This window comes from Triturus cristatus, chromosome 1_2, assembly GCF_964204655.1.
Source record: "Triturus cristatus chromosome 1_2, aTriCri1.1, whole genome shotgun sequence".
NCBI lineage: Eukaryota > Metazoa > Chordata > Amphibia > Caudata > Salamandridae > Triturus > Triturus cristatus.
This window is the reverse complement of record NC_140580.1, coordinates 1151095883-1151240061: the sequence shown is the minus strand read 5'-3', so window position 1 is coordinate 1151240061 and position 144179 is coordinate 1151095883. Positions and strand designations below refer to the sequence as shown.

Below are 144179 nucleotides of genomic sequence, written 5' to 3'. Positions count from 1 at the left end.
CTCATCAGCTTGGTATAGCTTGGTTTTAGTGACACAGTGAGCATAGGACCCACGTCTGGGCATAAACATGCACTTGGGGCGGTACATGAAACACATAAAAGATTATGGACATGTTTCACGGGCATGGCAGGGCCCACTCATCCGGTCGCTTCTTCTGTGAAGGTTTCAGAGAGATCCAAGGAGAGACTAGACAGATCTGAGGGGATTTTCTACCTTCTTCCATTCAAGAAACAAATTTCACAGAGGATGCACTGGCAGAGGAGCAGCAGAGTTCCTGAGCAAAGGGTAGGCTATTTCTTCTGACAAACAGTGCACGTTTTATAGATAGAGTTTTGTGGATGCCCGAGACAGCGGCTAAGACCTCATGCACTTACTTTCTTTGAAGCAATCTCTGGTATAATAGATCAGGAGATCCACGCGTTACAGTGCAAAGAGGCAATAGGAAGAGCCTTTTTCCATCCAAGAGGATTTTTTTAAAGCAATATCTTTGTAGTAAAAAAAGTAAAGCAAAGGTGATTGTCTGGTAATAAATCTCAGACAGCTCAATGGTTGGCTGATTTGCAGGCACTTCAAGATGGGAGGCATCCATCTTCTGAGGGAACAGATCTGCCAAGGGGATTGGATGATCGGATTGGACTTGAAAGATGCTTGCCTCACGATCCCAATTTTTATGCCACATTGACAGTTTCTACAGTATCTCTGGGGAGACCAAGTATGGGAGTTCAAGGTTCTCCCCTTTGGGCTCTTCTCCACTGCATGTTAAAACGACTGAAACCAGCAGTCGCTTGGTGAAGTACATGAAGATGCAGAATGATAGTATACCTGTTCTGGATGACATGATTTTCATGCCACAAGATAGGAATACTCTTCTGTAACAAGAACAGTTGGTCATGTTGCTTCTGGAGGATCTAGGGTTTATAATCAACCAGAACAAGTCAGATTTTATACCAAAACAGTGAATGGAGTTTCTTGGTTTTACAATTGACTCTCAGAGAACAATCCTTGAATTGCCTCTTGGCAAAGTCAGCATTATCAAAAAGGAATTGAGGAAATTGATGACATCAAATCAAATCTCCCTATAAATTCTGGCAAACGTAGTTGGCCTACTACTGTCATCTATCTATGCATATGATTTTTCCTGGGCAATTACTTTACCGGTCTCTGGAGCGACTGGAGATCAGGCACCTGTAGAAGGAAAAATCGTATACGGAAGAAGCGATGCTGAGAGACAAGGCCAGAACAGAGATGACCTGGTGGTTTAATCACATATAAGCATGGAATGGCTAAGCAATCTTCTGCTTAGCTCCAGAGGTGATCAAAGAATTGGATCCCAGTCAATGCACAGGAGCCTCACCGCACAGAGCGTCACCTGCCCAGGAGCCTCATCTGCACTGGAGCCTTACCTGCACAGGAGCCTCACCTGCACAGGAGCGTTACCTGCACAGGAGTGTCACCTGCACAGAGCCTCAAATGCACAGGTGCGTCACCTGCACAGGAGCCTCACCTGCACAGGAGCGTTACCTGCACAGGAGTATCACCTGCACAGAGCCTCACATGCACAGGTGCATCACCTGCACAGGAGCCTCATCTGCACAGGAGCCTCACATGCACAGGAGCCTCACCTGCACAGAAGCTCACCTGCACAGGAGCGTTACCTGCACAGGAGTGTCACCTGCACAGAGCCTCACATGCACAGGTGCGTCACCTGCACAGGAGCCTCACCTGCACAGGAGCGTCCTGCCCTACCGCCTGCAACACTCCCACTGCGAGCTGCCACTGTATTTGGGTGAATGGATGGGGTGAGGATTTAAACATCCCATCCATCATCCAAATATCACTACACTCCAACTTGACAAGGTTATGGGGTGTGCTAATGATTAGCATTCTTTTTTGAGGGTTTTGGTTGTCATGTAAAATAAATGGTTCATTAGTAACTGTTATAGAAAGTTCAGCAGGAATGTTAATGTCAGAAAAGGTTTGGGATGTTACTCTTTGTGAGTCACTTGCCTGTTTTTACGCTTTATAATTCTGAAATTGTTGTGTATTGTGGGCATACTACTAGCAACATGAGACGGAATGTGTTGGGATACCTCCATCAAAACTGCGCCACAGGGTTCTTTGGAGGTGGATGCAATAGCTTTTATTTCATTTATATTTTCTCGTACTTTAATCTCCATTGCAGAGGCAGAGTGGTTATGCTCTGTGGTTCTTAAAACAGAGGGGCTAATTCCGCCATCGTTGCGTGCCGGGACCACCCGCCGGTAAGGCGGCGGTCCCGCTGGGTGAATTAGGATGTGCCCACCACTATGGCGGACGCATCCAGGGCCCTGATCATTGCGAACGGTGCTGCTGGCTGCAGCACCATTCGCTATGCCAAAAAGCCACGTAGTTCATTTCCATGCACAACATGGCAGGCACCATGTGGTGCCTGGCACCTTGTGCATGGAAATGTAGGGGGGTACCATGGGTACCCCCAGTGCACATACACCCTCCCTCCACACAGTCCCCAGAACACAGCCGGCCCAGCGGTGGCGTTCCTCCGCCATCGTAATGTGCCCCAGAGTCACCAAGAGTAACTGCTCTGCCTGTGCAATGGGATGAGTAGTATTTCACACACCTACAATGACACCTTGGCTCAGTTAGTCTCTCATTACAATAAACATACCCACTATGCTTTAGGAGACGGTTCCCTCGGCTGGAGGAGATGTATTTTGCCTCTTGATTTGAAGACATTATGGGGTCGATTCCGATCCTGGATTTTTTTTCCCGTACGACTCGTATCCGTATTTTTTTACGTACGAATCGTACAAGTCCCGTACAAACGGTGAAGTACGATTCGTACGTGAAAAATACATACGAATCGCCTCGGGAAAAGTCTACGAGACGTCCCCGGACAGTTTTACATACAAATCGTAAAACTCAAGTCCGAGCGCGCAAGTACGATCCGTACCGCGCGTCCGAAAACACAAGCGCATGGAAAAGGCTCCGTACGGAGCGAACTTTGTACGAGCCCTACCCCGAGTACACTTGTGCCCGGGGTACGAGTCGTACGGCCCCCCCAGCCTCCCACCCCTCATGCGTACGTCCGCACCGTACCCCCCACCCCCTATGTACGGACCGTACCTCCCACCCCTCCATATGTACGGACCGTACCCCCCACCACCCGCATATGTATGCAACGTACCCCAGGCGTACCCCAATCCTCACGTATGTACGGACCGTACATACGCGAGGATTGGGGTACGCCTGGGGTACGGTGCGTACATACACGGGTGGGGGTACGGTGCGTACATACGCGGGTGGGGGTACGCCTGGGGTACGGTCCATACATACGGGGGGTACGGTCCGTACATACGGGGGGTGGGGGGTACGGTCCGTACATATGCAAGGTTGGGGTACGCACCATACATGATGACACGTACGATGTGGGTGATGGCGTGTACGTCGCGTAGCGGGCCCCCTTTTCCTCGTGCATCGCGGCGTACTTAGCTTTTCCGGCACTTTTTGGCTCCCGTAAAAATATAGCCGTATGGAGTGCTGTGGGTACGAATCGTACTTGCTGGTCTGTAAAACGCTGCCTGACTCCGTGCGGACGTCACGTACGCGCTGTCCAGGATCGGAATTGTATTTCTGTAAGAATCGTACTTGCTGGTTTGTACGGTGGAATTCCCGGGTACGAGCCTTATGGAGAAAACGCTCAGTACGACCATTTGTACCCGGGTTTTACAGGATAGGAATCGGCACCTATATGTTATGGATTGAAAGAGAAAAAAAAGGCTAATATATTTTTAAGTGATGCTGATTTCCTGTTTGAAACAAAAAAGTTTGTGAACATTTTATGAATATTTTTATGATGTTTTAATTTAATGCACTATGAAGTTTTAATCCATTGTTTACCCTTGCTGCTTATGAATATCATAGTTTATAAAATCAAAATTATTTACCTAGGTGAGAAAAATGGTTAAGTTGTTATATAGATTATTTAGTGTTATATCTTACATTTTTTGTTGCTGTTTTTTGATGGTTTTGGTGTATTCGATGTTTTGAGGTGGTATTTTTTTGTAGTGTTGGTGATTTTCACAAGTGTGACTTTTTCTTCTTAGTTGGGTCTGGAATAGAAAAAAATTAATTAGTCTTTTTTTGTGTTTCTGATATTTGGAATTTACCTGCAATAGAATAGATCAGTTATTTGTAATGTTTGAACAGTTGAAAGTTTGGTTTGTTTTTCAATGGATAGCTTGCTTCGATTTTACTTTTTAATCGTGAGGATTTTTATACTTTATTTATATGAACCTTTGGTTATTTCTTTACCTTGTAAATTTCGTTTTTGTTGTGCATAGATGTCTGTTTTGGAAAGGTTCTGTTTGAAGGAAATTGTACACATTTGTTTTTCAGCTATTTAAACTTTATTTACAAAAATATTAACTTAAAAAAATTTGCCTCTGTAAGACGAGGTTCCATCTGGTTTGATTTCTGAAATCCAAAATGTTTTGTTTGATGAAAAATCTGGAAAGAAAAGTTGTTAAAAAATGTTTTAAAAATGAAAGAGATTTTAATTCCTATTTTGCATAGTACATTCAACTTTGCATTACATTGTTTGTGTTTTAATATTTAGAAAAATTTGATTTTTATTTAACTTGATTTATTTCTTATTTTTACTTTATTTGATTGTCTTTTGAATATGGGCTGTGTTCTTTTGAAATTGTGTTTGAAGATGATTTTATCATAAAAATGTTTAATAATATTCGATTATTGTTTTATAGCTGAAACCCCATCCATCACTTTCCCTGAGGCAAGCATAGGTTGGAGTAGGAATAGTAATTTTGCCCCCATCACCATCCATCACTTTCCCTGAGGCTAGCACCTGTCAGAGTAGGAATAGTAATTTTGCACCCACCACCATCCAGCACTTTCCCTGAGGCTAGCACCTATCAGAGTAGCAATAGTAATTTTGCACCCACCACCATCCAGCATTTTCCCTGAGGCTAGCACCTGTCAGAGTAGGAATAGTAATTTTGTCCCCACCGCCATCCAGCACTTTCCCTGAGGCTAGCACCTGTCAGAGTAGGAATAGTAATTTTGCACCCACCGCCATCCAGCTCTTTCCCTGAGGCTGGCACCTGTCAGAGTAGGAATAGTAATTTTGCCCCCACCGCCATCCAGCACTTTCCCTGAGGCAAGCACCTATCGGAGTAGCAATAGTAATTTTGCACCCACCACCATCCAGCACTTTCCCTGAGGCTAGCACCTGTCAGAGTAGGAATAGTAATTTTGCCCCCACCGCCATCCAGCACTTTCCCTGAGGCTGGCACCTGTCAGAGTAGGAATAGTAATTTTGCACCCACCACCATCCAGCACTTTCCCTGAGGCTAGCACCTATCAGAGTAGCAATAGTAATTTTGCACCCACCGCCATCCAGCACTTTCCCTGAGGCGAGCACCTATCGGAGTAGCAATAGTAATTTTGTCCCCACCGCCATCCAGCACTTTCCCTGAGGCTAGCACCTATCAGAGTAGCAATAGTAATTTTGCACCCACCACCATCCAGCACTTTCCCTGAGGCTAGCACCTATCAGAGTAGCAATAGTAATTTTGTCCCCACCGCCATCCAGCACTTTCCCTGAGGCTGGCACCTGTCAGAGTAGGAATAGTAATTTTGTCCCCACCGCCATCCAGCACTTTCCCTGAGGCTAGCACCTGTCAGAGTAGGAATAGTAATTTTGCCCCCACCGCCATCCAGCACTTTCCCTGAGGCAAGCACCTATCGGAGTAGCAATAGTAATTTTGCACCCACCACCATCCAGCACTTTCCCTGAGGCTGGCACCTGTCAGAGTAGGAATAGTAATTTTGCACCCACCACCATCCAGCATTTTCCCTGAGGCTAGCACCTGTCAGAGTAGGAATAGTAATTTTGCACCCACCACCATCCAGCACTTTCCCTGAGGTAAGCACAGGTCGGAGTTGGAATAGTATTTATACCCCCACAACTATCCAACACTTTTCCTGAGGCTAGTACCTATCGGAGTAGCAATAGTAATTTTGCACCCACCACCATCCAGCACTTTCGTTGAGGTAAGCACAGGTCGGAGTTGGAATAGTATTTATACCCCCACCACTATCCAACACTTTTCCTGAGGCAAGTACATGTCGGAGTAGGAGTAGTGTCTTTACTTTCACCGCTATCATGCATTTCCCCTGAGACATGCACAGGTTGGAGTAGGAATAGTGTCTTTACTTTCACCGCTATCATGCATTTCCCCTGAGACATGCACAGGTTGGAGTAGGAATAGTGTCTTTACTTTCACCACTATCATGCATTTCCCCTGAGACATGCACAGGTTGGAGTAGGAGTAGTGTCTTTACTTTCACCGCTATCATGCATTTCCCCTGAGACATGCACAGGTCGGAGTAGGAACAGTGTCTTTACTTTCACCGCTATCATGCATTTCCCCTGAGACATGCACAGGTCGGAGTAGGAATAGTGTCTTTACTTTCACCGCTATCATGCATTTCCCCTGAGACATGCACAGGTTGGAGTAGGAATAGTGTCTTTACTTTCACCGCTATCATGCATTTCCCCTGAGACATGCACAGGTTGGAGTAGGAATAGTGTCTTTACTTTCACCGCTATCATGCATTTCCCCTGAGACATGCACAGGTCGGAGTAGGAATAGTGTCTTTACTTTCACCGCTATCATGCATTTCCCCTGAGACATGCACAGGTTGGAGTAGGAATAGTGTCTTTACTTTCACCGCTATCATGCATTTCCCCTGAGACATGCACAGGTCGGAGTAGGAATAGTGTCTTTACTTTCACCGCTATCATGCATTTCCCCTGAGACATGCACAGGTTGGAGTAGGAGTAGTGTCTTTACTTTCACCGCTATCATGCATTTCCCCTGAGACATGCACAGGTCGGAGTAGGAATAGTGTCTTTACTTTCACCGCTATCATGCATTTCCCCTGAGACATGCACAGGTCGGAGTAGGAATAGTGTCTTTACTTTCACCGCTATCATGCATTTCCCCTGAGACATGCACAGGTCGGAGTAGGAATAGTGTCTTTACTTTCACCGCTATCATGCATTTCCCCTGAGACATGCACAGGTTGGAGTAGGAATAGTGTCTTTACTTTCACCACTATCATGCATTTCCCCTGAGACATGCACAGGTTGGAGTAGGAGTAGTGTCTTTACTTTCACCACTATCATGCATTTCCCCTGAGACATGCACAGGTCGGAGTAGGAATAGTGTCTTTACTTTCACCGCTATCATGCATTTCCCCTGAGACATGCACAGGTTGGAGTAGGAATAGTGTCTTTACTTTCACCACTACCATGCATTTCCCCTGAGACATGCACAGGTCGGAGTAGGAATAGTGTCTTTACTTTCACCGCTATCATGCATTTCCCCTGAGACATGCACAGGTCGGAGTAGGAATAGTGTCTTTACTTTCACCGCTATCATGCATTTCCCCTGAGACATGCACAGGTCGGAGTAGGAATAGTGTCTTTACTTTCACCGCTATCATGCATTTCCCCTGAGACATGCACAGGTCGGAGTAGGAGTAGTGTCTTTACTTTCACCGCTATCATGCATTTCCCCTGAGACATGCACAGGTCGGAGTAGGAATAGTGTCTTTACTTTCACCGCTATCATGCATTTCCCCTGAGACATGCACAGGTCGGAGTAGGAGTAGTGTCTTTACTTTCACCGCTATCATGCATTTCCCCTGAGACATGCACAGGTCGGAGTAGGAGTAGTGTCTTTACTTTCACCGCTATCATGCATTTCCCCTGAGACATGCACAGGTTGGAGTAGGAGTAGTGTCTTTACTTTCACCGCTATCATGCATTTCCCCTGAGACATGCACAGGTTGGAGTAGGAATAGTGCTTTTACACACACCTGCTTTATGCACTTTTTCTAAGTGAAACGCTCTTTGTAGTTGGAATAGTTAAATTGTCCCCACCTGTTTTTTACTATTTTTTTTTTACGTAAACATCGTTTGTAGTTGAATTATTAATTTTAAAAAACACAAACATGACGGTTTTTCTTTGTTGTTGACACAGTTTGGAGCAGAAATTTTTTAATTTGTACACTTTCTGTAAATTGGAAATTTTTACTGTTAAAATCTGTTCTTTTTAAACAAAAACGTTTCTTTTACTTACAGAGTTTTTGGATTTATTGGCTGTGTCGTTATTTGTGTAAATATCATGCCAGTTTTAAATTCTGAAAATGCTGTAAAATATTTAAAAATTAAATGTTATTTGTTTAAAGTCTATGGGGCTGATTATGATGTCCGCCCACCAAAGTAGCGGTGATTGGGACCGGCCACCAGACATGCCGCGGTCCCAATAATGCAATTAGGATGCGCCCGCCATATTGGCGGGCGCATCCTGGGCCTTTAACCTTGCGGGCGTTGCTGCAGCACCTGTCCGCTATGTTAAAGGTGCTTGCACCGCATTTCCCTGCACCACGTGGCAGGCACCATGCAGTGCCTGCCACTTGGTGCATGGAAATGCAGGGTTTACCATGGGTACCCCCCCAGGGCAGCGAACCCCCCACACAAGGGGGGCCTGCAATGGGCCCCCAAACCCAATCCCCGCCATGGAAAGGCCTCTACACAAACACATCCAAATATGGCGGACGGTGCCACCATATTAGTGGCCCTTTTCCGTCCGCCAGGCAATCGGTGCAGTTGCCACTGGCGGAAAAGCGGCGGACATACTTTGTGTCTACCGCGATACCCACCGCCATACTAATTTGGCGGTGGGTAAATCTCTATGTGAAGGCAGAAGGACCAACACCGCCGGCCCGGCAGTGGCGGTCCTTCTGCCATCATAATGAGACCCTATGTTTTAGTTTTGTATTTATAATTTATTTTTTATGGGTACACACTTACATGAAACTGTAGATGTCACTGTTTGAGTTCGAAAACTGCTTGGCTGGCAAAACGCATGTGGTCTCTGTGGAAGTCAGTTTACCACTGTTTTCAAAATGGTGGTCGGCTGATTTTATACATTTTTTTTATGGTGAACAAAAATGTATTTGAAAATGTTTTTTGAGTATATTTTTTGTGTGTTTTAAATGCTGACAAAATATGTAATTATTTGTATTCTTTTAAATTTGTTTGTTATATCTTTTTTTGATGTATTGTCCGCCATTTTGGTGAACTGCGGGTTAAGGTGCATTCATAGGAAGTGTTGAAGAACTTTCGTTTTGCGCTGTGTAAAATGGTGGCTTATTGTTATGTTTTTGTTTATTGGCATTTGATTTAATATCATATAATAATATATTTTTTATGGGTAGTTGTTTTTTCATATAAAATTTAGTACATGGACTTTTTTTATTTATGTACTCTTTAAAAAAAACGGGATATATATTTTTTAAGATGTGTATTTTTTAATATTGTTTGTTTATTAATGTTATTTTGTTCAAAAAAGTCATATTATACATGCATTCTATTTTTTTTTAATATTGAAAATAAGAAATTATGGATTTATAGGGTGAAAATTATGATTTGTTTGTGAATTTTTAGACGTGTATTTATTTTATTATTCGGGTATTTAATTTTAATACTCAGGTATTAATTTAAAATTGCCATCTATTAAAACACTTCCCCCCCAAAACCTCTATTTCCTTTGCATCCCGTCCCAAAGGTAAGTTATACATTAAAAAAAAAATATTTATTATATAAAAATGTACACGAGTAATAATTTTAACATCAAGTAATAATTTTAATAATACACTACCTCACCCAAAACCCCTATTTTCCCTGCTTCCCGTCCCAGGGGTTAATTATACTTAAAAAAAATGCATAGTAATGGTATGCGTAGTACTAGTATGCATTGTAAATGTTTGCGTTGTAATGGTAGTTTTAGAGCATTTTAATTAATTTCCGTTGTAATGGTATGCGATGTAAAATCATGCGATGGAATGGTAGCTGCGTTGTAAAGTCTGTGTTGTAAAAGCATGCGTTGTAATGGTTTGCGTTGTAACATCATACCTTCATCGGGCGTAGCCCAGGAACATCATTATTCATCTAGATTGGTAAGTATGGTGGCCCTTAACCCTGGCCTCTTGCAGGATTCTGCCTCTCTTGTGATAATTCAAAATCTTAGCATGGGTCGCAAGAGATGGGCACTGGGGGTAGTCTCTGGGTGAGATCTATCGACTTGTTCAACTATGAAGTGTTATGACAAAGGGCCAGGTTCAATCCAGGATATGAGCCATTATTCTAGGAAGTCCTCCAAACAGATCTTTGCGCCCTCCCTCAGGGAATCCAATAAAGTGGAGGTTGCTGATGTGGCTTCTATTTTAAGTGTCCTCCACCCCACCATTGAGGGACATGGATGCCATGGTTAGGCGTGTCACCACTGTTTTGAGCTCACAGACAGCATCCTCCAGTTCCGAAATGCGCCCCTCTGACTCGGAACCCCTTGCGGTGGTATTGCGTAGATATGGGAGTAAGAGGGCCACATTCACCCGGACCTCTGTTATCCTAGATTCGAGGACTGTGTGTCAGTTCTGGATCGCCTGTAGGATGACCGCAGTATCTCTCCTACCATGCATCTGGCAGAACAGGCCTCAACTCTACTTGAATTTTTGTGTCCGCCTGCAGGGGCGATACATTTCCCAATTTTGGATTGGCTCGCTATCACCGGGGGCTCCATCATAGACATACTTAAGGCGGCCTACCTCTAAATCGGGTGGGCGTATCTTGATTTTCACACAGAGGTTACTCCATCACTACTTTCTTTGCCAAAGTGTAATTCAGAAGAAAGAACACTGAGGCTCCACCTGGGGAGGTGGAATTGAAGATCAGGTCATTTTGTCGATTTCTACACATATATCCCTTAACCCTCTCATTTCTTTTTCTGACAATGAATACCTTCTTCTGAAGGGAGTAACTGCCTCGCGCTCTGGTAGCATGACAATGTCAAATTCTCTATGTGGTCTCAAGGTAAAAACTGTAGATTTGAAAAAGACACCAGAGTATTCTTGGTAATGTGCAGTGATTAACATCAAATTGTTTATGGTAGATAAAAAAGAAGGCTCTTCAGCATTAGTATCTGCAGGGGCTAATAGTCTCATGAGCAAAACAATGTTTGTGGCAAAACAGGGATGATAAACAGTAGGGGTGGCCCAAGTTATATATGAACTGCACCTGAGAAGCCAGGGCAACCTGAGGATCTCTGCACCAGTGGGAGGCACTAGGGTTGAAGGAGAGCGATTCCTCTGCAGCACCAAAGAAGACTAGAATAGGTGAATCTTCTGCTTTACAAGACCAGAAGCTGGAGGAGTTCCATCCATGGTTCGAAGATGTCCTGGTACTTCCTGTAGGTCTTATAGGCACGCGGTATTATGGCTGTACATGACAAATGCTCCACGGTCAAGTTGAGGCAGAACATGGCTCTCTATCCTGTCTTTGACTTGAAGAAATAATGGTTTCCCTGGTGCTACCTCAGTCTTACTTAAGGAAAAACCACACTAAGGGAGAGCCTAAGTACCTGTCCTTCCCTCCCTTAAACAAGACAATGGTGTGTTATGCTTCCTGAGATCTTGTGGGGACAAACAGAACATTCACGAATAACGTAGACACCATCACCACAACAGAGGCCCAACCCAGCTTCCTTCTTTGTTCTGTCTCAGCCTCTGATAATCAGTGCTTAATTTGTAATAAATATATATTATAATAGAGCTTGCACCGTCCGTTGCCCCTGGCAGCACTGCCAATGACAGCACCAACTCTTAAAAGTGTGGCCATTAATACTATTACAGGCCCCGAAAGCTAATAGAACGGCTTCGGAGGCAAATACTAATAATTGGAAATTGAAAAGGAAATAATGAACAGAAGTTGTTGTGCTCGTACCTAAATTGGCAGACACCACTACCATGTGGCAGACAGTCATAAGCCCCGGTGCTGACAATTAAGGGGTCTATTAGGATGGCGGGCGGAAAATCTCCCCGACCGCCATGGTAGCGGGTAAAGACCGCCCGCAAGGACCGCGGCATTACCTAAATCCACGGCGGTCGGATTCTGGAGATTAACATTGCGGCGGTTGCTGCTGCCAGCAGCACCGCTGTGGTGTGAAAAGGAGCACGTCGTGCGTGTCACTGCACTGCGTGGCAGGCACTGCACAGTGCCTGCCACCTGGTACAGGGACATGTAGGGGAGTACCATGGGTACCCCCCAGTGCACCCACACACCCCCCCCCCAACACATTGGGGGCCCGCAATGGGCCCCCAGAGACATTCTCTGCATGCCTTTTCATGGCGGTTCCACCGCCGCGGAAAGGCTGGCTATTGCCGGCATCATAACCATGCCGGCGGAGCCTGGCCCTGCACCGGCATCATTGTGTCGGTCCAGATCCGCCCGCTAGGCATGCGTGCAGACTGGTACCGGCGGAAAAGTGGCGGGTGGAGATTCTCACCACCGCGGTCGTCACTGCCATGCTAATGGGACCAGCGGTTTTCAGGGTTGCAATCGCGGGCGGATGTCTGCTGCCGGTCCAACGGTTGCCACCGCCGGCCCGGTGGCGGCCATCTGCCCGCTATCCTAACAGACCCCTAAGTGCCGGTGCTGAGCACCGGAAAGCACCAGCACAAATTAAGCACTGCTGATAATGAATCTTTATCTATTTCGGTTTGCATTAGTTCTTCTTTACTGCAGGTTCCTTATCCCAAAGAAGATTTGGCTCGCATGCAGAGGGTCTAGATGTAGATATCGTGACTAGGACATGACTCCTGTGACTCCAGCACTCCTGTAACCGATGTTCGATAAGTAATACAACCTCAGCCAGGGCTGAAATAGAAGTAGGACAAGAGAAACACGTTAGTGTATCCTTTATTTTTCTTTCAATCCTCATCGGGTAAAGGTCTTTTACGTTCTCTCCGCACAAGTGATCTCAGCTGCAAATTTACATCAGAGCTGCTTTGTTGACACTGCAGTTTGTTATTTGAGTTTCTACCTCACACCATTCTGTGTTGTTTGAATTTGCAGTAGACTTGTTTTATAGTGTTTTAGCACAGATATTAGCTCCGCCTTTTAGGTTAGGATAGGATTGGGGCTTTTAAGTTAAACTGGTAAATCAGAGGACATTTATAACAGGGAAAGGAGATGAGCTCATGAGGCCTTTGAAAAATAAATGGTTAGCATTGTATTTCAATGTTTCCAGCATTACTACTTTTCCTTATAGGAATCTATAAGCAGGGCCCAGCACATTACCTTTAGCCTTCTTTGGCTTCAGGTGTTTGGGCTTTAGGGTAGGTTGCGGAGGCGTTCCCATCAATTTCCCATTTTGGAAGGGTAGACGTTTGCAGTGACTATCAATTGGGTTAGGAATGTTGGTCTGTTCTGTGGGGAGACTGTGTTCTAGGGTTCTTTGGATTTTGGGGTTCCTAGGGAGGTTCAGTGTGGTAGGTGATTGCTACTGACAAGAGGGCGGGACCTGCGATGCCCGAAAGCTTGAGTTTATTGAATAAAACCCAAAAAGAAGCTGGAGGCGTTTGTGTCACGATGCAACTCAACCCTATCTCGGTCAGCCACCTCACTCGAGTCATGTTGGATTACAGATGAGCGCTTAAGGCACCGCATCTGGGCAGCGAGAGCACAGGTCGTTTGTGCCTGTCCACACCGTGACTGCCACCAGCACCAGCCATGCTGCAAACGCAACCCTACCCAGTAAGAACCAGGGCATTTAACAAAATCAGGGAAATGACTTTAGGTCCTGAGGAGACCCCGCATTGCATAGGGGGTCGAAACGTCGCCGACTTGTGACAAAACGAACCAATTATCTGACCCCACTGATTGGTGAAAGGGCTCGTACACAAAAGATAATGATCCTATGTTGGTCGTGTTCGTGATATTTGGAAACCATCTCTTTGTTGCTCATTCTGTACATACGTCTGTATTGTTCTCTTTGTTGCTCCAGTACCGTTCACATGGGACACGCGGCACCGTTTATACATATGAGTCATGTGTGTCATACAAGTGTCGGATCATTTTTGTATCCTACAACAGTTTTACCATGCCATTGTGCCTGCCTGATACATTCGTCATACATGTTGAAGCGCTGTTTCTCTGATATTGTTTTACTCCCCAAGCGTCACTTTCAGCCGCTCACAACTGGTGAGCTCTCTGCCCTGGTCTACTCTCATGAAACCCTGCTTTCTCTTGGCAGAGGCATCATGCTTTGTGCTACCGACACTGCTACTAGGGAACCAGGGTCTCACCGCCCTTATCTGCGGTCCATTTGGTGCTTTCATGACTGCCTGCTTTATTCCTTTTCCTCCCCTAGCAAAGAGCTTCCTGATGTGATCATGAAGCAATTTAAATGACATTCTTCTAGTACACAACAAACACATTTGGACTCTGCTCTAACAAATGCGCATTTTTTGTTTGAATATTCAACTGAAGTTCACAACCTTTTACCAAATCTTCAACTCGACATCTGACTTATAGGGAAGGTGGAGGCCTAACAATGATCTTTCGGTGTTACTTAGAATGATGCCCTCTTTCAATGTATTTATCTCCTCGTGAAGAGGTCTCAGGTTTTGATGTTGTTGTCTGCCATTCTGTATCCATCACTCGACATCCTTTGCTATAGGCCTCCCCACATACATCATAGTTTTAGCAGTCTATATCAGGATTTGATATCTCATTTATTGTTGAGTCACTCATTGTAGGAAGCTGGCTCTGTATATACTATACCAAAGTGAGGTATTGTGTGCAGAGTCCAGTGGAAGCCCAAAGGTAGGCAGAGGTTAAAGTTAGATAGAACCTTACTCTCTAATAGTGGTAGCTTGGTCGAGCAGTAAGGCAGTATCAGAGGACAGTGCTAAGCATTTGTTGTACACACTCAGTCAGCAAATGAATTCACACACTCAAAGGCTGAACTACAGACCAATTGTTTTTGTATAAAAATATTCTTTTAGTTATTTTATTTTCTAGAACCAAGCAATCCTGGCACAGGTAAGTGATAAATACTTTACAGTAGTAATGCAGCTTGTAAACAGTTTGAATTGCAATTGTATATGTACTTTGATTCGATTACAGTAGAGCTACCAGTAATGCAATGCTTTTGATATACAGTACAATTACTTTGTATTGGCTTTTTAGTGGAATGTCAAGTAGATTACTTTACAGATTACTTTTCTTACACAGTGCAGTATACCTGGACACAGCACTGTGGCATTTGCTGTAAACAGGTAAGTAAACGCGTTTTTGTTATTTAGTTACAGTTTTAAAGGGTTTCTTAGATTTTCCAACTTTACACTTGGAAACTATTCACAGAAAAACAGTCAATGTTATCCTACGGAGGAAAATAGGGTTATCGGTTCAAAGGTATGTATTCAGTTGTGGGAGATGGTATTCTGGGGGTAGACTCAGGGGTCCCCCAGGGTCAAGGATGCACTCTTGTTACACCCTCAGCTGCACTAGGGCGGTCGGGTGCAGAGTGCTGAGGCCCAATGTTATCCAATGGGGGAAAGGGGGCCTCCGGTTGGTGGCTGCTGACGATCAGGCCACTGGGTTGTGGGAGCAAAGCTCCTGGACTTAACCTTAGGGCAAATGGGGGTTCACGCCAACACAGAAGGTGCACCCTCAACGGCACTGGGGCGATCAGATGCAGAGTGATGTTTTGGCGTCGGGCGTCATAGCTTTCAATGGGGAGTCTCTGATTTGTAAACACACTGCAGGCTTGGGGACAAAGGTCTTCTGGGTGCGACCACCACTTGGAGAGGTAAGTTGGGATGCTGGGGGTTGGTTAGGCACCGTCGGTTGGGCCACCCAAGGCCGTGGGGCATCGGGTGCAGGGGTGCCTTTTAGGGTCAGATCTTCTTTCCAGCTCCTGGTCGTGGTTGGGCGGACCTTCCGGTTTGAGGCTGCAGACGTAGGCTGCAGGCAGGTCAGGGGCCACTGGATCTTGGGTCAGGATTGCCAGGGAGACCTCCTCATGGTGTTGGGCCACTCAAACTTGAGCCTTGGGCGTCGGGTGCAGACTCGCTGACTTTGCCAGACCTAGATTCTGTTGGTGAACAAATCTAGTGTTCACGGGAGACAGAGTCTTTTCTTTTGAAGGCAAGGCAGGTCCTCGGGGTTCTTGAGGCTGCTGGCTGCTGGACACACCGGAGTTTTGCTTCTGCTGGTTTGAGGTGGGGACAGGCCGGTAGGGCTGGGGCCAAGTCAATGGGAGTCTTCCTCGTCTTAGCTTCGGCACAGCTGTTTGGTCCTTTTTCTTCTTCTGGTTTCTTGTCTGAGGAAGCAAGGTTTGTTGTGTCCCCTAAATACTAGATTTAGGGGCGTTACAGGTAAGTAAAGGTTGGGATCAATGTGTCACTTCCTTGGGGTGGGTACACACCCTATTATGCCACCCTCCAGTGGGAGGGGGGCATAAGACTCACCCTGGTTGGCTGGGTCCTCCCATCTGCAAGATGGTGGGGACTGAGAGTTGTGCTTTACCACGCCTACCCCATCTAAGGGGTGGGGTTTGCGAGGTTCTCCAACCCAAAGTGGGGGTCAGAACTAGTGGGGACCAGTTGCTGAAAGCAGCAAATGGTCTGAAGAGGCGCACAAAGGCGGCATGCCTTTGAAGCTTCTCCTTCGTGAACCCTGCCCATCCTGGGGGAGGAGGCTTAGTACCTCGTCCCAGGATGTGCATCACCACTGGTATAGGGCACCCAGCTAGAGGGGTGGCTTATGTATGCCAGGGCAGTGTGTGTTGTGGGTATGGCACACACAGGGATGTGTGCCACGTCGACTCTCTGCTTTGTTCTGCACCAAGACACTCAGCCTGCAAAGGCAGTGTGTGTGTGTCAGGGTACAGGACCTCTAAGGGTGGCACAATAAGGGCTGCAGCCCTTAGAAGCCTTCTCTGGTCACAGTGCTCCGGGTACCTGGGGTACCATTTACCAGGAGCTGACCTGTGGCGAGAGATGCCAATTGGGTTTGGGTTTCAATGCTGTTTTAGGGATAGAACATAGGCCTGGGTACACTCAGTCAAAGCACATCAGCAGTTCAGCAAAAAGTGGGGGCAACCATGCAGAAAGAGGGCACTTTCTCACACTCATACTTTCTGGCTCTTGGAGAATGTATCTAACACAAAAAGAGGGTTCTGGGAGGTTTAAAGACCGGCAAGGGTTGAGTCCCCAGTCAACAGGTCTACCACAATCAAGAAACTCTTGGGTCTGTGAAAATAACTGTTACAAATCCTTGTCCACCTAGAATTCTAAGACTGGGCACATCTCATGTGGGTGGCACACTTCAGGCCATCAACAACAAACCCCCAGCCACTTCTGTGCTTCCTCAAGATTGGAAGAAGGCTTCACTGTTGCCAATACTAAAGGAACCTTCTATGGCCCAATCGTTTGGAGCAATTTCCACCTAATTTTACTGTTATCTTCCCCTGTAAACATTCTAGAAATAGCGGTGAACAAAACAAACCTCATTTTGTTTTGGTATCTAATTCCATCTTGAATGCTGCCTTGTCTGATTTCAGGCCTCCTCATAGCACTGAGACTACACTGGTCTAGGTACTTAATGACTTGCAGCTGCTGGCAAATCAGGCCAATTTTTCTGCTCTGGTTTCAGTAGATGTATCTTACGCTTTAGAGACAGTGGGCCTTGCTATTTGGCAGCTAGGACTGTGTTGAAGCAATATACAGAAATAAAGAAGACAAAGAAGAAGAATTGTGTCCACACTTTATTGCGAACTGTATCTAACTACTGTGGAATATGCTCGGGATATATTTCCTTTTTTGTGTATAATGGTGTAGACTTTGTCTGCATTGCTGGTAATTGGTGGATGGCCATTACCTTTATCCTTGGAGCAACCAGATATATTGAACTCACTATTTCATAACTCTGCGCAATTGATACCCAACCATCCTTTCTCCTTTATATGGCCGAGCTCTTTGTTTTTACCATATTTTAGAAGTTGGCATTAACAATACTGCTTTTGTCTGGTTAAGTCCCACACGTCTAACCGCTCTCAAGCTGTTCATCTCTCTCCTTATAAATCGGATTTCCCAGCAATTCATCTTTTTGTTCCTTAGGTTTCCTTCCTTGACTGCCCATTATAATCGATATGTTCACACTCTCACTAAAACGAGCCGTTTGACTGGTCTCAGATTGATGATCTATGCTGACGACACAAATTCTTGTATCTTTTTATAAACAGGTGCAGAATGACAGCACTCTCTTCAGTGGTTGCATGCTATCTGTGTTTGACTGGATGAGATGGAACTGTTTGAAAATGATCACTGACATCACCAAGATTGTCATCTTCTCAGGGTAGAATAGGTCCCAACGCCTCCCAGCCAGTCTTTGGCCTGCCAGGTTGGCTACACTCCCAAGCCTGCTTTGGAAGGCCGAACATCTGGGAGCTTTCTTCAATCGTTACCTTTTCTGGATTCACAGATTAATAAGTTCTCTTCTTCCTGCTTCTTGCACAAGATTCTTCCTTTTTACCACCAGAGTCTAGGCATCAATCTTAAGTCCCCGAGATTACTGCAATGTGTTACTTCTTTGTTCACACCTTTATTTACCCTCAAGACTTCAACATATTCAGAACATTGCTGCATGGTTGGCAGTCGATGACCGCCTGATGCTGCTGCATCGGGCTGTTTAGAAATGCTACACTGGTTGCCCATCTCCAAGAGGATGGATGCCTTTTTGGCCATGTGCAGTTTATTTCAAGCTTATCACTCCCTGGGCCCCATCTGTAGAAGACACAAATGTACTCATTCTTCTCCTCCTCAGCAGCTGAGATCCAACTGTGCAGGTGTGTTTGGCTGAGTGCATGAGCTTTTTCAGTTTATAACAACTCTAAGACCTTCTAATGAGTTAGAGACAGTCTGGAAACTCCTGGAGACTCTGCTCTCTGGAAGCCAGGAGCCACCTCGCCTCATTTCCTCTCTGCGCTCATCCGCTGCGTTCATCGTCTGGAAACATTATACGCATCAGTGGGATCCTTTAATCAATATCACATAGAGCTCATTCAGCCGGGTACCCTCTGTCTGGTCTCTCAAACATCTGGTTGAGGGCAGTTAAGGATGCTGGAACATCATCAAGATGATGATCAAGGGATAAAGGGCTACAAGAAGTTGAGTTCCAGACCAAGATGGCCCTGGAATGACAGCGAATTATAAGCCCCACCATTGAGCGGAGTGAGGACTGGTGAGAGGAACGGAAGCCAAAATGCATCAACATTTCAGGCCCTCCTTTCACTTCGTTGGATTTCCAGTGAAATGCAGGAGAATGGGAATGACTACAGAAAGCGCTTTCGCGGCGAGGGTCTGCCGATGCGCCGCAGTCTTCAGGCTGCGATTCTTGTAGCTCTTGAACCTGTTGCTGGAGCTCTGAAGTCTTCTGATGAAGCGTGCTTGTCCAGTCCTTGGAAAGATCATAGTTTTTCTAAGTTCAAGGAAACATTAATGTCACAATCTGTCACTATCTGGACGCGACGTGTTTGTTTTCTTTCCCCTTCTAGCTCGCCAGGGACAGGGGTGACTCTTTCCTGTACCCTCTGTGTGATTATCCTCACAGAGTGCCAGGCGCGTTCGAGTAAGGTCACTGGTTGGAGGAAAAAGACTAAGAAAAATCCTCCAAGGCAAGAACAATGATCTTGAACATCATAATATAAGAGGCCTGGCCTCCAACCATACAGGGGAGGCAAGGAACAGCACCCAAGAAGGAGATGCATGCAACACCAAGCATTGGCAACAGAAAGTAGTAAAAAAGAAGGTTATTTACAAACCCCTTGCGTCACCAGTGGGTCACTTTTAATATGGGAAAATGTACCAGCGGCGCAAGGGGCTCGTAAAAAGCCCCAGGATCTTTAAGTGACAAGTTATGACACAAAGAATGGCAGGGCCAAGCTCCTTTTCTAGAGGAGAAACAGGAAGTATGGGTTACAAGAACCAGAAGTGACACAAGAATGTGGCAGCCATGATGGATTGGCTATTTGGAATGGGATCATAAAATCAACCACTTCCTGTCACATGACTAGGAACTTCGGAGACAACATGGAGGCAAGAGACCTAACAACGCAAATCCAAACCGAAAGTTAGAAAGTGCAAAACGATATACGTGTATCAGAACAGAACAAACTGCGCTGCTCTGAGGGCAACATGTGCAGCGCCAAGAAATAGAAGTGCTGTGTCCTAATAGCCAGGCATGAGTTGCTGCATTGCACTCCCCTTCCACCTGGTAACAAACGATGGAGCTCGCCTCTGAACCACCTCAGTGTTGCAGGTGGAGAGAGCACTCAGTCGGCCTGTATCATTGGACACATGGTGCTTGAAAGACCCTGCCTCAGAAAACAGGATGAATCTCTTCTCTCCTCTTTCTGTAGCGCCCACAGGGATTATCCATGACAAGCAAAGGGGAGGACAGTCGAATGAGGTTTGGGACAAACAGAAGGCGGCCAGGGGTGAGCAGTGCTGAATAATGGGACCTGGGAGTGACAGAAGAGGGCTTGGAGAACGGTGTGGAAGTTGAATTATTGGGGCTGGGGCAACCAAAGGTGTTTAAAGTGCAGTGGTACGGGCCAGTGTTTCTTAACCTGTGGATGGGGGACCTCTCGGGTCCGTGAAGCCTTCTCATGGGGTCGGCGACTGTATAGAAAAATAATATAACATTAACAGATTATTAAAGTGTATTCAAATGAAGAAGCAGAATGTAATATTGATTTTTTTTTACGTTCTATAAAGATGAAGGAATTTGAAATTGGAAGCAAAATATTAAGTTTGTATCCTCAGATTCATTCATTGGAGCAGTGCACGTTGATGGAGCGGGGGTTACCAGCTCGGGTTACACACACACATACATAATACTCACATGGGCCCAAAACATTCACACGGATAAGCTAGTAAACCCCGGCGTCCTCAATTTTCAGTTTACCTGTAATTTGACTTTCACCTTTACCAAGTCTTACCAATTTGATCTCCTTAAGAATTTCTTTACTCGATGAATCAGGTTGCTGAGATAGTTTAAGGTAGAAATTGACATTTGACTTAAGCTTGAAATAACCGCAAACTCAAAAAGTTTAAAGTCTTTTTCTAAATCAATAATTTTGTGAGTCAGAATCAAATACAGTTTGAACACCTTCTCCCAAGAGGCATGATAACAGTCAAATATAGCAAAGTCATAATAATGATCAATAAAGACGGTACCTGCAAGAGGGAGAGAGAGAGAGAGCAGGTACAAAGACAGGTTTCACAGAATTATATTTACCTAAGGTGATAGATGAACCCAACTCCTAGAAGATAGGCCAGATAGAATCTCCCAGGACAGGATGTAGACAGAGGATCGGGCAGATTCAGATCTGGGAAGGTGACCTTTTCTAAAGTACAACGCCAGCGCCGCACCCCTCTCTGACACTACTCTCCTCAAATGTCCCTCTTCCGAAGTCCCCTTCAAGATGTTTAGATTATCGATCAGTATCTCATTTTCTCGAGCAGAGTTTCTGGCAGCAAAAGGGTCTGAGACAGCGTCTGTAGCAGCATGCGTGTTGGGTCAGTGACGAGTCGGAATGACGGATCTGACAAGTCTGACAAAAATCTCTAGCTAACTTACCTCAATTATTCTATTCCGTATTCATGTACCACCCACAAAAGTTTCAATATTCGTGTTTCCCCCTATTCTGATTGGTCAGGGAGAGGAGGTGAGTTTATCACACCATATTACAAGTAATAATTTCTGTTTGGGCCATTGCTCTATGTTTCCGCTCCTTAGTTTACTTTCCCAAAGCTTTATTCCCACCCGTATTTCATATTATGATCAATACAAGTTATACATTTTATTCAAAATTGTTGCTTGTCTGGGTCAATAGTTTTCTTTCCCAGGCGTCTTCGTCCAATGTGGCTTTGGCTGTAATTCAAGTGTACTATCATAGTTTCCGGCAAGTTTCTATGCGCATGCACGCAGATCAGGTTGGGTAAAGATTTCAGTCACCCTCCGAGGCCCAAATATGAACTAATAATAAAGTCATAAAAAGACACGTTAGAATGCGACACTAAATGATTTCACTGTATACCACTTATCTCTACTCTATCCCCATTTACTTATTTTAATCTTTTCGCATTAGTACTTAGTAGAACTAATAGGTTTAGTTTAAGCGATAGCATGTGCATTATCATGTGAGTTTCAAGCAGCCATTTTTAAAGCTATTGCGCAGCTGCACATTTTTCCCACCAAGCGAAAGAAGACGTCATACTACGTAGATGCAGTAGACGCATGCGCAGAGACTTTCCCGCGTTTTTGGCGGCCATTTTTAGACACTCGGGTTACTGGTTAGTAATACACTTAGGCAAGCATCCCCTGGATACAATATAATGAATGTAATGCAATATTAGTATTTACAAGACTTGTTGGTTACGTTGTTACATGTTATTTGAGAGGATTGCATACAAGCAAGTTTCTTAAATACGAAACCTTGCTCCATCAACGTGCATCAAACAGAATATAACATGGACGATGAGTGGCCTCAGTTGGATTTAGAAGAGCTCTAACCTTCCCATTAAGATTTAGGCTTTTATATTAGTTTGTGAATTGAATTACATATTTCATCATTTGTGCATTTTGTTTGAAGAATGTTTTATTCAGTATTTTTTGTGTATATTTTTTGTGGCTCAGATCATCGAAATAACTTAGCCCTGCAAGCAGCTGAAGGCTGGTGCAATTAAGCATTGGCGAGCCGAAGACAAAGGCTGCGTAGACTTCATTCTGCCTCAGGCCACTTTAATCCGCTACTGGACACACCATTTCCCTTCATCTCGCTCTTGCAGGTTCCCGCTTTCCCCTTTGTGTCAGTTTTTACATCTTTCTCTTCCTCCGTCTTTCCACTTTGTGGATTTTCCCTCTCTTGCTCTCGGAAAATGTCTGATGTGTAAAAATAAGTGCTGGTCCCCAAAAATAAGTTCAGGTGGCCCCCACTGGCAACTACTGGCTCAAAGAAAGCACTGAGGTTAACAGATGGGTTTGGGGTCAAAAGAAAAGATCCGGCATACTGCTGTTGAGACAGAGGTTTGGGTGGCAGTGAGTGGGGTCAAGAATGAGAGGGCAAAGGGAAATAGTAATGAGCTCAGGGTTAGAACTGAGGGGGGATAACATGGTGTCTGTATAACTGGGTGGGAGAGTCACAATCAGAGGCTGTGATGGAAGAGGGCATGCTGAAGTAAAAGTGAGATGCATACGAGCAGTGGGCCGGTTGTACCGGGTTATTGGGTCTCTAAGAGAACTCTACGAGTAAGGGGCTATGTGAGCAGGGCATGGGGTTGAGAAGAAACTGTAAGACTAACCTGCCTGGACACAATGAAGTGTATGGAGGCTCCAGCCTGCCCAGAGGTGACTCAATGAAGTGTATGAAGGCTCCAGCATTCCCAGAGGGGACTCAATGAAGTGTATGGAGGCTCCAGCCTGCCTGGAGAGGTGACTCAATGGAGTGTATGGAGGCTCCAGCCTGACCAGAGCTGACCCAGTGAAGTGCATGGAGGCTCCAGCCTTCCTGGAGAAGTGACTCAATGAAGTGTATGAAGGCTTCAGCATTCCCAGAGGTGACTCAATGAAGTGTATGAAGGCTTCAGCATTCCCAGAGGTGACTCAATTAAGTGTATGGAGGCTCCAGCCTTGCCAGAGGTGACTCAATGAAGTGTATGAAGGCTCCAGCCTTCTTAGAGGGGTGACCTAATGAAATGTATGGAGGCTCCAGCCTTCCCAGAGGTGACTCAATAAAGTGCATGGAGGCTCCAGCATTCCCACGGGTGACTCAATGAAGTGTAGGGAGTCTCCAGCCTTCCCAGAGGTGACTCATTGAAGCACATGGAGGCTCCAGCCTTCCCAGAGGTGACTCAATGAAGTACATGGAGGCTCCAGCCTGCCCAGAGGTGACTCAATGGAGTATATGGAGGCTCCAGCCTGCCCAGGGGGACCCAATGAAGTGCATGGAGGTTCCAGCCTTCCTGGAGAAGTGACTCAATGAAGTGTATGAAGGCTTCAGCATTCCCAGAGGTGACTCTATTAAGTGTATGGAGGCTCCAGCCTTGCCAGAGGTGACTCAATGAAGTGTATGAAGGCTCCAGCCTTCTTAGAGAGGTGACCTAATGAAATGTATGGAGGCTCCAGCCTGCCCAGAGGTGACTCAATGGAGTGTATGGAGGCTCCAGCTTGACCAGAGGTGACCCAGTGAAGTGCATGGAGGCTCCAGCCTTCCTGGAGAAGTGACTCAATTAAGTGTATGAAGGCTTCAGCATTCCCACAGGTGACTCAATGAAGTGTAGAGAGTCTCCAGCCTTCCCAGAGGTGACTCATTGAAGCACATGGAGGCTCCAGCCTTCCCAGAGGTGACTCAATGAAGTGCATGGAGGCTCGAGCCTGCCCAGAGGTGACTCAATGAAGTGTATGGAGGCTCCAGCCTGCCCAGAGGTAGCCCAGTGAGGTGCATGGAGGCTCCAGCCTTCCTGGTGAGGTGACTTGATGAAGTGCATGCAGGCTCCAGCATTCCCAGAGGAAACTCAATTAAGTGTATGGAGGCTCCAGCCTTCCTGGAGAGGTGACCCAGTGAAGTGCATGGAGGTTCCAGCCTGCCTAGAGGTGACTCAATAAAGTGTATGGAGGCTCCAGCCTGCTAAGAGGAACCTAATAAAGTGCATAGAGGCTCCAGCCTGCCCAGAGGTGACTCAATAAAGTGTATGGAGGCTCCAGCCTGCCCAGAGGTAGCCCAGTGAGGTGAATGGAGGCTCCAGCCTTCCTGGAGAGGTGACTTAATGAAGTGTATGGAGGCCCCAGCCGGCTAAGAGGGACCTAATAAAGTGCATGGAGGCTCCAGCCTTCCTGGAGATGTGACCAAGTGAAGTGCATGGAGGCTCCAGCCTTCCCAGAGGTGACTCAATAAAGTGCATGAAGGCTCCAGCATTCCCACAGGTGACTCAATGAAGTGTAGGGAGTCTCCAGCCTTCCCAGAGGTGACTCATTGAAGCACATGGAGGCTCCAGCCTTCCCAGAGGTGACTCAATGAAGTGCATGGAGGCTCCAGCCTGCCCAGAGGTGACTCAATGAAGTGTATGGAGGCTCCAGCCTGCCCAGAGGTAGCCCAGTGAGGTGCATGGAGGCTCCAGCCTTCCTGGAGAGGTGACTTGATGAAGTGCATGCAGGCTCCAGCATTCCCAGAGGAAACTCAATTAAGTGTATGGAGGCTCCAGCCTTCCTGAAGAGGTGACCCAGTGAAGTGCATGGAGGTTCCAGCCTGCCTAGAGGTGACTCAATAAAGTGTATGGAGGCTCCAGCCTGCCAAGAGGAACCTAATAAAGTGCATGGAGGCTCCAGCCTGCCCAGAGGTGACTCAATAAAGTGTATGGAGGCTCCAGCCTGCCCAGAGGTAGCCCAGTGAGGTGAATGGAGGTTCCAGCCTTCCTGGAGAGGTGACTTAATGAAGTGTATGGAGGCCCCAGCCTGCCAAGAGGGACCTAATAAAGTGCATGGAGGCTCCAGCCTTCCTGGAGATGTGACCCAGTGAAGTGCATGGAGGCTCCAGCCTTCCCAGAGGAGACTCAATAAAGTGTATGGAGGCTCCAGTCTTCCCAGATGTGACTCAATGAAGTGTATGGAGGCTCCAGCCTGCCAAGAGGGACCCAATGAAGTGCATGGAGGCTCCAGCCATCCTGGAGAGGTGACCCAGTGAAGTACAAGGAGGCTCAGCCTGCCCAAAGGTGACTCAATTAAGTGTATGGAGGCTCCAGCCTGCACAGAGGTAACCCAATGAAAAGTGTATGGAGGCTCCAGCCTTCCTTGAGAGGTGACCCAATGAAGTGTAAAGAGTCTCCAACCTGCCCAGAGGTGACCCAATGAAGTGTATGGAGCCTCCAACCTGCCCAGAGGTGACCCAATGAAGTGTATGGAGGCTCCAGCCATCCTGGAGAGGTGCCTCAATAAAGTATATGGAGGCTCCAGCCTGCCCAGAGGTGACTCAATGAAGTGTATGAAGGCTCCAGCATTCCCAGAGGTGACCCAATGAAGTGTATGGAGGCTCCAGCCTTCGGGAAGAGGTGACCTAGTGAAGTGCAAGGAGGCTCCAGCCTGCCAAGGGGTGACCCCATTGAAGTGTATGAGGCTCCGGCCTTCCTGGAGAGGTGACCCAATGAAGTGCATGGAGGCTCCAGCCTGCCCAGAGGTGACTCAATGAAGTGTATGGAGGCTCCAGCCTGCCCAGAGGTAGCCCAGTGAGGTGCATGGAGGCTCCGGCCTTCCTGGAGAGGTGACCCAATGAAGTGCATGGAGGCTCCAGCATTCCCAGAGGAAACTCAATGAAGTGTATGGAGGCTCCAGCCTTCGAAGAGGTGACCCAGTGAAGTGCATGGAGGCTCCAGCCTGCCCAGAGGTGACTCAATAAAGTGTATGGAGGCTCCAGTCTTACGAGACGTGACTCAATGAAGTGTATGGAGGCTCCAGCCTGCCAAGAGGGACCCAATGAAGTGCATGGAGGCTCCAGCCATCATGGAGAGGTGACCCAGTGAAGTACAAGGAGGCTCAGCCTGCCCAAAGGTGACTCAATTAAGAGTATGGAGGCTCCAGCCTGCACAGAGGTAACCCAATGAAGTGTATGGAGGCTCCAGCCTTCCTTGAGAGGTGACCCAATTAAGTGTATGGAGGCTCCAGCCTTCCTGGAGAGGTGCCTCAATAAAGTATATTAAGGCTCCAGCCTGCCCAGAGGTGACTCAATGAAGTGTATGAAGGCTCCAGCATTCCTAGAGGTGACCCAATGAAGTGTATGGAGGCTCCAGTCTTCGGGAAGAGGTGACCTAGTGAAGTGCAAGGAGGCTCTAGTCTGCCAAGGGATGACCCCATTGAAGTGTATGAGGCTCCGGCCTCCCTTGAGAGGTGACCCAATTAAGTGTAAAGAGGCTCCAGCCTGCACAGAGGTAACCCAATGAAGTGTATGGAGGCTCCAGCCTTCCTTGAGAGGTGACCCAATTAAGTGTAAAGAGGCTCCAACCTGCCCAGTGGTGACCCAATGATGTGTATGGAGGCTCCAGCCTTCCTGGAGAGGTGCCTCAATAAAGTATATGGAGGCTCCAGCCTGCCCAGAGGTGACTCAATGAAGTGTATGAAGGCTCCAGCATTCCCAGAGGTGACCCAATGAAGTGTATGGAGGCTCCAGTCTTCGGGAAGAGGTGACCTAGTGAAGTGCAAGGAGGCTCCAGTCTGCCAAGGGGTGACCCCATTGAAGTGTATGAGGCTCCGGCCTTCCTCGAGAGGTGACCCAATGAAGTGCATGGAGGCTCCAGCCTGCCCAGAGGTGACTCAATGAAGTGTATGGAGGCTCCAGCCTGCCCAGAGGTAGCCCAGTGAGGTGCATGGAGGTTCCAGCCTTCCTGGAGAGGTGACTTAATAAAGTGTATGCAGGCTCCAGCATTCCCAGAGGAAACTCAATGAAGTGTATGGAGGCTCCAGCCTTCCTGAAGAGGTAACCCAGTGAAGTGCATGGAGGCTCCAGCCTGCCCAGAGGTGACTCAATAAAGTGTATGGAGGCTCCAGCCTGCCAAGAGGGACCTAATAAAGTGCATGGAGGCTCCAGCCTTCCTGGAGAGGTGACCCAATGAAGTGTATGGAGGCTCCAGCCTTCCTGAAGAGGTGACCCAGTGAAGTGCATGGAGGCTCCAGCCTGCCCAGGGGTGACCTCAGTGAAGTGCATTGAGGCTCCAGCCTGCCCAGGGGTGACCGCATTGAAGTGTATGGAGCCTCCAGCCTTCCTGAAGATGTGACCCAGTGAAGTGCATGGAGGCTCCAGCCTTCCTGGAGAAGTGACTCAATGAAGTGTATGAAGGCTTCAGCAATCCCAGAGGTGACTCAATGACGTGTATGAAGGCTTCAGCATTCCCAGAGGTGACGCAATTAAGTGTATGGAGGCTCCAGCCTTGCCAGAGGTGACTCAATGAAGTGTATGAAGGCTCCAGCCTTCTTAGAGAGGTGACCTAATGAAATGTATGGAGGCTCCAGCCTTCCCAGAGGTGACTCAATGAAGTGCATGGAGGCTCCAGCATTCCCACAGGTGACTCAATGAAGTGTAGGGAGGCTCCAGCCTTCCCAGAGGTGACTCAATGAAGCACATGGAGGCTCCAGCCTTCCCAGAGGTGACTCAATGAAGCACATGGAGGCTCCAGCCTTCCCAGAGGTGACTTAATGAAGTGTATGGAGGCTCCAGACTACCCAGAGGTAGCCTAGTGAGGTGCATGGAGGCTCCAGCCTTCCTGGAGAGGTGACTTAATGAAGTGTATGCAGGCTCCGGCATTCCCAGAGGTGACTCAATGAATTGTATGGTGGCTCCAGCCTTCCTGAAGAGGTGACCCAGTGAAGTGCATGGAGGCTCCAGCCTTCCCAGAGGTGACTCAATGAAGTGCATGGAGGCTCCAGCATTCCCACAGGTGACTCAATGAAGTGTAGGGAGGCTCCAGCCTTCCCAGAGGTGACTCAATGAAGCACATGGAGGCTCCAGCCTTCCCAGAGGTGACTCAATGAAGCACATGGAGGCTCCAGCCTTCCCAGAGGTGACTTAATGAAGTGTATGGAGGCTCCAGACTACCCAGAGGTAGCTTAGTGAGGTGCATGGAGGCTCCAGCCTTCCTGGAGAGGTGACTTAATGAAGTGTATGCAGGCTCCGGCATTCCCAGAGGTGACTCAATGAATTGTATGGTGGCTCCAGCCTTCCTGAAGAGGTGACCCAGTGAAGTGCATGGAGGCTCCAGCCTGCCCAGAGGGGACTCAATAAAGTGTATGGAGGCTCCAGCCTGCCCAGAGGTACTCCAGTGAGGTGCATGGAGGCTCCAGCCTTCCTGGAGAGGTGACTTAATGAAGTGTATGGAGGCTCCAGACTGCCCAGAGGGACCTACTAAAGTGCATGGAGGCTCCAGCCTTCCCAGGGGAGACTCAATAAAGTGTATGGAGGCTCCAGTCTTCCCAGATGTGACTCAATGAAGTGTATGGAGGCTCCAGCCTGCCAAGAGGGGCCCAATGAAGTGCATGGAGGCTCCAGCCATCCTGGAGAGGTGACCCAGTGAAGTACATGGAGGCTTAGTCTGCCCAAAGGTGACTCAATTAAGTGTATGGAGGCTCCAGCCTGCACAGAGGTAACCCAATGAAGTGTATGGAGGCTCCAGCCTTCCTTGAGAGGTGACCCAATGAAGTGTAAAGAGGCTCCAACCTGCCCAGAGGTGACCCAATGAAGTGCATGGAGCCTCCAGCCTGCCCAGAGGTGACCCAATGAAGTGTATGGAGGCTCCAGCCTTCCTGGAGAGGTGTCTCAATGAAGTGTATGCAGACTCCAGCCTGCCCAGAGGTGGCTCAATGAAGTGTATGAAGGCTCCAGCATTCCCAGGGGTGACCCAATGAAGTGTATGGATTCTCCAGCCTTCCTGAAGAGGTGACCTAGTGAAGTGCAGGGGGCTCCAGCCTGCCCAGGGGTGACCCCATTGAAGTGTATGAGGCTCCAGACTTCCTGGAGAGGTGACCCAATGAAGTGTATGGAGGCTCCAGCCTTCCTGAAGAGGTGACCCAGTGAAGTGCATGGAGGCTCCAGCCTGCCCAGGGGTGACCCCATTGAAGTGTATTGAGGCTCCAGCTTACCCAGGGGGGACCCCATTGGATAGTATGCAGGCTCCAGCCTGCCCAGAGGTGACCCAGTGATGTATATGGAGGCTCCAGCCTTCCCGGAGAGGTGACTTAATGAAGTGTATGGAGGCTCCGGCCTTCCTGGCGAGGTGATCCAATGAAGTGTATGGAGGCTCCAGCCTTCCCAGAGGTGACCCAATGAAGTGTATGGAGGCTCCAGCCTTCCTGGCGAGGGGATCCAATGAAGTGTATGGAGGCTCCAGCCTGCCAATGGGGAGCCAATGAAGTGTATGGAGGCTCCAGCCTTCCCAGAGGTGACCCAATGAAGTGTATGGAGGCTCCAACCTTCCCGGAGAGGTGACTTAATGAAGTGTATGGAGGCTCCGGCCTTCCTGGCGAGGTGATCCAATGAAGTGTATGGAGGCTCCAGCCTTCCCAGAGGTGACCCAATGAAGTGTATGGAGGCTCCAGCCTTCCTGGCGAGGTGATCCAATGAAGTGTATGGAGGCTCCAGCCTTCCCAGAGGTGACCCAATGAAGTGTATGGAGGCTCCAGCCTTCCTGGCGAGGGGATCCAATGAAGTGTATGAGGCTCCAGCCTGCCAAGGGGGACCCAATGAAGTGCATGGAGGCTCCAGCCTTCCTGGAGAGGTGACCCAAAGAAGTGCATGGAGGCTCCAGCCTTCCCAGAGGTGACCCAATGAAGTGTATGAAGGCTTCAGCATTCCCAGAGGTGACTCAATGAAGTGTATGGAGGCTCCAGCCTTCCCAGAGGTGACCTAATAAAGTGCATGGAGGCTCCAGCCTTCCTGGAGAGGTGACCCAATGAAGTGTATGGAGGCTCCAGCCTTCCTGAAGAGGTGACCCAGTGAAGTGCATGGAGGCTCCAGCCTGCCCAGGGGTGACCCCAGTGAAGTGCATTGAGGCTCCAGCCTGCCCAGGGGTGACCGCATTGAAGTGTATGGAGCCTCCAGCCTTCCTGAAGATGTGACCCAGTGAAGTGCATGGAGGCTCCAGCCTTCCTGGAGAAGTGACTCAATGAAGTGTATGAAGGCTTCAGCAATCCCAGAGGTGACCCAATGAAGTGTATGAAGGCTTTAGCATTCCCAGAGGTGACTCAATGAAGTGTATGGAGGCTCCAGCCTTCCCAGAGGTGACCCAATGAAGTGTATGGAGGCTCCAGCCTGCCAAGGGAGACCCAATGAAGTGCATGAAGGCTCCAGCCTTCCTGGCGAGGGGATCCAATGAAGTGTATGGAGGCTCCAGCCTTCCCAGAGGTGACCCAATGAAGTGTATGGAGGCTCCAGCCTTCCCAGAGGTGACCCAATGAAGTGTATGGAGGCTCCAGCCTGCCAAGGGAGACCCAATGAAGTGCATGGAGGCTCCAGCCTTCCTGGCGAGGGGATCCAATGAAGTGTATGGAGGCTCCAACCTGCCCATAGAGATTGCCCCTTTTACATGCTGGGCGAGGGGGTGCAGCTTGCCTGGGGAGGTGACCCCACAGAAGTGTATTGGAGTATGCAGCCTACCCAGATAGGTGGTCCCATTGAAGTGACAATGGACAAACCTCCAGTAAGTTGAACTGACCTCCTTAGAAAAAAATGGTGAGAGGCGAGCAGGAGATGTCCTGCTGAGGGTCACACTGTGCACAGGAGGGTGCGAAAGAGCTGCTGCACTTCACTGGGGAAAGCATAAACCGCCCAGATTGCCTTCCATTGACCTTCTGTTTTCTATTACATAAACTGTCGACAGTCACCTGCGCACTCTGAATGTCACTGGTTTCAAAGCTGGGAGGGTTGATTCGGTCTTTCATCCTCCTGAGGTAAACAATGCGTGAGTACAGTGGTATAACACGCATTATCATAGCTTGTGCTCTCAATTACCACATTCTCACCCATTTAGATAATTTGTCCTCAGACTATTTTTTTACAGATTTTTTTCTTGTTAAATACATCTGAAAATTGCAGACGTGGTAATTACCGCAACCTCGTAATCTCGATTTGAACAGTAAATTATTTGTGCCTGAATTTATACATACATTATGGAATTGAGCTGTTTGACCTTCCAATGGCGAGAGCAAAATCTAGTTGTATATGTAGACTTGGGAGAATTGAAATGTTATGACCGAGCGCCCTCTAGTGCGATAGAAGTAAATAGCAACTGTGTGTCTCCAACAGTGCCAGGGCGTCTGTGCCACGTTTCTTTCTCTCCTTACAAAGCACAAGTGATAAGCTATTGTGGGGCCGCTTTCGTCAGCTCTCTCCGCCTTTCCACCATTGCACGGAGAGTTCCCCAGTGACTGCTCTGTCCCCTGGTGTCAAACCTGTCTGTGCCTTGATGCAGCCCCTTGGGCTCCAGTTTTACCCGTACGTCACGGCTATTGTGCCACCGCAGCATCAGGTCAGCGGAGGAGCCAGCCTTGCCAGTGCCTGCCTCTTGATAACACAGGGATATTCGAAGTGGGCGGTCAAGGTGCCTGCAATTATTGCCATCACACCCTGTATATTTCCTAAGCCTCAACAGGAAACTGCAGCCTTTTTAAAGAAAAGAACAACTGACAGGTGCGCCCCACCCCTCCTACAGAGTTATACTCAAGTGGATGAGGGGGGTTTGAAGATAGAAACATCTGTCTGAGAATCTCTCATCTGCAGCTGAAAATGTAGAACCCCCAATACCCTGGAATGAGTTCCCATATATCTTTTCACATTCACCATCAGAGTGCTGTGACCGCGCCTTTGGATGCCAACCAAACTCCATAACATATTCCGAGCACATGTGTTCCCTCACACCAAGCTGGGGCGCTATTCATACAGAGCACAGCTAGAGCACACAACCTGTCCACCACGCCCCCCTCACCACTCTTACAACAGTGGTTATGAAGTTTACAAAGATGTGCATGTATGCCGTTTCGGCACTTGGACCATTCTCGCAGGCTTTCTTCAGGACCAAACATACATTATAATTCCATCACATTTGTAATTCATTCCACATCATTACCTGGGCATTATTTCGTTTGTCTATGGCCAAGTCTGCCTTATTTGGGGGTCTTATGTCAAATCTGCCATCTGACAGCTGGATTGTGCTGCTAGTGAATTAGGCGGTTCACTGTCAAAACATCGAAACCTCAAATATCGTGGGACAAAAATATTGTGTCAAAAATATCAAGCCCAAAAATATCATTATCCTATACCTATAATGTAAATATCAAACATGTTAAAAAAAAATACTGTTATTCACTAATATCGAACACATAAATATCGTTTTTTTAATATAAACATAGTAAAACATAGTATACATTAAATATGTTAACAGTAAACAGTAATATAATGTAAATTAGATATATTTAAATGACTTAAAGGTATTTATAAGTTTTTATACTTTTTTTTGATTATCAAGTTTATTGATTTTAAAACAAACCACAAATTCACATTGGCAGCTAAATCAGGCACAATGTCTGGATAATATACAATCGTAGGGGAGATGACAGAGACTTGGAAATCATTCTTTAGGGGAACCTCCTGCATGAGGCTATCACTAATCTTAAGAAACACGCACACCCTTTAGGACAATAGGTTGAACCATTTACCCCAAATCCTTTCAAAGAGTTCGGGGCAACCCTGGGCTTCAAAGAGGGGTTCCTCTTGAGTTCTGCACCAGTCTACCCCCGTCTCCACTTCCTTTTAATAGGAAACTTCGCCTGAGACCAGAGAGCCACTATATCCCGCTTCGCCACCCCACCGCTGTTCCAAGGAAGCGCTTATCGACCCGAGAGCCATCCAGGCCGTCAAACACACCTAGAAGCAAGCGTATTGGGTCATGGGGAACCGTCCACCCCAGGGTCTGTGTGAGTTCCAGTTCCACTCCCGCCAAGAATGGTGCAGGGACAGGGCATTGCCAAATCATATGGTAGAAGTCCGCAGGGGCGTGATTACATCGTGTGCAGGTCGGGGAGGGCTGCAGACGGGTGCTGTATAGATGCGTGGGGGTGAGGTATGCCGTGTGTATGTAGGTAGTAGAGTTGGACTAGATGCAACTTGGAGGAGGTCATCAAGGTCTTGGGGGCCATGAGAGCATCCCTCCAGTCCGCATCTTCTAGGGGGCCCACCCAAGCCTCCCAGCGGGCATGCAACTAATCTAGGGTTGTGTGGTCATTGTTCACGAGAGAGCGGTAAATTCGTGACTCCCCCCCTCTTTCCAGGTTCCCCATCATCACTTGTGCATCGAGGGGACTGAATTCAGGAAGGGAGGTGGGAGACGGAATGTGCACCCTTAGGGCATGCCTAAGCTGTAAATATTTATAAAATTGGGAGGAATGGAGGGAGTAGCGCTGTTGTAAGTCCGCAAAGGTTCTGATGTGGTCCCCAACCCAAACGTCCCCCAGAAGCGAGATCCCAATGTGGTCCCACCGACGAAAGTCCCTGAGAGACGAGGCCTCTCGCAGCCAAGTACTACAGCACAGGGGCATCTGTCTGGTAAGTTTCCCATCCCATTTTGTGTGGCGCAGAGCTGTGCGCCAAGCCAAGAGGACCAACCTAGTGATGACGGGGAGGACCTGCGGTATGGGGGCCCCATATAAGTAGGCCTGGAGCAGCAGAAAATCCATCGATCTGACTTCCACTTGGTATGCCAGGTCGGACCAGCCACCCGCGAACCAGTCTCGTGGCCAGATAGTAAAGGTGGAGATTGTTCACACCCATGCCCCGGTCATAAGGAGGTATGCGTCAGTGTGCCAGGGACATTTGTGGTCTCCCTCCCCCCCATAAAAACCGGATAAGGATACCGTCAATCTCACAGAACCAGTTCCCCGTGAGGAGAAGGGTAATATTTTTTTGTAGAATATATAAAACACGGGGGAGGACCATCATTTTAAAAAGGGCACTTCTGCCAAGGGGGTTAAGAGGAAGGGATTGCCATCTCCTGAGGTCCACCTTGACCCTGGTAACCAGGGGCGTAATATTCAGGGCCCATTCGAGTTCTGGAAGTAGGGCGACCCAAACCCCCAGGTATTTGAAAGACTGCCTGCGCAGGGGAATGGTCATTTGCCAATCGAAGCAGGCATGGGACGGGTGGAGGGGAACCAGAGTGGACTTCGCCGGATTGAGCCGAAGGCCCGAGACCCGTTCAAAGGTGGAGAGGGCGTCCAAGCACCGTGGGCCAGAGTTCTCGGGGTCCGCCAGGAAGAGGAGGACATGGTCGGCATTGAGGGCGACCTTGTTGACGTGAAAGGGGTCCCAATCCCAACCTCAGATGCAGGGATCTTGATGTATGAGAGAGGCCAGGGGCTCCATCGCTAACGCAAATAAGAGCGGCGAGAGCGGACAGCTTTGGCGAGTGCCCCTCTGAATGGGGAATGTCTCTGAAAGCACACCATGAATGAGTACTCTCACTTTAGGACTGGAGTATAAAACCCGGACGAGTCGCCGAAATGGAAGGCCGAATCCCAACACCTCTAGCACGTCCCCCAGATAGCTCCAGTCAACCGTGTCAAATGCTTTTTCAAAATCAATAAAAAGCAGGGCCAAATATGGAGTGAGAAGATGGCGGTGTGCAAGGGCGAGATGGAGGCGACTTATGCAGTGCCGGGTACCCCGGGCAGGCATGAAACCACATTGGTCCAGGTGGACCAAGTCATGCAAGTGGGGGCGGAGACGTTGAGCCAATGCAGTGGCAAAGATTTTCACCTCGGTGTTAATGAGGGAAATGGGGCGGTAGTCCGCACAGGCAAGGGAGGGCGGCTGTGTCTTTGGGAGGACCACAATAGTGGCCACATCCGCCTCTGGGGGAAAGGACCCCGTGTCCACCACATGCTGAAACAATTCCACTAAATGTGGGACCAACATGTCGCGGTAGGTCGCGTAGTATTCTAGCGGATAGCCATCAGGCCCTGTCATCTTACCGGAGTGCAGGAGTGAAATGGCCCCATGTATCTCCTCCGGAGTGAAGGGGAGATCCAGATTCTCCGAGACCATCTGGGGAAGGCGGGGCAGTTGGGTCCTTGCCTCTGACAATAATGCAGCTAGGGAGGCTTCGGGGGGTCGGGCCATGTAAAGAGTAGTGCAGTAGCCCGCAAAGGCTTGGGTGATAGCCCGAGAGGTGGAGTGGTGAGCACTGGCCGCATCACGGACCTCGGGAATGATGCGGTTGGCTTTGGTGTAGGAAACTAGGTTGTGGAATAATTTGCCATTTTTATCACTGCAGCCATATACGCGCGCCACTGAGGAGCGCCAGAGAGATAAGTTTTTATACTTATTAAAAAACCTCATATATATATACATGTATATGTTTATTTAAACATATATAATTTAAAATTATTATTACAAGAATAATTATTATTTATGTTACAATTTACAACTTTTTTGTAAACAAATTTACTTGCAGAAGAGGTTCGCTTTCTATACTCCGGTGAGACAGCTGCGTTCCTCCTCCCAACTTTTGGCGTAGACCCCTCGGTTTAATCGCCAGAGGCTTGGCGGGAGTTCTTTTGCCCGGATAGCTGCGCTGGCATGGAATGCATTGCCATTGGCCTTACAGGGCAATAAAGATACTATGATCTTTAAGAAAAAGTTGAAAACCTTTCTTTTCTAGCTCTGTCCTCTGACTCTGATCCTGACCCTTTCAGGCTCGTGCCAGGACACTCCATGGAGTATCTGCGCGCGGTATAAGGTTATATAACATAACATAACATAAACTTTAAAAAAATAACAAATACATACATAAATTACAAACTGTAAGAAATAAACTGGAAAACAAAAACAACCCAATTTATTTACACATAAAAAGTAAACAAAGTAGAAAATTGCATTTTACTAAAAATATATTATATATTACAAACATTAATAAATAAAAACAATAAAATCCTAAATACACAGAAACATCAAAATAATATAAATCTAAACAATATAAACAAAGCTATAAAATTGTAGGAATAATACCTATATTATTCCCACTCCAAACACTGCAACAGTAGGAAAATCATTGGACTCAGGAGGGGTAAAATTTCCAATTCCACTCCAGTCAATGCAACAGTAAGGAAAGTGCTGGATTGTGGAGGGGTAAAATGTACTATTATCACTCCAGTCAGTGCAACAGTAGCAAAAGTGTTGGACTGTGAAGGGGGAACATTTACTATTCCCACTCCAGTCAGTGCAACAGTAGGGTAAGTGTTGGATTGCGGAGGGGTAAAATTTACTATTCCCACTCGAGTCAGTGCAACAGTTGGGAAAGTTTTGGATTGCGGAAAGGTAAAATTTACTATTCCCAAACCAGTCAGTGCAACAGTAGGGAAAGTGCTTGATCGTAGAGGGGTATAATTTACTATTCTCACTCCAGTCTGTGCAACAATAGGTAAAGCGTTGGACTCAGAAGGGGTACACATTACTGTTTCCACTCCAGTTGCTGTAACAGTAGGGAAAGTTTTGGGTTGCGGAGGTGCAAAATTTACTATTCCCACTCCAGTCGGTGCAATAGTAGGGAAAGTGTTGGATTGCACAAGGGTAACATTTACTATTCAGCCTCCAGTCTTACAACAGTAGGGAAAGTGTTCAAATCAGGAGGGGTAATATTTACTATTCCTACTCCAGTCGGTGCAACAGTAGGGGAAGTGTTGGATTGCAGAAGGGTAAAGTTTACTATTCCCACTCCAGTCTGTGCAACAGTCGAGAGAGTGTTGGACTAAGGAGGGGTAAAATATACCATTCCCACTACAGTCGGTGCAATAGTAGGGAAAGTGTTGGATTGCACAAGGGTAACATTTACTATTCACACTCCAGTCTTACACAAGTAGGGAAAGTGTTCAAATCAGGAGGGGTAATATTTACTATTCCCACTCCAGTCGGTGCAACAGTCGGGAGAGTGTTGGACTCAGGAGGGGTAACACTTACTATAACCACTCCAATTTGTCAACTCAGGAGGGGTAACATATACTATTCACACTCCAGTCTTACACAAGTAGGGAAAATGTTCAAATCAGGAGGGGTAATATTTACTATTCCCACTCCAGTCGGTGCAACAGTAGAGAAAGCGTTGGATAGCCGAGAGGTAAAATTTACTATTCCCACTCCAGTCCGTGCAACAGTAGAGAGAGAGTAGTTCACTTTGACTCTATAACCACTCCAATTTGTCAACTCAGGAGGGGTAAAATGTACTATTCCCACTCCTGTCTCTGCAACAGTAGGGAAAGTGTTGGATTGCACAAGGGTAACATTTACTATTCACACTCCAGTCTTACACAAGTAGGGAAAGTGTTCAAATCAGGAGGGGTAATATTTTCTATTCCCACTCCAGTCGGTGCAATAGTAGAGAGAGAGTAGTTCACTTCGACTCTATAACCACTCCAATTTGTCAACTCAGGAGGGGTAAAATTTACTATTCCCACTCCTGTCTCTGCAACAGTAGGGAAAGTGTTGGATTGCACAAGGGTAACATTTACTATTCACACTCCAGTCTTACACAAGTAGGGAAAGTGTTCAAATCAGGAAGGGTAATATTTACTATTCCCACTCCAGTCGGTGCAACAGTCGGGAGAGTGTTGGACTCAGGAGGGGTAACATTTACTATAACCACTCCAATTTGTCAACTCAGGAGGGGTGACATTTACTATTCACACTCCAGTCTTACACAAGTAGGGAAAGTGTTCAAATCAGGAGGGGTAATATTTACTATTCCCACTCCAGTCAGTGCAACAGTAGAGAGAGAGTAGTTCACTTCGACTCTATAACCACTCCAATTTGTCAAGTAAGGAGGGGTAAAATTTACTATTCCCACTCCTGTCTCTGCAACAGTAGGGAAAGTGTTGGATTGCAGAGGGGTAACATTTACTATTCCCACACCAGTCTGTGCAACAGTAGAGAAAGCGTTGGATAGCGGAGGGGTAACATTTACTATTCCCACTCCAGTCTGTGCAACAGTAGAGAGAGCGTAGTTCACTTCGAACATAAAACATTTTAGCAACACCAATAAATAACAACAAATATAAATATTTAAATCTATAATATATAATTTTGCTTTAAAGGAAAATCAGTACATATTTATAACAATGTTTAATACACTTTTTAAAATAAAACTAATAATAATATAATTAAAATACCACACTATATTTTCACAATTATAACAACCAACAAATATAATGTTATTTACAATTAAAAAGCATAACACAATGAACACATAACACAATAAATAACACATGTTGGTAACAATAAATAACTATTTTTACATTTATTTTTACTTAAATAACTTCCTACCATATACCTCTACAAAGTAAACCACACACACCTAAATATATATATTAAAATTATAATTATTGCAAATTTGACACAGTTAATTATCAATGAAACTATCACTAGCAATTAACTAATAATACAACATTATATTTAATTTACTTCCCACCTTGTATGCCTACAAACCCAACCAACAGGCAGACAAGGGTGGGGCCATAGTAATCCAGTCCACTGTGGACTACGATAAAGAATGCAAGCGTCAGCTCTCCAATGAGAGGTACTACACCCCTATCACAGCTGACCCTACCCCAAGCCTTACTACTACCATCGCCACATTGATACATGAGGCTGAGTCCAACTGTTGGATAACTCATAAAGAAGCTGACTTTCTGATTACCAAGGAACCGAGGGTACCATATTTCTACACCCTGCCTAAGATACACAAAGGGATTACCCCGGTTCCTGATCGCCTTATTGTTTCTGGAATTGGCTCTATTCTAGAGCCTCTTTCAAAAGTTTTGCGATCCTTTTTTGCAACCCCTGGTACGAGACATACCTTCCTTTGTAAAGGACACAACTGATGTCCTTAAGATTATTGACAACATCACTGACACGGGGTATATAGACTTCCTTGTCACGCCCGACGTGGAGGCCCTTTACACCAATATTCCCCAGAGAGCCACCCTGGCAGTCATAGAGACTGCTCTTCAGGCACTAGACTGCTCTTCTCCTACACCTGTCACATTCATAGTTGATTGTGCTACCCTGGCTTTGACTGAAAATTTCTTTGAATTTAATCAACAACTCTATCACCAAAGCCAGGGTGCTTCTATGGGGAGCACCTTCACTCCAAGTGTAGCGTGCCGCTATATGGCAGCTTTTGAGAAGGATGTGATTCATAGCACCACCAATCCTTATCTTAACAACCTCAAGCTATGGAAACGTTTTATTGATGATATCCTGATTTTCTGGCAAGGGACGCGCACCACCTGTGAAAAATTCATTAGATGGATAAATGAGCAGAAGGAATACCTCAGGTTTTCACACAGCATATCAGAACACACCATTCCATTTCTAGATTTGAATATCACATTATTTGAGGGTACTTTAAGTACAACCCTGTACAAAAAGCCCACCAATCGCAATAGCCTTCTGCTATATAATAGCCACCACCCCAAAGCATTAAGGGACAACTTACCCTTTGGTCAATTTTTGCGCATCAGGCGTAATTGTACGACGGTGTATGACTATAGAACGGAGGCTAACGTTCTAGCATCAAATCTGAAGGCCAGGGGGTATCCTGAGAAAGAAGTCCAAGACTCCATGAAGAGAGCAAGAAATAACCCACGAGAGACACTACTTGAGACACAAACTAAACCAACCTCTGATATGCTTACCTGCCTCACATCCTTTACACCTGACTCTGCTAAAATCAAGAAAATCATTCTGAGACATTGCAGCATTTTAGACACCGGTAACTTACACATATCAAAACCCAGGTTAGCATATAAAAGAACACAAAACCTGAAGGATGTTCTGGTTCACACAAGACCAAGAAAAAGCACAGCCACCACACAACAAACTTTGTGGGGTCTCCCCTTGGTCACTGGACATTATGGTGCCGATTACGATCCGGTAAAAACCGGGTACGAACCGTCGGTCGGAGCGTTTTTCCCGTCCGACTCGTACCCGGTCGTAAAACTTTACAAACATGGAATTACGATTCGCACGGAAACACCATTTCCGTACGAATCGTAAAAAACACCGACCGACGAAAATATACATACGAATGTGATCCGGGAATGCTGCGACGTGACGTCGGTACGCTTTCAGGCAGCGTTTCACGACCCAGGAATTACGATTCGAACCGACAGCCGTCCGGACGGCAATATTTTCACGGCACCCAAAAAGTGCCGGAAAAGCGAAGTACGAAGCGAATCGACCAGAGTAGGTGGCCCGGTACGCACCGTACCCCCCCCAGCCCCCGTACGTACGCGCCAACCCCCCCCCAGCCCCCGTACGTATGTGCCGACCCCCCCCCCCCAGCCCCCGTACGTACGCGCCGAACCCCCCTGTATGTACACCCGTGTACGTGTCGAACCCCCCCGTGTACGTTCGAGTCGAACCCCCACCCGTGTATCTACGCGCTGGGGGTACGCACCGTACATACACGGGTGGGGGTACGACTCGAACGTACACGGGGGGTTCGACTCGAACGTACACGGGGTGTTCGACTCGAACGTACACGGGGGGGTACGCACCGTACATACACGGGTGGGGGTACGACTCGAACGTACACGGGGGGGTTCGACTCGAACGTACACGGGGGGGTTCGACTCGAACGTACACGGGGGGGTACGCACCGTACATACACGGGTGGGGGTACGACTCGAACGTACACGGGGGGGGTTCGACTCGAACGTACACGGGGGAGTTCGACTCGAACGTACACGGGGGGGTTTGACACGTACACGGGTGTACATGCAGGGGGGTACGGCGCGTACGTACGGGGGCTGGGGGGGTCGGCGCGTACGTACGGGGGCTGGGGGGGGTCGGCGCGTACGTACGGGGGCTGGGGGGGGTCGGCGCGTACGTACGGGGGCTGGGGGGGGGGTCGGCGCGTACGTACGGGGGCTGGGGGGGGTCGGCGCGTATGCGGGCACGTCTCCATGGTTGCTATGGGAGTTCGGTGCGGACGGTGTTTTTTCCATCCGGTTGTAACCTCGGACGCACGGGATGGATCGTGATTCCTCGGTCGGACTTCACCTTTCACATTTGTACGGTAAATCGTACGAGGACGTGTCGGACACATTTTCCGACCCGAGGACGTGTGGGGAATGATTCCCAATGCGGTTCGTATGGACTTTTTACCATGCGAATCGTGATTGCCAGTTCGTACGGCACTTGTACGATTCGTACGGTAAAAAGACCGGATACGAGTCGCACGGGGAAATTTTTTACCGGATCGTAATCGGCACCTATGCCTGTGGATCATGTGTGGTCTGTCCTCTGACCACCACTTCCAGGGACATAACTTTCCAGACCAATTTCAAATGGGTGTTGACCAAGCACACGAACTGCAACACTAAACAATGCATCTACATGATCACCTGCCCTTGCGGCTTACAGTATGTAGGGATGATCATGCGCACTGTTAAGACCAGGATAACTGAACACAGGAGTATTATACGTTGTCAGAAGGTTACCACCAAACTCTATACACACTTCAGAGAGACACAACACTCCGCGGATTCTCTGCGTTGGGTAGTACTGGAGGCCCATCCACACATCTCTAAAAACGCACTGTTCAGGCTTGAGCAGAGATGGGTTCTTTGACTGTCCACACATGTGACAGGTCTTAACGATGACATTCCGTAGGGTGCACTCACATAATGTATCTACCAATCATTGTCCAAGCGAAATACTATAGCTTGATAGCGACCTCACATTATGGCGGGTTCGCAACTTCTTCTGTATTCGTGTGTTTTCTTCTAAACCTGTAATGATACCCCAGAGATACCTTGGTCCATACCCCCTTCTTTTGGGATCTTCTAGACCATCATGAATGCCCCCCCCAGTTAGCGCCCCCCCCTTTTTTACCTACATTTGTACCTACTTTGCCTCTTCAGTGGTGCCCTTCTAATCATTAGGTAACCAATAATTGGTTTTTATTTAGGTTCATAGCATCTTTACTTTTGATGACCATCGCATATTAGGTGTAGAATTACTCCACCGCGATCTTATATTGTATACATAATGAGGGTTGGTAATTGACTAACCTTGACATACACCTCGCGTTGATAGTGCTTTAACCCCACGCGCTTCTCGCTTTGCCTTGTCCTTACAACCTTGTATGTCATCTATTGTTGTACCTTACGTGGCGTATAACCTTTTTAAGCTACTTCGCCTGGGCTCTGTTTTACATTTGACACACTCGCCATAACGACGCTATACCAGTGACGTTGTAATAACCCCTTGTTATGGGTTTTCGGCGCTTCGCCTCCAATGCAAGATGGCCGCCACTTTTACCTGCCACCCGCGCCATCCTTGCAATTCACCTTTCAACACGTAGACCGTCACATGACCGCCCTTACGTCATGTCCTTGTTGTGCTTTTAAACACCGGCTGCCGGTAACCAGTTACCATCCCGGTTCCGGCGGCAGGGTAGGTCAGCGACCTTAAGCGTTCATCTACGCTGGTGAGTACCTCTGATTTTCTCGCACATGAGACGCGGTCTTTTTTGGCTTCCTTTTCGGGGTGAGTGTTTTATGTTTAAGATCGACCTGACTCCCTGGTTCGAGCCGGCCCGACCTGGTGCTACATTCTGTGATCGCTCATGGGACCCTGAGCGGCTGGCTTTGTGTTTGGCACAGCGGTGGCTTTTGGGTATTTTACCGATACCTCCGCTGCGCCCTGCTACTGGCCGTCCCCATCTGGACTTTGGGTGGTCGTGGCTGCACAATGAGCCCCAGTTGGTCAGGCCACCATGTCTGTGACCTTTCTTCGATGCTCCCTAGATTGGTCCATTGGCTGCTACGAGTCCCACTATACCAGGGGTCTCCAACCGGTCGATCGCGAGCTACCGGTAGCTCGCCAAGGCCCAGTGAGTAGCTCGCCCGGTAGTATCGCAATTTAATAGCCCATTAACATCGTTGAGAGCATTTCGGCCTTTTTTTTATGTTGACCTCCCTCACCCAAACCAGCTGCTCAGATTAGCCCGAGTTTAGCTGTGGAGGGGTGGGCGGGCGAAGGAGGATGACGTTGTTCCTCCAGAAGTCTCAGAGCCACCTGCCTTTCACATCCTGGCACCGCGCTTTTCATCCTGCGCGTGGAGTGCCGGTGCAGAGCAGCAGGCATGGCAGAGCGGAGCGGAGCGGCCGTTGCTGGCAAACGTGCAGATGGTGCAAGCAATAATAAACTGCCACCGAGACCCGTACCACCTGCCTTGTTCAGCATGCCACCAGTTTGACCGGAGCAGCAGGTAAGCTAAAGAACCCTATACAGGCCTCATAAGCTCCACACCCGTAGCGAGCCCCTGTCAGGTCACATGAAACCATTAACAAAAGAGAAACGGAGTTAAACGCTGCAGACTCTATTTATGTGACGATTGCTCTCCTGTTTAAACTAACTTGATATTTGCACACTGCAAGGAAACAGAAAGTGATTTATTTTTCCGCTTGAAGGAATAGTTTTAAGAACTGAAAAATGTTAAATGTAAACAATTAAAATGGTACACATGCAATTCTTCATTTGCAGAGAAACACTTCAATTGCATAAAATAAGCAGTGTATGTGCTCACATTCCGAGGTTTAGCTGAAACGTTATAAAACAGTTTCATATGAGTGCAACTTTCAAAGGCTCGCTGAAATAAAACATTAGGCATGCTTGCTACCATGTTTGTGTTCAGTCTTATGCCAGATCATTTTTACGGTGAGGCAATGCTTGTTAGAATATCAAAAATTGGGACGTTGAGGGAAGTTCTGATGCCAGGGGTGGTTACACTTCACATCCATTATGTGAAAAGTGTGTGTATTGTCAGGGGTGTCACGCTGCATATCCATTATGTACCAAGTGTCTGTGCTGTCAGGGGGTGTAAAATGCTCATCATATACATTACCTCTGCCTTACTGGAAGGTCGGAGGCCCCAAGGCACACTCTGCCCCACTGTTATCTTACAACTCAACAACATTACACAGGAGATAGCAGTCAAGGTGGGTTACACATGGTGGCAGTTTGTCCGGCCAAGTTCATAAAAACAAGCCCATTCTCTGCGGCTAAGGCAGACGGACAACAAGAACATAAAATTACGTTTTAAAGAGGGATTTTTTTTTTTTTAAATAGCAACGCTTCGAATCACAAATAATGTAATTTAAGTAATAGACTAAAGAAGGCTGGAAAAGCAAGGTGTAAATGTGTCTTCATGAAAATATATGTCCATCTTCCATTTCCAGAAATGCCACCAGACACGTCACATGCGACTCTTATCCAATCTTGGCTTTCTGCCCAACAGCACGTTGCATTCTGGGCCTTGTGTATGTGCTTTTAGAATTGGAAGTTTGAGCTCTAAATGTCAGCATGCAAGATTTGATCTAAAAGCCAGGACTGTGTGAACGTGTTACAACCGATATCAGGTCACTTGGCTAGCCATGATATTATTGTAGTAATGTTAGTAGAAATATTACCTTCCTGCCCTCAACAACACACAAACGACAACAATCTGTGGTTGTGCAGTCAACTGTAGTTCAAACACTAGTGTAGCCCTTACAGATGTGCGTAGGGGGAGGTCTCTTAGAAAAATGCGCAAGCTGCTTGGCCTTAAGTAGCTCACGATGATTGTCACTGATTAGAAGTAGCCCTCACTACAGAAAAGGTTGGAGACCCCTGCACTATACCATAGCTCTCTTTCTATAAATACTTCCCACAAACTTTTTTACCATTCTACACCCGCCGGCAACTGTTGCAAGCCTGCCTTGCTATTAGTTTTGGTGAGTTCTTCCTCTTTTCTTCAATACCTTGCTTTGTCCAAACCGCCATTTTTTTATATCGCTAGTAGATAACTTTATTATCAATACACTCACTGATATTCAGGAGGATATTATGTTTTTACCTCGGCTTTATTTCATAGTTTTCATAGTTACATCTGTCTCTTGGGCACATTTTCTTTAAAATATATTTTAATGAAGATAAGATCTGTTCCAAGTGTGAGTGCACCTACACGTATTTCTTATTTTTACTTCCCATTTCTCGTTTCAGGTTACCTAACCAAGCCTGTGTGGTATGTAGAATTCTCACATATCCACCTAGTGTAGATAGTTTCATCACTGATCCTGAGGAAGTGCCCTGACCGCTATGGCTACTATGGCACGAAACATGTAGATCCCTTTGAGAGTAGGGTATACACAACTAGATTCATCATTTCTAGCTTCAGTACCCACCTCAACCACTTTTATTTTAATTAGGCTGTTTACCACCATAATAAAGTACATTTTTGGACTAACTGACCTATTTTATATTCACTTCACCTACACTCACATCTACACACGCTAGGACCCTTACCCCCACTGCACCCATCAGCAGGAAGAAAGGATCGCCGCTAAAGAGCCCCAATTTTGGGTGCCCGTCAGGTATTGCAGCGCCGACCTGACGAGGGGCAGGCTCAACTGATGAAGCATGACACCTAGCTTGCTGGGTGTGTGAGAGCCCTAGTTCCGACAAGGGAAATTCCCCTTTGCCCCTTTTCCCTCCCCCACCCCCCCGCAGCACAACCAGTGGGGTTCACTTGGAACCCTATACACTTGACAGCAATCTTTCTTATCTTCTTTAGAGGAACTCTGTACCTTTTCTTGTGTACAAACCCAACAACACACACCTAATATAGATTTTAAAAAAATCTTAATTACATAATTTCCATAATTAATTATCATTTAAACAAATAATAGCAATTAATTAATATTACATTAGTTATATTCAATTAACTTCCCACCCTTTACCCCTACAAACACAACAATCTGGACCTCATATAATTTGAAACCTTTCTTAATTATACAACTTACATAATCATCAATTAAATAATTATTAATAATTATCATTAATGATTAATTTTTATGACTAATTTCCTTCATACCCTTCACCCCAACGAAAAACCACAACATACACCAAACACATTAATAACACATTTAATTAATTACACAATTTACATAATTAATTATCAATTGAATAATTAATGATAATTAAAAATTAATTATTACACAATTATAAATAAATTACTTATCACACTATACCCCTACAAGCCCCACAACCCGCACCTAAAACTTGACATAATTAGAAAACTTAATTACACAATTAACATAATTAAATATCAATTAAATGAATAATATAATGAATAATGAATTATAAGTTATAATTAATTTACTTCCCACCCTGTACCCCTATAAACCCCACAACCTGCTAAGGCACTAAAATAAAAATATACTATTAAATTAAGTTTCAAAACAACGAAAAATGTACAAACTATATTAAAACACTTTCAATTTATGACATACAATTAAAATATATATAACAAAATACATAAAAACAATTAAAAAATGGTGTTATTAACAATTATATTTTTGTAAATGATATTAACAACATAGATATTTTTAACATTGATATTAACAACATAGATATTTTTAACATCAATATTACTTACCTTAAAATCGATATTCTTATCAAAGATATTTTTGCACACAATATTTGTGTATCATGATGTTTCCAACCTGATTTTTCAGCTCCTCGAGTTTTGTTTTTCGAAATATTTTCTAAATAACAAATTAGGCACCACTTTTTATCTGGTACTGTCTACGGGGGAAACAATGAATCTTCACAAAATCAGAATCTTTTCTCCAACCATGCTTGTTTCATTCCCACGTATTCAAATATCTCACTGCGGATAAAAAACTTGATTTCAAATATCCATTATTTTCATGTTGACAGGTCTTCATAACTTCAGTGCAGAGTGAATCAAACGGTCGTCAGTGTCACCCATCATAGGTTTCCGGTAACCCACCACCCCTAGCTGGACTGCTGTGGACCTTTCACCAAGACTCCAGAAAGCTGAAAGGCTTAGAGAATCTTCCCAGAGTGCTGCACTGCAAGACGTCTTACAAGCAAATGTGGAACCAATAATTGCCAAACTGAGGCCCCTGTGTTTTCACATCTAAGCAAAAGACAAAATCAATACACCGCATAGAACAAAAACGTCAATATGTAGAGGGCCAGGTACATCATAGTATTGCGTTGCCCTTGCGATGCACATGGTGCCACAAGGGTAATGCAATACTAAAGTTACATTTGCCAAGCAATGCAAGGTGGGTGGACCTTTTTGGCTAGCTCTCTGACATTGCTGATTTTCAGTCACCAGAATGTCACCCTCAGATGAGAACCCTACTGCTATTCCTGCAACCCCGCCACCTCAGCCACCCAAGGAGACCTTGGTGTGGACATTTTTGGGGAAAAAAGTATCTGGGAAATATGTGATTTGTAAAATATACAAAATAAAATTCTTTAGGGGCATCGGGAACAAGCAATACAGCATGAGTACCCGGGACGTGGCGAAATTTGAGGCCTATGCACCCTTAATGCCTTGCTCGAGCTGAGTTTGCCCGTGCTACCGAGCTTCATGACTCATTAGGGGCATCCACATCTTTTTAACCTGGTGACACTGTGCCTGCCCAAGTACTCACCGCTCAAGCAGAACAACTCTGCTTAGCTGAACAATGTCCTTTTTTGCTGCTTAGGCAAGCAGTTATTAACTTGGGCAAGTGTTCACATGAACTCATTTGCAGTTACTAATATATATTTTCACAAAAGGAAGAATTTTTGTGTTGAATAAATCAAAACATGGATTAAAATACAGAGCACGTGTGTCCAAAATTAGATACACATTGGTAAGGAGTAGCCAAAATCAGTTATTTTCTGCCAACTTGATTCTGCCAAATCAAGTATTTATTTTGTCATAATACAAAGTTTATTTACATATATATTTAATACTTCTCATTACGGCACTTCCAAAAGGTGATACTAATTAAGAATAAAAAAAAGAGAGTGGTCAAAGAAAACCCCAGTGAAAAAAACCATAACCTAGCCATATGTGTCAATAAGAATTAAAAGCACATGGTTATTGTTATTTAAAGAAGGATGTCCAATCACTCAGTTATTAATGAGAGGAAGATAGACCAGAAGGTTCTGGAGCTTCATTCTAACGACACTCCTTTTGTTGTAGTCGACAACGTTTTGACCCTACTTGTGATTTGGGCGTCTCATCAGGACAGGAGTTGTCTGGGGACTAAGGAATGATGTTTCTTTGTTTGTTTCATGTGTGTTTTCATTTATATAGCGCTAATCACCAAAGGTCTCTGTGCTCTTTCTAGTCTGCTAGGATCAGATATATAATTTCTGGTGTGGGAGTCTGTGTATAGGATCTTTCTCCCAGAACTTATATCTTTTCTTAAAGGTACCGATGTACCCAACAGTTGATTTTCATTAATGACGGATGCCTTGTGGTCTATCTCATCAATGAGCAGAAAATAATCTGTTGTTCTACTTCCGACCCGTTTGGTCAAATAGTGTAGTCCACTTCAAATGAGTATAAAGCCCCTCAGTAGTTACAAGCTATTCATGGGCATATAATCCGACTGAGTTCGCTCCCAGTAAGTTAAATATTTAGGTGCCGATTCCGATCCGTTAAAAATATTCCCCGTACGAATCGTATCCGGATTTTTTTACGTACGAATCGTACAAGTCCCGTACAAACTGGCAAGTATGATTCGTATGTAAAAAGATCCATACGAATCGCAGTGGGAAAATTCCCCGACACGTCCTCGGGCCGGAAAAAGTGTCCGACACGTCCCCGGACAGTTTTACGTACGAGTTGGGAAACTGAAGTCCGAGCGCACAAGTACGATCCGTCCCGTCCGTCCGAATGCACAACCGTATGGAAAAAACACCATACGATGCGAACTCCCATAGCAACCATGGAGACGTCCAAACATGTGCCCGCATACGCGCCGTACCCCCAGCCCACCCCCCGTAGGTACAAGCCGTACCCCCAGCCCACCCCCATAGGTACGCGCCGTAACCCCAGCCCACCCCCCGTAGGTACGCGCCGTACATGGGGGGGGTGGGCTGGGGGTACGCTCCGGGTGTACGGGGGGGCTGGGGGTACGGTGCAGACATGTAGGGATGGGGGTATGGTGCGTACCGGGCTCCCTTTTCATCGTGCATCACGGCGTACTTAGCTTTTCCGGCACTTTTTGGGTCCCGTACAAATTTTGCCGTGCGAAGTGCTGTGGGTACGAATCGTACTTGCTGATCCGTAAAACGCTGCCTGACTCCGTTCGAATGTCGCGTACGCGGTGTCCCGGATCCCATTAGTATGTATTTTTTTGCCGGTCGGTGTTTTTTACGATTCGTACAGAAATGGTGTTTCCGTACGAATCGTACTTGCATGTTTGTAAGGTATTTTTCCCGGATACGAGTCGGACGGAGAAAACGCTCCGTCCGACGATTCGTACCCGGTTTTTCCAGGATCGGAATCGGCCCCTTAATGCCCAACAGTATCGTCCGTTCCTGGAGCGAGTGCACTCCTGCGTGTACTAGTTCCTTAATCACCTCGTCGAGCGTACCCGGAAGGTACCCGGACTGGGACCTAACTCTGTCGGATTATATGCCCATGAATAGGTTGTAACTACTGAGGGACTTTATACTCATTTTAAGTGGACTACACTATTTGACCAGCCGGGTCGGAAGTAGAACCGGCAAAGAGGAGGAGGATATCAAGAGATTAACAAACCATACGGCCCTGAAGAAGTCGCGGGGTATTCCCCTATAGACGAAACACATGTTGGTTGGGCGAAAAGAATTAAAGACAAAGATCTGAAGAAATAACGCACTTTTTTTTTTTTTTTGTATAAACCTTTGTAATTTCTCTGTTACAATTGATGCATGTGTACGCCAAGGACTGCTGTAAGCTCTGCTAACTATAACTTGTGAATTTATGTGTTTTTTTCGTTCAAACGTTCAATCAATTAGGATTTTTATAGCAGGGCTGCTTCGCCCATGAGGGTCTAGAGGTGCTGGTAATGTTGTCACTGACATATTCACCTAACTATAATGTTGCTTTAACCTTTGTTTTTTTCGTTGAAAAAAGAGGGAGAGAGAGAGAGAATGTTTAGCTAAGTATATAGACACTGATAATGGGTTCTCGGAGTACAAAGATAGTACAGAGAACACTGATGAGTGAGCATGCATGTATACCTCAGGGCTTTGATGAATTAAAAGGGTTGATATACTAAGTTGCTCTGTGTACAAAGGTGGGATATACAGAGCTTTTTGCAGGGCTCTCATGAGGGTATAGAAACTTTGTAGGGATCTAATGGGTAATGCATGCTAGGTATGCATTGTGCTAAAGCTGGGTATACAGGGTTCTGGTGGGTATGAAAGTAGGGGATTCATGGTTTTGATGGGCTACAAAACCTGGGCACATCAGGTAATTATGGATAAGGAGACATGGTAAACAAGGTTCCCTGAGGTTAACAGCCTCAGGTCACTGAGGACCGATGGGTATGAAAGTAAGCTATACAGACCTCTGGTGGATATGCAATAGTATACAGGACATTGACAGGTATGCAAATGGTAAACAGGGCTCTGATGATTATGAATGCAGGGTATATAGGGTTGTAGTGTATATGAAGGCAGGGTACACAGGACTCTGATGAGTATGAAGGCAGGATATGCAAGGCTTTGTTGGGTATGATGGCAGGGTACACATGGGTTGACGGGTATGAAGTCAGGGAATACAGGGCTCTAATGGGTAAGAAAGCACAATATCAATCAATCAATCAAGCAATCAATCATGGGGTCTTGAGGTCCTTCCTGAATGTGTGCAGGGTCAGGGAGCGTCTGATATTCACAGGGAGTTCATTCCAGGTCTTGGCCGTGATGTAGGAGAAAGCTCTCCCACCGGTTCTGTTTCCGCGGATGCGGGGGATGTCTGCAAGGGCGAGGTCGGCAGAGCGGAGGTTCCTCTTGGGTATGTGGAAGTATACTCTCTTGTTGAGGTATTTGGGTCTGATGTTGTTGAGGGATTTGTAGGCATGGGTGAGGAGTTTGAAAGTGACCCTCTTCTCAACGGGGAGCCAGTGGAGGCCCGTAGGTGTTGGGTCATGTGTTTGTTGCGTGGTGTCCCGAGGATGAGTCTGGCTGCGGCGTTCTGGATGGTTTGGAGTTTGTGTAGAAGAGTTTTGTTGATTCCGGCGTAGAGGGTGTTGCCGTAGTCCAGTCTGATGGTTATGAGTGCGTGGGTGACAGTCCTTCTGCAGTCGGGGGGATCCATTTGAAGGTCTTACTGAGGATGCGAAGGCAGTTGAAACTAGTGGAGGCGACGGCGTTAATCTGGCGGTTCATGGAGAGGGAGGAGTTGAGGATGATGCCGAGGTTCCGCACGGGGTCAGTAGGAGTGGGTGGGCTCCTGAGGGCAGAGGGCCACCAGGTGTTGTCTCAGGCGGAGGTGCAAGGTCCGAGGATGAGGACCTCGTCGTCTCTGAATTGAGCTTCAGACAGATGTCCTTCATCCAGGCTGCCACGCTCTTCATTCCTTCCTGGAAGCAGAGCCTGGTGTCTTCGGGATTCTTCGTGAGCAAGAGGATGAGCTGGGTGTCATCTGCATAGGATACGATGCTGAGCCCATGCTGTCTGACAATGGCGGTGAGGGGGGCCATGTTGATGTTGAAGAGCGTGGGGCTGATTGATGATCCCTGAGGTACTCTGCAGTTGATTTCCGTGGGTTTGGAGAGGAAGGGAGGGAGCCAAATCCTCTGGATTCTGCCAGAGAGGAAGGATTGGATCCAGTCGAGGGCAGCTCCTTGTATCCCCACTTCGTGAAGGTTGGCTGCGAGTTTGCGATGTGAAACGGTGTAAAAGGCTGCGGAGAGGTCTCGGAGGATGAGGGCCGCAGTGTGTCCCTGGTCGAGTAGCATGCGGATGTTGTCAGTGGCGGCTGGGAGGGCGGTCTCAGTGCTGTGGTTGCTGCGGAATCCATACTGGGAGGCGTCTAGGATGGAGTTCTCTCCGATGAAGGCAGTCAACTGGGCGTTTTCTGAGTCTCTCGGTGACTTTGGCCACAAAGGGGAGGAGAGAGATGGGCCGGTAGTTCTTCAGGTCTGTTGGGTCAGCCTTTGATTTCTTGAGGAGGGGTTTCACCTCCGCCTGTTTCCAGTCGTCTGGGCAGAAGCCGGATCTGAGGGAGGCGTTGATGGTCCGTCCTAGTTCAGGTGCGATGGCAGCGGCGGCCTTGTGGAATATGTGCAGTTGGCAGGGGTCCGTTGGTGCTCCTGAGTGAGTTTTCTTCATGGTCGCGGTGATGAATTCGACGGTGGCGGGATCCCAGGAAGTGATGGTCGGCTTATTGGCGGTGGTGGGTAGGGGGGTGGTGTCTGGCGCCGGTTCGCTGAAGTTGTCGTAGAGGACCTTGATCTTCAGATGGAAGTAGAAGATGAGCTTGTCGCAGAGTTCCTGGGAAGGTGTGACGTCCATGGCCTCGTAGGTGGGTCTTGCGAACTGCTGGAGTACGTTGAACAGTTCCTTGGTATTGGTCGTATTGGTCTGGACTTTGTCTCTTATGAAGGTCCGTTTGGTGTCCCTTATGCGCTAGTGGTATTCCTTCAGGGCGCTCTTGTGGTTGTTCCGTGCTTCCGTGGTTTTCTCATTTCGCCAGGTTTTCTCTAGGCGTCTGCATGAGCGTCTGGCTTCTTGAAGTTCTGTGGTGAACCAGACGGCCTTCGGAGGGCGCTGTTTGGTGGGGAGGCAGAGGGGTGCGAGCTTGTTGGCGCAGCAGGAGACCCAGCGGTGAAATTCCCTGGCAATTGAGTTGGTGTCAGTTGTGTCGTTGGGGGGGGTTTTGACGGAGGGTGGTGTTGAGGTGTTCCTCCGTGACCTTGCTCCAGTTCCGTCGTGGGGGGCGCGGGTGGGCTTGGGTGCGGTGTGTCACGGCTCAGAACTCCTCAGGATCCGGACGATGATATAGGGGTCCACCTCCCGACCACCCCGGACTCCAACCAAAGGTTTACAGAGCCCAGAGGGGATCAGGCGAGGGAAGGATAGGGGAAGGGGTCAGCAGGGATTTAGGCTCTGAAATGACAAAACACCATATTCTATCATTAGTACAGTCTACACTCATTTGGTCTCGCTAAGTATTTAAGCTAGAAACAAGCTAGCAGTATACGCTACACCCATGCAGTCTCACTACAGCACTATGAAACGTGTACGCAGGACACTCTACACTCATGCGTTCCCGCTATAGCACTAGGAAACGTGTAAGCAGTACACTCTACACTCAGGCGTTCTCACTAAAGCACTGTAGGCAAAAACGTGTTGATAGTAAACTCTACACTCATTCGGTCTCACTACATCACTTAGGAAACGTGTGCTCTGTACATCCTACTCTCCCTCTGACAGGGGATAGGCGCTCTTTCAGCGCAGGAAGTCTCGAGTATTACGGCTCCTCCGAGCCGGTACTACTAATCAGGAAGCGTAATCACCGCCACCGATAATCGGCTGGCGAGTTTACGAGGAAGTCAAATAGCGCTTTCACCGCGCTGAATGCTGGTCTGACCGCTTGCTCCTCCGAGCCGGTCAATACTCTATAGCGAGTCCTGAAACGGGGACGCGCTCTTATAGCGCGGGATTAATCCGGCTTGTCCAAGCCGATGTGTCCAGAAAACAGGGACAAATGCGGAAAGTCAGGGTCCACCCCTTGTACACCGCAGCGTGCTCAGCCGAACACCGCCACGTCTCACCTGCCTCCTCGGCGTACGCTGTAGTTCCCCAGCCGCTCCCCGCCTGGTCGCCAAGCTCCGAGGGACGGGGGCGCGGAATCCTCTGGAAATATCTCCTTCGGTGCTTTTGGAATCCTTAAGCTCGCCGGTACGCCAACTCCGATCGACGAACGGTTTCCTCTGAATCAAAATAACGCACGTCTTCTGACGTGCGTGACGTCCTTATAAGGACGCCCATTTCCTGGGTACAGGGTTGCTGGGATTTGTAGTTTTAGATGCTAGGTAGGCGCCTCAGGGCCCGTTTCCTCACAGTAGGTCCCCTCCCCAAGCGCCTCCTAGAGCCTGGTTTCCCCGGATGGTTCTCATAGAATCTCCTCACAGCCGCCGGGGCGTGCACCACCTCGGAGGGCTCCCACGAATCCTCCTCTGCCGAGTAACCCTTCCAGGAAACCAAGAACCACAACTTGCCCCGTCTATAGCGGGCGTCGCGGATGCTTCGCACCCGGTATTCCAATCCCCCATCCACCCATATTGGAGGGGGGGTCTCCTCGACGCAGTCCTCGCCGGTTTCAATAAACTGCAATGAAAAACGGGGTAAATCCGCAAGGAACCCGGCAGTTTGAGTTTGTAAGCCACCGGATTGATCCTTTTCACTACAGGGTACGGGCCAATGAATCTCGGATGGAAAACACTACGGAGCTTAAATCTGATGTACCGCGTAGACAGCCAAAAGCGATCGCCCACCTCGTACGTGGGACCCGAACTCCGTTTCCGATCCTCCCACATCTTGTACCTCCGTTTCGCCGCCTGCAAAGCCCCCTGTACGTTCTTATGTAGGCTATGCAGTTCCCCAAGCCTGGCCTGGACTGCGGGTTGATTCCCCAAGTCCTCAGGCATAGAGACCGGTAAGGTCCTTGCTTCATATCCATAATTGGCTTTAAAGGGAGACACCTTAATCGAGCTATGCCAAGCCCCATTGTATGCCAGTTCGGCCATCCACAGCATCGCTACCCAGGACTCCTGTGAGTGAGACACGTAACACCGTAAATACTGTTTTAATGTTTGGTTTAGGCGTTCAGTTTGCCCATCCGTCTGTGGGTGAAAACTGGTGGATGTAGCGGATTCAATTCGGAGCGCCTTACACCACGTCTTCCAGAAGTTGGCGATGAACTGTGGGCCCCGGTCAGACACGATCACCTTCGGCAATCCATGAAGCCGCACCACATTGGTCAATAACAGCTGAGCCGTCTGTCCAGCCGTAGGGAGGTTGTGACATGGGATGAAATGACCCATTTTGGTTAGGCTATCCACCACAACCAGGATCGCTGTATTACCGCCATCCTTCGGCAGTCCAGTAATATAGTCCAAACTAATGTTCTGCCATGGTTGTGGTGGGGTGGGCAACGGGAGCAATTTCCCTTTCTTTCTCCCTCTGTCGCTTTTGTTCCTCGCGCATACCTCACAGGACATTACCCAGATGCGGATGTCCTTATGCATCTTTTCCCACCAAAAATGCCTGGCCACTGTCTCCGTTGTCTTTCGGATGCCCGGATGCCCCGCCAGAGGGGAGTCATGGCACCATCGAAAGGCCTGAATTCGGAGCGTCTTGGTCGGGATGAACAGCCGTTGTCCCTGAAAAGGCAGCCCCTGTTTTAAGCACCGTCCTGTGGCCGTGCGGCCCCACTCTTGCCATTTCTCCGCGGAGCGAGTAGCTCTTATTTCATCCAGAAACTCCTCTGCTCGGACGACACATATCACTTTAGCTGGGGTGATGATAGCTAGCGGAGCCGGGGTTGCACTCCCTTCTGCTGTGTTTTGTCTTGATAGGGCATCCGCTTTACGGTTTTCCGTGCCCGGTCTAAAGGTAATGCTGAAGTCGAACTCGGCAAAAAAAAGAGACCATCGCATTTGTCTCGGTGTTAAGTGACGCGCCGTCTTCATATACAAGAGATTCCGATGGTCGGAGTAAACTAGAACTGGATGCTGAGCCCCCCACAGGTAATGTCGCCACTCTTGGAACGCCTTTTTTATGGACAATAGTTCTTTCTCGGCGATCGTATAGTTGCGCTCTGCTTTGTCCAGTTTTTTCGAAAGGTAAGCGACTGGATGCAGCCGTCCTGTGACCTTATCTCTTTGGGACAGCACTGCCCCGATGGCTTCTTCGGATGCGTCCGCCTCCACTACGAACTGAAGGTCTGTCTGGGGATGCCGCAAAATTGGTTCTGACGTAAACATAGATTTTAACGCTTCAAATGCCTTTGTGGCTTCGGTCGTCCACTGGAAGGGGACACCTTTCCGTAGGAGTCTGGTAATGGGTACTGCTATTAAGGAATAGTCCTGTATAAATCGGCGGTAATAGTTTGAAAACCCTAAAAAACACTGTACCTCTCGAACATTATGAGGAAGAGGCCAGTCTCGTATTGCCTGAATCTTTCTTTCAGACATACACAACCCTTCCGGCGTCAGGATTACCCCCAGGAATTCTACCGTGGATACCCCAAACTCGCACTTGCTGAGTTTGCAATACAAGCGATTAGCCCTTAATTTTTCCAAAACCAGCCGAACATGTCCGGTGTGCGCTCCCACCTCTGTGGAGTAGATCAAAATATCATCAATGTAGACCACTACAAAGATGTCCATATACTCTCTGAGGACTTCGTTTAAGAAAAACTGGAAAGCCGCAGGGGCATTGCAGAGCCCAAACGGCATCACCAAGTACTCATACAGCCCAAATCTCGTTTTAAACGCCGTTTTCCACTCATCCCCCTGTCTGACGCGTACTAAATGATAAGCTCCCCTAAGATCTAGGCGAGTATACACTACAGCCTCTTTGACTTGATCCAGAAGGACACTGATTAGTGGCAACGGGTATATGTTTTTGACCGTATTTTTATTTAGCATTCTGTAATCACAACATGCTCTCAAATCCCCATTGGCCTTCGCTATAAAAAAAAGCGGAGAGGCCGCAGGGGAGCGGGATGGTCTAATGAATCCCAGAGCAAGATATGTGTCGAGGTACTCTCGTAGATGACGCGTCTCCGGGTCTGACAACGCGTAAACCCTACAAGAAGGTATGATTGCCCCGTCGATCAGATCAATACGACAATCAAAAGGTCGATGCGGGGGCAGCTGTTCCGCCTGTGTTTTATTAAAAACGTCCGCATAACCCTCATACTCCCTTGGCAATTCTACTTCTTTTTCGGCGGCCGTAGCCAGGCGGAAGGGACCAGCTAGAGCCCTAGCCTGGGAGCAAGGCCTTTGTAGGCATTGTTCGGCACACCCCTTGGACAAAAAACGTACAGTCTTGTCCCGCCAGTTCACCGTAGGATTGTGGCGTACAAACCATGGCATCCCCACGATCACTTCGTATTGTGGTGCGGCTATGATGTTAAACTCAATGACTTCCTGGTGCTGTTGATCTCCATCCTGAAGGGTCATTTTCACGTCCCCCGTGTGGAGAGTGATCCTTCCGGATTTTAGTGGTTCACCGTCCACGGCCAACACCTCCTCCGGGGAGTCTCTCGGTACTGCTGTCATGGATAACAACCGTACCAGACCGCTGTCAATGAAGTTCCCTGTTGCGCCTGAATCTAACATTACTAGGACCTGATGTTCTTGTTCCCCTACTTCTAAACCGGCCGTTAATACTATGTGGGATTCTGTGGCGGTAGACCTCGTGTTGGCAAGAGACGGTATTCTCCACACCGTATCCTCGCGTAGCACCGGCGAGGCGACTTCCGCGGGATTCGGTTCCCTTACGAGGGTGGATACCGCGGCCTTCTTGCCTCTATAGGGCACCCCCTGGCTTTTAGGCTTGGATGGGCATTCCCGAACGAAATGCCCCCGTTTCCCGCAATACATACAAAGCCCCAGAGTGCGTCGGCTTTCTCTCTCAGTCTTTGATAAAGGGGGTCTCACTGCCCCTACCTCCATAGGTTCAGTGGTAGCTGCACCAGGGTGGGGTTCACTCCTAGTGGACCTAGCAGTATTTCCGCTCCCTTTCTGTCTATCCCCCCCTCGTTCGGACATGCGACCGTCTAGTCGCAAAACCAAACTCATGAGCGCCTCGCAACTGGTGGGTTGGGGGTCTATCTGTGCCACGACGTCCTTTAATTCGTCACAAAGCCCTTGATAAAACAGGGACATGCGCTTTTCTTCCGGCCAAGCCGCTTCCGCAACTAACCGCGTGAAAGCAGTGAGATATGACACCAAGTCACTCTTTCCTTGTCTCAACGTTAGTAGCTCCTTGTCCGTACTGAAGGTGGTTGTTCGTCTATCAAACACCCCCTCAAACGCGGCTCGAAAGGCTTCCCAGTCCGACAGGATCGCGTCATTGTTCCGGACCAACGGAACCGCCCATGAAGCCGCGTCTCCCACCAAGTATGAGATGGCAAAGGCCACTCGGGAGTGGTTAGTCGGAAAGGACGAAGGCTTACACGAAAAATGTAATAACACCTGCGTTAGGAAAATCTGAATCTTTTGCGGGTCTCCCGCGTATCTCTCGGGACTGGCCAAAGGGATAGGCGGTGGAACCGTTACCTGTATCTGTTGTCCCATAGGCGACGTTGCATCAAAAGGGTTACGGGTTAATCTATCCAACCTATCTTTCAATGCAGCTGTTTCCCCCCGTGATGCCACCAGTTCCTGTTGGATCAAGGCTAGTGCCTGAACTACGTCCTCCAGGGAGGCCATCCCATATAAACACCCCCGGACCGGGAGGAGCACCTATCGTGGGTGCGTTATTCTGTCACGGCTCAGAACTCCTCAGGATCCGGACGATGATATAGGGGTCCACCTCCCGACCACCCCGGACTCCAACCAAAGGTTTACAGAGCCCAGAGGGGATCAGGCGAGGGAAGGATAGGGGAAGGGGTCAGCAGGGATTTAGGCTCTGAAATGACAAAACACCATATTCTATCATTAGTACAGTCTACACTCATTTGGTCTCGCTAAGTATTTAAGCTAGAAACAAGCTAGCAGTATACGCTACACCCATGCAGTCTCACTACAGCACTATGAAACGTGTACGCAGGACACTCTACACTCATGCGTTCCCGCTATAGCACTAGGAAACGTGTAAGCAGTACACTCTACACTCAGGCGTTCTCACTAAAGCACTGTAGGCAAAAACGTGTTGATAGTAAACTCTACACTCATTCGGTCTCACTACATCACTTAGGAAACGTGTGCTCTGTACATCCTACTCTCCCTCTGACAGGGGATAGGCGCTCTTTCAGCGCAGGAAGTCTCGAGTATTACGGCTCCTCCGAGCCGGTACTACTAATCAGGAAGCGTAATCACCGCCACCGATAATCGGCTGGCGAGTTTACGAGGAAGTCAAATAGCGCTTTCACCGCGCTGAATGCTGGTCTGACCGCTTGCTCCTCCGAGCCGGTCAATACTCTATAGCGAGTCCTGAAACGGGGACGCGCTCTTATAGCGCGGGATTAATCCGGCTTGTCCAAGCCGATGTGTCCAGAAAACAGGGACAAATGCGGAAAGTCAGGGTCCACCCCTTGTACACCGCAGCGTGCTCAGCCGAACACCGCCACGTCTCACCTGCCTCCTCGGCGTACGCTGTAGTTCCCCAGCCGCTCCCCGCCTGGTCGCCAAGCTCCGAGGGACGGGGGCGCGGAATCCTCTGGAAATATCTCCTTCGGTGCTTTTGGAATCCTTAAGCTCGCCGGAACGCCAACTCCGATCGACGAACGGTTTCCTCTGAATCAAAATAACGCACGTCTTCTGACGTGCGTGACGTCCTTATAAGGACGCCCATTTCCTGGGTACAGGGTTGCTGGGATTTGTAGTTTTAGATGCTAGGTAGGCGCCTCAGGGCCCGTTTCCTCACACGGTGGTGGTGTTGGTGTTGAAGGTGAAGTGGAAGTGGACACAGTGGTGGTCCGTCCAGGGGGGCTGGGTGGTGTGGCTGAAGCGGATGTTTGTCTTCTTGCGGCAAAGATGGGGTCGAGGGTATGTAAAGGTCTCTCTTTGGTATGAAAGCAGGGGGTACAGGGTCTTAAAGGTATCACAGAAGAGTATACAGGGTTCTGAAAGGTATAGAAGGCTGTGATTGTTATGAAGGCAAGATATACAGGAATCTGATGGGTATCACGAAAGGGTATATTGGCCGCTGACGCATGTGATGCAAACCTCTGGTTCAGGTTATACATAAAGGCAGGATATGCACAAAAATAGATGGGCAAGAAAGATGGGTAAACAGAACTGTGATAGTTATAAAGGAGAGGCATACAGGGCTCCGAGGGTATGAAGGTAGAGAATTAATTGCTCTAAACGGTATAAAGCTAGGGCTCAGAGCACAGTTTCTGTATAAAGTCAAGCTTTACTGGGCTCTCAAGGGTATAAGGGCATGATTTACAGGGCTCTGGTGGATGTCAAGGCTTGTTTTACAAGGCATTTAGGGGTATAAAGTCAGAGAGTACAGGCCTCTGATGATTATAAGTGCTGCGTATGCAGGGCTCTGATGATTATAAGTGGTGCATATGCATGGCTGTGGTTATTATAAGTGCTGCAAAAGCAGGGCTCTGATGAGCATAAGTGCTGCATATGCAGGGCTCTGATGAGTGTAAATGCTGGGTATGCAGGGCACTGACGAGCATAAGTGCTGCATATGCAGGGCTCTGATGAGTATAAATGCTGGGTATGCGGAGCACTGATGAGTATTAGTGCTGCTAATACAGGGTGCTGAAGATTATAAGTGCTGCGAATGCAGGGCTGTGATGAGTATAAGTGCTGCATATGCAGGGCTCTGGTGATTATAAGTGTAAATTCAGGGTTCTGATGATTGTAAGTGCTGCATATGCAGGACTCTGATGATTATTAGTGCTGCATTTGCAGGGCTCTGGTGATTGTAAGTGTTGCATTTGCAGGGCTCTGGTGATTATGAGCGATGCGTATGCAGGGCTCTGATGAGTATAAATGCTGCGTATGCAGGGTTCTGCTGATTATAAGTGCTGCTTATGCAGTGCTCTGATGAGTATAAGTGTTGCATATGCAGGGCTCTGATGAGTATAAGAGCTGCATATGCAGGGCTCTGGTGATTATAAGTGTAAATTCAGGGTTCTGATGATTGTAAGTGCTGCATATGCAGGACTCTGATGATTATTAGTGCTGCATTTGCAGGGCTCTGGTGATTGTAAGTGTTGCATTTGCAGGGCTCTGGTGATTATGAGCGATGCGTATGCAGGGCTCTGATGAGTATAAATGCTGCGTATGCAGGGTTCTGCTGAGTATAAGTGGTGCTTATGCAGTGCTCTGATGAGTATAAGTGTTGCATATGCAGGGCTCTGATGAGTATAAGAGCTGCATATGCAGGGATCCGGTGACTATAAGTGCTGGATATGCAGGGGTCTGATGAGTATAAGTGCTGCATAAGGAGAGCTCTGATGATTATAAGTGCTGTGTATGCAGGGCTCTGGTGATTATAAGTGTTGTAAATGCAGGGTTCTGATGATTATAAGTGCTGCATATGCAGGGCTCTGATGATTATAAGTGCTGCATTTGCAGGGCTCTGGTGATTATGAGCGATGCGTATGCAGAGCTCTGATGAGTATAAATACTTTGTATGCAGGGTTCTGCTGAGTATAAGTGCTGCTTATGCAGGTCCGTGATGATTACAAGTACTGCATATGCGGGGCTCAGGTGAGTATAAGTGCTGCGTATGCAGGTCCCTGGTGATTATAGGTGCTGCATAGGCAGGGCTCTGATTAGAATAAGTGCTGTGTATGCATGACTCTGATGATTATAAATGCTGCACATGCAGGGCTGTGATGAGCATAAGTGCTGCATAGGGAGAGCTCTGATGATTATAAGTGTTGTGTGTGCAGGGCTCTGATGAGTATAAATGTTGTTTATGCAGGGCTCTGATGAGTATAAATACTGCACAGGCAAGGCTCTGATGAGTATAAGTGTTACGTATTCAGGGCTCTGGTGATCATAAGTGCCGAATATGCAGGGCTCTGATAAGTATAAGTGCTGTGTATGCAGGGCTCTGTTGATTATAAGTGTTGTAAATGCAGGGTTCTGATGATTAATAAGTGCTGCATATGCAGGACTCTGGTGATTATTAGTGCTGCATTTGCAGGGCTCTGGTGATTGTAAGTGCTGCATTTGCAGGGCTCTGGTGATTATAAGCGATGCATATGCAGGGCTCTGATGAGTATAAATACTGCGTATGCAGGGTTCTGCTGATTATAAGTGCTGCTTATGCAGTGCTCTGATGAGTATACGTGTTGCGTATGCAGGGCTCTGATGAGTATAAGAGCTGCATATACAGGGCTCTGGTGATTATATGTGCTGGATGTGCAGGGGTCTGATAAGTATAAGGGCTGCTTATGCAAGTTTGTGATGATTATAAGCTCTGCATATGCAGGGCTCTGGTGAGGATAAGTGCTGCATATGCAGGGCTCTGATGAGTATAAATGCTGCATATACTGGGCTCTGATGAGTATAAATGCTGCTTATGCAGGGCTCTGATGATTATAAATGCTGTACATGCAGGGCTGAGATGAGTATAAGTGCTGCGTATTCAGGTCTCTAGTGATTATAAGTGCTCTATATGCAGGGCTCTGATGAGTATAAGTGCTGCGTATACAGGTCTCTGGTGATTATAAGTGTTGTTTTTGCAGGGTTCTGATGATTATAAGTGCTGCAGATTCAGGGCTCTGATGATTATTAGTGCTGCATTTGCAGGGTTCTGGTGATTATAAGTGCTGCATTTGCAGGGCCCTGCTGAATATAAGTGATGTGTATGCAGGGCTCTGATGAGTATAAATGCTGCGCATGCAGAGTGAGTTCTGCTGAGTGTAAGTGATGTGTATGCAGTGCTCTGATGAGTATAAGTGTTGTGTATGCAGGGCTCTGGTGATTATAAGTGCTGGATCTGCGGGGCTCTGATAAGTATAAGTGCTGCTTATGCAGGTCTGTGATGATTATAAGTGCTGCATATGCAGGGCTCTTATGAGTATAAATGCTGTGTATGCAGGGCACTGATGACTATAAGTGCTGTGTATGCAGGGCTCTGGTGATTATAAGTGCTGGATATGCAGGGCTCTGATGAGTATAAGTGCTGCAAATGCAGGGCTCTGAAGATTATAAGTGCTGCAAATGCAAGGCTCTGAAGTTTATAAGTGCTGCTTATGCAGGGCTCTGATGAGTATAAATGCTGCGTATGCAGGTCTCTGGTGATTATAGGTGCTGTGTATGCAGGGCTCGGATGAGTATATAAGTGCTGCGTATGCCGTGCTCTGATGAGTATAAATGCTGCGTATGCAGTGCTCTGAGGAGTATAAGTGTTGCATATTCAGGGCTCTGATGAGTATAAGTGCTGCATATGCAGGGCTCTGATAATTATAAGTGCTGATATGCAGGGGTCTGATGAGTATAAATGATGCTTATACAGGTCTGTGATGATTATAAGCGCTGTGTATTCTGGGCTCTGATGAGCATAAGTGCTGCATATGCAGGACTCTGATGATTATTAGTGATGCATTTGGAGGGCTCTAGTGATTATAAGTGCTGCATTTGCAGGACTCTGGTGATTATAATAGATGCATATGCAGGGCTCTGATTAGTATAAATGTTGTGTATGCAGGGTTCTGCTGAGTATTAGTGCTACGTATGCAGGGCTGTGATGATTATAAGTGCTGTTATGCAGGGCTCTGATGAGTATAAAGGCAGGGTATACAGAGCTCAGATGGGGTTGAGCTATAAACATTAGGAATACAGGACTGTTGGGCAGATCACCTTCTCTAAACTACTGAAACGTGTCTGAACGATTTTTAGGTCTCGCCTAGCGTTGCAGCGCACATGCCCTGCTCGCTCTGCGAGACATATTCTGGTAGAGGAGATTTCAGAAGGGGACTTTAAGCCTCACCCATTATTTTCATTGGCTGGCGTCATGATTAATGCTAAACGATGGCCTCCGGTTCTTTGTTACCGCCCTGTCTCCTTTTGGGACAGCCCAGCCGGACTGGATTGTTTGCTTAACGGCTGTCGTGAGGGTATTTCTTATCTAATGGAGGCGTGTAGTGATGGATCATGTTTCCCAAGTCTTGTTTTTTCAGCTTGTTTAACTCGCCTTGTTTGTTTATTTAATTATTTAGCTGCTCGATTTGCTTTCACCGCGCTTGTTTTCTTTCGGCTTTGGCAATGACGACAGCTTTTTTGTAGCCAGCTGCAGTGCCCGCTGCATGTACAGAGGAAGGTGTTTTCAAGCCCGTATCTGCGCTTGTTTATAGAATTATTTAGCCACGCGATTTGCTTTCACCATGCTTGTTTTATTTCGGCTTCGGCAATCACCAAAGCTTGTTTTTCTAGCCAGCTGCAGTGCCCGCTGCATGTACAGAGGAAGGTGTTTTGAAGCCCATATCCGCGCTTGTTTATTTAATTATTTTGCCGCACGATTTGCTCTCAACGCGCTTGTTTTCTTTCCGCCTTGGAAACTATCCCTCTGTCTTCTCCTATTACGTCTATTTCCTTCCTTTCGACTAGCGGCGTAGCTATGTTTAGTGCAGTACGGGCAGTGCACCAGGGTTCTGGTACTAGAGCAACCCACTGTACCCCAAATTATGGTTGCCTATTACTACAGAACCAGCACGAGGAGGGCGCAGTTTCTTTGTATGCATTAGGCCGTGTGACAGTCTTGCTATGCCATGCGTTTCGAGTAGGATGTTAGGACATCGGTGCACACACCGTGTGTGCATCGTCCATCAGCCGTCTTGTTTATAGATGCACTGCTGCAAGTCAACTTACTTTTATGGCTCGATCCCAAAGTCTAATTCTGAAAATCAAGTAGGTTTAAGTTAAGTAACGATATCAGTCCTGGATTTTCCCCATTTAAAGTAATCGGCCACTTTGCATATTTTTAACTAGGCAGATTAAACCAGTGAAATCGTGTGCAGTTTTGGAAAATTAAAAAATACAAATCTGGTAGAGGCACACTTTATAACTGCATTCGAGGCAACTGAAAGGAGATAAAAAATGTCCAGTTTGTAAATCGGAACAAAGATTGACCCCTTAACCACCCCTAGACACCACGGTTCGAACCATGTGTTGCAATAAATGGCAGTTTTTTACGTTTTATTTGAAATTTTCACACTTAGGTCTGAAAGCAGCAGCCAATGAATTGCACGTTAAAAATCACTTTGAAACCGTGCCACATTTAACACTCCAGGGTTGGCATACCACGGGTTCAGGCGCAGACGCACTGTTTGTCCCTACTGTTCAGAAACCAATCTTCCTACTGTGTGAATTACACGCGGAGTTGATAGTTTACTTTTAATACCTACACCCAGCGGGTGCCCAGTATGCACCAAGTCTGTAGGTACGGTGCACATCATGTGTACAGCAGCACCTGACGGCGCACCCGGTGTCTACAGAGGTACATGTAAGATGTGCACCATGTGTACAGACCTCAATAGACTGCCCTCAGCAAGTACAGATTCAGGGATGTGGCAGGTGGTGCATACAGAGGTGGGCAGGATGCATATGATATATACAGAGGTAGGTGTGGCTGGTATGCATGATGCACTAGGTGCCTACAGGTGTAAACAGGGTGCACATGGCGTGTTCAGGCTCAAGAATGATGCAGATGACGTGTACAGAGGCAGGTAGGCAGGTTGCACATTGTGTACAGACAGAGGCAGGTGTCGTGCACCTGTTATGCACAAAGAGATGTGTGTATGCCAAACATTATGTGTATAGTTGTAAACATGAGGCACGCGGCAGGTGCACACACTATGTAAAGATGTAGGTAGTTCGAACACACACTCTGTATAAAGTAGGCGCGGTGCACGCAGCGTGCACAGTGCTTAATTTGTAAAAACAATGTGTCAGGGCCCTCGTCAGGAGGCCACTGCAGATTGAACCACCTATTGCCCCTGCCAGGGCTGCCAATCAAAGCACCAGCACAGCTGTGTGAAGAGCAGCTGCTGTTTGTGCGTTTTATTGACAACTCCTGTTTCTTCCATTGAGATGTAATACCGCCAGTGCACGGGTCCCTTCATTTTGTGACAAACGATGTCTGCTTTCATGTGAAGTTGCTGTCCCTTCAGTATTCTGAGGTGCTTTCATCTGCGCCAGTTGGGGTGTTTACTCTTTGACCTGATATAGCTAAAGCGCACTTTCTGTTGGTATAGATGGGGAGCTTAATTGCATTTTTAAAGCTATTAGTATTGTAAATAACAATGCCTTGTATTTATGTTTTAAAACCCAAAACATAAATAGAAGGCATTGTCATTTACAATGCCAATAGCTCAAAACTGTGTGAATGCGAGACCTTTTGCATTGCAAATGCTTGTTGTCAATAGCTTCTGGCTGAAGCCGGCATTGCTTGCCCTCAAGAGGGCGCTACAATACCACACAAGTGATCCTTGTTGTGTTAAAGGCGCGCTCGTGCTGATAGTCGAGCGCCGGCTGCAGACAGCGCCCGTCCTACCTGAGAGCAGCAGTAGGGTAGAGACAGAGCGTGTCATCCGAGAGTGCCGGCAGCAGAGACGTCTGTACTGGCAGTATCGGGCCGTAGAGACAGCGCCCGTCCTACCTGAGAGCAGCAGTAGGGTAACAGAGACAGAGCGTGTCATCTGAGAGTGCTGGTAGCAGAGACCTCTGTACTGGCAGTATCGGGCCGTAGAGACAGCGCCCGTCCTACCTGAGAGCAGCAGTAGGGTAGCAGAGACAGAGCGCGTCATCTGAGAGTGCCGGCAGCAGAGACGTCTGTACTGGCAGTATCGGGCCGTAGAGACAGCGCCCGTCCTACCTGAGAGCAGCAGTAGGGTAACAGAGACAGAGCGTGTCATCTGAGAGTGCCGGCAGCATAAAAACACTCCAGCCAGAGCTCTAGGACCGAAAAGAGGGAGGATGATTTAAGTTTCAATAAAGCCGGTCAGCATAATGAAGACTTCAGTGGAAATAACATTATATAAGAATACAAATAATACCAGCATTTGTAAAGCGCGCAGCTACTGCATGACCTTTTCTGTAGATGACATCACATGGAGCGGCCTTATGCCCCGAAGTACAGAGGCAGACAGAAGGGAGGGTGAGACTGATATGAGCCGGTGTTTGACAGCCACAGAGAAGCAGGGCAGCCCTGTCCACCGTCTATGCTTCCAGCTGTGCCCCCTGACTCTGAGACTCTGATATGAGCCGGTGTTTGACAGCCATGGAGAAGCATGGCAGCTCTGTCCACCGTCTATGCTTCCAGCTGTGCCCCCTGACTCTGAGACTCTGATATGAGCCGGTGTTTGACAGCCACAGAGAAGCAGGGCAGCCCTGTCCACCGTCTATGCTTCCAGCTGTGCCCCCTGACTCTGAGACTCTGATATGAGCCGGTGTTTGACAGCCACAGAGAAGCAGGGCTGCCCTGTCCACCGTCCATGCTTCCAGCTGTACCCCCCTGGCTGACTCTGAGACTCTGATATGAGCCGGTGTTTGACAGCCACAGAGCAGCATGGCAGCCCTGTCCACCGTCTATGCTTCCAGCTGTACCCCCCTGACTCTGATATGAGCCGGTGTTTGACAGCCACACAGCAGCATGGCAGCCCTGTCCACCGTCTATGCTTCCAGCTGTGCCCCCTGACTCTGAGACTCTGATATGAGCCGGTGTTCGACCGCCATGGAGAAGCATGGCAGCCCTGTCCACCGTCTATGCTTCCAGCTGTGCCCCCTGACTCTGAGACTCTGATATGAGCCGGTGTTTGACAGCCACAGAGAAGCACGGCAGCCCTGTGCACCCTCTATGCTTCCAGCTGTGCCCCCCTGACTCTGAGACTCTGATATGACCCGGTGTTTGACAGCCACAGAGCAGCATGGCAGCCCTGTCCACCGTCTATGCTTCCAGCTGTGCCCCCTGACTCTGAGACTCTGATATGAGCCGGTGTTTGACAGCCACAGAGAAGCAGGGCTGCCCTGTCCACTGTCCATGCTTCCAGCTGTACCCCCCTGGCTGACTCTGAGACTCTGATATGAGCCGGTGTTTGACAGCCACAGAGCAGCATGGCAGCCCTGTCCACCGTCTATGCTTCCAGCTATACCCCCCTGACTCTGATATGAGCCGGTGTTTGACAGCCACACAGCAGCATGGCAGCCCTGTCCACCGTCTATGCTTCCAGCTGTGCCCCCCTGACTCTGAGACTCTAATATGAGCCGGTGTTTGACAGCCACAGAGAAGCATGGATGCCCTGTCCACCGTCTATGCTTCCAGCTGTGCCCCCCTGACTCTGAGACTCTGATATGAGCTGGTGTTTGACAGCCACAGAGAAGCATGGCAGCCCTGTCCACCGTCTATGCTTCCACCTGTGCCCCTCTGACTCTGAGACTCTGATATGAGCCGGTGTTTGACAGCCACAGAGAAGCCTGGCAGCCCTGTCCACCGTCTATGCTTCCAGCTGTACCCCCCCTGACTCTGAGACTCTGATATGAGCCGGTGTTTGACAGCCATGGAGAAGCATGGCAGCCCTGTCCACCGCATATGCTTCCAGCTGTGCCCCCCTGACTCTGAAACTCTGATATGAGCGGGTGTTTGACAGCCACAGAGAAGCAGGGCAGCCCTGTCCACCGTCTATGCTTCCAGCTGTACCCGCCTGACTCTGATATGAGCCGGTGTTTGACAGCCACACAGCAGCATGGCAGCCCTGTCCACCGTCTATGCTTCCAGCTGTGCCCCCCTGACTCTCAGACTCTGATATGAGCCGGTGTTTGACAGCCACAGAGAAGCATGGCAGCCCTGTCCACCGTCTATGCTTCCAGCTGTGCCCCCCTGACTCTGAGACTCTGATATGAGCCGGTGTTTGACAGCCACAGAGAAGCAGGGCAGCCCTGTCCACCGTCTATGCTTCCAGCTGTGCCCCCTGACTCTGAGACTCTGATATGAGCCGGTGTTTGACAGCCATGGAGAAGCATGGCAGCCCTGTCCACCGTCTATGCTTCCAGCTGTGCCCCCTGACTCTGAGACTCTGATATGAGCCGGTGTTTGACAGCCACAGAGAAGCAGGGCAGCCCTGTCCACCGTCTATGCTTCCAGCTGTGCCCCCTGACTCTGAGACTCTGATATGAGCCGGTGTTTGACAGCCACAGAGAAGCAGGGCTGCCCTGTCCACCGTCCATGCTTCCAGCTGTACCCCCCTGGCTGACTCTGAGACTCTGATATGAGCCGGTGTTTGACAGCCACAGAGCAGCATGGCAGCCCTGTCCACCGTCTATGCTTCCAGCTATACCCCCCTGACTCTGATATGAGCCGGTGTTTGACAGCCACACAGCAGCATGGCAGCCCTGTCCACCGTCTATGCTTCCAGCTGTGCCCCCCTGACTCTGAGACTCTAATATGAGCCGGTGTTTGACAGCCACAGAGAAGCATGGATGCCCTGTCCACCGTCTATGCTTCCAGCTGTGCCCCCCTGACTCTGAGACTCTGATATGAGCTGGTGTTTGACAGCCACAGAGAAGCATGGCAGCCCTGTCCACCGTCTATGCTTCCACCTGTGCCCCTCTGACTCTGAGACTCTGATATGAGCCGGTGTTTGACAGCCACAGAGAAGCCTGGCAGCCCTGTCCACCGTCTATGCTTCCAGCTGTACCCCCCCTGACTCTGAGACTCTGATATGAGCCGGTGTTTGACAGCCATGGAGAAGCATGGCAGCCCTGTCCACCGCATATGCTTCCAGCTGTGCCCCCCTGACTCTGAAACTCTGATATGAGCGGGTGTTTGACAGCCACAGAGAAGCAGGGCAGCCCTGTCCACCGTCTATGCTTCCAGCTGTACCCGCCTGACTCTGATATGAGCCGGTGTTTGACAGCCACACAGCAGCATGGCAGCCCTGTCCACCGTCTATGCTTCCAGCTGTGCCCCCCTGACTCTCAGACTCTGATATGAGCCGGTGTTTGACAGCCACAGAGAAGCATGGCAGCCCTGTCCACCGTCTATGCTTCCAGCTGTGCCCCCCTGACTCTGAGACTCTGATATGAGCCGGTGTTTGACAGCCACAGAGAAGCAGGGCAGCCCTGTCCACCGTCTATGCTTCCAGCTGTGCCCCCTGACTCTGAGACTCTGATATGAGCCGGTGTTTGACAGCCATGGAGAAGCATGGCAGCCCTGTCCACCGTCTATGCTTCCAGCTGTGCCCCCTGACTCTGAGACTCTGATATGAGCCGGTGTTTGACAGCCACAGAGAAGCAGGGCAGCCCTGTCCACCGTCTATGCTTCCAGCTGTGCCCCCTGACTCTGAGACTCTGATATGAGCCGGTGTTTGACAGCCACAGAGAAGCAGGGCTGCCCTGTCCACCGTCCATGCTTCCAGCTGTACCCCCCTGGCTGACTCTGAGACTCTGATATGAGCCGGTGTTTGACAGCCACAGAGCAGCATGGCAGCCCTGTCCACCGTCTATGCTTCCAGCTGTACCCCCCTGACTCTGATATGAGCCGGTGTTTGACAGCCACACAGCAGCATGGCAGCCCTGTCCACCGTCTATGCTTCCAGCTGTGCCCCCTGACTCTGAGACTCTGATATGAGCCGGTGTTCGACCGCCATGGAGAAGCATGGCAGCCCTGTCCACCGTCTATGCTTCCAGCTGTGCCCCCTGACTCTGAGACTCTGATATGAGCCGGTGTTTGACAGCCACAGAGAAGCACGGCAGCCCTGTGCACCCTCTATGCTTCCAGCTGTGCCCCCCTGACTCTGAGACTCTGATATGACCCGGTGTTTGACAGCCACAGAGCAGCATGGCAGCCCTGTCCACCGTCTATGCTTCCAGCTGTGCCCCCTGACTCTGAGACTCTGATATGAGCCGGTGTTTGACAGCCACAGAGAAGCAGGGCTGCCCTGTCCACCGTCCATGCTTCCAGCTGTACCCCCCTGGCTGACTCTGAGACTCTGATATGAGCCGGTGTTTGACAGCCACAGAGCAGCATGGCAGCCCTGTCCACCGTCTATGCTTCCAGCTATACCCCCCTGACTCTGATATGAGCCGGTGTTTGACAGCCACACAGCAGCATGGCAGCCCTGTCCACCGTCTATGCTTCCAGCTGTGCCCCCCTGACTCTGAGACTCTAATATGAGCCGGTGTTTGACAGCCACAGAGAAGCATGGCAGCCCTGTCCACCGTCTATGCTTCCAGCTGTGCCCCCCTGACTCTGAGACTCTGATATGAGCTGGTGTTTGACAGCCACAGAGAAGCATGGCAGCCCTGTCCACCGTCTATGCTTCCACCTGTGCCCCTCTGACTCTGAGACTCTGATATGAGCCGGTGTTTGACAGCCACAGAGAAGCCTGGCAGCCCTGTCCACCGTCTATGCTTCCAGCTGTACCCCCCCTGACTCTGAGACTCTGATATGAGCCGGTGTTTGACAGCCATGGAGAAGCATGGCAGCCCTGTCCACCGCATATGCTTCCAGCTGTGCCCCTCTGACTCTGAGACTCTGATATGAACCGGTGTTTGACAGCCACAGAGAAGCCTGGCAGCCCTGTCCACCGTCTATGCTTCCAGCTGTACCCCCCTGACTCTGAGACTCTGATATGAGCCGGTGTTTGACAGTCATGGAGAAGCATGGCAGCCCTGTCCACCGTATATGCTTCCAGCTGTGCCCCCCTGACTCTGAGACTCTGATATGAGCGGGTGTTTGACAGCCACAGAGAAGCAGGGCAGCCCTGTCCACCGTCTATGCATCCAGCTGTGCCCCCCTGACTCTGAGACTCTGATATGAGCCGGCGTTTGACAGCCTCGGAGAAGCATGGCAGCCCTGTCCACCGTATCTGCTTCCAGCTGTGCCCCCCTGACTCTGAGACTCTGATATGAGCCGGTGTTTGACAGCCACAGAGAAGCACGGCAGCCCTGTCCACCGTCCATGCTTCCAGCTGTGCCCCTCTGACTCTGAGACTCTGATATGAGCCGGTGTTTGACAGCCACAGAGAAGCCTGGCAGCCCTGTCCACCGTATATGCTTCCAGCTGTGCCCCCCTGACTCTGAGACTCTGATATGAGCGGGTGTTTGACAGCCACAGAGAAGCAGGGCAGCCCTGTCCACCGTCTATGCATCCAGCTGTGCCCCCCTGACTCTGAGACTCTGATATGAGCCGGTGTTTGACAGCCTCGGAGAAGCATGGCAGCCCTGTCCACCGTATCTGCTTCCAGCTGTGCCCCCCTGACTCTGAGACTCTGATATGAGCCGGTGTTTGACGGTGTTTGACAGCCTCGGAGAAGCATGGCAGCCCTGTCCACCGTCTATGCTTCCAGCTGTGCCCCCCTGACTCTGAGACTCTGATATGAGCCGGTGTTTGACAGCCACAGAGAAGCAGGGCAGCCCTGTCCACCGTATCTGCTTCCAGCTGTGCCCCCCTGACTCTGAGACTCTGATATGAGCCGGTGTTTGACAGCCACAGAGCAGCCTGGCAGCCCTGTCCACCGTCTATGCTTCCAGCTGTGCCCCCCTGACTCTGAGACTCTGATATGAGCCGGTGTTTGACAGCCTCGGAGAAGCATGGCAGCCCTGTCCACCGTCTATGCATCCAGCTGTGCCCCCCTGACTCTGAGACTCTGATATGAGCCGGTGTTTGACAGCCTCGGAGAAGCATGGCAGCCCTGTCCACCGTATCTGCTTCCAGCTGTGCCCCCCTGACTCTGAGACTCTGATATGAGCCGGTGTTTGACGGTGTTTGACAGCCTCGGAGAAGCATGGCAGCCCTGTCCACCGTCTATGCTTCCAGCTGTGCCCCCTGACTCTGAGACTCTGATATGAGCCGGTGTTTGACAGCCACAGAGAAGCAGGGCAGCCCTGTCCACCGTATATGCTTCCAGCTGTGCCCCCCTGACTCTGAGACTCTGATATGAGCTGGTGTTTGACAGCCTCGGAGAAGCATGGCAGCCCTGTCCACCGTATATGCTTCCAGCTGTACCCCCCTGACTCTGAGACTCTGATATGAGCCGGTGTTTGACAGCCACGGAGAAGCAGGGCAGCCCTGTCCACCGTATATGCTTCCAGCTGTGCCCCCCTGACTCTGAGACTCTGATATGAGCCGGTGTTTGACAGCCACAGAGAAGCAGGGCAGCCCTGACCACCGTATATGCTTCCAGCTGTCCCCCCTGACTCTGAGACTCTGATATGAGCCGGGGTTTGACAGCCTCGGAGAAGCATGGCAGCCCTGTCCACCGTATATGCTTCCTACTGTGTCCCCCTGACTCTGAGACTAGGCCTGGGCTAAAAATCCGTTCCGCTTGTGGAAATTGCGATAATTTGACATTTTCGCGTTCCGCGGAGAGTGCGAAAATGTCCAAATTTCCGCAATCCGCATTTTACCGGAAATTCTTTGCTTGCTCGCGCTGTAAAAATAATACATTCTTGCATGCGCGCGATCGCCTTACCTGAATCCCCGCGTTCGCCGACAAGTTTTCCCGATCCGGTCGCGTTCTCCACGAGATGTTGGATTGTTGGTAGCCATTTGCGCTGTCTCGCGACAGTTCGCGCCCGCAGTGTTGGACAGGCCACACAGAGGGCTTGCTCCCTCCCCGCACGACAGGGCCCAAGCTCCGGCCCACCAGGCATACCCCACGAAAAGCACCTGTACCCCGTCTCCCGACGGATCTTCTGCCCTCGGACCTCTACTCATCACGGGGCCAGCCCCACCGGCTCCCCCGGCCGGGTCAAGCCGCCATCTTGGGCCCTGCACCACGAGGCCGCGTGGCCTCACCCCGACCCTAACCCCGGGCCTGGCCGGCCCCGACATCCCGGCACCACCATCCACCCAGGAGGTGAGCGGACCACTTGGCAGGTCAATGGGAGAACGAAGTGTCAAGGGCTCTCCCCCGCCAGGTGCCGATCGCCTCCAGCTCCCCCGGGCACTGGCTCCACCCCCTGCTGGGTGTCTGGACACCTTCATCCCGGACCCTCCGACCTCCAAGTGCGGGGGTCCGGACATCAAAGGGCACCAGCCCTATAACTGGGGCAGCTGCGGAGCAGGAAGTAGTTGTATCCTGGAGTCGAGAGACACCGAGAGAACTCAGCCTTGACGGACTACTGGCGCTGCCGTAGCCGCTCTTGTGAACCATCGTCCTGCCTGCTGGCGCTGCCGCGGCCTTCTGCAACCTCCATCCTCGTCGGGACCTGCTGGCGCTGCCGCGGCCCGTTGTAACGACCATCCTCGTCGGGACCTGCTGGCGCTGCCGCGGCCCGTTGTAACGACCATCCTCGTCGGGACCTGCTGGCGCTGCCGCGGCCCGTTGTAGCGACCATCCTCGTCGGGACCTGCTGGCGCTGCCGCGGCCCGTACATCGACCAGCTTTCCGGGACCTGCTGGCGCTGCCGCGGACCGTGTACCGACCATCTCAACCGGGACCTGCTGGCGCTGCCGCGGCCCGTACCACCTAAACCACCAAGCTCGAGGATTGTGAGCTAGTCATCATCTCACCCGAACTACCTGACTGGTAGACAGACTGTCCCGCTACCCCTTACCCTGCTTTGAGAGACTTGAATCGAGGGGACCCCTGAGTCCAGACCTCCTTGTACCATTCAACCGTACCTTAAGAAGTGCTTATAAAGAACACTGAACCTTATCCGTGTGTGGTATCTGTCTGTGGGGGGGAAGTTACTTATCTGTACGATCGTTGGAGACGGCTCTCCCCGGAGACCTCTCCTCCTGTCCCCGGCCGACCCTCCCGGTCCGTCTACCCTTTCTAACATTGGTGGCCAGCGGCGCGATCCGAATCAACGCGTAATCGTACAGAGAGTAGCTCACCCCACGACAAAAACACGATGTCAGCCAAAGATAGCAGCTCCACCGAGAATTTCCAAATGGATAAATTAGAAGAATACAACCACCGCGAACTGAGACAATTCTGCATAGAACTTGGCATTGCTACCACCGGCCTGAGTACCAAGGATGATCTAAAGCACGCCCTAGAGTCGTGGACAGAAACTGGGGTCGCCGGACCCTCCGACCAAAGCAGCATCCCACCAGAGGGGAACGCCACGGCTCCCGAGGAGCGGGGAACGGGCCTCTCGCAGGAGGAGATCCGAGAAAGAGAAAGAACCCGATTGCACGAGTTGGAAATGGCACGACTCAAGATGGATGGGGAACTCAAGTTAGCTGAACAGAAACTCAACCTCGAGCATATGCGGCTCCGAGATGAACGAGAAGAGAAGCAGAGACAGAGAGAGCTGGAGGAGAAAAAAATAACGCTCGAGCACGAGCGCCAACTAGCGGAGATAGAACTTCGGAAACAAAATAAAGAACTGGGGGTGCCTGAGCGACCACATACCCCGGGGCCAATCGAGAAAAAAGTCCACATCCCCAAGGATGTTGTCCGCGAGTATGTCCGAGAAGACGACATACAACAGTGGTTTAAAGCCTACGAGATCGCCATGACCTCCCACCGGATCGACCGGAGTGATTGGGGAGCCGGACTTTGGGGGAGGTTTATCAACGAGGGTCGCGATGCCCTACTGCAGCTCCCAGATCACCAAATGTCGTCCTACGACCACATGAAGGCTGCCCTCCTCACCCGCTACGGCCTCACACCCGAGATGTACCGCCAGAGGTTCAGAGATTGCACCCGGATCCCAGGTACAACTTGGGTAGAATACGTGAACTATTTCAGCCGTGCCTTCGAGGGTTGGATAAGGGGGAGCCATGTCACCACTTACGAACAACTCTTTAACCTTATGGTATGGGAGCACCTGTCGAACAACTGTTTCGTCGAGCTCAGGCAGCACCTCCTCGACAGTAAGCTGACTGACCCCCGGCAGCTCGCCGCCAAAGCTGACCGATGGGAAAGCACCCGAGTGGGCCGGAGGGGGCCACACGAACAGAACAGAAGCAACCCAGGCCAGCACCGTCCTCGGGGAGGAGGAGGGGGCCAGGGGCGAGGAAGAGACGCCTTGCCAACAACACCCGTGGCCAGCACCCTGCCTCCGGCCGGCCGGGGCAACCCCCCGTGGCGTCCTGGGGCCCGAGCCAACGTCACGTGCCACCGATGCCAGCGAGTCGGCCACTACGCCAATGACCCGAGCTGCCCGCAGAACCAAGCACCCAAGCCCCGCCAGGTAGCTGCCGCCGCCCTGGGGGAGGAGCGATCGTCGGAGGAACCAGAAGAGTATGAGCCGGCCCAGCAAGAGTGGGAGCCGGCCGCCATGGTCCTGGCGTGCTTAGGGGGAAGAGACATGGTCCCGCGGGCCCCCCTACCCGCTAACACCAGGAAATACGGTCAGTGGGTGACCATTAATGGACAGCGAGCCGAGGCCTTGCGTGACACAGGCGCCAGTGTGACGGCCGTCCGCTGTCACCTGGTGAAGCCCGAGCAGATACTGCCGAACATTCTCTGCCCCGTCCGCTCGGCAGACAACTCTGAGAGTATGTGTCAAATGGCCTGCGTCCCATTCGAATGGGGAGGGGTCTCCGGCCTGTTGAAGGTGACGGTCCGGGACGATGCCCCCGTGGACTGCCTCCTGGGGAATGACCTCGAGAGTTCCCCATGGGCCACCGTTGAGAGAAGAGAGCACCTGGGGATGCTGGGCCTCCCGGACTGGGCCTGCATAACCACCCGGTCCATGGCCGCCCGTGCCGTCCCTCGATCAGAAGAACCGGAATGGCCGGCACCTCCGCCCCCGGTCGCCCCAGTAGAAGACAACGACAAGGCCAGCCCCCCAGACCCGACGACCGAAGGGGACGCGCAACCCCAGGACCTTCCTGACCTGGCTCAGTGGCGTCAAGAAGGGGGGCCCACCCAAGAACAGTTCCGCCAGGAACAAAAGACCTGTCCCTCCCTCGAGGGACTCCGCCAACAAGCCAGCGCCCAGAATGCAGGGGACGCCACCGGAACTCACTGGGTCTACTGGGATAACGACCTGCTATACAGCGAGCAAAGAATCGCCGAGCTGGGGGCCGGTCGAGTACTGGTGGTACCTCTCCGCTTCAGAGACTTTCTGCTCAACCTGGCACACGATGTCCCCCTGGCTGGACACCTGGGCCAGGACAAAACGTACAGCCGCCTAGTAACCCACTTTTTCTGGCCGAAAATGAGGAACGACGTCCTGAACCACTGCCGATCTTGCCCCACATGCCAAGCCAGCGGGAAGAGTGGTCGGAAGCTGAAAGCCCCTCTGCAACCCTTCCCTGTGGTCACCACCCCGTTCGAGAGGGTGGGGATAGACATTGTGGGGCCTCTGGACCCCCGCACGGCACAAGGACACAGGTTCATCTTAGTACTGGTGGACCATGCCACCCGCTACCCCGAGGCGGTGCCCCTACGGACCGTGACAGCTCCGGTGGTTGGCCGGGCCCTAATGGGGATCTTCTCCCGGGTAGGCTTCCCCCGAGAAATCGTCAGCGACCGAGGCACGAACTTTATATCCAAATACATGAAGTCCCTCTGGCAACAATGCGGGGTCACCTACAGATTCACGACCCCCTATCACCCCCAAGGGAACGGACTAGAGGAGCGTTTTAACCGCACTCTCAAGGGGATGATTGGGGGATTGGAAGAGCCCCTCCGTCGCCAGTGGGATGTACTACTCCCGTGCCTCCTCTTCGCTTACCGAGAAGTTCCCCAGAAGTCCCTCGGTTTTAGCCCTTTCGAACTCCTGTACGGGCACCCTGTGCGAGGGCCCCTCAGCCTAGTAAAGGAAGGTTGGGAGATGGCCCCCCTAAAGACCCCTCCAGACGTCTTCAAATACATCCTGGCCCTACGCAATCAGACCCGGCGCTTCAGACAGATGGCCAAGGCGAACCTCGAGGCCAGCCAGGAGGACATGAAGAGGTGGTATGATCACCATGCCTCCTCTGTTGAGTTCGAGCCTGGGCAACAAGTATGGGTGATGTCCCCCACCGAACCATGTGCCTTGCAAGATAAGTGGACGGGGCCCTTCAAAGTGGTCGAGCGCAAAAGCCCCGTCACTTACCTCATCGACATGGGGACCTCCCGGAACCCCCTTCGGGTCCTCCACACCAACCGACTCAAACCACACTTTGTGCGCTCAGAACTTAGCCTCCTGATGGCTACGGACAGTGGTGTAGAAGAAGACTCCGAACCCCTCCCGGATCTCCTGAAGACTCAGGAGAATGACGGCTCCGTGGACGGGGTCCGGCTCTCTGACGCCCTCACTTCGGAGCAACGCCAGGACTGCCGGAACCTCCTGCTGCAGTTCGCTGCCCTGTTCTCCCTCACCCCCGGGGTCACCCCTTGGTGTTTGCACGACGTAGACACCGGGGACAGTCCCCCTGTCCGACACCGGGCCTACCGCGTACCAGATCGGGTACGGGCCTGCATACAGGAGGAAGTGGCCAAGATGCTCACGATCGGGGTCATCGAGCCCTCGGACAGTCCCTGGGCCAGTCCGGTTGTATTGGTTCCCAAAGCCGCTGCCCCCGGCACCGCACCCGAACTGAGATTCTGCGTCGACTACCGGGGCTTGAACGCTGTCACCCGGACCGACGCTCATCCTATCCCCCGAGCAGACGAGCTGATCGACCGGCTGGGGGCCGCCCGCTACCTTAGTATCTTCGACCTAACAGCGGGCTACTGGCAGATCGGCCTCACACCCAGGGCTCAGGAACGGTCAGCCTTCTCTACCCCCGATGGCCACTATCAATTCAAGGTCATGCCCTTTGGCATGAAGAATGCCCCCGCCACGTTTCAACGCCTTGTGAACCAGGCCTTGGCGGGGCTCGAAGAGTTCAGCGCTGCCTACCTGGACGATATCGCTGTATACAGCCGCCACTGGTCCGACCACCTCCGTCACCTCCAAGAGGTCCTACAAGCCCTCCAGCGGGCCGGCCTCACCATTAAGGCCGGCAAGTGCCAAATTGGCCAAGGGTCTGTGACCTACCTTGGGCACCAAGTGGGAAGCGGGCTGGTGGCCCCGCTACAACTTAAGATTGCTGCCATCCAGTCCTGGCAGCCCCCCGTCACCCAGACCGAGGTCCGAGCCTTCTTGGGGCTCACCGGCTACTACCGGCGGTTCGTGAAGGACTACGGCAGCATCGTGGGGCCCCTCACGGGTCTCACGTCCAAGAACCAACCGAAGCGGATTAACTGGACTCCTGATTGTCAAGCGGCCTTCGAGAAGCTGAAGGCCGCCCTGTGCACCGCCCCTGTGCTCCAGGCCCCCGATTACAGTCGGGAATTTGTGGTGCAGACCGACGCCTCCGACCACGGCATCGGAGCCGTCCTTTCTCAGTTAAACCCCGAAGGTCATGACCAGCCGGTGGCCTTCATCAGTCGACGTCTCCTGGCCCGAGAACAGCGTTGGAGCACCATCGAGAGGGAGGCATTCGCAGTAGTGTGGGCCCTCAAAAAGCTCCGACCCTATCTCTTCGGTACCCACTTCCGGGTACAAACCGACCATCGCCCCCTGCAGTGGCTGATGCAGATGTGGGGGGAGAACCCAAAACTCTTGCGCTGGTCCATTTCCCTGCTGGGAATGGACTTCACCGTGGAGCACCGACCAGGCCAAGACCACGCCAACGCGGATGGCCTGTCCCGCTTTTTCCGCCTCGACGAAGAGAGTCCCCAAGGAGATGGGTGACTCTCCCCGCCTTCAGCTGGGGGGGACGCATGTTGGACAGGCCACACAGAGGGCTTGCTCCCTCCCCGCACGACAGGGCCCAAGCTCCGGCCCACCAGGCATACCCCACGAAAAGCACCTGTACCCCGTCTCCCGACGGATCTTCTGCCCTCGGACCTCTACTCATCACGGGGGCCAGCCCCACCGGCTCCCCCGGCCGGGTCAAGCTGCCATCTTGGGCCCTGCACCACGAGGCCGCGTGGCCTCACCCCGACCCTAACCCCGGGCCTGGCCGGCCCCGACATCCCGGCACCACCATCCACCCAGGAGGTGAGCGGACCACTTGGCAGGTCAATGGGAGAACGAAGTGTCAAGGGCTCTCCCCCGCCAGGTGCCGATCGCCTCCAGCTCCCCCGGGCACTGGCTCCACCCCCTGCTGGGTGTCTGGACACCTTCATCCCGGACCCTCCGACCTCCAAGTGCGGGGGTCCGGACATCAAAGGGCACCAGCCCTATAACTGGGGCAGCTCCGGAGCAGGAAGTAGTTGTATCCTGGAGTCGAGAGACACCGAGAGAACTCAGCCTTGACGGACTACTGGCGCTGCCGTAGCCGCTCTTGTGAACCATCGTCCTGCCTGCTGGCGCTGCCGCGGCCTTCTGCAACCTCCATCCTCGTCGGGACCTGCTGGCGCTGCCGCGGCCCGTTGTAACGACCATCCTCGTCGGGACCTGCTGGCGCTGCCGCGGCCCGTTGTAACGACCATCCTCGTCGGGACCTGCTGGCGCTGCCGCGGCCCGTTGTAGCGACCATCCTCGTCGGGACCTGCTGGCGCTGCCGCGGCCCGTACATCGACCAGCTTTCCGGGACCTGCTGGCGCTGCCGCGGACCGTGTACCGACCATCTCAACCGGGACCTGCTGGCGCTGCCGCGGCCCGTACCACCTAAACCACCAAGCTCGAGGATTGTGAGCTAGTCATCATCTCACCCGAACTACCTGACTGGTAGACAGACTGTCCCGCTACCCCTTACCCTGCTTTGAGAGACTTGAATCGAGGGGACCCCTGAGTCCAGACCTCCTTGTACCATTCAACCGTACCTTAAGAAGTGCTTATAAAGAACACTGAACCTTATCCGTGTGTGGTATCTGTCTGTGGGGGGGAAGTTACTTATCTGTACGATCGTTGGAGACGGCTCTCCCCGGAGACCTCTCCTCCTGTCCCCGGCCGACCCTCCCGGTCCGTCTACCCTTTCTAACACGCAGTAACATCATTCGTCGCGCGATCACGTCTTTCTTCTCGTGATCATGCACTGCGAGACAAGTGAAAACAAGATGGCCGCGCCCGCGAGCAACCGCATGGGTAAGTTGGCGAGCCGCGACCACGCAGAACATTCCGCGAACGGGCGGGAAAAAAACTTCTGCATCTTCGCGATATTTCCGCGTGTTTGAGGATATTTTTAACATTTTCACGATAATCTGCTAAAGTGAATTTCGCAAATTCCGCCCACCCCTATCTGAGACTCTGATATGAGCCGGTGTTTGACAGCCACAGAGAAGCATGGCAGCCCTGTCCACCGTATATGCTTCCGGCTGTGCCCCCCTGACTCTGAGACTCTGATATGACCTGGTGTTTGACAGCCTCGGAGAAGCATGGCAGCCCTGTCCACCGTCTATGCTTCCAGCTGTGCCCCCTGACTCTGAGATTCTGATATGAGCCGGTGTTTGACAGCCACAGAGAAGCAGGGCAGCACTATCCACCGTATATGCTTCCAACTGTGCCCCCCTGACTCTAAGACTCTGATATGAGCCGGTGTTTGACAGCCACGGAGAAGCATGGCAGCCCTGTCCACCGTCTATGCTTCCAGCTGTGCCCCCATGACTCTGAGACTCTGATATGAGCCGGTGTTTGACAGCCACAGAGCAGCATGGCAGTCCTGTCCACCGTCTATGCTTCCAGCTGTGCCCCCTGACTCTGAGACTCTGATATGAGCCGGTGTTTGACAGCCACAGAGAAGCATGGCAGCCCTGTCCACCGTCTATGCTTCCTGTGGTACCCCCTGACTCTGAGACTCTGATATGAGCCGGTGTTTGACAGCCACAGAGCAGCCTGGCAGCCCTGTCCACCGTCTATGCTTCCAGCTGTGCCCCCATGACTCTGAGACTCTGATATGAGCCGGTGTTTGACAGCCACAGAGCAGCATGGCAGTCCTGTCCACCGTCTATGCTTCCAGCTGTGCCCCCTGACTCTGAGACTCTGATATGAGCCGGTGTTTGACAGCCACAGAGAAGCATGGCAGCCCTGTCCACCGTCTATGCTTCCTGTGGTACCCCCTGACTCTGAGACTCTGATATGAGCCGGTGTTTGACAGCCACAGAGCAGCCTGGCAGCCCTGTCCACCGTCTATGCTTCCAGCTGTGCCCCCTGACTCTGAGACTTTGATATGAGCCGGTGTTTGACAGCGACAGAGAAGCAGGGCTGCCCTGTCCACCGTCTATGCTTCCAGCTGTGCCCCCCTGACTCTGAGACTCTGATATGAGCCGGTGTTTGACAGGCACAGAGAAGCATGGCAGCCCTGTCCACCGTCTATGCTTCCAGCTGTGCCCCCCTGACTCTGATATGAGCCGAGGTTTGACAGGCACAGAGAAGCATGGCAGCCCTGTCCACCGTCTATGCTTCCAGCTGTGCCCCCCTGACTCTGAGACTCTGATATGACCCGGTGTTTGACAGCCACAGAGAAGCATGGCAGCCCTGTCCACCGTCTATTCATCCAGCTGTACCCCCCTGACTCTGAGACTCTGATATGACCCGGTGTTTGACAGCCTTGGAGAAGCATGGCAGCCCTGTCCACCGTCTATGCTTCCAGCTGTACCCCCCTGACTCTGAGACTCTGATATGAGCCGGTGTTTGATAGCCACAGAGAAGCAGGGCAGCCCTGTCCACCGTATATGCTTCCAACTGTGCCCCTCTGACTCTGAGACTCTGATATGAGCCGGTGTTTGACAGCCACAGAGCAGCCTGGCAGCCCTGTCCACCGTCTATGCTTCCAGCTGTGCCCCCCTGACTCTGAGACTCTGATATGAGCCGGCGTTTGACAGCCACAGAGCAGCATGAGAGCCCTGTCCACCGTCTATGCTTCCAGCTGTGCCCCCCTGACTCTGATATGAGCCGGGGTTTGACAGGCACAGAGAAGCATGGCAGCCCTGTCCACCGTCTATGCTTCCAGCTGTGCCCCCCTGACTCTGAGACTCTGATATGACCCGGTGTTTGACAGCCACAGAGAAGCATGGCAGCCCTTTCCACCGTCTATTCATCCAGCTGTACCCCCCTGACTCTGAGACTCTGATATGACCCGGTGTTTGACAGCCTTGGAGAAGCATGGCAGCCCTGTCCACCGTCCATGCTTCCAGCTGCACCCCCCTGACTCTGAGACTCTGATATGAGCCGGTGTTTGATAGCCACAGAGAAGCAGGGCAGCCCTGTCCACCGTATATGCTTCCAACTGTGCCCCTCTGACTCTGAGACTCTGATATGAGCCGGTGTTTGACAGCTACAGAGCAGCCTGGCAGCCCTGTCCACCGTCTATGCTTTCAGCTGTGCCCCCCTGACTCTGAGACTCTGATATGAGCCGGTGTTTGACAGCCACAGAGCAGCCTGGCAGCCCTGTCCACCGTATATGCTTCCAGCTGTGCCCCCCTGACTCTGATATGAGCCGGCGTTTGACAGCGACAGAGCAGCAGGGCTGCCCTGTCCACCGTATAGGCTTCCAGCTGTGCCCCCCTGACTCTGAGACTCTGATATGAGCCGGTGTTTGACAGCCACAGAGCAGCCTGGCAGCCCTGTCCACCGTAAATGCTTCCAGCTGTGCCCCCCTGACTCTGATATGAGCCGGTGTTTGACAGCCACAGAGCAGCCTGGCAGCCCTGTCCACCGTATCTGCTTCCAGGTGTGCCCCCCTGACTCTGAGACTCTGATATGAGCCGGTGTTTGACAGCCACGGAGAAGCCTGGCAGCTCTGTCCACCGTCTATGCTTCCAGCTGTGCCCCCCTGACTCTGAGACTCTGATATGAGCCGGTGTTTGACAGCCACAGAGCAGCCTGGTAGCCCTGTCCACCGTCTATGCTTCCAGCTGTGCCCCCCTGACTCTGAGACTCTGACATGAGCCGGTGTTTGACAGCCACAGAGAAGCAGGGCAGCCCTGTCCACCGTATATGCTTCCAGCTGTGCCCCCCTGACTCTGAGACTCTGATATGAGCCGATGTTTGACAGCCACAGAGAAGCACGGCAGCCCTGTCCACCGTCCATGCTTCCAGCTGTGCCCCTCTGACTCTGAGACTCTGATATGAGCCGGTGTTTGACAGTCACAGAGAAGCCTGGCAGCCCTGTCCACCGTCTATGCTTCCAGCTGTGCCCCCCTGACTCTGATATGAGCCGGTGTTTGACAGCCACAGAGCAGCCTGGCAGCCCTGTCCACCGTCTATGCTTCCAGCTGTGCCCCCCTGACTCTGAGACTCTGATATGAGCCGGTGTTTGACAGCCACAGAGAAGCAGGGCAGCCTTGTCCACCGTCTATGCTTCCAGCTGTGCCCCCCTGACTCTGAGACTCTGATATGAGCCGGTGTTTGACAGCCACAGAGAAGCAGGGCAGCCCTGTCCACCGTATATGCTTCCAGCTGTGCCCCCCTGACTCTGAGACTCTGATATGAGCCGGTGTTTGACAGCCACAGAGAAGCAGGGCAGCCCTGTCCACCGTCTATGCTTCCAGCTGTGCCCCCCTGACTCTGAGACTCTGATATGAGCCGGTGTTTGACAGCCACAGAGCAGCCTGGCAGCCCTGTCCACCGTAAATGCTTCCAGCTGTGCCCCCCTGACTCTGATATGAGCCGGTGTTTGATAGCCACAGAGCAGCCTGGCAGCCCTGTCCACCGTATCTGCTTCCAGCTGTGCCCCCCTGACTCTGAGACTCTGATATGAGCCGGTGTTTGACAGCCACGGAGAAGCCTGGCAGCTCTGTCCACCGTCTATGCTTCCAGCTGTGCCCCCCTGACTCTGAGACTCTGATATGAGCCGGTGTTTGACAGCCACAGAGAAGCACGGCAGCCCTGTCCACCGTCTATGCTTCCTGCGGTACCCCCTGACTCTGAGACTCTGATATGAGCCGGTGTTTGACAGCCACAGAGCAGCCTGGCAGCCCTGTCCACCGTCTATGCTTCCAGCTGTGCCCCCCTGACTCTGAGACTCTGATATGAGCCGGTGTTTGACAGCCACAGAGCAGCCTGGTAGCCCTGTCCACCGTCTATGCTTCCAGCTGTGCCCCCCTGACTCTGAGACTCTGATATGAGCCGGTGTTTGACAGCCACAGAGAAGCAGGGCAGCCCTGTCCACCGTATATGCTTCCAGCTGTGCCCCCCTGACTCTGATATGAGCCGGTGTTTGACAGCCTCGGAGAAGCATGGCAGCCCTGTCCACCGTATATGCTTCCAGCTGTGCCCCCCTGACTCTGAGACTCTGATATGAGCGGGTGTTTGACAGCCACAGAGAAGCAGGGCAGCCCTGTCCACCGTCTATGCATCCAGCTGTGCCCCCCTGACTCTGAGACTCTGATATGAGCCGGTGTTTGACAGCCTCGGAGAAGCATGGCAGCCCTGTCCACCGTATCTGCTTCCAGCTGTGCCCCCCTGACTCTGAGACTCTGATATGAGCCGGTGTTTGACGGTGTTTGACAGCCTCGGAGAAGCATGGCAGCCCTGTCCACCGTCTATGCTTCCAGCTGTGCCCCCCTGACTCTGAGACTCTGATATGAGCCGGTGTTTGACAGCCACAGAGAAGCAGGGCAGCCCTGTCCACCGTATCTGCTTCCAGCTGTGCCCCCCTGACTCTGAGACTCTGATATGAGCCGGTTATTGACAGCCACAGAGCAGCCTGGCAGCCCTGTCCACCGTCTATGCTTCCAGCTGTGCCCCCCTGACTCTGAGACTCTGATATGAGCCGGTGTTTGACAGCCTCGGAGAAGCATGGCAGCCCTGTCCACCGTCTATGCATCCAGCTGTGCCCCCCTGACTCTGAGACTCAGATATGAGCCGGTGTTTGACAGCCTCGGAGAAGCATGGCAGCCCTGTCCACCGTATCTGCTTCCAGCTGTGCCCCCCTGACTCTGAGACTCTGATATGAGCCGGTGTTTGACGGTGTTTGACAGCCTCGGAGAAGCATGGCAGCCCTGTCCACCGTCTATGCTTCCAGCTGTGCCCCCCTGACTCTGAGACTCTGATATGAGCCGGTGTTTGACAGCCACAGAGAAGCAGGGCAGCCCTGTCCACCGTATCTGCTTCCAGCTGTGCCCCCCTGACTCTGAGACTCTGATATGAGCCGGTGTTTGACAGCCACAGAGCAGCCTGGCAGCCCTGTCCACCGTCTATGCTTCCAGCTGTACCCCTCTGACTCTGAGACTCTGATATGAGCCAGTGTTTGACAGCCTCGGAGAAGCATGGCAGCCCTGTCCACCGTATATGCTTCCAGCTGTGCCCCCCTGACTCTGAGACTCTGATATGAGCTGGTGTTTGACAGCCTCGGAGAAGCATGGCAGCCCTGTCCACCGTATATGCTTCCAGCTGTACCCCCCTGACTCTGAGACTCTGATATGAGCCGGTGTTTGACAGCCACGGAGAAGCAGGGCAGCCCTGTCCACCGTATATGCTTCCAGCTGTGCCCCCCTGACTCTGAGACTCTGATATGAGCCGGTGTTTGACAGCCACAGAGAAGCAGGGCAGCCCTGAGCACCGTATATGCTTCCAGCTGTCCCCCCTGACTCTGAGACTCTGATATGAGCCGGGGTTTGACAGCCTCGGAGAAGCATGGCAGCCCTGTCCACCGTATATGCTTCCTACTGTGTCCCCCTGACTCTGAGACTAGGCCTGGGCTAAAAATCCGTTCCGCTTGCGGAAATTGCGATAATTTGACATTTTCGCGTTCCGCGGAGAGTGCGAAAATGTCCAAATTTCCGCAATCCGCATTTTACCGGAAATTCTTTGCTTGCTCGCGCTGTAAAAATAATACATTCTTGCGTGCGCGCGAGCGCCTTACCTGAATCCCCGCGTTCGCCGACAAGTTTTCCCGATCCGGTCGCGTTCTCCACGAGATGTTGGATTGTTGGTAGCCATTTGCGCTGTCTCGCGACAGTTCGCGCCCGCAGTAACATCATTCGTCGCGCGATCACGTCTTTCTTCTCGTGATCATGCACTGCGAGACAAGTGAAAACAAGATGGCCGCGCCCGCGAGCAACCGCATGGGTAAGTTGGCGAGCCGCGACCACTCAGAACATTCCGCGAACGGGCGGGAAAAAAACTTCTGCATCTTCGCGATATTTCCGCGTGTTTGAGGATATTTTTAACATTTTCACGATAATCTGCTAAAGTGAATTTCGCAAATTCCGCCCACCCCTATCTGAGACTCTGATATGAGCCGGTGTTTGACAGCCACAGAGAAGCATGGCAGCCCTGTCCACCGTATATGCTTCCGGCTGTGCCCTCCTGACTCTGAGACTCTGATATGACCTGGTGTTTGACAGCCTCGGAGAAGCATGGCAGCCCTGTCCACCGTCTATGCTTCCAGCTGTGCCCCCTGACTCTGAGATTCTGATATGAGCCGGTGTTTGACAGCCACAGAGAAGCAGGGCAGCACTATCCACCGTATATGCTTCCAACTGTGCCCCCTGACTCTAAGACTCTGATATGAGCCGGTGTTTGACAGCCACGGAGAAGCATGGCAGCCCTGTCCACCGTCTATGCTTCCAGCTGTGCCCCCATGACTCTGAGACTCTGATATGAGCCGGTGTTTGACAGCCACAGAGCAGCATGGCAGTCCTGTCCACCGTCTATGCTTCCAGCTGTGCCCCCTGACTCTGAGACTCTGATATGAGCCGGTGTTTGACAGCCACAGAGAAGCATGGCAGCCCTGTCCACCGTCTATGCTTCCTGTGGTACCCCCTGACTCTGAGACTCTGATATGAGCCGGTGTTTGACAGCCACAGAGCAGCCTGGCAGCCCTGTCCACCGTCTATGCTTCCAGCTGTGCCCCCTGACTCTGAGACTTTGATATGAGCCGGTGTTTGACAGCGACAGAGAAGCAGGGCTGCCCTGTCCACCGTCTATGCTTCCAGCTGTGCCCCCCTGACTCTGAGACTCTGATATGAGCCGGCGTTTGACAGCCACAGAGCAGCATGAGAGCCCTGTCCACCGTCTATGCTTCCAGCTGTGCCCCCCTGACTCTGAGACTCTGATATGAGCCGGTGTTTGACAGGCACAGAGAAGCATGGCAGCCCTGTCCACCGTCTATGCTTCCAGCTGTGCCCCCCTGACTCTGATATGAGCCGGGGTTTGACAGGCACAGAGAAGCATGGCAGCCCTGTCCACCGTCTATGCTTCCAGCTGTGCCCCCCTGACTCTGAGACTCTGATATGACCCGGTGTTTGACAGCCACAGAGAAGCATGGCAGCCCTGTCCACCGTCTATTCATCCAGCTGTACCCCCCTGATTCTGAGACTCTGATATGACCCGGTGTTTGACAGCCTTGGAGAAGCATGGCAGCCCTGTCCACCGTCTATGCTTCCAGCTGTACCCCCCTGACTCTGAGACTCTGATATGAGCCGGTGTTTGATAGCCACAGAGAAGCAGGGCAGCCCTGTCCACCGTATATGCTTCCAACTGTGCCCCTCTGACTCTGAGACTCTGATATGAGCCGGTGTTTGACAGCCACAGAGCAGCCTGGCAGCCCTGTCCACCGTCTATGCTTCCAGCTGTGCCCCCCTGACTCTGAGACTCTGATATGAGCCGGCGTTTGACAGCCACAGAGCAGCATGAGAGCCCTGTCCACCGTCTATGCTTCCAGCTGTGCCCCCCTGACTCTGAGACTCTGATATGAGCCGGTGTTTGACAGGCACAGAGAAGCATGGCAGCCCTGTCCACCGTCTATGCTTCCAGCTGTGCCCCCCTGACTCTGATATGAGCCGGGGTTTGACAGGCACAGAGAAGCATGGCAGCCCTGTCCACCGTCTATGCTTCCAGCTGTGCCCCCCTGACTCTGAGACTCTGATATGACCCGGTGTTTGACAGCCACAGAGAAGCATGGCAGCCCTGTCCACCGTCTATTCATCCAGCTGTACCCCCCTGACTCTGAGACTCTGATATGACCCGGTGTTTGACAGCCTTGGAGAAGCATGGCAGCCCTGTCCACCGTCTATGCTTCCAGCTGCACCCCGCTGACTCTGAGACTCTGATATGAGCCGGTGTTTGATAGCCACAGAGAAGCAGGGCAGCCCTGTCCACCGTATATGCTTCCAACTGTGCCCCTCTGACTCTGAGACTCTGATATGAGCCGGTGTTTGACAGCCACAGAGCAGCCTGGCAGCCCTGTCCACCGTCTATGCTTTCAGCTGTGCCCCCCTGACTCTGAGACTCTGATATGAGCCGGTGTTTGACAGCCACAGAGCAGCCTGGCAGCCCTGTCCACCGTATATGCTTCCAGCTGTGCCCCCCTGACTCTGATATGAGCCGGCGTTTGACAGCGACAGAGCATCAGGGCTGCCCTGTCCACCGTATAGGCTTCCAGCTGTGCCCCCCTGACTCTGAGACTCTGATATGAGCCGGTGTTTGACAGCCACAGAGCAGCCTGGCAGCCCTGTCCACCGTAAATGCTTCCAGCTGTGCCCCCCTGACTCTGATATGAGCCGGTGTTTGACAGCCACAGAGCAGCCTGGCAGCCCTGTCCACCGTATCTGCTTCCAGCTGTGCCCCCCTGACTCTGAGACTCTGATATGAGCCGGTGTTTGACAGCCACGGAGAAGCCTGGCAGCTCTGTCCACCGTCTATGCTTCCAGCTGTGCCCCCCTGACTCTGAGACTCTGATATGAGCCGGTGTTTGACAGCCACAGAGCAGCCTGGTAGCCCTGTCCACCGTCTTTGCTTCCAGCTGTGCCCCCCTGACTCTGAGACTCTGATATGAGCCGGTGTTTGACAGCCACAGAGAAGCAGGGCAGCCCTGTCCACCGTATATGCTTCCAGCTGTGCCCCCCTGACTCTGAGACTCTGATATGAGCCGGTGTTTGACAGCCACAGAGAAGCACGGCAGCCCTGTCCACCGTCCATGCTTCCAGCTGTGCCCCTCTGACTCTGAGACTCTGATATGAGCCGGTGTTTGACAGCCACAGAGAAGCCTGGCAGCCCTGTCCACCGTCTATGCTTCCAGCTGTGCCCCCCGACTCTGATATGAGCCGGTGTTTGACAGCCACAGAGCAGCCTGGCAGCCCTGTCCACCGTCTATGCTTCCAGCTGTGCCCCCCTGACTCTGAGACTCTGATATGAGCCGGTGTTTGACAGCCACAGAGAAGCAGGGCAGCCCTGTCCACCGTCTATGCTTCCAGCTGTGCCCCCCTGACTCTGAGACTCTGATAAGAGCCGGTGTTTGACAGCCACAGAGAAGCAGGGCAGCCCTGTCCACCGTATATGCTTCCAGCTGTGCCCCCCTGACTCTGAGACTCTGATATGAGCCGGTGTTTGACAGCCACAGAGAAGCAGGGCAGCCCTGTCCACCGTCTATGCTTCCAGCTGTGCCCCCCTGACTCTGAGACTCTGATATGAGCCGGTGTTTGACAGCCACAGAGCAGCCTGGCAGCCCTGTCCACCGTAAATGCTTCCAGCTGTGCCCCCCTGACTCTGATATGAGCCGGTGTTTGACAGCCACAGAGCAGCCTGGCAGCCCTGTCCACCGTATCTGCTTCCAGCTGTGCCCCCCTGTTAGAAAGGATAGACGGACCGGGAGGGTCGGCCGGGGTCAGGAGGAGAGGTCTCCGGGGAGAGCCGTCTCCAGCGATCGTACAGACAAGTAACTTCCCCCCCACAGACAGATACCACACACGGATAAGGTTCAGTGTTCTTTATAAGCACTTCTTAAGGTACGGTTGAATGGTACAAGGAGGTCTGGACTCAGGGGTCCCCTCGATTCAAGTCTCTCAAAGCAGGGTAAGGGGTAGCGGGACAGTCTGTCTACCAGTCAGGTAGTTTGGATGAGATGATGATTAGCTCACAATCCTCGAGCTTGGTTGGTACGGGCCGCAGCAGCGCCAGCAGGTCCCGGAAAGATGGTCGATGTACGGTCCGCGGCAGCGCCAGCAGGTCCCGGTGAGGATGGTCGTTACAACGGGCCGCGGCAGCGCCAGCAGGTCCCGGAAAGATGGTCGATGTACGGTCCGCGGCAGCGCCAGCAGGTCCCGGTGAGGATGGTCGTTACAACGGGCCGCGGCAGCGCCAGCAGGTCCCGACGAGGATGGATGTTGTAGAAGGCCGCGGCAGCGCCAGCAGGCAGGACGATGGTTCACAAGAGCGGGCTACGGCAGCGCCAGTAGTCCGTCAAGGCTGAGTTCTCTCGGTGTCTCTTGACTCCAGGATACAACTCCTTCCTGCTCCGGAGTTGCCCCAGTTATAGGGCAGGCGCCCTTTGATGTCCGGACCCTCGCACTTGGAGGTCGGAGGGCCCGGGATGAAGGTGTCCAGACACCCAGCAGGGGGTGGAGCCAGCGCCTGGGGGAGCTGGAGGCGATCGGCACCTGGCGGGGGAAGAGCTCTTGACACTTCGTCCTCCCATTGACCTGCCAAGTGGTCCGCTCACCTCCCGGGTGGATGGTGGTGCCGGGATGTCGGGGCCGGCCAGGCCCGGGGTTAGGGTCGGGGCGAGGCCACGCGGCCTCGTGGTGCAGGGCCCAAGATGGCGGCTTGAACCGGCCGGGGGAGCCGGTGGGGCTGGGCCCCGTGATGAGTAGAGGTCCGAGGGCAGAAGATCCGTCGGGAGACGGGGTACAGGTGCTTTTCGTGGATTATGCCTGGTGGGCCGGAGCTCGGGCCCTGTCGTGCGGGGAGGGAGCAAGCCCTTCGTGTGGCCTGTCCAACATGCGTCCCCCCCAGCTGAAGGCGGGGAGAGTCACCCATCTCCTTGGGGACTCTCTTCGTCGAGGCGGAAAAAGCGGGACAGGCCATCCGCGTTGGCGTGGTCTTGGCCTGGTCGGTGCTCCACAGTGAAGTCCATTCCCTGCAGGGAGATGGACCAGCGCAAGAGTTTTGGGTTCTCCCCCCGCATCTGCATCAGCCACTGCAGGGGTCGATGGTCGGTTTGTACCCGGAAGTGGGTACCGAAGAGATAGGGCCGGAGCTTTTTGAGGGCCCACACCACTGCGAAGGCCTCCCTCTCGATGGTGCTCCAGCGCTGTTCTCGGGCCAGGAGACGTCGACTGATGAAGGCCACCGGCTGGTCATGACCTTCGGGGTTTAACTGAGAAAGGACGGCTCCGATGCCGTGGTCGGAGGCGTCGGTCTGTACCACGAATTCCCGACCGTAATCGGGGGCCTGGAGCACAGGGGCGGTGCACAGGGCGGCCTTCAGCTTCTCGAAGGCCGCTTGACAATCGGGGGTCCAGTTAATCCGCTTCGGTTGGTTCTTGGACGTGAGACCCGTGAGGGGCCCCACGATGCTGCCGTAGTCCTTCACGAACCGCCGGTAGTAGCCGGTGAGCCCCAAGAAGGCTCGGACCTCGGTCTGGGTGACGGGGGGCTGCCAGGACTGGATGGCAGCAATCTTAAGTTGTAGCGGGGCCACCAGCCCGCTTCCCACTTGGTGCCCAAGGTAGGTCACAGACCCTTGGCCAATTTGGCACTTGCCGGCCTTAATTGTGAGGCCGGCCCGCTGGAGGGCCTGTAGGACCTCTTGGAGGTGACGGAGGTGGTCGGGCCAGTGGCGGCTGTATACAGCGATATCGTCCAGGTAGGCAGCGCTGAACTCTTCGAGCCCCGCCAAGACCTGGTTCACGAGGCGTTGAAACGTGGCGGGGGCATTCTTCATGCCGAAGGGCATGACCTTGAATTGGTAGTGGCCATCGGGGGTAGAGAAGGCTGACCGTTCCTGAGCCCGGGGTGTGAGGCCGATCTGCCAGTAGCCCGCTGTTAGGTCGAAGATACTGAGGTAGCGGGCGGCCCCCAGCCGGTCGATCAGCTCGTCTGCTCGGGGGATCGGATGAGCGTCGGTCCGGGTGACAGCGTTCAAGCCCCGGTAGTCGACGCAGAATCTCAGTTCAGGTGCGGTGCCGGGGGCAGCGGCTTTGGGGACCAATACAACCGGACTGGCCCAGGGACTGTCCGAGGGCTCGATGACCCCGATTGTGAGCATCTTGGCCACCTCCTCCTGTATGCAGGCCCGTACCCGATCTGGTACGCGGTAGGCCCGGTGTCGGACAGGGGGACTGTCCCCGGTGTCCACGTCGTGCAAACACCAAGGGGTGACCCCGGGGGTGAGGGAGAACAGGGTAGCGAACTGCAGCAGGAGGTTCCGGCAGCCCTGGCGTTGCTCCGAAGTGAGGGCGTCAGAGAGCCGGACCCCGTCCACGGAGCCGTCATTCTCCTGAGTCTTCAGAAGATCCGGGAGGGGTTCGGAGTCTTCCTCTGCCCCACTGTCCGTAGCCATCAGGAGGCTGAGTTCTGAGCGCACAAAGTGTGGTTTGAGTCGGTTGGTGTGGAGGACCCGAAGGGGGTTCCGGGAGGTCCCCAGGTCGATTAGGTAAGTGACGGGGCTTTTGCGCTCGACCACTTTGAAGGGCCCCGTCCACTTATCTTGCAAGGCACATGGTTCGGTGGGGGACATCACCCATACTTGTTGTCCCGGCTCGAACTCAACGGAGGAGGCATTGTGATCATACCACTTCTTCAGGTCCTCCTGGCTGGCCTCGAGGTTCGCCTTGGCCATCTCTCTGAAGCGCCGGGTCTGATTGCGTAGGGCCAGGAGGTATTTGAAGACGTCTGGAGGGGTCTTTAGGGGGGCCATCTCCCAACCTTCTTTTACTAGGCTGAGGGGCCCTCGCACAGGGTGCCCGTACAGGAGTTCGAAAGGGCTAAAACCGAGGGACTTCTGGGGAACTTCGCGGTAGGCGAAGAGGAGGCACGGGAGTAGTACATCCCACTGGCGACAGAGGGGCTCTTCCAATCCCCCAATCATCCCCTTGAGGGTGCGGTTAAAACGCTCCACTAGTCCGTTCCCTTGGGGGTGATAGGGGGTCGTGAATCTGTAGGTGACCCCGCATTGTTGCCAGAGGGACTTCATGTATTTGGATATAAAGTTCGTGCCTCGGTCGCTGACGACTTCTCGGGGGAAGCCTACCCGGGAGAAGATCCCCATTAGGGCCCGGCCAACCACCGGAGCTGTCACGGTCCGTAGGGGCACCGCCTCGGGGTAGCGGGTGGCATGGTCCACCAGTACTAAGATGAACCTGTGTCCTTGTGCCGTGCGGGGGTCCAGAGGCCCCACGATGTCTATCCCCACCCTCTCGAACGGGGTGGTGACCACAGGGAAGGGTTGCAGAGGGGCTTTCAGCTTCCGACCACTCTTCCCGCTGGCTTGGCATGTGGGGCAAGATCGGCAGGGGTTCAGGACGTCGTTCCTCATCTTCGGCCAGAAAAAGTGGGTCACTAGGCGGCTGTACGTTTTATCTTGGCCCAGGTGTCCAGCCAGGGGGACATCGTGGGCCAGGTTGAGCAGAAAGTCTCTGAAGCGGAGAGGTACCATCAGTACTCGACCGGCCCCCAGCTCGGCGATTCTTTGCTCGCTGTATAGCAGGTCGTTATCCCAGTAGACCCAGTGAGTTCCGGTGGAGTCCCCTGCGTTCTGGGCGCTGGCTTGTTGGCGGAGTCCCTCGAGGGAGGGACAGGTCTTTTGTTCCTGGCGGAACTGTGCTTGGGTGGGCCCCCCCTCTTGACGCCACTGAGCCAGGTCAGGAAGGTCCTGGGGTTGCGCGTCCCCTTCGGCCGTCGGGTCTGGGAGGCTGGCCTCGTCGTTGTCTTCTACTGGGGCGACTGGGGGCGGAGGTGCTGGCCATTCTGGTTCTTCTGATCGAGGGACGGCACGGGCGGCCATGGACCGGGTGGTTATGCAGGCCCAGTCCGGGAGGCCCAGCATCCCCAGGTGCTCTCTTCTCTCAACGGTGGCCCACGGGGAACTCTCGAGGTCATTCCCCAGGAGGCAGTCCACGGGGGCATCGTCCCGGACCGTCACCTTCAACAGGCCGGAGACCCCTCCCCATTCGAATGGAACGCAGGCCATTTGACACATACTTTCAGAGTTGTCTGCCGAGCGGACGGGGCAGAGAATGTTCGGCAGGATCTGCTCGGGCTTCACCAGGTGACAGCGGACGGCCGTCACACTGGCGCCTGTGTCACGCAAGGCCTCGGCTCGCTGTCCATTAATGGTCACCCACTGACCGTATTTCCTGGTGTTAGCGGGTAGGGGAGCCCGCGGGACCATGTCTCTTCCCCCTAAGCACGCCAGGACCATGGCGGCCGGTTCCCACTCTTGCTGGGCCGGCTCATACTCCTCTGGTTCCTCCAATGATCGCTCTTCCCCCAGGGCGGCGGCAGCTACCTGGCGGGGCTTGGGTGTTTGGTTCTGCGGACAGCTCGGGTCATTGGCGTAGTGGCCGACTCGCTGGCATCGGTGGCACGTGACGTTGGCTCGGAGCCCAGGACGCCACGGGGGGTTGCCCCGACCGGCCGGAGCCGGGGTGCTGGCCACGGGTGTTGCGGGCAAGGCGTCTCTCCCTCGCCCCTGGCCCCCTCCTCCTCCCCGAGGACGGTGCTGGCCTTGGTTGTTTCTGTTCTGTTCGTGTGGCCCCCTCCGGCCCACTCGGGTGCTTTCCCATCGGTCAGCTTCGGCGGCGAGCTGCCGGGGGTCAGTCAGCTTACTGTCGAGGAGGTGCTGCCTGAGCTCGACGAAGCAGTTGTTCGACAGGTGCTCCCATACCATCAGGTTAAAGAGTTGTTCGTAGGTGGTGACTTGGCTCCCCTTTATCCAACCCTCGAAGGCACGGCTGAAATAGTTCACGTATTCTACCCAAGTTGTACCTGGGATCCGGGTGCAATCTCTGAACCTCTGGCGGTACATCTCGGGTGTGAGGCCGTAGCGGGTGAGGAGGGCAGCCTTCATGTGGTCGTAGGACGACATTTGGTGATCTGGGAGCTGCAGTAGGGCATCGCGACCCTCGTTGATAAACCTCCCCCAGAGTCCGGCTCCCCAATCACTCCGGTCGATCCGGTGGGAGGTCATGGCGATCTCGTAGGCTTTAAACCATTGTTGTATGTCGTCTTCTCGGACATACTCGCGGACAACATCCTTGGGGATGTGGACTTTTTTCTCGATTGGCCCCGGGGTGTGTGGTCGCTCAGGCACCCCCAGTTCTTTATTCTGTTTCCGAAGTTCTATTTCCGCCAGTTTGCGCTCGTGCTCGAGCGTTATTTTTTTCTCCTCCAGCTCTCTCTGTCTCTGCTTCTCTTCTCGTTCATCTCGGAGCCGCATGTGCTCGAGGTTGAGTTTCTGTTCAGCTAACTTGAGTTCCCCATCCATCTTGAGTCGTGCCATTTCCAACTCGTGCAATCTGGTTCTTTCTCTTTCTCGGATCTCCTCCTGCGAGAGGCCCGTTCCCCGCTCCTCGGGAGCCGTGGCGTTCCCCTCTGGTGTGATGCTACTTTGGTCGGAGGGTCCGGCGACCCCAGTTTCTGTCCACGACTCTAGGGCGTGCTTTAGATCATCTTTGGTACTCAGGCCGGTGGTAGCAATGCCAAGTTCTATGCAGAATTGTCTCAGTTCGCGGTGGTTGTATTCTTCTAATTTATCCATTTGGAATTTCTCGGTGGAGTTGCTATCTTTGGCTGACATCGTGTTGTTGTCGTGGGGTGAGCTACTCTCTGTACGATTACGCGTTGATTCGGATCGCGCCGCTGGCCACCAATGTTAGAAAGGATAGACGGACCGGGAGGGTCGGCCGGGGTCAGGAGGAGAGGTCTCCGGGGAGAGCCGTCTCCAGCGATCGTACAGACAAGTAACTTCCCCCCCACAGACAGATACCACACACGGATAAGGTTCAGTGTTCTTTATAAGCACTTCTTAAGGTACGGTTGAATGGTACAAGGAGGTCTGGACTCAGGGGTCCCCTCGATTCAAGTCTCTCAAAGCAGGGTAAGGGGTAGCGGGACAGTCTGTCTACCAGTCAGGTAGTTTGGATGAGATGATGATTAGCTCACAATCCTCGAGCTTGGTTGGTACGGGCCGCGGCAGCGCCAGCAGGTCCCGGAAAGATGGTCGATGTACGGTCCGCGGCAGCGCCAGCAGGTCCCGGTGAGGATGGTCGTTACAACGGGCCGCGGCAGCGCCAGCAGGTCCCGGAAAGATGGTCGATGTACGGTCCGCGGCAGCGCCAGCAGGTCCCGGTGAGGATGGTCGTTACAACGGGCCGCGGCAGCGCCAGCAGGTCCCGACGAGGATGGATGTTGTAGAAGGCCGCGGCAGCGCCAGCAGGCAGGACGATGGTTCACAAGAGCGGGCTACGGCAGCGCCAGTAGTCCGTCAAGGCTGAGTTCTCTCGGTGTCTCTCGACTCCAGGATACAACTCCTTCCTGCTCCGGAGTTGCCCCAGTTATAGGGCAGGCGCCCTTTGATGTCCGGACCCTCGCACTTGGAGGTCGGAGGGCCCGGGATGAAGGTGTCCAGACACCCAGCAGGGGGTGGAGCCAGCGCCTGGGGGAGCTGGAGGCGATCGGCACCTGGCGGGGGAAGAGCTCTTGACACTTCGTCCTCCCATTGACCTGCCAAGTGGTCCGCTCACCTCCCGGGTGGATGGTGGTGCCGGGATGTCGGGGCCGGCCAGGCCCGGGGTTAGGGTCGGGGCGAGGCCACGCGGCCTCGTGGTGCAGGGCCCAAGATGGCGGCTTGAACCGGCCGGGGGAGCCGGTGGGGCTGGGCCCCGTGATGAGTAGAGGTCCGAGGGCAGAAGATCCGTCGGGAGACGGGGTACAGGTGCTTTTCGTGGATTATGCCTGGTGGGCCGGAGCTCGGGCCCTGTCGTGCGGGGAGGGAGCCACAGAGCAGCCTGGCAGCCCTGTCCACCGTCTATGCTTCCAGCTGTGCCCCCCTGACTCTGAGACTCTGATATGAGCCGGTGTTTGACAGCCACAGAGAAGCAGGGCAGCCCTGTCCACCGTCTATGCTTCCAGCTGTGCCCCCCTGACTCTGAGACTCTGATATGAGCCGGTGTTTGACAGCCACAGAGAAGCAGGGCAGCCCCGTCCACCGTATATGCTTCCAGCTGTGCCCCCTGACTCTGAGACTCTGATATGAGCCGGTGTTTGACAGCCACAGAGAAGCACGGCAGCCCTGTCCACCGTATATGCTTCCTGCGGTACCCCCTGACTCTGAGACTCTGATATGAGCCGGTGTTTGACAGCCACAGAGCAGCCTGGCAGCCCTGTCCACCGTCTATGCTTCCAGCTGTACCCCCCTGACTCTGAGACTCTGATATGAGCCGGTGTTTGACAGCCACAGAGAAGCAGGGCAGCCCTGTCCACCGTCCATGCTTCCAGCTGTGCCCCCCTGACTCTGATATGAGCCGGTGTTTGACAGCCACAGAGAAGCAGGGCAGCCCTGTCCACCGTATATGCTTCCAGCTGTGCCCCCCTGACTCTGATATGAGCCGGTGTTTGACAGCCACGGAGAAGCATGGCAGCCCTGTCCACCGTCCATGCTTCCAGGTGTACCCCCTGACTCTCTCTAGCCTTGCTTCTCCATTGCATGGCAGGACAGGTCAGTCGCCTGTTTCCAGCCTGCTCGGTGTTCGCAGACCCTTCGGTATCCGTCACAGCTCAGGGACAGCGCTCACAGCCGGGGGGGGGGCTGCCTTAGCAGCCTGGGGGGACTAGAGAGGGAGAAGAAGGGAGAGAAAGATGGCAGGATGAGAGGGGAGACAAGCGAAGAACAGAGGAAGGACAAACAAGGAGGGCTGCAAGCAGGGCACAAGTGGCGGGGGCGGGGAGAGGGGGGGGGCGGGAGTACACGTGGATAGACGGCGCCCACCCATTATTTTCCCAGGGTGGGCGCCGTCCATCCTGCCAAGAAGATGGACCCGAGTGAAGGCTGAACTTGTCCTGGTGTGTTTTTTTTACATTTGCCTGCAGCGTTGACTGGTTTCTGCCGAACCCTGGCGTGCAGGCGGTGGGAGGGCTCTTTGTATCCCCCCCTCAGCTGGGCCCAAGACACAAGGCTGATTTAAAGGCCATCGGCTCTCCTTTGCGTGAGTGAAATCCTGCTTGAGAGCTATCAGCAGCTCCACGCCTAGGTGTCATAGCAGCACACAGCGTGTTATCACTTCACAAGCATGCACGCGAAAGTTAGATTTGGAAGCCCGCTTTGGGCTTTCTTAAGTCTCCAGCCATTTAAATACCCATTTTTAAAATGTAATTATTTTACAGTTTACAGATGTTACTTCCTGTGATGTCACTTCCTGTGATGCCCCATGCGATGTCACATGCTGTGATGTCATTTGTATACTGTCTAACTTAGTAGGTCCCTTCACCGCACCCAGGTGTGCCCCATACCTTAGCACTGCCCGGTTAAACACTGTGACCGATGGAATCCACCGTCTTCACCCTATAACCCCCAGGTGACCCCTGGAATCCACTAGATGAACCCCATAACCAGCGGCTAGACTGTGTGACTGTGCGGTGTCCGTGCACATGTGCGGGGACAGAGTTTGCTTTTACGTTCGTCACGAAGGGCAGTGTGGTGACCTAGAGCAGGCCACGCGTGCAAGACGCTTTGTCGCAAAGGACCACGTAGACACAAGGTAGTGGGCTTAACCGGAAAGACCCCGAGCGGTCTTCTGTAACTTTATTTATACCCTCGAGGCGAGCCCGCCTCGAGGGGTGGGAGATGCGTGTGTAGAGTTATACATTGTTGGGTAGAGGCCGAGTGGCTCTCTACATCCCTCCAACATTTTAGATAATGTCAATCATTAAAGTTCTCTCTTAAGGCGAGGAGCACATAAAGTCTCTGAGTCTCTGGCTTGGAGCAGGATTACCTCGCAACCGGGAGCCTGCTCCTCTGCTGGAACCACCTCTGTCCTCCAGGCTCCGGGAAACGGATTCTTCTCTTTGAGCTCGGTTTTCATGGTGGCTGCCTGCGGCTTGCTCTGGTTCGCCCGGTGGTGCGACTTCGCTTCGCCTTGGAGATCCCCTCTCCGGGGCAGCCGACCAGTCTGGGGACACGTCGTATTCCATTCCTGCTTCTTCGCTGTCATGTTCTTCTGCTTGCTCCCCGTCAACCTTCTTGAAGTACGATGCATTCCTCGTCACTCTCACATCGCCTCTTCTAGCCGTGATCATAGTTCCTTTTGTTGCTAGCACTGTCCACACGTCTGGTTCGAAAGGCATACGGAATTTTCAGCCAGGGTGCCGGTCTTTTACTACCACCCTATCTCCAGCCACTAGGTGGTGCTCTCGAGCTCTCCGGTATTCACTGGCCTTGTTGTTTGTTCTTTCCCTTCGATCTTGCACCGCATCGTCATGTGCCGGTGGACTCCAGGACGGATCGGTCGGTATCCCGTCTCGCAGGGCTTCTTTGAAAAGGAGATGGGCTGGTGCACACTTCGTCGTGCAGTGAGGCGTGTGTCGATAGGCGTCGAGGAACTTGGTCAACGCTATCTCCGCATCTTGTCCTTGTTCTACTGCAATGCGCAGGGCTCTGTTCAGGGTGCGCATCAGCCTCTCGACGTCCCCATTCGCCTGTGGCCACAGAGGGGTTATCCGCCTGTGTCTGATCGCTCGCTTCGCCATGTATTCTCTGAATTCTTGGCCGTGGAAGGGCGGCCCATTGTCCGATCGGATTACCTTGGGGTTCCCTAGCATGGCGAAAGTCTTCTCCAGCGCCATCCGTATGTGTTGGAACAATGTGGACTCCACCACCTCTACCACCGGGAATTTTGTGTAGGCATCCACAAGTACTAGCATCTGTCTTCCATCCGGAAAACTGCCGAAATCGATACTCACGTTGTACCACGGGTGATGACATGGTTCGTCAGTGATGACCGGCGCTGACTGTGGGTCACCTCCTGTGATCGTGCATGCTCGGCACCGCCGTTCTAGCTCTTCTACTTTTGTGTCCATGGTTGGAAACCAGACCTTGTTCCTGAGACGTGCCTTGGTTTTCGCCATGCCCTGATGGCCTTCGTGTCCCAGGTGCAGAAAACGCTCTTGCAATGCTCTTGGAACGACCAGGAGATGGCCTCTCAGAACTGCGCCACACTCCCCTATGCTTAGCTCATGACTAACTTGCCACATCTGTTGCTGCGCGTGTTTTTCTTCTCCCGTGAGCGCCTGGTTACCTTCCAAGAACCTCTTCCAGTCGTGAGATGCCAGGGCCTTCTTGACTTTGGTCAGGGTCTCATCATTGTCTGTGGCTTGGCCAACTTCTTCCAGGGTAATCGCATCTGGGCAAGCGTCCCGGCCTATCATCTGCACGTCGGCGTCGGAGTATCTGACGTCCGTGGGGACGCATGCCTGGGGAAGGTCCTCCAGGTGCCGGAATAGGTAGTCCGCCGGGTTGTGTGCCCCAGGGCGAAAGAGTACCGTGAACCGGTATTGCTGCAGCTGTACTGCCCACCGTTCAATGCGGGGTGGTGCTAGCCGTGTGGTGCCTCTAAACAGTGGGACCAAAGGTTTGTGATCCGTGATCACGTTGAAGTCTTGCCCAAACAAGTACAAATGAAAGTGTTGGCATGCCCACTTTATCGCTAAGGCTTCTCTTTCAATTTGTGCGTATCTCGTCTCTGTGTCAGATAGCGCACGACTGGCATAGGCAACTGGTTTCCATGTGCTTCTTTCGTGTTCCTGTAGCAGCACCACTCCAAGACCCACCGGACTTGGGTCCACGACGAGTTCAGTCGGCCTTCCGGGGCGGAAGTACGCCATGACAGTTTTATCTTGCATCGCCGCCTTGATCTTTGCAACCGCCGCATTGGCTTCCACCGTCCATGTCCAGGGCTGGTCACTTCGCGTGAGGACGCGAAGGGGTTCAGACAGGGCGGCTAGGTTTGGGATGAACCTCCCACAGTACGTTGCCATCCCAAGGAAACTCCTCACTTCGGTGGGTGACTTGGGGATGCTTGCCGACCGCAGGGCAAGTGCCTTCTTCGGATCCACCTTAAGGCCTTCTCGCGTGAACGTATAACCGAAGAAGTCGATTGATTCTTGATAGAACACACACTTCTCCTTGTGTAGTGTTAAGCCATGGTCTCTGAGCCGTTGGAGTGTTGCTCTCAACTGGGCATGATGGTCTTCTAGTGTACACAAGAATACCAGGATATCATCGCTTAAATTGATTACTCCTGTCAGGCCTGACAGGGTTTCCTTAATGGCGTTCTGAAATACCTCCACCGCCGAAGATACTCCAAAGCTGAGTCGCTTATACCTTCTGAGACCCACATGTGTGGCGAAGGTCGTAATGTACCTGCTACTTGGTTCCAGCTCCAACTGGTGATACCCCGCGTTGAGGTCCAATTTTGAAAACCATTTAGCGCCGTTTAGGTCCGCTACGATGTCATCATGGTTGGTGTCACATGGCGCTCTCTCTTGACAGCCGCATTGGGTAACCTCATATCGACGTACAGTCGAATCGCTTCCGGTTGTTTTGGCTTAGGCGCGACCACCAGCGGGGATACCCAGGGCGTGGGACCAGTGACTTTCTCGATGACGTCCAGCGCTTCGAGCTTTGCTAACTCCGCTTAGACCTGGGGCCTCAAGTTGTACGGTACCCTTCGGTGCCACAGGGCTACCGGTTTGACCGTGGGATCTATGTGGAGCCGAAATTGTTTTCCTTTCAGCTTTCCCAACCCTGTGAACAATTCGGGGAACTCCTTCATCATGTCTTCGGCGTGTGTTTCATGTACTTCATTTGCGAAGAACACAAGCCCCAAGTCTTCAGCTGTACAGCAGCTTAGGAGGGTGCCCTTCCTTCCTTCTGTTACATGGAATCTGGCTGCGGTGGTGAGAGGGCCACTGGTGACCGTTGTCTCAAAGGTACCTCTTAAGGGAAGGGGGTCGACTCCTCCATATGCGTATATCCTCTCTTTGGTTGGTAGCAGAGGGGGTCGGTGCGCCAGTGCTTTGAACTGTTGGGAGTCCATGATGTTCACCGTTGCCCCAGTGTCTATGAGTGCCCGGAGATCAGTACCAAATATCCTGACCGAGCACATGGGCGGCGGCCTGCGCCGGCTCCCTGATTGACCTACATAAACATAGTAGACCTCGTCGTCTTCGTCTTCCAGGTCGAGGTTCGGGTGGTGCGTTGCCTCCTTTTCTGCTTCGTCTGGGTCGGCTATCGACAGCTGCCGGACTCTTTGTGTGAACCCTCTCGGTCTTCTTGGGGCAAACCGCGATTGACCACTGCGGCACACTTTGGCGTAGTGGTTCAATTTCCCGCAGAGGGAGCACTCTCGCCCTTTTGCTCCGCACGTGGCCGTGGGAGGGTGATCTTCTCCGCAATTCCCGCAGGGTCCTCCAGGTGGCGGTCTTGCCCTGACTGGTGTGGGCGTTGGTCGCCTTCGGATCACGTCGACGCGTTCCTCCTTGATCTGCGGAGACCGTGTGGTGCTCTGTGCCGGGGGCGGTTTGTGAGGGGCTGCGGCCATCTCTTCCGCCCTGACATCCGAGAGTTCATGTGACCTGGCCAGCACCAGGATCTGGTCCAGTGTAATGCCTGACTGACGCAGTATCAGCTTCCTGAGCAGTATTGATTTGCACCCCAGTATGATCTGGCTTCTTATCTCCTCCCTTTGGTCGGCAAATCCGCATGTGGCCGCTAGCTTCCTCAGGCGCACATGAAACATGTCAACGGACTCATCCTCCAACTGAAGGGATCGTCGAAATTTGAATTTCTCAAAGTCTGGGTTGAGTTGCGGATCAAAGTGTTGATTGAGAGCCGCCACTGCTGCGTTGTAATCGTCCGCGTTACCTGTGTTTGGGAGGGTCTCGAATAGATCATATATCTCTGGTCCCCCATAAAAGATTAGCAGGGAGCGCTTCACCGTGCCATCCGTCTCACGGGTCCCCGTGAAATAGTTGTTGAGCTGGCCGACCCACGCTCTCCATCGGGGGGCTGCAGTGGCAGGAGCCGCCATCTCGCTGAACGGCGGAAGTGGGTTAACTGTTGCATGAGCGTGGCGCGGGTCATTCGCCCTTCCCCCTCCTTCATGGGCCGCCTGCTGGGCCGGTGGGGCGTTGTTACCTGCTTGTGGCAGGACGCTCATGCTTGCAGGTGGAGCACATGAGGAGCGGCTGGGCTGGGAGACGTGGGTGGCGTACGGGTGTGGTGCGCGCAAGCCGGTGTACTCACTCCGCCGTATGACGGTCCGAAGCCCCTCTATGCAGTCAGCTCCTGGTAGCAGTTAGGGAGAGGATGGCCCAACCACACCCGGCCGGTGAAGTCCAGGAACCTTGAAGGACCCCACAGCAGCAGGTGGGGGACTTGCCGTCGCTAATGCTTGTTTTAAACAGGGCCCCTTGCATTCGCCAATGCTTGTTGAATACAGGGTCACTTGCCTTCGCCACTGCTTGTTGAATGGGGAGCTGCACACGCTCCTGCAGATCGCCTCGGCTGCCTGTCAGACAGTTAACCCTCAGTGCGCTGGAACACGCAGCCTCCGCTCCGCTGACGTCGGGGCGGGGCGCCCTGGCAGCCACGAGGAGAGGCAGGCTTCAGCAGGCGAGGTTCCCCGGCTCAGCAAATAGCAGCCGGTGGTGCAGATGCAGCGCGCCCAGCGCTGACCGCGGGAATCAGGCAAGGAGGCGCCCTGCCCCTGGAGCGTGTCTCCGACAGAGAGGGAGACACGCGGGCAGGCGCGGAGGAGCAGGGCGGCCGGGGCACCGCTGCTGGGAGGCGCAGCCGGTCGCCGGAGGATCGCCGGCAGCAATGGAGCGTCACGGGTGGGCTCCGCTGACGCCACGGCAACAGCAGCAACTCGCTGGTGGCACGCAGCGGGACTTCCGGCCTCGTCGCCAGTGTGGTGACCTGGAGCAGGCCACGCGTGCAAGACGCTTTGTCGCAAAGGACCACGTAGACACAAGGTAGTGGGCTTAACCGGAAAGACCCCGAGCGGTCTTCCGTAACTTTATTTATACCCTCGAGGTGAGCCCGCCTCGAGGGGTGGGGGATGCGTGTATAGAGTTATACATTGTTGGGTAGAGGCCGAGTTGCTCTCTACAGGCAGGGGCGCAGATCTCGGCCGTGGGAGTTGCGGACGGCAAAGGTGGCACGCCGCACATGCACGAGGAAGGGTGTCCCGTGTGGGTACCAAAGCCCGGGGTTAGGCTGTGCATCGCTGACGTAATCTCAGGTCGTGGTTGCCTTACGTGCGCACTTGAGTGCCAAAGGCCTTGGAGGTCTCGTTTGAGGCGTAGAGTGTTTCAGGGCTAGATTGGCACGTGCAGGTCAGGGGGTGCAGAGGGCTTGGTTTGGTGATGTACATGGCCGAGGATTCTCCTTGTCTTGGCACGCGCAGGCCTCTCGATGCTCTGTGGTTGGGTTGGCATCTTCCCGGCTTTAGAGCACCCCTTGTCCTAGGGGCACCTGGGGCACGGTGGGTGCAAAAGGCCTGGTGGCTCTCTGCAAGACCGAAGGTGCTCCGTTTCTTGGCACGAGTAGGTCAGTGGGTGTACAAAGCTTGGGTTGGCAGGCATATGACTGCCTGGCACTTCAAGACTTGGCATAAGCAGTCCTGAGGGTACACAAGCCTTGGGGTGGCACATGCATATAGGTCAGTGGGTGTACAAAACTTGGGTTGGCAGACACATGGCTGAATGGCACTTCAGGTCTTGGCTGAGGGCACACAAGCCTTGGGTTGGCATATGCATGGTCGAGGATGTGCCTTATCTTGGTTGGCATGTGTGGACATGTGGGCACAAAAGGTTTGCGGTAGCATGGGCATGGTTGAAGGGTGGCTAAGGTGTTGGCTGGCGCAATGAAACCCTGTAGGTGCAAAATGCCTGGGTGTGCCCTGTGGGTGCACAGATGGGGGCGCCCGGGTTTTGGAGGGAAGACAATAGCACTGAAACAGCCCCTCTCCCCCTTGGGTGCAGACCTACGGCATTGGGTTATTACCAGTCAGTAGAACTCTCCAGGGGGCTCTTCCCCCCGGCTCTCGGCTGGTCCTTCCAGAGGACTGAGTGCCAATGCGGACATTAAGGCGGTCCTCAGTCCGCGTCACGTGGTAATAGTGAACCTGGCTATTTTGCACTAGTGAACCTCCTGATCACAAGCAGATGTTCTGCCTAGGCCAAACACCGCATGTTGCATACGTGGTGCATGGCATATAACTTGTGCCGTGTCCTCCTGCAAAGTGCCACATGCCAGGCTTATTACATGTGCCATTTACAGTGTGGAGGAAAGAGCAGATGTGAACATTTTCCAGCATTTACCCTTGAAAGTCCCCCCGCCCGAACCAGTTGGTAAATGAGGCCCAATGGCAAAAAGGTTCTTGCATTTGGTGCATTCATGATGGTTTGCATCACAGGTGCGCGAGCTGCGGTCTGCACAGCCATCATTGGGAACTTCAGGGCTTTCGCTTTTATTTCATAACGATAACCGACTTTAGCTGTGGTTTTGAAGTGAATTTCAGTGTTTTTCCATAAGCAAATGTGCGAGCTGTTATGAACAAAAGTACCAGAACTTCAAATTAAATATTGCTTTTTAGATGGAAGGTACAAGTGTGTTGCTGGTGGCTGTGTGGGTTTGTGGCAGATGTGGTGGTGAATGAAATGGCCTTCAGTTGTAGGCAGTGGGAGTTGACTGCTGGGCCTAGCCCTATCAATCAGTCAACGTTTGTGAAGCACAGCTCTATCACCCCTAGGGGTATCTAGGCACTGTGGGTAAACGTCTCAGTCGAAAAGCCAGGTCTTGAGTTTCTTCCTGAAGTCCAGCAGGGAGGGTACTGTTCGGAGATGAAGGGGTGGCCGTTCCAGGTCTTGGTGGCGATGTAGGAGAAGGCGCGGCCCCGGCTGCAGCTGCGACAGATGCAGGGGGTGTGTGCGCGGGCGAGTGGGGAGGAGCGCAGGTGTCTGGAGGTTCAGTCAATGGTTGACGTAGGACGGTCCTTAAATGTATAGAGCTTTGTATGCATGCGTGAGGATCTTGAACTGGCATCTCTTCTGGATGGGGAGCCATTGGAGGTTTATGAGGTATGGGTTGATGCGGGTCCATATTGAGAGGGCAGAATTATTCTGGCTGCAGCATTCTGTATGGTCTGGAGTCTACCAGAGACCAGACTCAATGCAAACCTACCATGTGACTAATCACCGTTTCATGTAGCCTTCAGTCAGAGCCAATGGTTGTTTGCGGGAGGAAACTCACTTCCCATGTGGCCAGCAGCAGATAGAGTTTGCAAGTCAAACCCAGTTCTGCTATCTCAAGTTTCGTGCAAATATGTCATTGTTGAACCACTCTTCAAGTTTACCATCCTATTGTCAGATCTGCATTTATTCTGGGATTCGTACACTGGGTTTACCTGGACTTACCAACAAAAAGTAAAATTTGTAGATTCCTGACAAATATTGTGTGAATTTGCCAAAGGGTGCCAGCGTTATTCGCAAGTTAACCTTTTTTCACCCTTTTTAGCAATGTTCCTTTTTGCAATTCTGCATGAAACTCAACATGCCACAAGTAGTTTAAACAAGCCAAATTTCAAGGAGAATTATGAAATGGCACCAAAGTTAGTAGCAAGTTACAGACTTGTTGACTACCCTTTTACTTTGCCTGCATTTTTTTTTGTTTTGGGAGTTTTAAATAGTGCTAACTAAGACCCGAAGGTATCAGAGCGCATTACATGAGCACCAGTTAAGTTAGAGATGGACTCATTCATTTTTGTTGGGCATGGGGAGTTTAAGTGATTTGCCCAGAATAACAGAATGTTGAGCGTCCCTGCCGAGACTCGAACCCGGTTCCCCAGGTCAGAGGTCGACAGGCCCAAGCCATTAGGCCACATTCTCTCCCCAATTATTGGATGTCTTTGTAACCCGAAATCCCTGTACTGGCCTTGACTTGCCAACAGCCTGCAAAATTTAATGAAGAATAAATGAAGGTGCCCAGGTTATCAGTAAATGAACACCTTTTGTCTGTACCCCCCTCTGACAGTTTTGCATTGAACTCAAAATATTGAGAGTAAACTGAACATGCGATGTGTTTGAACCATGTAGATCCCTACACCTACGCCAAAGTTAGTAGCAAATCAAGGATTTTTTTCTCCCACTTTTTCCTCTCCCCTCGGTCAGATCTGCAGGAATCTCAGATTGCCGCTCCCGGTGCTTTATTTGATAAAGCCCACCAAATGCCAAGCAGATTAATTCAACAGCACCAGCGGTATCAGCACGTGAAGACATTTTTGCCTCCTTTTAATTTTGCCGCCTTGATAAATCTATATCAAACTTGCCACACCAACAGGAGACTTAACTTTGCTAAATATCTGCCGGGTTTCAAGTGGATTTGTGAAATAATGCCACAGTTCGTAGGAAATTGACACTTTTTTGCTCCATCCCAGTTAACTTTGCCTCCTTGATGGATCTCTACATACTACAAACATCTAGAGTTATCGAAACCCCTGAGCATCTGCACTTTCGTGCAAAGTCATCAAACGACGCTAAAGTTCTAAGCAAATCAAAATACACATTTTCGACTGTCAGAATATCGTCAAAATTCAACCCTCTGAAGCTTGCAATGCCTTTTTTCAAGTGATGGAATCTCACAAACTCACTGAATGGATTTAGACCAAAACAAGAAAAGATGCTTCTGAGTACACTTCTAGCTTCGTCCCAAGCTTGTCTAATTCCATCGAGCTTTTTCTGCTTCATCGAAGAGGAAAGAATCCTATGGGAGTTAAATTAGGAAACAATCTTTTCTTGAACCACACCCCCCTCCATCTCTTTATATTTCCTGTCCCTGGAAAGGTGTGCACGAAACTTGATAAGGCAAAGTTAACCCAGGTTTATGCAGGTTCATCAAATGGCTCCAAAGTAATAAGCAAAACAAAACTCAGACCTAACTACAACTACAGAGCCGCCATTGCTGAATGTTTAAGACATATATGTGTATCTAGAGAAGAGGTTGGGAACATACAAATATATTTAAAATTAATGTTGCCTGTGATGTTATTGTGAGAAGGTGGCTTGATATATGCTGTCCACTAGTTCTATTGGGCACCTTGTATCAGTCCAAACAACCCCTTATGGGGAATGGTTAAAGACAACCTTATATGAAAGCTATCCTAGTGGTAGCGATGGAGAGCAGCCTTCAGGCTAAGTCTTGAAGGAATGTAAAGCAGCTTGTTTTACCAGTCTATAATCTCTTGAATGATCAAGTGAAAGACAACCACACCAGGTATATATTTAAAATATATGTATTTAGGTTAACACACACCCCTCTAGTCTCTTTATGAGACTGGATTTCGAAGTACTTTAGTTACAAGTGATCAAGCATCAGTAAAAGCACAAATACACGTTTGGGCCCTAGGGGCGTACCAAACCATATACTAAAAAAGTGGTATAAGAACCACGACTGGAATCGCTGGGACCCCAAGAAACCACCCAAGGTAGTGACACAGGGGACCCACGGGAGCTGTATGCAGTGTGAAAACACAACCGCAGGTTCCTATTATCTTCTACGGGCAATGTCGCGGTTGGAAATTTAAAGATTAGGGACGCTTCTAGGGACTAAAGAAGTTCTAGGGCTAGCACCCACGAGAGCACCGGAGTACTCGAGTTACCTCACCCAGGGAAGCCGGGTGCATAGGTGTCTTTTGGTGTCAGGTCGCGTCGTCGATTCCAATGGAAGCCTGCAAAGAACTGCTGCTGCCGTGAAGAGAATTGTCCGAAGAGATCCAAGCCTGGATCTGGGATGTAAGGAACCTGAAAGTAGTGGGGACAGAGTCTGGGTCACTAGCCAGTGACCGAGGGCAGGATGGACCAATGCCCACAGATGTCGGGTGCTTCAGGTGAGTTGATGGGTGTCTTGACTCTTCAGCCACGAGGTCCAGGAGGCGTCAACGAAGTCCACAAGCCAGATTTGAGCTGTCCCACGAAGTCTGTCAAGTGCTGCTGTGTCGGCGACCATAATGGACACAACAAGCCTTGGCAACGGCAAGTCACTGGAATTCAGAGAAAGGACTGTGGTGCAGACCAGCAAAGTCTGAGGGACTCACCCAGCAAGAGTAAGTCAGGGCACGTCTGGAGCAACCAAGTAAGCCCAATCAGGAAATGGGTCAACTTTGTGGGGACCTGCTTGCCAACGGGCTAGTGATAGCTAAGGAGCCTCAAGCGATCGCACTTGAAGCTGGCCCACGGGTCACTCGTGGAGTGGAGGTCAACAATCTTCAGTGCAGGAGGTGCTCAAGACTGGGGCTACTCGGAGCCCAAAGCATAACTTTAAAGAGGACCAGGAAGATAGTGTTGCTGCAAAAGTTCACGGTGTCCAGGGGTCACGGTTCCACATCACCCACGATAGCCATGGGCCTCAGCTTTGCTGTGGACTCAGGGTAGCCTCGGGGAAGTTTGGAAATCCACCTCTGGGGATGCAGAGACTTCGGCGTCCAGCGGGAGCTTCAGAATTGCAGACCGGTCAGTTGCTTCTTTGGTGCCTGCCAAGCAAGGGAGTCACTCCTTGACCCCAAGGGAGATTTCTTCAGTCTTCTAGTCAGGATAGAACGTCGAAGGTCCAGGATGTATGTTGCAGAGTTTCGTCCAGGGTAATCTAAAGTCCTAGGGACTGGATTCCTATACTTATACTAAGTTTAGGGGATGGACTAACTCTAAGGCCCCACCTATGGGTGGGCCAGGAAAGAGGGGTGATTACACCCATTTCCTTTGTCCAGTTTCGCACCAGAGCAGGGGCAGGTAGCCCCTACAACCAGTTTGAACTGGAGTATGCACAGGGACACCAAGTGTGCCCCCAGTGCAGGACTTCAAAGCACCAGAGAGTGCTCCCCCCCAGCCCCAATACACATCAGCCTATCTGGGGAGGTGGGGACACCTCCCCTCGACAGGAAACCTAATGTCAAGGCCTCCCCTGCTGGAGTTTCGGTCATCAGCAGGAGGCCAGACCCGTGTCTGTGGCAGAGGCATCCATTTTGTGATGCCAGGGCTCAGGAAAGTCCTACCGGGTTTAGCCAGTGTGAACATGTCTCTCCCTCTAGAAGGGTGGAATGCTACCCCCACCGCCAGGACTGGCGCGGGGGGGGGGGGTGGGGTAGTATTGCAAAGCGTTTGACACCACACATGACATGTTTTGATGCAGCCATCCCAAAGTTAGCATTTACAGCGATGAGTATGTGGTATGGCTGTATCACAGAACAGCCATAAGGAAGTATTTCCGAAAGCTGCAGAGGGGCTCAGCTCATGCTTGGACACCCTCTCACATAAAACCAAGCACTGTGCCTTCAGGATTGTCAAGGCCTGCCATAGGAGTGGCTTATAGGTTTATATGTGTATGTTTAGGGTAGTGATATAGGTAGCCTATACCACAGTAAGGGTGCAAGCACACCCTTACCCAGGCTGCAGTAGCAGACCTGTGGTATCATTTTGGAGTGCTTCCCAGGGGTGGCATAATACATGCTGCAGCCCCTGGTAGGCCTCTGAGGTACCTATGCCCCAGGTACATAGTATACCATATACTAGGTATGGGCTTTTAAGGCACTCCAGAATCCAATTAGAAATGTACCTAATGTACATGGAAACCATTTTAGAGAGGAAGCAGCTAGGCTGTGGTCCTGATTAGCAGGGCCACAGCCAGACTAAGGTCGAAAAACAGTGAAACACCAGCAAAAAGTGGGGGTACCCATGTGAAGCAGATCCTACACTCCTACAGTTATGTCCCTTGTGATGGAGTAGCTCCTGATGTAATTGTATAAAACGTTATCTGTGAAGTAGTCACTCCTGAAGCCGTGCCCTTGAAGCGGTGGGGGTAGCCTGTCCACAGCAGAAAAGGCCACACACCTCTTCATTTTAATTAACGAGCCACACTGTTATTGAACTCCATAACAACCGTAAAAAGGAACACCTGAACACAATCTTCACACACCTGACACAAACAGAGCACACAGGACTCGCTCACACAGGGTCAAGACCACCACCATGGTTTCACTTCTTCACAAGCATTTCATTGGTTTCTTTGCTGATCCAGATGTGATGGTGCCAGAGGAGGAGGACCACGGTGCCCTGCACCTGATGCCAGTCCTAAGGCGTGGGAGAATGGCCAAGGTCTTCCAAACAAGGCTGAACCCCCTGACGATGCTATTAGTGCGCAGTTCTGACAGCCTGTTAGGTGGACGTGGACTGGAGATGAGTTGCGCTGGCTACCGAGAGAAAGATGTGCTGGAGCCCCTCATTGGTAGACAGACTGCCACGCCTCCATCTTCAAGCAACGTGTTACTGGCTCGAACCAGCAGCGAAACTGCCTTTAAATCACGTCTCGAACCACGCTGTGCCTGACAACGCGGTCCGAACCACGAATGCGTCTTTACAACACGTTCCTTTACCACGCCAGTCATTACGACTTGCCTTAAGGAAAGCGTTGTTGGACTGATGTTGGACTATAAGTCCAACACGTTCCCTACTGTTGCGCAGACTGGACTTGGAATAGTAAATTATACTACTCCAACGTGCACTTCCTGCCTGATCTTTCACCACCAATCTGCTCTAGGATCCCTACGCAGGTCATGTAACTGGCAAGAAATTAACCCGCAACTCTTGAAAGTCTAACTCGCTCGCCCAGCCTCCTCAGTTTGATCAAATGAGTGCCACTGAGTTCGCTAGTCGTCGTCTCCTGTTGAACTAGGCTTTATGTGGGGTTCAGCACCCCAGCTGCCTGTGGTCTGGGCCTGCAGATGCACTGTCAGGGCTGGGCTAGCCAAACCTAGAGTTCTTTGCCAAGGCAGTGGCCGTTTTGGCCATCTCCCTCATGGGAGTTGCCTTGGCTGGTTTGTCGTGCCATGGCAGCATGGAGGGTGGCTGGCACTTCATTTACTCTCTGAGGCTGACCTTCAAGCCACAGGTGTGCACTTGGCGAATGCCCCTGATCCTATGGAAGTTTTCTCCCAGCGCACAGCCGACATGTGTGCAGTCTTTTTTTTTTTTAAAACATCTTTTTATTAGTTTTATACAAACAATTGCATCATCCGGTATATTGCAAAATATACAAACTGTACTGGCTTTATATCTGCATGCACATTTGGAACAGGGTAGTACCCACTGGGGGCCTCTTCTAGGTGGTCACACAACGCCCTCTCGCCCCACTAGTCTCTCCCGGTCAGCACAGTTAAGTTCTAGGGGGTCAGAGGCTGCCCGGTGAGAACAATATTTCGCTCAACTTGTTGTTCCTTTTCCACATCAATCAGCCCCGGGACTGATCTTTAGCCGCATGCCACGCCTCGGAGAAGTAGTATGTGCCTATATCCCAAGGAAGCCCATCGGGGCTCCCAGATGACAGTTCATGCCGAGCCCTCTCCATCTCCCTTCGATTCCAGAGGCTGTGAGGCCGGCCGTCCTCCGCCGCCGCAAGTTGCTTTTCTCACCTGTTTTAGGAAGTCTTCCACTTGATTCGGTGTGGTGAAGAAATGTTGCTTGCCTTGATGTGTCACTCTCAATCGCGCCGGGTAGAGCAGCGCATAGTCTATTTGCGCCTTGCGCAGTTTCGCTTTCACATCCAGGAACTTACGCCGCTCCTCTTGTACCATAGGAGTGAAGTCAGGATAGATCGAAAAGGTATTCCCATCATACACCATGGACTGTTTTCCTCTAGCGGCACGCAGGGCCATGTCGCGGTCCCTGTAGTTTAATAGTCTTGCAATAATTGGGCGCGGATTAGCTCCCGGCTGAGGCCGGGGGCCCAGAGATCTGTGGGCCCGCTCTACGATGAATTGACTGGATAACTCCTCTGCACCTATCGTGGACAGCAGCAGCTTTTCCACATATACCTCCAGCCTCCCAACATTAGTGGACTCCGAAATTCCCATAATGCGAATATTATTGTGCCTACTGCGCGCTTCCAAATCTTCATTCTTTGCAGCAATCACCCGCAAGAGGTTATCCATTCTAGCAAGCTGCGCGGTGTGCCTAGAGGTCGCATCTTCCATTTCCAATAGGCGCCTTTCTGCCTCTTGAATCCGCTCCTCATGCCCTTCTAGTTTGTGGACTATCGCATCCATTCTTGTCGACATGTGGTCTACCTTCTCAACCACGGTGGCAAAACCCTGTCGAATCTCCTGGAGAAGGTTCTGGGTGTCCGCAGTGGGGGCTGTGACTTCATCTTGGGCTTAATTTTGACCCTCGTGCTGCTGCCCCCCCTGCTGAGTCTGTGCCCCACGTCTCGCCGCCTCAAAATGCAGCTTCGCTTGCTTAGCATCTGGCTTGCCCATAATGTCGCTGCAGTTGGGGCCCCCTTCGCCGTCGAGTCGATCACCCCGTCTTTTTGTTCACGTCTGCACTATGTCGCAAGCAACCGTCGCGCTCTGCAGCCACTCACTCCATCTTCTATTGCCGGTAAGCAATATCCTCGCCAGCCCGTCCCACAGACTGGATCCGCGAGGGGCCACTCACCGCTCCACGGCCTCGCTGGTATCACCGATCTCCCTCCACTGCAGCCGCTCACACCGCACCCCAGCAGCACAGCAGGTCAACACCCGCCACGACACAGCGCCGGCCCAGCAGACCAGCCGCTTCGCCTTCCTGAAATCTGCCTCTGAAGATGGGGGAGGCTCAAATCGGTTGATGCTCCACTCGAAGCAGCACTCTTGCACCTCAACAGCCAGCGGCCCCTGCACATACCTGTTCATTCCAGCCACACTCTGCATCAGTGCTTGGTCGCACTTTTACCCCAGCCATTGAGCGGTGCTCACATTCGTCGCCCAGGCCTCAGCAAATTAACAGGGCAGTCCATGCAGTAGGTCCCCTGCTCCAGGCGCTTCTTTCATGCGCGATGCCACCGGGTCCCAGCCTGCGTCCGCATACGCGTATAATAGGGCAGCAGTGGGGGGTCAATGTGTCTCCTTCACTGTCCGCTTCGCACTCCCCTCTCTCCGGCAAGCTCCCGGCAGCGGCCTCTATATAAGACCGTCACCGAGCTTCGCACCCCGCCGGACCTGCCGCCTCACCAAAGCCTCAGCGCCATCAGGGTCCCAGGCGCACAACAGGGCAGTCTCCGCCGGGGCATCAGCTATGTTGGGCGCCTCCACCGCAGAGATCAGTTTCGTTTCTGCCGCAATGCAAAGGTGCATCCTGCGGCCTACTCCCTCGTGTGCAGCTGCGGCCTCAGGTACCTCCACCGGCCGTCTCCTCGCACACCAGATCTCCGCAACAGCAACCCGGTCAGACTTCACCACTTCGTATCTCCAGCTCCCCTGGTGCGTTTCTCGCCAAACTTTTAGCGAGTCTGCCTGAAGGTCCCGGGGTGCCCCCGATGTGGTCAGATACGTTCTCCGCAGTGTTGAGCAGGATGTTGAAAGGATAATTTCACCGGACTGCGGGAGCCTCACTACAGTGCGGCCATTCCGTGTGTGCGCCACCTAGCGCCCCCATGTGTGCAGTCTTCTTGTCTTGAAATGAGACGCGAGACTGTCAGAATTGGGACAGGGTACCCCCTCCTGCATACAGGGGAGACAAGCAAAAACACTCTTTCAGGCGAGACGAGAGACGCATTACCCGGCTCTCGCTGGCATGGGGAGAGTCGGGTGAGACCTCTCGCAGGCAGGAGGGAGGCAGGCACTCACCCCCTCGCATGCAGGAGGGAGGCAGGTACTCCCTCGCATGCAGGAGGGAGGCAGGTACTCACTCCCTCGCATGCAGGAGGGAGGCAGGTACTCACCCCCTCGCATGCAGGAGGGAGGCAGGTACTCACTCCCTCGCATGCAGGAGGGAGGCAGGTACTCACCCCCCTCGCATGCATGAGGGAGGCAGGTACTCCCTCGCATTCAGGAGGGAGGAAAGTAGCCACTCCCTCACATCCAGGAAGGGGGCAGGTACTCACTTCCACGCAGGAAGTAGGAAGGCAGGTAGCCATTCCCTGGCAGGCAGAGAGAGGGACTGGAGGTAACACCCTGCTTGCAGGTAAGGGCAGGTAAAGGCAGGAGTCGCAGGTACCACCTCGCATGGGTGGGGGTCCTTCCTCTCTCCCAGGCAGGAGTGGCAGGTACAACCTCACATGGGTGGGGGTCCCTCCACTCTCCCAAGCAGGAGTGGCAGGTACCACCTCGCAGGGGTGGGGTCGTCACGGGTGGGGTCTCTCCTCCCTCCCAGGCAGGAGTGGCAGGGACCACCTCGCAGGGGTGGGGTCCCTCCAAGCTGGAGTGGCAGGTACCACCTTGCAGGGGTGGGGGTCCCTCCACTCTCCCAAGCAGGAGTGGCAGGTACCACCTCGCAGGGGTGGGGTCCCTCCAAGCAGGAGTGGCAGGTAGCACCTCGCAGGGGTGGGGTCCCTTCAAGCAGGAGTGGAAGGTACCACCTCGCAGGGGTGGGGGTCCCTCCACACTCCCAAGCAGGAGTGGCAGGTACCACTTCGCAGGGGTGGGGTCACTCCAAGCAGGAGTGGCAGGTACCACCTCGCAGGGGTGGGGTCCCTTCAAGCAGGAGTGGCAGGGACCACCTCGCAGGGGTGGGGTCCCTCCAAGCAGGAGTGGCAGGTACCTCGCAGGGGTGGGGTCCCTTCAAGCAGGAGTGGCAGGGACCACCTCGCAGGGGTGGGGTCCCTCCAAGCAGGAGTGGCAGGTACCTCGCAGGGGTGGGGTCCCTTCAAGCAGGAGTGGCAGGGACCACCTCGCAGGGGTGGGGTCCCTTCAAGCAGGAGTAGCAGGTACCACCTCGCAGGGGTGGGGGTCCCTCCACTCTCCCAAGCAGGAGTGGCAGGTACCACCTCGCAGGGGTGGGGTCCCTCCAAGCAGGAGTGGCAGGTACCACCTTGCAGGGGTGGGGTCCCTTCAAGCAGGAGTGGCAGGTACCACCTTGCAGGGGTGGGGTCCCTTCAAGCAGGAGTGGCAGGTACCACCTTGCAGGGGTGGGGTCCCTTCAAGCAGGAGTAGCAGGTACCGCCTCGCAGGGGTGGGGGTCCCTCCACTCTCCCAAGCAGGAGTGGCAGGTACCACCTCGCAGGGGTGGGGTCCCTTCAAGCAGGAGTGGCAGGTACCACCTCGCAGGGGTGGGGTCCCTTCAAGCAAGAGTAGCAGGTACCACCTCGCATGGGTGGGGGTCCCTCCACTCTCCCAAGCAGGAGTGGCAGGTACCACCTCGCAGGGGTGGGGGTCCCTCCACTCTCCCAAGCAGGAGTGGCGGGTATCACCTCGCAGGGGTGGGGTCGTCACGGGTGGGGTCTCTCCTCCCTCCCAGGCAGGAGTGGTAGGGACCACCTCGCAGGGGTGGGGTAGTCACGGGTGGGGTCTCTCCTCCCTCCCAGGCAAGAGTGGCAGCTACCACCTCGCAGGGGTGGGGTCCCTCCAAGCAGGAGTGGCAGGTACCACCTCGCAGGGGTGGGGTCCGTTCACGCAGGAGTGGCAGGTACCACCTCGCAGGGGTGGGGGTCCCTCCACTCTCCCAAGCAGGAGTGGCAGGCATCATCTCGCAGGGGTGGGGTCCCTTCAAGCAGGAGTGGCAGGTACCACCTCGCAGGGGTGGGGTCCCTTCAAGCAGGAGTGGCAAGGACCACCTCGCAGGGGTGGGGTCCCTTCAAGCAGGAGTAGCAGGTACCACCTCGCAGGGGTGGGGGTCCCTCCACTCTCCCAAGCAGGAGTGGCAGGTACCACCTCGCAGGGGTGGGGTCCCTCCAAGCAGGAGTGGCAGGTACCACCTTGCAGGGGTGGGGTCCCTTCAAGCAGGAGTGGCAGGTACCACCTTGCAGGGGTGGGGTCCCTCCAAGCAGGAGTGGCAGGTACCACCTTGCAGGGGTGGGGTCCCTTCAAGCAGGAGTGGCAGGTACCACCTTGCAGGGGTGGGGTCCCTTCAAGCAAGAGTAGCAGGTACCACCTCGCAGGGGTGGGGGTCCCTCCACTCTCCCAAGCAGGAGTGGCAGGTACCACCTCGCAGGGGTGGGGTCCCTCCAAGCAGGAGTGGCAGGTACCACCTTGCAGGGGTGGGGTCCCTTCAAGCAGGAGTGGCAGGTACCACCTTGCAGGGGTGGGGTCCCTTCAAGCAAGAGTAGCAGGTACCACCTCGCAGGGGTGGGGGTCCCTCCACTCTCCCAAGCAGGAGTGGCAGGTACCACCTCGTAGGGGTGGGGGTCCCTCCACTCTCCCAAGCAGGAGTAGCAGGTATCACCTCGCAGGGGTGGGGTCGTCACGGGTAGGGTCTCTCCTCCCTCCCAGGCAGGAGTGGCAGGGACCACCTCGCAGGGGTGGGGTAGTCACGGGTGGGGTCTCTCCTCCCTCCCAGGCAAGAGTGGCAGCTACCATCTCGCAGGGGTGGGGTCCCTCCAAGCAGGAGTGGCAGGTACCACCTCGCAGGGGTGGGGTCCCTTCAAGCAGGAGTGGCAGGTACCACCTCGCAGGGGTGGGGGTCCCTCCACTCTCCCAAGCAGGAGTGGCAGGCACCACCTCGCAGGGGTGGGGTCCCTTCAAGCAGGAGTGGCAGGTACCACCTCGCAGGGGTGGGGTCCCTTCAAGCAGGAGTGGCAGGTACCACCTCGCAGGGGTGGGGCCGTCACGGGTGGGGTATAGGCAGCTTTAGTTCAGCTTTGAGACACGACCCATCCTCTTCCGTCTGTTTAGAGCCCTTGTCAGCGTCCTCTCAATAATACATCGCGGCGCGCGCTCCGCCACCGCAGCCCCGGGCTGTTTTGATATATATTTTTGTCTTACAGTCGAGGGGAAGAGGGAAAAAAGAAGAAAAGAAAGGGCGCTCGTTAATTGTCGGTAATTTGCATTCTGGCTGTTAAATAATGTATCGATCGCTTCTTTTCTTCTCGGCTCTCGCTGGGGCCCGTCTGACAGATGAGGATGTCAGGGCTGTGGGACACGGCTGCCCTCGCCCGCCAAGCTTTGATGTCTCAATGTGACCCCAGGGCCCTGTCTCACGGCTCTGAGCATCGTTCAGGATCGGCCGTGAGAGGGCCGCAATGCTCTCCCCGGCCTGGGGAGCGTCACTGCACGGAGCGTCACTGCATGGAGCGTCACTGCACAGAGCGTCACCTGCACAGGAGCGTCACTGCACAGGAGCCCTACCTGCACAGAGTGTCACTGCAGAGAGCGTCACTTCAAAGAGCGTCACTGCAGAGAGCGTCACCTGTACAGGAGCCTCACCTGCACAGGAGCCTCACCTGCATAGAGCGTCACCTGCACAGGAGCCTCACCTGCACAGGAGCCTCACCTGCATAGAGCGTCACCTGCACAGGAGCCTCACCTGCACAGGAGCCTCACCTACATAGAGCGTCACCTGCACAGGAGCGTCACCTGCACAGGAGCCTCACCTGCACAGAGCGTCACTGCACAGGAGCCTCACCGTACAGAGCCTCACTGCACAGGAGCCTCACATGCACAGGAGCGTCACAGCACAGGAGCCTCACCTGCACAGAGCCTCACCTGCACAGAGCGTCACCTGTACAGAGCGCCACCTGTACAGACAGTACAGGGTCCTTTCTCATGGTTCTGAACGTCATTCAGGATCGGCCCTGAGAGGGGCAGTCGGCTCTACCCGGCCACAGGAGTGTTATGTGCACAGGAGCCCCACTGCACAGAAGCATCACTGCACAGGAGTTGCCATTGCACAAGAGCCCCACTGCACAGGAGCGTCACTGCACAGGAGCGCCATTGCACAGGAGCTTCATCTGCACAGAGCGTCACCTGCACAGGAGCGTCACCTGTAAAGGAAAATCACCTGCACAGAGAGCCTCCTGCACATAGCGTCTCCTTCACAGGAGCATCACCTGCACGGAGCGTCACCTGCACAGAGCGTCACTGCACAGGAGCCTCACCGCACAGAGCGTCACCTTCACAGGACAGTCACCTGCACAGAAGCATCACCTGCACAGAGCATCACCTGCACCGAAGCCTCACCTGCACAGGAGTCTCACCTGCACAGGAGTCTCACCTGCACAGAGCGTCACCTGCACAGAGCGTCACTGCACAGGAGCCTCACCGCACAGAGCATCACCTGCAAAGGACAGTCACCAGCACAGAGCGTCACCTGCACTGAAGCCTCACCTGCACAGGGGTCTCACCTGCACAGGAGTCTCACCTGCACAGAGCGTCACCTGCATAGGAGCCTCACCTGCACAGGAGCGTCACTGCACAGAGCGTCACCTGCACAAGAGTGTCACCTGCACAGGATCCTCACCTGCACAGAAGCATCACTGCACAGGACCCTCACCTGCACAGGAGCGTCACTGCACAGAGCATCACCTGCACAGGAGCGTCACCTGTACAGGAGCCTCACCTGCACAGACTATCACCTGCACAGGAGTCTCACCTGTACAGAGCGTCACCTGCATAGGAGCGTCACCTCCACAGGAGCCTCACCTGCACAGGAGCCACACCTGCACAGGAGCGTCACTGCACAGAGCATCACCTGCACAGGAGCATCACCTGCACAGGAGCGTCACCTGCACAGAAGCGTCACTGCACAGGAGCATCACCTGCACAGTAGAATCACCTGCACAGGAACCTCACCTGCACAGAGCGTCACCTGCACAGGAGCGTCACCTGCAAAGGAGAATCATCTGCACAGCGAGCCTCCTGCACATAGCGTCTCCTGCATAGGAGCATCACCTGCACAAAGCCTCACCTGCACAGGAGTGTCACCTGCACAGGAAAGTCACCTGCACAGAAGCATCACTTGCACAGAGCATCACCTGCACAGGAGCCTCACCTGCACAGGAGCCTCACCTGCATAGAGTGTCACCTGCACAGGACAGTCACCTGCACAGAAGCATCACCTGCACAGAGCGTCACCTGCACAGGAGCCTCACCTGCACAGGAGCCTCACTGCACAGAGTGTCACTGCACAGAACGTCACCTGCACAGAAGCATCACTGCACAGGAGCGTCACCTGCACAGAGCGTCACCTGCACAGGAGTCTCACCTGCACAGAGCATCACCTGCATAGGAGCATCACCTTCACAGGAGTCTCACCTGCACAGGAGCGTCACTGCACAGAGCGTCACCTGCACAGAACGTCACCTGCACAGAAGCGTCACTGCACAGGAGCGTCAATCACCTGCACAGGCGGCTCACCTGCACAGAGCCTCACCAGCACTGAGCATCACCTGTACAGACAGTACAGGTGTCTTCTGTGCACCCTGCCCTGGGGCGTGACCTGCACAGGAACCTCACCTGCACAGACCGTCACCTGCACAGGAGCGTCATCTGCACAGGAGCCTCACCTGCACAGGAGCGTTACCTGCACAGGAGCCTCACCTGTGCAGGAACCTCACCTGCACAGGAGTCTCACCTGCACAGAGCGTCACCTGCACAGGAGCTTCACCTGCACAGGAGCCTCACCTGCACAGGAGTCTCACCTGCACAGAGCGTCACCTGCAAAGGAGCTTCACCTGCACAGGAGACTCACCTGCACAGGAACGCCACTGCACAGGAGCCTCACTGCACAGGAGTCTCACCTGCACAGAGCATTACCTGCACAGGAGCTTCACCTGCACAGAAGTGTCACTGCACAGGAGCGTCACCTGCACAGGAGCCTCACCTGCACAGAAGTGTCACTGCACAGGAGCATCACCTGCACAGGTGCCTCACCTGCACAGGAGCCTCACCTGCACAGGAGCCTCACCTGCACAGAGCGTCACCTGCACAGGAGCATCACCTGCACAGGAGCCTCACCTGCACAGAAGTGTCACTGCACAGGAGCGTCACCTGCACAGAGCCTCACCTGCACATGAGCCTCACCTGCACATGAGCCTCACCTGCACAGGCGCCTCACCTGCACAGAGCCTCACCTACACAGGAGCCTCACCTGCACAGAGTGTCGCCTACACAGAGCATCACCTGCACAGGAACGCCACTGCACAGGAGCCTCACCTGCAGAGAGCATCATCTGCGTGGGCAGTACAGGTGTCCTCTATGCAGCCTGGAAGGGAGCAGGCTGTAGTACCCTGCCCGCGGGGCGTGGCCTGCACTGGTTACATGGGCGTGACCTCCACAGGCCATAGGGGCATGGCTTGCACAGCCCACATGGAAGACACCTGCACTGGAGTGTCACATGTGCAGAGAGTATAGGTCTCCTCTGTACACCCTGAAAGGAAGTAGGCTGCAGTACCCTGCCGCGGGGCGTGGACTGCACTGGTTACATGGGCGTGACCTCCACAGGCCATAGGGGCATGGCTTGCACAGCCCACATGGAAGGCACCTGCACTGGAGTGTCACATGTGCAGAGAGTAAAGGTGTCATCTGCACACCCTGGAAGTAAGCAGGCTGCTGTACCCTGCCATGTGGCGTGGCCTGCACTGGCCGCGGGACGTGGTCTGCAATGGCCACGGGACGTTACCTGCACAAGCCTCAAGGGCGACACCACCACAGGCAAGTAGTTAGTTCCGAATTGAGAACAGAAATACAAAAAAGAGAGCAGACCTCATAAACCACATAAAACAGCCAAAAGAAACAAGCATTTGCAAAGCTATAGGGCTAGCATTTATGAAAATTTCCTAAATGCGATACCTATTGCATTGCAAATGCTTGTTTGTAAAAGCGCCCCATAAAGCGCTTTCACTTTAATGGGGGCCGCGCCTCTTCCCTTAGATGAGCTGCATCTAAGGAAAGGGGCGCGTCCCCTATTAAAGTGAAATCGCGACATGGAGAGCTTTTACAAAAACAAAATTGTCAAGTGGACAAACAAATGTTTTTTTTTGTAAAAGCACTCCATGATGCATTTTCTCTTTAATGTCGGCCGCGCCCCTTTCCTTAGATGTGGCTTTTCTAAGGAAAGTGGCATGGGCACCATTAAATAGAATGTGCGGTATGGGGCAGTTTAAAAAAAATGGTAAAAAAACAAACGCATCTGCGTTCGGCATCGCAAATAAACCAAAGGCATGGCCTCCACGTGCCATGGGAAAAAAATAATAAATCAGTGTGAGACAGCGTGTCCTGCGATTTAACAAAATAGTGCTTGAAGGCTGTAATTAAAGCCTATTGAGTAACAACACATAACAGGGGGTGTTGCCATGGGAGGTTACAAAATGAGACAAGGCAATACTAAGAAGGGACTGCTAAGCCTAATTACAAATAAAAAGCCACTGTTTCCAAAGGACGATGACATAAACCAATGAAAAATGAGAGAGGGCGGAGCTTCAAGTCCATACCTGAATACAGCATGCCTCGCAGAGCGGCGCATGCGCTGCCCAGGCTCGACCTAAAAAGAGGGATGCAGTCCAGATCCTGGAGTTGAAGAAATAGTGTGTGGACAAAGTGCAGACTGGACCACTAGGGTAGGAGGCAACAGGCCTAAGGAGCCAAATAATCTAGATGTCTCTGTGATTAACCTGTCAGCAAAAGTTCGTCCCAAAGACATGCTTTCCGTTTTACAAAGAGGAATGCGATTCTGCCCAAGTGACAATGTGGTATGTGTGCCAAGTTTGTTGCTTTGGCCCTCGAAACACTAGACTGTTCAAGGGCTCCGCCATCTTAGGGGATGCTTAGCTAGAACCCGATCAAAAATGCTGATTTATCGGATGGGTAAAATTAGCGCTGCGTGACCTTGAGCGGAACATTGTATAAATATTACTGCGAGTACTTATGAAACTCTTGCCATTGGATGCAGCGAGGCTGTACTTTTTATCCTATTACTCTCGAGCCCACCAAAGGACCTTTATGGGTCCACCCTAATCACCCAAACCCCGCACTGAAGGAACTTTATGGGTCCAAACTCCTCACCAAAGGACCTTCATGGGTCCACCCTCACCCCTCACCGAAGGACCTCTATGGGTCCACCCTCACCCCTTACCAAAGGACCTTTATGGATCCACCCTCACCACACTCACCCCTCACCAAAGGACCTTTAGGGATCCACCCTCACCACCCGAACACCTCACCAAAGGAACTTCATGGGTCCACCTTCACCACCCTTACCAAAGGAACTTTATGGGTCCACCCTCACCTCCCTCACCCCTCACCAAAGAAACTTTATGGATCTACCCTCACCACCTGAACCCCTCATCAAAGGAACTTTATGGGTCCACCCTCATCACCCAAACCCCACACTGAAGGAACTTCATGGGTCCACCCTCACCACCCTTACCAAAGGAACTTTATGGGTCCACCCTCACCTTCCTCACCCCTCACCAAAGAAACTTTATGGATCTACCCTCACCACCTGAACCCCTCACCAAAGGAACTTTATGGGTCCACCCTCACCTTCCTCGCCCCTCACCAAAGAAACTTTATGGATCTACCCTCACCACCTGAACCCCTCACCAAAGGAACTTTATGGGTCCACCCTCACCAAAGGACCTTTATGGGTCCACCCTCACCCCTTCACCAAGGGAACTTTATGGGTCCACCCTCATCAGCCGGACTCATCACTGAAGGAATTTTACAGGTCCACCTTCACCCCTCACCGAAGGACCTATATGGGTCCACCCTCACCATCTGAACCCCTCACCAAAGGATCTTAATGGATACACTCTCAACACCTGAACCCCTCACCAAAGGACCTTTATGGGTCCACCCTCACTACTTGAACCCCTAAGCAAAGGAACTTTATGGGTCCACTCTCACCCATCAGAAAAGGACCTTTATCGGTCCACCCACTCCACATGAACCCTTCACCAAAGGACCTTTTTGGGTCCATCCTCACCACCTGAACTCCTAACCGAAGGAATGTAATGGGTCCACCCTCCCCACCCAAACCCCTCACCAAAGGACCTCCATTGGTCCACCTTCACAACCCTTACACCTCACCAAAGGAACTTAATGGGTCCACCCTCACCACCCTTACCAAAGGAACTTTATGGGTCCACCCTCACCTCCCTCACCCCTCACCAAAGAAACTTTATGGATCTACCCTCACCACCTGAACCCCTCACCAAAGGAACTGTATTGGTCCACCCTCACCAAAGGACCTTTATGGGTCCACCCTCACCCTTCACCAAGGGAACTTTATGGGTCCACCCTCATCACCCAGACCCATCACCGAAGGAATTTTACGGGTCCACCTTCACCCCTCACCGAAGGACCTATATGGGTCCACCCTCACCATCTGAACCCCTCAGCAAAGGACCTTTATGGGTACACTCTCAACACCTGAACCCCTCACCGAAGGCCCTTTATGGGTCCACCCTCACCACCTGAACCCCTCAGTAAAGGAACTTTATGGGTCCACCCTCACCCCTCACAAAATGGTCTTTATCGGTCCACCCACACCACATGAACCCTTCACCAAAGGACCTTCTTGGGTCCACCCTCACCACCTGTACCCCTAACCGAAGGAATGTAATGGGTCCACCCTCCCCGCCCAAACCCCTCCCCAAGGACATTTTATGAGTCCACCCTCACCACCCAAACCCCTCACTGAAGGATCTTTATGGGTCCAACTCCTCACCAAGGGAACTTTATGGGTCCACCCTCATCACCCGGACCCATCACTGAAGGAATTTTACGGGTCAACCTTCACTTATCACCGAAGGACCTATATGGGTCCACCCTCACCATCTGAACCCCTCACCGAAGGAACGTAATGGGTCCACTCTCCCTGCCCAAACCCCTCACCAAAGGACCTTTATGGGTCCACCCTCACCACCCAAACCCCTCACTGAAGGATCTTTATGGGTCCACCCTCACCACCCGAAACCCTCACCAAAGGAACTTTATGGGTCCATGCTCACCTCACTTAAGGAACTTCATGGGTTTAAATTTGTTCACAAAATAAAATAGAAAAAATACTTTAGCATGCAGGATTTTCCACCACCTCCCCACAGGTGCGAGTGATTTTACTATTCAAGATGTTGGTGATGTGGCAATGTCATGATCTATTACTGAGCGGGATAATGATACGGATGCTCTTGACAATTCATCACATGACCTAGAAGTGAATACGAGTCAGAGTGTTGGAAGTGGCAGGAACCCTAGGTCTAGATGCACACGGAAGCTACCCAGCTGGAAGGAATTGGATCTTTCTTATTAGGCAGTGAGTCTGGATTTAGATAAATGGCTGAAGGCAATGGGATATAGGGCACTGAAAACCTTGACAATGAGTTTTAGGGGGTGATTACGATGGTGGACGGACTTCAGCCATCGTATCGGGAAGCGGGGGTCGCACACCCCATATTTTACATTTCACTGCACTGTGTGGCAGGCACCATTTGGTGCCTGCCACATGGTGCAGGGAAATGTAGGGGACACCATTGTTGCTCCCCAAACCCAAAACCAAAGTGCCTGGGGGGAAAGGGGGCCCACTACGGGCTCCCAAAGTCCATCCCCGCCAGCCTTTCCATGGCGAGTGAACTGGTATGGAAAGGCTCACGGGGATGGACCATCATAATCCCTACGGCCGTGCCTGGTAGGCACTGCTGTTATTTCAGGGAAAGGGAGGCCCCCCGCCGCACCGGCAGGCTCAAGGAGCCCGACTGATGCATGGCGGTTGGAGTTTCCGACCGCCACGGTACCGATTGACATGTTAATATGGCGGGTGGAAAATGGCCTCACAATGGCGGTGAACTCGCCACTGACATCCTATCGGTGGCGGGTTCACCGCCATCGTAATCAGCCCCTAAGTTAGAAAAACAAGCATTGTATGAATCAAAACAGTATCAGAGAATGATCATCAGAGAGGCAGATAAAGATGGAAATATTGTCATAATGGACATGATGGAGGGGGACGAGACGTTCAGTCTCAACTCTCTGACGCAAAGAGCTGCTCCTGGTTGGGCAGTAATCGTAGCACTACCATCATCAGTGGGTTGGTTCCTTTGGAACTTAAGACATGGTTCGGACTGGTCTATTGGATGATGGTGAATATTTGTATTTGATGGTGGAAAAGCCTGGGTACCTGCGCCTGTTCACACTGCCTAAAATACATGAGCGATTACTTTTACGCCGCGTGGCCCCGCCCTAGGAGGAATTGAATCACCCGCGGAAAGACGGACAGAGGGCTGGTGGATTTCTTAGGCCATGTGCAGCCAATTTGCCTTCTTATATACAAGACACTGAGCATGTACTGAACCTAATGAACAATGTTGTTTGGGTTGAGGACATGACCTCAGTGACCCTGGACGTGGTATCTCTTTATAGTAATATCACCCATGATTAGGGCTTCGAGGCGCTGAGGTGCTGTTTGAATAAGAGACCAGTAGATGACTTGAAACAAACACAGATGCTCCTGGTTGTGACTAGACTTATACTTTTCTATTTCTGTCCTTCACTGCTAGTATTTGACCTTTGGGTATCTGAGGTCTGCTTGGCTGCTAGGCTCCGGTTACACCTGCTCAGCCTTGAAAATCAAACCCACTTATGCCTGAAAAACCTGTCCCTTTGTTACGTCACCTGTGACTGTGCGCAAAGCCTTTGTGCTGCTGCAGAAAGTGCAACTCAGCGAGAGGAGGGTGAAGCCAATGTTTGACTCTTGTGCCTAAAAGCACAACATGCTTTGGACGCCCCTGTGTTCCGCAGCGCGCTTACAAAAACACAATATAGAAAACCTCCCTAAATTGATAACTTATGTTAGAAATATACTACAAAAGTCAAACTCATAGCATATAGTGTTTCCAGTACGACAAGGCAATATAATCCTTTCATTTTCATTGTTTGCAGTATTTCTTCTTAATTTACTTAATTAACTGGATGTAACCTGCCTGAACCTTAGCCGGTGTGTTGTGTCTCTGACTCTTCTTTTTCGTGCTCAATCTATCGCTGGGGGAAGGAGTCAACCATCTACCTTTAAAGGCCACCCCACACCAAGGACTCCGGGGGGACGCTAACCCTGCTCCCACACACCTACACCAAATATCCTGTGGAAAGAAACACACAACACGGTGGCCTCTTGATCTGGGGATCTTCATGAGAACATAAAGCACCATCCACAGAACAGCAGGAGGAAGGAGAGGGGCCTGGAAACCATAGATTGGATCCGATCCTTGGCGGAAGCAACTGGGCCACTCTTGGGAGCAGTTTAGGGAGAGAGGGAGGTGAGCAGGTGGAGCCTTAATACAGGTCTGATGCTTTTTTGTGGTGAAACAGGATCTGGGAGGGTGTTTACCAGAAAGAATTATCTGAAGGAGGCGCTTGGTTGCTTTTTGGAAACCTCTAGGTCGAGGCTTTACAGAACTGGTGGTTCGACTCACTCGGGTGTCTTCACCAACCACCGGTTGGGTTCACCCTTGCAAATACCGAATTAACCCGCTGGCAGGAGAGAGCTGGTCTGCCTTCTGGTCCACCTGCCAACTGTTTGAAGAAGTCCTCTCTTCCTGGCAGGGGCCTGTGGAGGGACATCTGTCTTCCACTCTGGCTTGGATAGCTGGGCCTGGAAGGTTTGTCCAAAGTCCAGGGGAGTTGGTCTCTTGCTGACCATCAAGGATGAATCGATGTAGGTTCTTCCCGCGCAGCTTGATTCCCACTTCAAACTTTTCTCTTGTAGCCCCAGAGTGCAGAAGAGAGAGGAAGCTGTGTCCACCTGGAAGCAAACCAGTGGAACTGGTCATTCCCCTTTGCCTGGAGAGAGCAGTCATTCCTATGGCCAGTGAGGGCGGCTACTGCTGGTGGCAAACTCCAGGAATCAGCTGTAACCAGACATTTGTGTATGGACCTGAATTAGAGTAGTGAGGGTTGCTCCTGCAACTGACAACCACGGCTGGTGCCCAGGAACCACTCCTGAAGATTGGACACACTCAGTCAGGGTATTTGTTTAAAAAAAAGTAATTAATAATTCCATTTATTGGGGTTTGAAAAACAAAGCATATAAACGTAAATCGCACAACACAAGGGTGTTTACCTGGCAAAGTGCAGAAACATCGCCATTACCGATAAAATATAGAATGTGACGTCATTGCTGCCATATTCGTTCATCTCGAGGTAAGTCTATCCATGGTCAGGGTCACATTTACAAGAAGGTTGGCAGCTTCAAGTGAGCAGATGTGCTTAGAAGCAGCAGATGTGGGGCTGTGTCTCTCTCCCCCACTGCCGGTGCACACAAGGCGGCCTTGCACCGCGCCCACGCCCAGGCGCCTTCGTGCAAGGCTGTCTGCATGATGTCTAGCATTGACTGTGCCCTGCACGGCTATCCTTCCAGTACAGAAATATATGTTTACACACAGTTTAGTATATTTTTAAAATCTTTATACAAGTTTTGAACTGGAAAGTAAATCCCAAATAAACACTTTGCATGAAGTGTTGATAAATCTGGTCTTTCTCTTTTTAAAAACATCTCTCCTAAAAGATTTTCTCTCCCAAACAGACTGCTGGGGCCTCCCCCAGTGCTCACTGCTGCCGCCTCATGGCCATTCCTGTGGGAACCCACCCGCTCACATGTTTCCATTTCTAAGATGACTTTAGTCAGTGGAATTAGAGTTTGTTCCTTATATGTGATTCCCTATTTTCTCTGCATTTTGTCTTATTAAATTATTTTTTGCTCATTGGTCGCCCACTGCAGGTATCACGTGCATTTCTCTGAGTAAAGCCTTGCTTCTGAGCCCAGCAGCCGAGGGTGAGTCAGGGACCCCCAGAGACCTGTGACCTTGCAGGAGCCAGAGTGGTGAGGTTGATGGACGCTCCCTCACACCTCATGTTAAGAGGTGTCTCTTGCTCAGCGGGTTGAACCCGATACGTATGTCTCTTGCTCAGCGGGTTGAACCCGATACGTATGTCTCTTGCTCAGCGGGTTGAACCCGATACGTATGTCTCTTGCTCAGCGGGTTGAACCCGATACGTATGTCTCTTGCTCAGCGGGTTGAACCCGATACATATGTCTCTTGCTCAGCGGGTTGAACCCGAAACGTACACCTCGGAGACCTGTGTGAACCTGAAGAGTGCGTTCTGGATGTGGAGCCCGGTGCTGCCCCCTACCCTCTGCAGGGGACTGGTCTATTCTCCTGGAGCCTGACCGGACATGCCTACTTTGCTGAAGTTCATTAGTAGAATCCGGCAGCGTCCCCCAGAACAAGGAGGGTATCGGTATCCTCCCAGGGCTGTCCTCCAGCCCTCCTGAGACCTTGAAGCTACCCAATACACCAGCCAACCAGGTCACAGTGAAAGACCATCCAGGTGTGACCATGAAAACAACCTATGGAATAGGACATGTTACAAGGCAACATTTTAAAACGCATGCCTTTACAACACAGTTTTTACATCGCAACATCCATTACAACGCATGATTTTACAACGCATGCCTTTACAATGCAGTTTTTACATCGCAACATCCATTACAACGCATGATTTTACAACGCATGCCATCACAACGCATTTTTAGAAACTACACTTACAACGCATTCCATTACAACGCATACCACTACAACGCATACCATTACAACGCATAACACTTTTAAGGCAACAGCAGTGTAAGTGTTAGATAGTGTAGGGGTAAAAATTACCATTCCCACTCCAGTGAGTGCAACAGTAGGGTAAGTGTTGGATAGTGTTGGGGTAAAAATTACTATTTCCCATTACTTACCTTATAATGCATTGTAATGGCATGCGTTGTAGTGGCATGCGTTGTAATGGCATGCATTGTAGTGACAAGCATTGTAATGGCTGCATTGTAATGGCATGCGATGTAAAGGATGTTGCATTGTAATGACTGCATTGTAAAGGTAGTGCGTTGTAATGACTGCGTTGTAATGGTTGTTTCCCAACTTAAGTCAGGTGAGCACTCCGAGCTGTTGCCGACACCCTGGGGCATATTTACGAGCCCCTCGTGCCTCCGTAGCCTCACTTTTTCTGATGCTCCATCAACGTAAACTACAAAATCATTTTTATGAGGTCACGCAAAGCCACTTTGCATGGCTTTGAATGGCCTCGTAGATATGGAGTAAGGCAACGCAGCGCAAATCTCTGCGTTGCCTTACTCTGCGCTCGGGAGGCATTCCATGGGTGTTACGGTGGGTGTTCCCATGCAACACCCATGGATTCTGATGCTTCCCCAGATGTACAAAATCATGTAAACCTAGGGATGTGCCAAAACCTTGCGCCGCCTCAAGGGAAGCGCAGCGAGGAGAAATAGCGTTATTTCTCCAAATTGTTTCCTCTTTCCATGTGCGCTGCATTCTGCAACACTCCTAGAATGAGGAAAAAGCCTCCCAGGTTTTATTTTGTGCAGGAAGGTGCCCCTTCCTGCACAAAAAAAGAATCCTATTGACAACACAGTGCCAGGGTGCCTGTGCTGGTGCTGGGCTGCAGAGATGGCGCCAGTCAGGGGGAAAGGACAGGCATGCATCATATTGCATACATGCCGTGCTCTGTGTCTCCCACTGCCCCTTCTCCATCCAGTGTCATAACCTGCCAGGGCCTGTCACTGCCTCTCAGCAGGTCAGTGTGTTCCTGATTGGACCTAGAGGATGTGTGAACTTTCACCTAACTTGTCACCCAATCAAAGCTCTCGCCCAAAGGATGCTGCCTGTCAGGCCATCAGCTCAGAGTGCTGGAGCAGGCCTACCACGGCAAGGTGTGGGGGGAGCTGGGCCAGGTGCTCCTGGTGCTGTGCAGGGTGGGAGTTTGTGGAGTTCAGAGTTGCCACGGCTTCTTTTACCATCCACCGCTGCGATCAGGCCCCGGATGCCTCAGTTTCCCTCTGTGCTCGCGCTCAGCCCTCGGGTCACCTCTCTCCTCCGCTCTGCCGCTAATGATCCCTACCGGGGTCTGCGCCTTTCACAACAGCCGCGCTCCCCCATTCAACCTGGCTTTCTTGTTTTATGCCTTCTCGACTCTTTCTTTCCCAATCCTCTGCCGCCTTCTCAGGCTCTTCATAAATTGACTCCATCCCCGTGCATGGCGCCCCTGGATACGAAGCATAACCTGAAAGTAATTCATATTAATATATGCTAATGCCAATAATCACTGTTCGGGCTGCCATTGGGAGCCGCAGACTCCATGCTCGGAACTGGGTCAGTTTATTAAAAGTGCCTCATTTGAGCTGGTGCTTGCAGGCGGGACCCACCGCCACTCGTTTGTGAGGGCCGGCACTTTATTATTCTTCATCAGACTTTCATCGAGAGCAAGAGAGTGAAAAACACAAAAGCTGTAACGAAGGAGAAAGAGACAGAAAACCTGCAGCAAAGGGAGAAAGCAGGAACCTGCAAGTGTGAGATAAATGGCAGGGAGTGTCTGGTGGCGGGTGGGAGGGGCATGAGGTGGAATCAAGACTAGGCAGCCTCGGTACTCAGCACCGGCTGTGGGCGTCTGAGCCAAACTTTGGGCCCGGCACTTATCCTTTAAAAAACACAGGCGGTAGATTTATGTTGCCTGGCGCATCTCTGCAAATCAGCAGGGATGCGCCAGGAAAGATGCGGCATGCAAGTTTACCCTTGCGCCACCCATGATGCGCCACATTTAGAATGTGGCGCAGTGCTGAAGTAGTGTTGCGTGCGACACGCAACTCCAGCACTCTTCCAACTTGCCCTATCTGGAACGTAACGTGGTGCGTCAAGCCTTAAGCCTGCTTGTTTAAGCAGGCGCAGGGTTTTGACGCATCAGCGTTGGAAAAGTGACTCAGTGAAATCTTGTAGATTTCACTGAGTCACTTTTCAGGGGCGTTCCTGCGACGGAACACCCCCCCTGCGTAGAAACGCCCACATGAAACCTGACGCAGGTTTCATGTGGCACAGGGCTTTACATCGTGACGCATCTTCATAGATGCGTCACGATGTAAATAGGGCGCAACGTGGAGCAGGGTTTACGCCGCTGCTACGTCACAAAAGTGATGCAACGTCGGCGTAAAAGTGGCGCAAGTCCAACATAAATCTGCCCCCAGGCACTTATAGCTATTATCGGTGCGTGACCTCTCTGCTGCGTTGCCTCTTGACCAAGGATCCCCGGTTTTAGAGACACCGTCTTGTCAAAACTCAATAAATCAAACCTACAGATGGTTGGATGTCGCAATATATTAGACATAAATAATAAAAGAAAGCAACCAAAATATGAGCTGACAAATTATCGCCAGAGTAAGTCTACAGGGGTGGTCTCACGCTCCATCGGAGCATCTTCTCTATATACATTTATAAGTCATCAAGGTACATACGTGTGGCGTTAGGTACAATGTTACCTGTATATACTTATCTGTACAATATTTTGGTAGTCAATATTTTTGCTAAGATACTTTTGTGTGCGTATTTATTCACGCTATTCTGTTACTGGTCGCTCAAAAACATCTGATGTGCGACAACTTAAGGAAAAGATACACACGGGCGCCGTGGCCAGGGCGACTGACTCCGGAATCTGGGGATGACGGTTCGATCCCGGCGCCGGATTAGCCCAGCACCATGTGACTCTGGGCAATAGCTTGCTTCATCTTCCCGACGGCCCCTGAGACCCTTACGGGTGATTGCTCGCGCTTTACAAATGTGGATTATTATTATTATTATCACGGCTTCGTTGGCTGCGGAGAGAGGGTGCTCGGACTGGTCTCGGGTGATTCCGAAAGGTAGTCAGAGGCCAGTATTGCCAAGGCCCTGCCAGGAACTGCCCAAGGTCACAGGCTCGTCCAAATAATGAGATGAGAAGCAGAGAACAACAGACTGAGTTTCGGAGGACTGATGGAGGGGATGACGTCTAACACTTATGGGAGTAATGACTGTGGCCAGGCATAAGTTAAGGATTTTGGGGGCCTTGGGTCAAATGTATTTTGGGGGCCCCCTGTTCGGAACAGCTTTGATTTTATGATCCAATTTCAGCTCTTTCATGCCCTCTTTGGCCAGCCCACTGACAGTGCACAGGTAAAGGCCAATATTTAGGGACACTGACCTGAGTTTTCAACCTTCTAACACAGCAGCAGCTCACTAATATTACTGTAAATATTCTCTGTTACAGCCCCCCATTTCTAATAAGTGAGGTTCCCTTTTGATTTAAAAGAATCTTTTTTATGGATGTTGCATGAAACGTAAACAAACCTTTCTCTGCCAAATGTTTGTGATAGACTTTCACATATCACCCACATTAAAAGTAAACTAAGAAAAACTGTATTTAAAACAATCCGTTTAAGAATTATTCAAGGCCATCCGAGCAAGACGCTGCAGAACAACGCTGGATCTATCAGGGGCCCCTTGAAAGGCTGGGGCCCGGGGCCAGAGCCCACTTTGCCCATGCTTTGAAACGTCTCTGACTGTGCAGGAGAAGCCCCGAGTACCCACCACACGTCCCCACTTGGCCATATTGCGTGATCGTGCGCAAATCCCCTCATTGCCTTTTACTCTTTGTGAGTCAAAAATCAGGATATTTTGCTAAATAAAGGTTCATATCACAAGAAGTAAAAAAGATACCCTGGTAGCTGGGCATTTACAACTGAAGCTAAATTTCGCATTCCTGAAATCCACAAATGTTTTCAAGAGTGCACCGGGAAAGCTGTGATACGCACGTGCTCACAAGAGCACTTCGGGAACTATTTTAACAATTCGTATTTTCACGTTCACCATGCGCAGCTGTGCATAGTGAACACAATACTCACTTATGCTTGTGAACACATCTCACAAGACCGCAATTCTCCTTTACTTTTACCTCCAACTGGAAAACCTTTTTTTCTGTAGAAATGCCTTATTCTATAGCTCGCACATTCAGAGGTGTCACTTCCCCTTCCACCCTTTCAGTTACTTCTGTTTATGAATATATGTACAACCACTCCCAGGGTGAGAAGTGGCCGACACAACCGTTAAACGCACACATCTGTGCGTGAACGCACACTTTTGTGAGAGCAACGACTCCCTGCTGTGAGGGATAGGATTACATGTGAGGGAATATGTTTGCAAGTTTAAATTCACACAGAGGGGTCACTGAAAGGTCGAATCACACTTGCAAATCATGCCACTTGTATGTACCCTGCACAGACACCTACAAATGCCCCTGGGAGTCGGGCCTCGGCTGGTCACAACAGCTTGGCTCCTCGCTCATCTGCAGCAATGGTCTGTGTGGGACCTGATGACCATATGTTCCACTTCTGGCAGGGCTGACTCTACCTTTCATTCTTCAGAGATCCATAAAAACAGCTCTACTGAACCGGACAATAATAACCAGTGCTTGAAATGGGAACATTGAAATGCAGGTTTTTTGTGCAAGTGTACCTGCATTCTTTCCGAGAAGTTCAGGTACTCTCCAATTTAAAGTATTACATATCTTGTAAAAAAGTGCCGGTACTCAGTACCGGGCAGTACCGGCCCTTTTAAAGCACTGATCATAACACCTGTCATTAGGCTCCAAGAAATGCAATAATGGTGGTACCCGGGCCCCGCTCTAGAGATGATCAGAGGTGCAAGCAAGTATCGGCAGACCAAGCTGAGCTCCTCTTCGTAAAGCGAGTGCTAAGATATTGCCTTTGACAATGCTTGCTTGTAAATCGCTGTCAAAACAAGTTGAAGAATAAAAGTCAAAACGCTGAAGGAAAAGCAAACACACATGTTGAAGCATCTTGAAACTGATCCTTGAATCCAATATTTTCAATCTTTATAAAAGGCTCGGTTCATTTTTTAAATTTCTCATTGGAAAGTTTGAAGTGAACTTCAACCGCCCGTTGCAGATGATTCAGCTGAAAAAAACAAACACTGCTGGTTGCAGGAACCTACAAAGGAATAACAGCTGTTTGAGGAAATGTCAAATTTAAAGCAAAATTCGTGCAATTTACTTTTCACATAATCCAGAATAGCCAGAAATGCTCTGGCCAATTGGTACTCTGCAGCAGCCCATTGAGCAGAGTTTTGACTCTTCTGCCTCAAACACAGGCTGGGTGAGGGCAGCAGCCTGCCCTTCCCCAGTGTCATACTTGTTTCCTTTCTGCGCTCTGCCTAGGCTTTCATGCGACACGAGAATGCAGGAGAGAAAGAAAACCAACCTTATAAAGTCACTCTTTAGGCAAGCCAGCAAATGCACCTGTGTTGTGTTTTTACGGATAAGCTGGGAGGGGTGTGGAGCAATACGGAGAGTGTGGGGGCAGGGATGTAAGGGGGACACCCAGTCAAATGATGATAAAAAGCTATGATCCAGGGGGGACAAATACAACAAGAGGAAGGAAAGCCATCGAATAGCAAGCCAGCAAATACCTTGACCAGAAACCCAAAAAACGATGAGAATGTCCACACAATGCTCCTATTTAAAGTATTGCTGTGGCACAGCATTACAAATGACACAGAGACCGCAGCCCTGCACAGGTCAACCGTGTATGTTAGCACCAGTAGCACACTAGGACTAACTTGGTACTTTTAAAAGTGGGCAACATGCAGAAACATGTTATTCCACACTTCGAGCTAAATGTGTGTCAATAGCATGAGTATCAGGTGCAGTGATGCTGGTACTGACTTGTGGAGTTTCCACACTTATTCTGGACTTCTGCACATGAAGCGTCAATTGGGTGTGTAACAATGGCACTCAGTGAAGGGTGCAGCTAGGCACGCGGCACATGTCTGAGGCTGTCCACGTGTGACAGGGGCACGAGATGCCATATGGTGTTCACTTTTGAGTGCATGGGCCTGAGTCAGATTAGAACTGGTAGCCCGGGGTCAAAGGTTACCTAGCCCCACAGGAGCCCTTACAAGGTGAACTAGATGGGTTCATGTTTAATGAGTACTGGAGTCCTCTGGCTGGACATGCTGCTGGTCTCGGCACACAAAGTGGGTGCCCGAGTGTGGGAAGCCGGCTCCTTATGTGGTACATCAAAACAAGATATACTGTGCAAAGAGTCAGGGTATTCCCTTACGAATGGACAGGGCTTGCTCTGGCAATCCCAAGTGCCCTTTTAGGGGGTAGTGTGGTCGAGCAGCCTCAGGCTTATCAGAGAGGAGTATTTGCCACCAGGGAGGGACTTGTGAGTTTCTAACTCACACGAACCGACCTATTCTTGATCATTATATGCACAATTGTTGAGTGATCAGTGAGAATGAAACCCCTTACTTTGACCAATAAAAGAACATGCAAATTGGGCTAAAATGATTAAAAATAGTGGGATAATAGGAACAGGCCCCTGTGTTAGTAACAGCTTTGGCTATCCCTTTTTGTCTCTCTTTATAAGTTGTTTTTCCAAAAGCTTTTCAGGTGTAGATCCTTACACCCTAAAGGTTTCCTGAAATATATGTCTGGTGTTTGGAAAATGTTGAGAATAAATGTATAAAATGTTCTTCAATTGGAAACACACAAATAATAGGAATAAACTAATGGATGTTTTTCATAATATTATTTCCAAGGGTGGGACGAGGTTATGACACAAATTTTATGAGTAGCATCATGTTAGTACGTTGTGTCTTCAATGTGTACATTTCCTCAGCATGCGTGGGGGAGCAGTTGGGAACTAATGTTTTATTGCATGTAGAATTTTATCATGTAAACACCTTAAGGATGTCAAAAATATATGTATACTGTGTCTTGATGTAAATATATATTTTTGTAAATGTATTTTATGTATTTTTTAAATTTACAGCCCTGATGAAGTCCTTGACAGGGCGAATCGCGTTGGCTGGGCTGACTGAAGTCTACAATATTAATAAAAATGAATAAAGATGTTATTTTTGAAAAATTGAATTGCCGCTTCCTCTTTATATTTGGAACAGAAGATGGAAATTGTGGGCTGAACTGTCTTGAAACTGTATGGAAGGATAAAATTACTCGCTATTGAGTGTTCCCTCTACAATTAAGGTTTTGTATACATTTTTACAGTTTCTGAGCAGAGGGAATTAAAGAGGTGGAGAACTACTGTTTAACACTATTGAAATTGACACCAGTGTGATTGCTTTAAGGCCAAAACTGCTCCTTTCTTGTTTGTGATTCTATCTGTATTTGGTGGCCAGACCGGCATGATGTTAGAAATTACCAGAATATAAAAATGTCTTGTAATGAAGATAAATCACCAGAAATTAGCTGAGGACTTGTTAAAACAAAGTAAGGGGTTGGATGTAGCACAGTGCAAAGTACAAAATAAAGATAGTTTGAAGATGAAATTCCAGAAACTACAAAAATAAGCAAAGGTGGAGCTATCCAAATAGTGGGATGGTGTAACTTTAAAGAGTTACCTAGAAAACAAAAGCATGCCACAAGGGTTAAGTATCCTAATTTTTTCTACTTTTGATGATCTTCTTAAAGAATGGGAAGACAACTTGTACTTCGCCTCATTTTGTATGATGCGAATTCTCATCAAAAATGCTGAGCTAAAGGTAGAAAAGTTACAAGCTCAGATTTTAGAGTTGGAAAGGGGAAACAAAGATATGAACCTGAAAGAACTTTAAGAAAAAAATGTGAGAAGTTGGCCTGATATGTAGTGCTCACTATTCTAGTGATCACTGTGTATCATTCCAAACGACCCTTATTGATGATTGGTTGTAAGTCAACCTTTTAGACCAGCTATCCTAGTAGCGTGGATACGAGCAGTCTTTAGGCTAAACTCTAGAGGGCGTGTTAAGCCAGCTGTTTACCATCACATATACCCCTTGAACACCAAGTGAAAGGACACCACACAAGTTGTTATGAAAATAAAAGGATATTTATTTATAACAAGACTACCCTGGCTCTTTATGAGTCAGGGAGCTAAGCACACTACAAAACTCTTAGGAAAATACTTCAGTTGCACAATTTACACAAATGCCCGAGGGGCACGAGAAACCATCTACACTAACAGTGGAATGCGAATGGTTAGAGTCTGGAGATACTGATTCCGGAGTGATCCGATCAGTGGGACTAAACGAAAAAGGAACTGGACACTTGTAGAGCGAACCTGCGATGGAGCACCGAGATGCTCGAGTTACCTAGCCCAGAGGCTGCGGCGGTTGAAGGTTCGGCAAGATGTCGGAAGTCCTCGTTGTAGTCTCAGGAGCCTGAAAGAAGAAGTTGCTGGCAGGCGACCAGTGACGATGTTCAGAGCGATCCAAGCCTGGATCGGTGGTGAAGGAAAACCTGAAAGCAGAGGGGACTCAGTTCTCAACCGCTAGCCAGCGATCGTGTGGGTACCAGGAGGGTACCGGCTGAAGTCACCTCGACCAGGTGAGTGGGTGACGTCGGACTCGGCTGTTCCTCGGACCAGGAGGCGCGGCGGCGACCAGGATGGAGGGCGAGCTGTCCCACGAAGGTGTCTGCTGTCGATGATGCTGGGCCCAGGAAGGGGCAGCGGATCTTGGCAGTGGCCACCCAAGCGGGGGAGTCAAGATGGCGTCGGGAGTGGACCAGGAGGGTCCGTGGTACTCCTCTGTTGAAGGGGAGCAAGAGCCAGTCTGGAGCAACCAGACTAGTGATGAAACAATCGTGGTGCGTCGTGAAGAGGGCCACAAGCCGGTCGGCAAGTGGTCGAACAACGCGGTGAACAACAAGGAGCGGAAGGGCCCCCACGCAGATCTCGTGGATGCTGGGGAGGCAGACTTCGATGCTGGAGCTGCTCAGGGTTAGGGCTTCTCAAACCCTAGGTGCACTCACTCGAGGGTCCCTCGGTGGGCGTGCTAGATAAGCGTCGTGCAGGTTCTGAAGATAGCCGGTCCCGCAGGTCTCGTCACACCTACGACTCTCAGCTGAGCTGATGAGGGAGGTAAAAGGTCAGAGATGGCATGGAACTCGGGTCTCGTCGAGCTGGGCAGTCTTGATCCGTAGGAGAGACTTACAGCAAACCGCAAGCGCTTAGATGGTGCCTGCTGGTGCAGGGTGGCTACTCCTTAGCCACAAGGGAGAGTCTTCAGAAATCGTCAAGAGTTCCTTTCGTGGAAAGTAGTTCGTGATTCGGAGTTATCCGATTATCTGATTATCCAATTTGGGAAGGGGACGCGCTCCTACCTTTATTCTAAGAAAAGGGGCTGGCCCGTGACTAGGTTCTACCTATGGGTGGAGCCAGGAGGGGGGTGGTTACACCCCTAACCTTTGTCCGGCTTCGCGCCAGCTCAGGGGCTGGTGTGCCCCCGAAACTGGTTTGAGCCGGGCTATGCACAGTGAGCACCGGGGTGCCACTTGCAGTCACCTTCCTTTCAGCCCTGCCTACCTGGGATACACAAACCCTGTCTGGGACGGTGCTAACACCGCCCTCGACAGGAAACCCTTTGTCCAAGCTCCCCTTGCTGGAAGGTCCCCCAGCAGCAGGAGGTCAGACTTGTGTCTGGTGGCAGCATCCATTTTGTGATGCTGAGGCTTGAGTCAACTTTAACCGGGGTTCAAGGTTACTTCCATGTCGTGTCCCTCTAAAAGGGGGGAATGCTAACCCCGTCACCAGGACTGGCGAGGGGTTCGTATTCCCATTCGTATGACACCTTACTCGACATGTACAGGTGATGCGATGCCAAAGTTAGCAAATAACCGCAAGGATTATAATGCATTAAAAGTAGTTGGCCCGCGTCACCATGGAACGGCTATTAGGACTTGGTTCCGCAAGCCGTCGACGGGCTCAGCTCGCGCCAGAGCACCGTCCCACATGATTCCCTGCACTCTGCCTTCAGGATCGATAAGGCCTGCTATAGGAGTGACTGATAGGAACCCATGTGTCCATTTTAGGGTTTAGGTGTAGGAATACTACACCTACAGCAACGGGTGATTACACCACGTGGCCCCAGCTGTCGTGCAGCCAGTTGTGTCAGATTTGGGCGGCCATTCCAGGGGCGGCATAATACATGCTTCAGCCCCTGGTAGGCCCTGGGTACGCCGATGCCCTGGATACCTGTGGTATGCTGAGACAGGGACTGACAAGGTGGCCCAGTTCCAATTAGTGGATGCACCTAACGTACATGTGTGTTAATTTCGAGAGAGAACAGCTAGGCTGTGGGTCTGATTGGCAGGCCCACAGCCGGAGAAAGTCGTAAACCAATGAAGCAAAAGCAAAAAAATCTGGGTGATCATAGGATTGCAGACCCTACTCTCCTACATGACCCCCCCCCAAACTTCGGGACAATAAGCTAACCTTGACCAGGTGAGTCTTCTTGCTCTAAGTGGAAATACCTGGAGAGCCCATCTGCATTGCCATGATCAGTGCCAGGTCTATGCTCCACTGTGAAGTCCATCCCCTGTAGGGAAAGGGACCACCTAAGTAGTTTGGGGTTTTCACCCTTCATTTGATTTAGCCACAAGAGGGGCTTATGGTCGGTCTGAATCTTGAAGTGAGTGCCAAACAAGTATGGCCTCAACTTCTTCAGGGCCCAAACCACAGCAAAGGCCTCCCTCTCGATAGCTGACCAATTCTTCTCTCTGGGGGTCAGCCTCCTGCTAATAAAAGCTATGGGCTGGTCATGACCATCAAAATTCAGTTGCGATAGAACAGCTCCCACACCCAGCTCCGAAGCGTCTGTTTGGACAATGAATGGTTTGGAGTAGTCTGGACTCTTTAGGATAGGTGCTGTGCACATGGCCTGCTTTAGGTCATCGAATGCCTTCTGACAGCTTGCTGTCCACTGAACTTTTTTTGGCATCTTTTTACTTGTCAGGTCGTTTAGCGGGGTCACAATGGATCCATAATTTCTGACAAATTTCCGGTGATAACCAGTCAGGCCCAAGAAAGCTCGAACCTGAGTCTGGGTGGTTGGAGGAGCCCAGTCCTGGATGGCCTGTATTTTGCTCTCCAATGGTTGAACCTGGCCTCCACCTACAAGGTGGCCCAGGTATACAACCTGTGTCTGCCCTATCTGGCACTTGGTGGCCTTGATAGTGAGGCCTGCCTTCTGCAGGGCCTCTAACACTTTCCTCAGGTGGACCAGGTGATCCTCCCAGGTGGAGCTAAAGACAGCGATATCGTCCAGATACGCCGCACAGAAGTCGTCCAACCCAGTGAGAACGCGATTCACCAGCCTTTGGAAGGTAGCAGGTGCATTTTTCAAACCAAAGGGCATTACCACGAACTGATAATGCCCACCCGGGGTAGAAAATGCTGTTTTGGGCTTGGCCTCCTCAGCTAACCTGATTTGCCAATACCCAGCGGTCAGGTCAAACGTACTTAAGTAGTTGGCCGAGGCCAACCGGTCGATAAGTTCGTCTGCTCTTGGTATCGGGTGGGCGTCGGTCTTAGTGACCGCATTGAGACCTCTGTAGTCCACGCAAAACCTCATCTCTTTCTTACCGCCCTGGGTGTGAGGTTTCGGCACGAGCACTACGGGACTAGCCCAGGGGCTGTCCGAGGGTTCAATGACTCCCAGCTCCAACATTTTCTGCACCTCTGTCTTGATGCAGTCTCTGACATGATCAGGTTGACGATAGATTTTACTCTTTACGGGTAGACTGTCCCCAGTGTCGACCTCGTGGGTACACCACTTGGTCTGACTGGGTGTCAGAGAGAACATATGTCGAAAGGATTGAAGAACCTGTTTACAATCCTCTTGTTGATGTCCAGAGAGGCTGCCACAAAAGACAACACCATCTACTGATCCATCGTCAGGGTTCTGAGAGAGCAGGTCTGGGAGAGGGTCACTCTCCTCCTCCTGTCCCTCATCTGTGGCCATGAGCAAGCCCATGCCCTCCCTGTCGACATATGCCTTGAGCCTGTTTACGTGGAGCACCCTGTGGGGGCTCCGGGGAGTTCCCAGGTCTACCAGGTAGGTGACCTCTCCCTTTTGCTCAATGATCGTGTGGGGCCCAGACCATTTGTCTTTGAGTGCTGCTGGGGCCACTGGCTCCAGCACCCACACCTTCTGTCCAGGCTGGTACACAGTCAGGACAGCCTTTTGGTCGTGCCAAGCTTTCTGTAATTCTTGGCTCGCCTCAAGGTTTTTAGACGCCTTTTCCATGTACTCCGCCATCCGCGAGCGGAAACCGAGCACATAGTCCACAATGTTTGATGCCGGCTTTCTGAGAGGTCTCTCCCATCCTTCCTTTACCAAACAAAGGGGTCCCCTTACAGGATGTCCGAACAGAAGCTCAAAAGGGCTGTAGCCAACCCCCTTCTGCGGGACCTCTCTGTAGGCGAACAAGAGGCAGGGTATCAGGACATCCCATCTTCGCCGAAGCTTTTCAGGTAGTCCGTGAATCATCCCTTTTAGGGTCCGGTTGAATCTCTCAACCAGCCCATTGCATTGTGGGTGATAGGGTGTGGTGAACTTGTAGTTGACACCACATTCCTTCCACATAGCAGTCAGATATCCCGACATGAAGTTTGCACCTCTGTCTGAGACGACCTCCTTAGGGAAGCCCACTCTGGAGAACACTCCAAGCAGGGCCCGTGCCACCACAGGTGCTGTAGTGGTCCTAAGGGGAATAGCTTCAGGATACCTGGTGGCGTGGTCCACCACCACCAGTATGAACTTGTGCCCTGATGCTGTCTGGGGTTCCATTGGTCCGACAATGTCGATCCCCACTCGTTCAAAGGGTACCCCCACCACTGGTAGTGGTATGAGGGGGGCCTTTGTCGTGCCACCTGACTTACCACTGGCTTGGCAAGTGACACAGGAGCGGCAAAACTCCTTCGTATCTTCGGACATGTGGGGCCAGTGAAAGTGTGGAACAATTCTGTCCCAAGTCTTATTCTGGCCTAAGTGACCTGCAAGGGGAATCTCGTGGGCCAAGGTGAGAAGGAAACCTCTCAGAGACAAGGGGATGACCAACCTCCTGGTCGCACCAGGTTTGGGGTCTCTTGCCTCAGAGTACAGGAGTCCATCGTCCCAGTACACTTTGTGGGTACCTGTGGCGTTCCCTGCAGCCTCAGCAGCGGCCTGCTGTCTGAGGGGTTCAAGTGAGGGGCAGTCTAACTGTGCCTTCCCCAGGTCTTCCCTGGAGGGTCCCCCTGAGCCCAGAAACTCAACCTGACCAGGTTCAAGCTCTTGCGGCTCAGTTTCCCTCAGTTCTTTAAGGTCAGCCTCCTCGGAGACTTGATCCACGACCTGGGGCAAGGGGGAAGGCGAAGCCTTACCCTTACTGCTCCTTTTCTTGGAAGGTGTCTGGTCCGCTCTTCCAGGATCCAGCACCTGTTCAGTGGGGCATCTTTTGGCCTGTGACCTGGTCACAGCAAGGACATGTGCTGGCAAACCTAACATTTCCATGTGAGTCCTCTGCTCCACTTCTGACCATTGTGATGTTTTCAAATCATTGCCCAACAGACATTCTACGGGGAGGTCTGAACTAACCACAACCTTTTTCGGGCCACTTACCCCTCCCCAGGAGAAATCAACAACTGCCATACTGTGATTGGTAGTGACATTGCTGGCATTGGTCACTAGGTAACTGGTACCTAGCATGATCTGTCCAGGGTCCACGAAGTTAGGCGTCACCATGGTGACACTGGCACACGTGTCCCTGTAGGCCTGAGCCACTTTTCCATTTATCAAAGGTGTCTGCCTGTATTTGCCCAAAGTATTGGGACTGGCATCAGGGGACATATCCATATCCCCTGTACAGACAAGGACGGCCTGAGTGAGCGTGCCGACTAAGTCGTCACTCCCCTCGGTTCCCAAGGTTAACCCAACTAATGCCTTGGGAGGCGCACTACCACTGCTGACTGTACTAGGGGGCGCAGGTGCCTTAAGGGCTGCAGTGGTAGGAGTTTGCCCTCCTTTCTTGGTGCACTCACTAAACCAGTGAGTCTTACTTTTACAGTATTGGCACCACCTTTTTGACTGGCCTTCTTGAGTCTTCTTCTTCTGTGAAGCCTGACCCCCACCCTCTTTGGTTTGTTGGGGACCTGTCGAAGA

At 51.5% G+C, this 144179-nt stretch overlaps 1 long non-coding RNA gene across 1 annotated transcript; it reads left to right on the top strand.

Moving 5' to 3' along the window:
- Positions 1–43572: 43572 nt before the first annotated feature.
- LOC146868897 (uncharacterized) lies at positions 43573–137130 on the top strand. Its single transcript, XR_014966455.1, has 2 exons — positions 43573–43797; positions 137030–137130. It is a non-coding gene; the product is annotated as an uncharacterized LOC146868897 (long non-coding RNA).
- Positions 137131–144179: the final 7049 nt, after the last annotated feature.